General features: G+C 41.6%; 1 protein-coding gene across 6 annotated transcripts; it reads left to right on the top strand.

Annotated features, from left to right (window-relative positions):
- Positions 1–67,614: 67,614 nt before the first annotated feature.
- On the top strand, positions 67,615–134,433 carry ST3GAL1 (ST3 beta-galactoside alpha-2,3-sialyltransferase 1). Of its 6 annotated transcripts, none has more exons than XM_015856350.2 (7): positions 67,617–67,771; positions 109,738–110,470; positions 120,577–120,773; positions 124,831–125,010; positions 130,771–130,816; positions 132,267–132,386; positions 133,578–134,433. In XM_015856350.2, exons 2-7 carry the CDS (start codon positions 110,159–110,161, stop codon positions 133,749–133,751), a joined length of 1,029 nt encoding a protein of 342 aa, XP_015711836.1. In that variant the 5' UTR covers positions 67,617–67,771; positions 109,738–110,158; the 3' UTR covers positions 133,752–134,433. The 6 variants fall into 6 exon arrangements, with proteins under 6 accessions (XP_015711840.1, XP_015711836.1, XP_015711838.1 ...); XM_015856352.2 differs by lacking the exon at positions 67,617–67,771 and adding an exon at positions 83,893–83,978; XM_015856353.2 differs by lacking the exon at positions 67,617–67,771 and adding an exon at positions 108,540–108,558.
- Positions 134,434–144,179: the final 9,746 nt, after the last annotated feature.

The raw sequence follows: 144,179 nt of genomic DNA, 5'->3' as shown, positions 1-144,179 counted from the left end.
TATTCATCATGTTGATGGATACATGGACAATCCCTGGACAATCTCATTCCTGCACCTTTTGCCCTAGTGGCCAAATCTTAGATAATTTTCTGGCAGCAGCAGCTCAATTATAATGAGATGTTTACCCTTCTCCTCCCTTCCTGTCCCAAAAATAAGAAGAAAGATTATTTAAAAAAAAAAAAAAAAGAGAGAGAGAGAGAGAGGAAAATAAAGGGAGAAAAAGAATAAAAAAGTGTTATTAGAGAAGAAACATAAAAGAGCAAATAACAGATCTTCTGTGCACAAGTATGCATGATTTTTCTATATTAGGTACTTACAGAGGATGTGGAATATGTTCAGGGGGAAGGGAAAAGGTGATTTGAAGAAATACACAGCTTCTGTATGAGGAATAGCTGAAATCAGCAGCCACTAAGCCACAAGTACAGAGGAAACAGTTTAAGGAGGAAGTATGGGAGAGTTCTATAAAATCTCGAGTCACAATGAGCTGCAGATGAGAGAAGAATTGCACCCCATCCCTGTCTGTCAGCAGCTGGGAGGTTTCATATAAACCAGTTGGAAGCTCCAGGCCAAATCAAATCAAAGCAAGATGGTTCAGATACTGCAGTCAGTCCATGGACTCATTGCTGCTGTCACCTCCTTTCTAACTTTACTTTTTAATTCTTCCCCATAGTACGGACAATGTTATTGTCTCTTTCAGCTCCATCTGTCTGCTTACCTCAGAAATCTTCTCTACAATGTTTTCCTCCTGCAGCATCCATTTTGAGTGCTCAGACTCATTACCGTAATTATCTGGGCTCAGTATTTGCTTTTACTTCTCTATTAATTGGCATTAAAGTATGAGGCAGTACCACAGAAAAATTTCCCCTTCAACCTGCATACAGTTTTAACAGCAGCTGTAAACAATGAGTTGTTTGTGCCATTTCATGCACAGTGTAAACACAGAAGATATTGGCCTGAATCATGGGAGCTAACAGAGGATTGATACTATGTTCCCCTTCTGCTCACCTTGGAGGGAAGTTGCAGTCTGAGTTTATTCTGAATGGAGCAGAGCATGAGGTGCTGGATGGGGATTCAGGTATTTCGAGTATGTTATCTGTCATCTCGCTCTCTTGTCTCAGTGTATATCAGTATCTTTCTCAGGGTCACTGGGATGCAATCACAGCCTATAAATCCTGCAAAAGTGCTTTTCTCCCTTGGCATACGAAGGGCCGACACTGCAGAAAGTATGGAGACTGGAAGTGAAGAGGAACAGGCTCCTCAGCGAGACTGGCGTGAGAATGTACGGGAGGGATTTGCAGATTTTCACACTCTTCTTGCTCAAAACAGCATGAAAAACATCTTTCTTTAATCTTGGGTAAAGAGAAAGCTGGCTGACAACTTCACAGAGAAATGCAAAATGCTGAAGGATATTGTGGAAATAAATGATACATTTGACCTCAGGTCAAACAGAAGAGAGAGAATGAGCTGCAGATAAGAGAGCAGCAGGTAGAAGGGAATGTGAAGTATGAGGGGAAAACACAGGGCCAGGGTAAAAACAAACAGTAAAAATGCCTTCTTTGTTCCATGGCATTTATTTCTGATTGGCTCACTGGATTTATTTTATTTTATTTTATTTTCTTCAGGGGGAGGTTGTACACGTTTTAGATATGAGGAGTTCTGTTTGCTTGTGTGTTGCTTTAATTTTCATTGTTTTGTGTCTGTGTGTGGTTTTGGATAGAACAGGTTTTTGAAGTACCCAGCTCTTATTTGAAGAAAGGGGAATTCCTTGGATTTTCATACAATTCCTAACAAATTAAAGAAAGCTTCTGCATATTACAGCAACTCAGCTCCTTCAGACACCTCAACATCTGTGAGGTATTAAAGAATTAAAGAATCCTTTAAAATACAAAGCATACTACTTCTATTAGTCAGAATATTCTCATCTTCACCACACTTCATACTAAGCTCCACCCATTGCAACCCAGTAGATTTCCCTACCCTTTTGGCAAGAAGTGGGAAATGATCACAGAATCACACAATCGATCATAGGAGTTGGAAGAGACCTCTGGAAATCATCAAGTCCACCACACAACTGCTAAAGCAGGTTCACAACATCAGGTCGCACAGGTAGGCATCCAGACAGGTCTTGAATATCTCCAGAGAGCAAGACTGCACAATGACATACGTCAACTTTTGCAAACATGATGGGGAAAAAAAAATAATGATAATAAGAAAGAAGAAAGATTAGCTCTATGATTTCCCTTCCTCATGCAGGAACTGCTTATTCTTTGCACTTCCAGTATCAACATCTTGTTGGATTTCTGCTGGACTGATAGGTGGAGATGGCAAACAAATCCCCAGTGATGCGATCTGTCCAGACTAAATCCGGGCCTGGAAGTTGCCAGATTTTTTTAGTTTGCTACAAAGACTCTGTTCAAATAAAGGTCACAGCAGGAACTGGAGATTCCCTTCACACATACAAGACGCTAATGACAAGGCAAGGCCTGCATTCCGCTCAAGGCAACACCTCACTGCCTTCCACTGCAGGTACGGTAGGCTCTTTATCTTCTAATTTGAGAAAGAAAAGGGTACAATCCAATTTTTTTCCCTGATCAGTTATGTTTGCCCCAATTTTTTCCACGGTGACCCTCACTCCCTCAATAAACTTGCTAGCTCATTGCAAAAATTACAGGGCAAAATGGCCTCATTGGGGTTTTGCAACAGTTCAGCAAGGTGACTCTAATTGTCCCCTCTGGCCTTTGTGTTTGTACTTCTTTGAACATTTGCCCCTATAGTCACAGGCAAACAGAGCTGGGTTTAGAAACCAGAGGTTCTTGCATTCTGTTCAGGTCACAGACCAGCAGTTCATCTCTTTCTCATTATCTATTATTTATGTGATGGTAGAACCATATATCATCTAATTTTTAGAATGGAAAGATAAAGTCATACTGGAGTCTTTCACCAGTTTATTTATCCTATTAGCACTTTTCCTGCTCTCTATGCTTAAGTCTGCCAGATGATTCCAGTGAACTAAAGCTCAGTGAATCCAGGACTCTTTTCTCAGAAATCTCTTGCTCTTTTTTTCACTTTTCAGCAAAAATTAAAGGAAAAAAGTGTCCCTTTATTACAGTCCCATCACCTGCTGAATCATCAGTCGATATCCTGCCTGTGTGTGGGAGGCTTTTTAAAAATACTAGACTCATTATTCCCTGACCTAGTGATTTATATTGTGATTCTTTGTGGAAAGAAAATGCACCAAGGTCTCAAAGTTGGGGACTGAAATCAAGAATTCACTGTAATAGGTTGAGCAAACAGTACTCTAGATGATAGAAAACTGCAGGCAAGCAGAAGGGAGCTATCAGGCTCATGGGAAATATTCCAATTTATATTCTCATTATTTTGACAGAACAAAATCCATATGGTTTTATTTGAGGTGGGTTTGTGTTCTCAGAAGTCCCTCTGAAGACACAGATAAAGCCCAGCACTCCATGCACACAGTGGTGGAATTGCCAGTTATATATATGAACTTATATAGCTGTATATATGACATTTATCAAGTATTTTAAGCAAGTTTTAAGAAAATCCTCAACTTGCACTTGGATACTTCCTGGAGATTAATGTCTTCCAAAGACTGATTCTCCCAAAGGTTTCATCCAAAGACCATAGAATCACAGAATTTTTTGAGTTGGAAGAGAGCTTTAAAGGCCATCTAGTCCAACTCCCCTGCAATGAAAAGGACACGTACAGCTATCTCAGAACCCCATCCAGCCTGGCACTGAATGTGATGGGCATCCACCATCTCTCTGGGCAACCTGTTCCAGTTCTTCACTACGCTTAGTGTAAAAAGCTTTGTCCTTATATCCAGTATTATTCTCTCTACTTTTAGTTTGACAGATCATTCTAGATTGTTCATCCTTCCAAGAAGGATCTTTAAATCTACTGCAAACTCAGCAATGTAGATTTTGGCACTTATCCTCCAGGCTCTCCCTTGAGTGGTTACCACAGAACATAAGACTGTCTTTTGAAGAAAGATAAATAGCCAAGTATTAACCTCAGGGTTCATTTGAAAATCAACTAGTTTTCTTTAAAATCCTTCTCCAAGGTGTCCACAGGGTGTGGACCTGGCATTCTCTTTGCAGACTGAGATCTCTTCCACGTTCATGTGGTGGATGCTAAAAAGACCAAAAGTCATTTTCCCTTTCATTGCAGCAGATTGGTTCAAATCACAGTCAGCACTGGAAAAAGGAGTTAAAGTGAGAAGGGGAAGATGTCCTCTTAGTGCCCACCCCTGCTGAGCTCTGCTGCATTTTGTGCAAGCCAAAACTGGTGTGACTTCAAAGTCTGAAGACTGTCCTGAGGTATAATGCATTTATCAGGTGTTTCGTTGGATAAGTCTCTTTTCTACCAGCTCTTTTGGAGTTTTCTTGGCACAAGACAATAGCGGAACAAACCACATCTTGTCTATGCATGTTCAGTTAAGATCAACTGAATTAACCTTTCTTAGTTAAGACAGTTCCCACTCTGCCAGCTGCCTTTGGATTTCTACATCCTGCAAACCCCCACCACAATGCATAGTGCAGTTCCATGTATATAAAGAAAGCTGAAGTTTGCTGCTGAAAAAAATACTGTAGGAAACCACCATGGAAATTAGTCTTGTATTTTTCTAGAACTGTTTCTCCAAGATGAGTGCTGGTAAATTTTATGGGAAATATTTGCCTTTGTTTTCAGCTTCTTTACAAGGAAACTTTTAGTTGTTTCCATGTTTCCTTTCATCCTTAGGTAATCTTATGGCTATTAAAACAGCAAAGTTCAAGCTCTGTTGGAGACCACTCCAGAGAAGCATTTAACTGTGCAAAGTGTCCTACTGACTTCCAGAGGTACTGCTCAAATGCTTCAACTTGTGCTTAAGTGCTTTGCAGCAGTAGAGCTCCTGATCTCTCCGGAAATGTGACCTCAGGGATGTATCTTGGATGGATGATAATTTTTCTCCTGAAGAGGCAGAACGCAGAGCAGAGCATCGTCTCAGGTAGTTGTTGGCATGCAGCTCTGAAAGGTGACCGCTGTGAGTGACACATGAGGTGACTGTGCCTCACTGGAGACTGCAGAATGGAGGGGAGAGCAGCAACTCAGCTGCCCTGCTGCAAGGTCCAAGTTATATTCACAAAGACTGAGATGACAGGCCACACTGCAAGGTAGAGCTGGTGAGGTAAAGACACATGGTCTCTTTCTCTGATCCTCCTTCACAGAAGGGCAGAGAGCACCAAATCTGTACAAAGAACAGATTTCTGCAGCTGTTTGCAGTGGTGTCAAAGAAGTTGTCCAGGAGATATGCTTGGCACACTGTGAGCTGCAAAGCAGTGGTCAGAGGTTGCTGCACACAGCTGCCTGGGACCTCTCAGGCTCAGGAACATTGGTGTGGTTTTGTTATATAACCAAAGCTTTTTTATGCAACTGTTCCTCCAGCACTGCCCTGCTTTATCCGATTATTATGGAGGATGACAAACACTGTTATTTTTAACAGCTGGATCAAGGCTCAATGATCTTAGAAGAATATTTAGAAGCAGCTGCTTCCATGAGGCTATGCGGACAGTGATGACTGCTGCAAAAACTGTTTGCCTCTCTTTTGGAGACTGAACCCAGAACTGATGTAGCCATGCACTTTCAAATGACAGGCTGTGATCATTTTTTCCCCTAAATGTTGTAAGCTGCCTGTTGACATTCACACAGAAACACAACAACAGCTTTCCATGAGATATCGCAGAAGGGAAGGGAAGGGAAGGGAAGGGAAGGGAAGGGAAGGTGAAGAGAAATGCTGTCTCCTGTTTCAGAAGCAAAGACACAGTGCCTGGAAGTGGCTGGTATGACTTATATGAAGGATATATTAATACATTTCAGCAGTTAGATGATTATGGACTTGATGTTAATTGAATTTTGTAGTCACAGATTGTTTCAGGAGCCGAATCATCTAAAAGTTCTGGTCTGCATCAACTTGATATTTACAAATAAACACTGATGTGGAATTTAAACTCCTACATAAACTCCTACTGAAATGAAATTAGAAGAGTAACATCTGTGGTGCAGTGACTACATTGCGCCAGTCCTCAGCAAGTAGTTTCTCTTTTGATAGCTTTTCATACAAATGAAGTTCCCAAACAGCACTGAGCAGGATTAGCGCATATCACATTTTCTTTCATTAGACAGCATTATAATACTCAAACAGCACAAAGATCCAGTTTCACACTTAAAAGCATAAACTTACTTTTGAAATCATGAAATCAGACAGAAGTTGCCAAGATATGGTTTTAATACACATGTTACAACCTGACATACTGTTGTTTGCCTTTGTGGACTACAGAGGTGGCACTAAGGAAGGTGCCAGTATTCTGAATTATTTTTTCAGTCAGCTGTCATTCTCTGCTCTTTTTTCCACCCTGTATATATATTCCCTCAGGAAAAAAGTCACCAGGTCAAACACTCATACATGTTATTTTCATATATTCTATGATTCTGTGACAATGAATTCACTCACTACTTCCCATCTGCAGGCAGATGTTCAGCCACTTCCAGGTAAGCAGGACTCATCATGTGTAATGATTTATTGGAAAAGCAAACACCATCACTCCAAACATCCCTCTTTCTTCCTTCTTTCCCCCAGCTTCTATTGCCAAACATGATGCCATAAAGTATGGAGTATGTCCTGGTTCTGTCCCCTCCCAGCTCCTTGTGCACCCACACACTCTCTCTGGCAGGGCAGTGTGAGGAGCTGAAACATCTTTGGCTCTGTGCAGCACTGCTCAGCAATAACTAAAATATAGGTGCATTGTCGGTACAGCTTTTCATTAAAAATCCCAATCACGGGAGGCTGTATGAAGAAAACTAACTCTTTCCAGTCTGATATCAGGACAAATTTATGCCCTGAATTTCTTATTTATCCATAATGACTACAATGGGATTTGAAGTGGACCAACTCAGCTGGACATATCTACACTGTAGGTGTCTTAATGCAACTGTGTAATTATGAGTTAGTGAACTCTCAACCACAGTTTGTGTTGTCTTCAGCAGTCAATACTTCCAGGAAGGGATCAGGTCTGAACTCCCTTGGGTGCTGTACAAATGGAGAGGAAAATTTCTATTAAAAGCTTAGATCTGGCTCACCTTAGGAAGACAGAGAAAGAGCAGGGAAACAAAGACATGGAGAGATAGACCTGTTGGCAGAGAGATAAGGAGCTCTACAGTACGGGGAAGAGAAGGTTCTGGGGGGACCTTATAATGGCTTTCCAGTACCTGAATGGGGCCTACAGGTAAGCTAGGAGGGACTTTTTATAAGGGCAAGTAGCAAGAGGACAAAGGGAAATGGCTTTAAAATGGAAGAGGGTAGATTTAGGCTAGATAGTCGGAAGAAATTCTTTACTGTGAGAATGATGAGACAGAGGAACAGGTTACCCAGTGAGGCTGTGAATGCCCCCTCTCTGGAAGCATTCAAGGCCAGGCTAGATGGAGCTTTGAGCAACCTGGTCTAGAGGGATTTGTCCCTGCCTATAGCAGAGGTTGGAACTAGGTGATCTTAAAGGTCCCTTCCAACCCAAACCATTCTATGATTCTATGAATCTGATGCTGCATCCTGAAAATCTGCCAAGGAAAAAAGCAAATTATACAGTCACATCTACTGTGTAATTCAGATAGGAAAGCTCCTGTATATATATTTTTACATTTTATCACAACTCTAAAATACAATACATGAGGGAGTCACAGAATAATCTGCCAGACAACAAAACCATACTTGGATGACATGAACATAATTTATTTTTTATTCTCCTAGGCAGTGAAGACAAAGGACATGACTGGTCATAAAATATGAGACTCCAAGAGAAGTGTTTGTATTTGGTGTATAAAGCACTTGCAAAATGCAGTTATTTAAGGATACTACATTGTAAAGTGCATGAAGGTCAGCATCAGCAGATATTAACATCTTCTGCTAGAAAAGGAACAATTAGACATCCTAGGTCTAATTAGACTTCTAGGATCTTGTAAATATCCTAGAAGGAAAATACTAGAAAAAGTAGTGTTTGTCAGTGAGAGTTATTTCACCAAAGACAGAAATACTAATGAGATGATAGGCAACTGGTCTGTCTTTTCCTGTGGAGCTGCATTCTATGTTCCAAAAAGCCTGGCAATATTTTCAAGATTTTTTTTTTTCCTCCTCAATTTACTTTAAAAAACATTAAAAAATACACCTCTCCAAATAGATTTGGAATTGAAACCATGTTCTGATCCTTAGTTTCTTTAAGCCAAGTAACATTTCATAGAATCATAAAATTACTCAGGTTGGAAAAGACCTCAAAGATCATCAGTCCAACCACAGCCTAACCATAGTACCCTAACTCTAACAACCCTCTGCTAAATCTTATCTCTGAGCAACACATCTAAACGGCTTTTAAACACATCTAGGAACAAGGACACACACTCCAGAGCCCAGAAAGTAATGGCTGGGAAAATTGGAGTATCATAAGTATCATAAGGTCCCTCTTAGACCTGACTGTAAATTATCTTGTCTTCCTTAGTCCCTGCATCTTGCAATGACACTGTGAAATTACCTCTGTCTTGCTAGCCATGTACCTTCTACTGGTCTCAGGGAAATACATACTCCCATGCTGTGAGGATCTGGACTTTTCTGAACTATATCTTATTACCATTCACACGAGTAAAATCTTGTTCAGAGAATTATGCAGGTGAAGCTTGAAAAGATAGCCATCACATATGCTCAGTGGAAGCCTGGTTAAAGTCAAGTGGTACAAGTGACACTTTTTATCTGGGCTTCATCCAAAGGGTAAATATGTACAGTGTTTGCATAGGATGGGCACAAGTATTGGAGTGACAGCCCACAGTATTTTTGAGATTCTCCATAATCTGAGGGTGGATGTGTGAGTGCCAGAAGTACCCCAAGTGGCCAACCTTGGCCCCTCTTCTTGGATTTGCATCTTGCCAAGTGAGCATATGGTGTAAGTCAGACTGGAGAAGCTCTGCAGCTTCTGGGGACTGGGAGACCTGCGCTGCTCTGGGGCATGGTGCTCACTGTATAGGTAGGCTTCAGCTTTGAAGATGACAACACTCTCTCTCTGTGGGATCCGGCTGTGCTTGGAATAACAGCATGTTGGTGGTGTATTTGCATTGTCTGTTTAGGCTTTCTGTATAACTAGTAAATAGTGAAAGTTCCCTCCGGGGCAAATTTCAGTGGAGGAATTTAACAGGACTGTGCTGGTGACTTTCCTCGCTCTTTAATCTGGATAAAACCTCTGGCTACTTTTTTCAGGCTCCCACTGCTTCCAGCTTAACATAGTTCTTCTTCGTGCATCGTGAAAGCTGAAGTGGTGATATCACTCTGTCTTGGAGCAATGTCTACTTTATTAATGTTTTGGAGGTGCAGGTACTATGGTAACGAGCACCTCAGACAGTGCCTAAACGGGATTTCATATTGCCAGTGACGCTGTCTGTGAACAGCTTGACACATCTGTTCATCAACAGCAACCTGATCCTCTGTCAGCCCACAGGAAAGCTCAGCTGAGATACAGCTGGATCAGACAACGCAGTGGTGTCAAGATTTCAGAGGTAAGGAAGGCATCTGACATGCAAGTGAGAAGGAGAAAATACCTGGAGGTTTCGGAAGGCAGTAATATTCATCAGAAGTCTGAAGTTATCCGTTCTGAGCAAAGCACCGGGAAAAGCAGAATTGTGTATTTAACACATAAACAGAAAGAAAGGCATACTTCAAATTAATGCTCTCCTAATCCTGGCAGTCTTCTGGCATTTTGAAATATTGGCAACTTCAGGTAGTTGCATTTTCCCAAGAAGCAAAAAACCATGACTACTTTCAGACAACATTAAGTATGCCAGGAAGAACTGAAAAAATCAAATTAAACCTTGGAATAAGCTGTCTGACGCTAGCAGGACTGCTTGGAATTGAATGCAATTGCTGAAATATCTCTGGTTCACATAGCCATAAAATGGTACATTGTTTTCTTTCTTAGCATGTTCCACCAACTTTAAGTCATCTCTAGCAGCAAATGGAAGGACTCAAAACTGTCAGATTACTCTTTAATTTAATTCCAGCAATGAAAGCAAAAGAGAGACAATGAAAAAAAGAGAGTGAAGAAGCTGAAAAGAAACAAAGAGCAAAGGTATATAATAAATGGAAATTAAGAGAGGAGAGAGAGAATATTTCCAAGATTAAAAGAAGTGGAAAAGCAATTAACAGAATACAGTTAGGCAAGATGCAAAGACCATGACCCATCATTTCACAAATGAAAAGGTACTCGAAGCTGCAGTTTTTGCTGGTTGTAGAAGATACTGTGCAATTATGAACATAATGAGATCCGTATGTTGATTTTTAAATTAAAAACCTGATAAACAAACATGGAGGAAAACATTCCTATTTCAAATATTCACACTGAAGAAATCTATCTCACATGAAAACAAATGTTCACATATGGAGTGTATGAAGTGTAGGGATTTGGGCTGGCAAAAAATATCAGGAGAACCGGAAAAATGAAGCTGAGATGGAAAAGGAAGCAGAACTACATGGTAAGTTTTTCCATGCACATGCACATGTTGTCAGTGATGGTGTATGGACAACGCAGTAATGCGGATTTCACTTCGTGTGATCCCAATGGAAACCAGCTTCCCTGGGTGCATATGTATGCTGTAGTGCATTCAGCTGGACTCCACCTGTGCAGCCCCAGATGTTTAATGACTGCAGTTGGTGGTATTCTGATCATTAGATTGGAAGAGTAGTTATAATTTTTTTAAAGAATTGCCAGATCCCAGATTGGATAATTTTGGTGAATATCTTTTAACAATGGAATATTTTTGTTTCTGATAAGCTCTTAATGTGTCAGAGGACACTGGCAGTAAAGATAATGTCATACAAATACACTTAGGATTTGATTAAAAATCAGCATTTTTAAACTATGAGATCATTTTACTAACATCTTCAAAATGGTAAGAATGTATCAGTCCAGTGAGTGATACATACAAGAGGTACAAAACCATTCCAATTACTAGCTCTAATGGGCTTTCCATTTCATACCAGCTATCCTTAAAGACAGAAAGAATAGAAACTGATATGAAACTTTATCATGATGGATAGAAGGGCCTGGGTAGTGAGAGACACAGGATGCATCAACTGAGGTTTCTGACTGCTTGGAGTTTGATAATTATCATAGAATGACACCTGTGAATACTCTGATATTGATCTGGACTGCAAGAATTACTTAACTAAAGAAACTAAACAAGATATGAAGCTACCCTTCTTTCCTTCTCCAGACAAAGGAAAGAATAATTATTTTTCTCAAAGACCTTCATATCTTCAGCAGTCTGAAGATTTCAGTTGCCCTTTGGATCTATTTATTCCATTCTCACCAGGAAGACAGTTTGGAACAAAAGGACCAAAAAATACTGAATAGATCTGAATTTTGAGCATGAAGAGGCAAGTTCCTTCTCTATGATTTCTTTGAATTCTGTGTCTTCCCTCAGTGTTGGATCATGTCAAGTAAGAAGCCTGACATATCTGGAGTGAGTTGACAATCAAGGTTTATGTGGATAACTCTGTATCATATATACACTGTTATCATAGAACAGCGGGAATTCTCAAGATAAATAAGTAAATATTTGTGGAGGGAGAGCCCTGGAAAGGTACAGATTGACTTTCTGACAGCTTCTAATTGGGATTAAACTATTCCTCTTTTGTCTTGAAAAAATAACATTGTTTTTCTTCTCTAAGGCCTCACATTTTTATGTTCTGCAATTAAACAATAACCCTTACTGTTGAGGGTTTTGTTATGTCATAATTTGGCCATGGCGTAAACTGTAATGCATGATCCGCTACAGTCAGTAATTTCTTTGTACAGCCCCAAAACAAAGGATGGTTTGTAGTTATGATAAAAAGGACAGACCTGGATACTTTCTGAGATGTGTACCACTCAGCTCCCATGTAAACCAACAGGACACGTATACTTCGTGTTTTGGAAAGCTGGGGCAGGAGGTGGGAGTGAAAGCTCACCTATTCTCTACTCCCTTTTGTCATTCTGAACTCTGTTTATTCCTGCCTTGTCTTTCATTCCTCATACTTTGGTCTAAGAGAACATGATGAAGCAACTCTTTTTCTTAGTTACTTAAAAAGTAACTTGTTTCCTCAACCAAAAAAAAAACAAAACAAAAAAACAACCCACAAAACCAACTCCAGTTGGACATATTCCAGGAAATTCTAATTAATATTGGAATTCCAATTAACATTTTCAGATGTGGAGAAAGGATTAGAATAAACATGTGCTTTTCATTGCATGTGATGAGAAAGATTGCTCCAACAGCTAGGATCATAGGAAGGTTGACAAAATCTGTTTTTCAGACCACTGTTAGCTCTAACTAGTTAGATTTATATGCAGTGCAGTCCTGTGAGTTACAGAAACATTGTCATCCCTCCTTCACAGAGTTATAGTAGAGACTAAGTGAAGGATGGGGAACTGTATTCAAAGACTAATTATAAATGGTGGCAAATTTAAATAAAGAATTGAATGGGTTTCTGCAAGAATTTATCCAGTCCTGTTAAAATACTTTATTTCATTACTTGGAAGAAGAAGTATAGAATGATCTTATTGAATTAATTGATAACATAAAACTGGAAAATGTTCTCCAACTTTTTGGAGACGAGGATAAAAATTCACAAAGATCTCAGAAAATGGATAGGATATGTGAAAGAATAGAACACAACACTGCAAAGAAAAGAGAAAAGTCCCAAAGACAAACACTCCCACTTTGGATTTTCTGTACTTCTGGGGCACAGCAGTCTCAAAAGAAATCTCTCCTTTCAGTACTAAAAAATCACCAAGAATCCCATCGGTTCTTATTCTACATTAAATATGATTTCTTAATACCTGTCAATACCTACCATGTACTTACAATCAGTGTACAGCCCCTAGATTTCTCCTTTAAGGAAGAGAGGCTGCACCACATCACAGGGGAAGATGTGTTACCACACCTCTTCACATCCACGTGGAAGGAGTGGCAATAGGGAAGCAGGACATTGAAAGAGTACAGGCTTTTCTCAGTGCTACTGGAATCTTCTGCTTTTTACCAATTGCTATGAGAAAAGTTTCTAGCTACTGTGTTTTTCTACAGAAGTCTCAGAAATGCAAGCTGAGACAACAGTCTGTGATATGGGTGTCTAGAACAGCAGGTCAGCTCAGCCACATTTACCTTTACAAAGAACTACCTCAGATGGCTTTTAACTGTCATAGAAATTACTAGTTTCAGTGTTGTTCCTGTTACCATTTAAAGACTAAATTCGTGAGGAAAACATGTCTTTTGTATGTTTTTGTGATGGCGTCCTGTTTTTAAATACTCATGGCATTATATCCTACATTCAAAATGATGTGAATCTTCAGGGAGAGAAAGTCCATCTCAGTGAACCCAAAGACTCTCAGTAGTTATTCACAATTAAACTTTCCACTGTACTAACTTTCACTGTACTAATGAAGAAGCTTTGTATGTGAATGGAAATGGGTGAGATGCTACTTGTTAGAAGCAGGAAATTGGCTGCAGAATGGAATACAATCCTCCTTTCAAAGCAGACCTCATTTTGATAAAGCTGTTTCTCATTTTTCATAATCATTTCAGTCTTTCACCCCACATTTCTTCCCCCTGTTTTCACTGAACAGTAATGGAGTACAGTAAAAATATTATGTATGATTTTTCTTTGATGCTTTCAAAGTAAAAAATCTGCATATTCTCAAGTGACACTTTGCTGTGACTAAAAGATTTGTCATCTGGTGGATGTTCTAATTAGAAATCTTAACTACCATTAAGATTTACCTGCCAATGCATTCTGTTGTCCAAAAAAGATTACACTTGTTTACTTTTGGAATCTCACATCTTTATAGATTTACAGACAATGGAAATGAGAGTAAAATGTCACAGCACTGTTCAGAATTGCACTAGCATCAGCACCTTCTTGTCTTTGTCACTCATATCTTTGTGTACGACTGTAAGGACTACAAAAGCCTTCCAGACATTCTAACAAGAGAAAATGGGAAGAAAGCAGTACCAAGAAAAGCAAACTATCTGAATTTCTGGGTGGAGAGAGGAGGCTCCTGTGGAGATTCCAGGTGTGGTCACTCTACCTTATTATTAAGTTGAGGCAATATCCTAGAAGCAATGAAAACAACCACATGAAGTTCACATTGAAGGAAGTGATTCTATGAAGCAAGTAGGTGATTGCAGAGCATGGATTACATGCAGTCCTGTTTGCACATGAATGCTTCTGTATTTCAAAGGAAGGACCGTAACATTACTGCCAACTCCAGCCTTTTGGGTTTTTTCCCAGATGGATTAAATCCCAAGCCACTAAGGAACTGAGGCTAACCAAACACAAGGAGATAAAATGCTCAGTGCAAGGAGTTAGCAAGGCTTTGTTGCTAAATCCATATCCAAGAGTACAAGGCTAAAAACACGGAAGCTGTATGTTTCTATGTAGTGTTCCGTGATGAAGTTTAGCCAGTCTGTAGAAGACACATGACTGCATTAGATACACAAGGGTTGTTGTTGTAGTTCAGGAAAAGTTGAGCATCAAAGTTGGTGATCTAGAAAAGATAGCTGTAAGGGTGGTTAAGTCAGCCAGCAAAGCACCATTTGTGTCATGGCTCTCCAAATCAAGATGCTAGACATGTGGCACTGGGGAGAAAGTTTCAGAGACTAACATTGTCAAGAAAACTCTGTACCACTGAGAACCTTTTTCCTAAAACATGGAAGAAAGATGTTCTTCCTTTACCCAGTAACCAGTAATCACTGTTGATGTGATCTATTTGGACTTTTGATGTCTTGGTGACATTTGGCATAGATTAAATATAGCATTCCATTGACTTTGTGTGGATGCTTAAGATAGAAATATGAATCTAGCTGTCCCAAGTTCCCATTACAGTTAATAGAAGACAAATAAGTAAATCTCAGATGCTATGTACCTTAGTTTAAGTTGGATGCACAAAGCAGATTTGCTAAATTATATACTGGCAAGACCTACTGCTCCACATCGGCTAAGAATGATCCTAAATAGCTATGATGATTGCATGTACATCTCAAGACATCTGAACTGTACTATGGTTACAAAAGAAAAATAATAGAATAATTTAGGTTGGAAAGGACCTTCAAGATCACCTAGTTCCAACCTCTGCTATAGGCAGGGACACCTCCCTCTAGACCAGCTTGCTCAAAGCCCCATCCAGCCTGGCCATGAACGCTTCTAGAGGTGAGGCGTTCACAGCCTTACTAGGTAACTTTTTCCACTGTCTCAGCACCTTCACAGTAAAGAATTTCTTCCTACTATCTATTCTAAATCTACCCTCTTCCAATTTAAAGCCATTTCCCCTTGTACTTCCTCCCACTGATCAATTAGTGAATAAAATGAGGGCCTGTTTAAAATAGTTAGGTCTTTTAAATGTTTTGCAAATCAGGAAGCCACAGAGATTCCTTAATTGCTCCGTTTCCTTTTCCTGACATGTGAGTGTTAAGAAGTTTTCCCATAGACCCCAGGGGCAGAACAACCTGTCCAGTAGTGTTGCATTACCACAAGGTGCTGGGCAGTTGTTAGTACTTCGGAAGCTCCACAGCAGTGTGTGTTTGGGAACATCTTTGACTGCAAGTATTCCCCTTTGTGTACACTCCTGCCATTTGGTACATTGTAGAGCATCAAAAGACATGAAAGAGCTCTTCCAAAAATGCAGCTGTTCATTTTACTTCATCTTTTATACTGAATCCCAGTAGGGAAACTTGAAGAGGAAATATGGAGGTGGCAGGTTATTAAACTATATCATCTCTTAAAGCGTTTTTCCTCTCTTTTACAATTTGAAAATCCCATCACAAAGCAGGTATTAAAAACAATCAATCTGATTTCCCACAGGGTGCTCTATTAATTATTCAGATTTAGCTCTTTGCAGAACAGACAAGGTCTGACAACAGCAGGCAGAAGAGGAAAAGGAGCTAGACTTGTTCAGGTAATCTTTGGAAAGAATATTTTATAGTGCTTCCAAAGGCAAAGAATGCAAATGGCGATGTCTTTGATAATAGAAGCAGGATATTATTCCCAAATCACTTCTCTGCCATAGGCAAAAGTATCTGATGTGCTTTCTTACTTGGCATCTTACTGTCCCTTGGCAGATGACGTACAATGTACTGCTTAAGAGAGCAGTCCTATTAAATGTATGTGATACATGTCATTGACTCTAATTGGCAGAGGAGGCCAGGGCTCATTGTGTCCTATAAGTGCTCTTTACCTTTTCTACCTCTCTTTATGATGTTTCCTTCTAAAGTACATCAAATAGTCTATGAATTAAGCAAACCCATCTTGTTAGAAGAGCCTCCAGGGTGTCTTCTGTGCTATGACTTCTAACTTCAGAGTTTGGACACAATCAATGAATGAATCAATAGTAATCGATGCACAGAACATTTTAACAGGATTAATGTCTGTCTGGGAGGTGCTGATGGGCCGAAATTAAGTCAAGGACCGTTAATCCCAGCTGGTCATTTGTCTCTAGGCAGTGCTTTGTGCCGAGGCTATTACTGCTGTTCTAAGAAAAAATAAAACGAAGCGGGCATTGGCACATGGATATTTTTAACCTGGCAGTTGCAGTCAATTTTTTTGTATGACTCTTTCTATCAAATGTTACCCATTTTCTCTTAGGTTTTTCTACTGCATAAAGTGTCCCATCACTGTTTTATCCATTTAGTGTATCAACAGATATTTTTCATCATCTAAAGGCTGCAGAGAGTTGTCCTGGGATCCATGGAGCTTACAGCCTCCCCCACAGCCATTCCATTGTGGCTAAAGGAGACAGACCTTTCTGCCAATATTTAGGTATTAGGAACTGTGGTGGTCACGTGTGTCTACCAAGCCCTCAAGAAATCCTATCAGCTCAAAGCAGAGAGGTACCACAAAATAAGAAGTACTTCCACCCCTTCTTGGAGAGTCTCCAGTGTGTGTCTAGCACAGCACTACACAAAGATGAGGTGGGAGTATAACTATAAACTTTCCCAAAGTATCCCAAAGTATTATACATTAACTGTAATATAACATGACCAACGGTGACTGGATCAAATAAAGTAATGTCTTTCACATTGGGATCCAGATGTATTCTAATCCAAGGCACGTGCAGTATACAACACTATATGAACAACAGTATATCGTACTTGGTAATTTGGTTTGAGGAAGGAGCTAGGCAACCATAATCATGCTTGGTAGTTTGGTACTAAGAAGAAGCCAGAAGTCCTAATCATGTTAAGGAACCTAAAATGTACCAGGCACCTGTAGAACTGTCTTGTTCTACTTATCATAAAGCACACTTAAGCGCATTTCTAAACATCATCTGAAATGTCTCCTAGTTCACGATGAACTTCAGGTTTTCATGCAACACAGATAAGAAACAGATCAACCTGGAGTGCTCCTCTGTCATATGAAGTAATTTTCTTGACTAAATACAAAGACGAGAGCCCTGAAAATGTTGCAAAGGGAGATAAATATTTTGAAGGGGAAGATAACAATTGAAATACATGATTCTTCTGAGAAAGAAGGTAGAAAAAACCTCAAATTTTACTTTTTGCTAACTGGGTAAAAGTTTAACAGATGTGCTACTCACTTATTGGGAGTTTTGGAAGACTTGTCTCACAGGGTGTGCAATCGAGGCTTATAGCAGAAGGAAGAACAGACTGTTTGAATCAAAACAGGTCAATGTGCGAATTCGCATGGAGAGGAGAGGAGGGATTTTGCTTTGTCATATTTGGGCAGAAGAAAAAAAGCATATGAAGCTCACATTCAATGCAAGTATAATGCCAGTAACAAGACATTGTTTTGCCTACAAACATGCAGTTGCCTTTGCTATAAGGGAAACTGTCACTTACAGCATTCAGCTACAGAATGGAGCTCCTTGGTGTAGATACACTTTGTGTGAAGTGATATTTATTTAGGCATGGTTTTACCCTGCATTTCCATAGTTTCATTTTTCCTTATTTTTACTTCTTCAAAAAGAAGCAACAATGAACAATCTGATTCCTATTCACTTACTGAATGTCTTTCATGATTTATATAGATGTTGCCTGGATCTTTCTTATGATTGGTGAGATTGGTGAGAGAAAGAACCATACAGTTGGTTTTTTTTGTTGGTTTTTTTTTTTTCAGAAAACTTCTAAAACAAAGTCTGTATTGAAACATTAACAGGCCAAACTAACAGTATGCTGCAAGAGAAGTCAACCAAGTGCTACCGCAATGCCTGAAAGAATTAGTGGTTAGCAAATGAAGCGTTTCCCGTGCAAGGTTTCTGTCATATTGCACAATTGTTTAATGAAACTAAGAGAAAGAATGAATGTCTTAATGATTTGGATCCTGGAGAAATCATGCATAACGAGATGGAAATCTCCTGGAGACAGCTGGGAACAGTAGCCCCCCACCTCGTCATACAGAAAAAATCTCAAGCAAAGTAGTTTTGTGCTTTTCTGATTATCCTCATCAATAGCAGGATCATTCTCAGACTGCAGACATGCTAGAGAATGCTTTTGGTGTGATTTCAGAGTTGGTGTTGACACCATTTAATTAGAAAATTACTGCCTCACCTTGTATTGACCCAATTAAGTTACAAAAGTGTACCTCTGCAGAGTTCCCCTGAGTGTTCTCACCACTTCAGTGTTTAAGCCCAACACAGACAGGCATATTCAATTAGAATGATATACTTTCTCAGGGCTTTCTGGAGCATAAGCTACACCAAGAATGACTACAGTTCCCTCTCCTGTTGATCCAATCAGCACACATTAACCCAGCAGGTATTGCACCTGGTATCCCATTTCTGAGAATATGAAGAAAACAAGTGAGAAAGAAGTCCCCAAGAACAAGGCTTAGGTAACATGACAGCTGCCATTCAGAAAGTCTCAATGGAGAAGGCTGTGACAAAGCTGTTACTAAATCCAGGATGTGCGCACATGCTGAGTTACAGGCTGACGTTTCTCTCATACCAATTACAGAGACAGACTGCTTAGCTGTCTCTCATTGTCATTGTACTTAACCTAGCACTCAGAAAACCTTCAGCACAAGATGGGAGCACTGCCATGCCCAAGACCCTTCACCTCTGCTATATTCACCCCTGGGAAAGGGCTGCTTTCACCAGGCTGCGTAGGGTGGAAGGAATGGTGGCAGAGGGTCAGTCAGGATTTGCTAATAAGGAAGAGAATAATGAAGTAACCAGTCTGGATGTTGACTCCAGTGGGCCTAGAACAATTTAAAAGATTAAAAAAAAATTAATTCCTTACCTGAAAAATGTTAGAGATTTTTTTTCCAGATCTGAAATATTTTATGTTGTTTAAGATGAAAGAGGAAATCTGTTCCTCGTTGAATAAACTGTATTTGCTAAGGGAGAGAGGAGACTTCTGCATCCCGAGCAGTAATTAAAAGAGCAGCTGTTCTAAGAGTATTCACATGGGTAAATATTATTGACATTTACTTTCTGCTTTTTCCAGAGAAAACGTCAGTCAAATTATTAATAAAACATTGTTGCAATAATGATCTCCTGATAGACATGAAACTTATTTTTGCCTCTGATGGTTTGGTCCTGAGTCAGTTTTCTCCAGTAACAAATGGAGCTTATTTCACTTTAGCGCTACTGACAACAGCAGAAAGAACACAAACATGGGAGCATCACAAAATTCAAGGCACTTCTAAAGTCAACAAATCCAGGGCATCGACGCTGGTTTGCCACCTACTGCCTCAGTCACGGGAAAGTGCTGACCTAGGTAAACTGCAGAAGCAGCAATCGAAATCCCAGACCCAAACCACTAATTAGACAGAGAGAAGCTTTCCAATTCCTTCTCTTTCTCCATGTTCCTGGGAACACACTAAAATGAATCTCCCAGTCCTACTGTTTGTACAAGGTAGTTGAGCTATTCTAGAAGTACCTATTATATTCCTCATGAGTAATTACAGACTTGCTTAATCCTTTGCTCTAGTGCTAGTTTGCTTTGTCTTGTTGTTTGGTTTTTTGTTTTGTTTTGTTTTGTTTTTTGTTTTTTTTTAGGAATTTTCCAGGAACAGATGCCTTAGAATATTTAGTAAAACACTCTGGAACTCTACTAAAATATATTGCTCGGCCTCCCTCTTGTTTATGGGCTACTGCTTAGAATACACTACAACAATTATAAAAATTGATGGTTTTCTTAAGAAAAGATGAATCAAAAGTGCTTCTTTTTATTTATTTATTTTGCTATAAAATGACTCATTGTCGATTCAGGAAGCGAAGTAATATGATAGTATTTTGTAGTACAAAAAGATAGAAAACTAAAATATTTCAAATAGAAAATATCTAATTCAGTACTTAGGTTCTGGCAGAATAAAGCATATGAAGGTTGAAATAGCTTTTCATTGGTTTGTGTCAAAATGTATTTCATTTAATAGTGAAGCAAGATTTGTAGGGAGAAGGAGTATATTTCATTGGATGGGATGGTGCCTATGGAATAAAAGGAAAACAACAGAATCCCATAGGCAAACACTAATTCTTCTCTTAAAAATTTTAATATAAACTGAAAGAAATATTATGTTCAAATCTGAATTTGCTTCTATTTTTTAAAACATTTAAAATTTCCCAAGTTCCTCTTTTCAACCCTAAATATTACTTTTCTTGTAGTTTCCAAGTAGAAATAAGTTTTACATGGAAAAACTACAAGTGTGGCTATCACAGCATGCTAAGGATTGGGAAAAATAAATACTCTTTTTTCAGCATACTCCAAATTCAGAACTAAATGGAACCTGAACGATGATTTATCTGTCAGCAGAGGAACTTCTTTGTGCTTTCAGTCCATTCATTTGGACAAAGGGAACTGAGGTTGTTCACTCTGGAGAAAAGAAGGCTGGGAAGAGGGAAACTTCATTACCCTCCTACTGCAAACACCTGAACAAGCTGTAGTGAACTTGGATATTAGGCTGGATCAGGTTGGCTATTAGGAAAAATTTATTCTCAGAAAGAGTGGTTATGCATTGGAACAAGTTGCCCAGGGAGGTGGTAGAGTCACCATCTCTGGAGTATTCAAGAAAAAGGTAGATGTGGAACTGAAGGACGTGGCTTAGTAGGCATGGTGGGGATGGGTTATTAGTTGGACTAGATGATCGTAGTGACCACTTTCAATGTTTGTGATTCTATGAGGAGGCTGTTAGCATCTTAGCTGAGAACAGATAAATTATGAAGATCTCAGATAGCACTTTGATGGGTTCAGATTGGATGTTAGAAAGAATTTCTTTACAGAATGTGTGATTTGGCAGTGGAATGGACTGCCCAGGGAACTGGTGGATTCTACATCCTTGAAGGTATTTAAGAGACATGCAGATATGGCCTTTAGGGACATGGTTTAGTGGTAGGTTAGGTGATGATTGTATTTGATGAACATAGGGGTTTGGGGTTTTTCCAAAATGAATGATTCTATTGTTCTATGACTCGATAATTTAGGTTTTGGTAATAACAGTCAAATTACCTGACTTAAATACAGAAGTACATTCCAAGAACAGCATTAAAGAAGGCACTGTGCAAATCCAGAGGTAGATGCCCACAACACCACTCTTGTTTTGTCACAATCTACACCCTGACACCTGATCACGTTGGCCACACTGCTGTCGCCTTCCTTCTGCCCTGGGGCACTGTGCCCTGCTCTCAGCTACTCCATGGTATTTACATTGTCCTTTGGTCCATCAATATCGATCTACACAAACAGGAAAGAAGAAAAGCAAATAAATTAACCAAAACAAAGTGTAAAGTCTTCTGTTCCTCTCTGTCTGATCACCCCTGAGCAGCTGCATGCAGCTCAGCTGAGACCTGCTACTCCTGGCTGAGAACAGCAGCCCACAGAGCAAGGCTATTGAGCTATTTTAGGAGTCACCCATATCACAGAACTACAAAGCTCTTCTGTGCATAATCTGTCACTGCACCTGGCCCTGAAGAGCAGTGGGATGTGGATTCTGCTTGCACAGGCCATTGCAGTGGTTTCTTTGATAACTGCCTGTGTTGTGTGCATTTTTTCTGGCACACAAAAATCCCAAGGAGAAACCTATTGTTCATTTACACTATCTCTAAACAAAAACCTCTTCAGAGAGGAAAAAAAAACAAACAAAAAAAAACAAAACCTGGGAATATTGTTTTGATTGTATTATATTGTATTGATCTGTTGGATGTACACATAAACTGCTTCTCTGTTACTTCAACGCTGTAGTTATTGACTCTTGCTTACTTTCTTGAGTGCACCCTTGCATCAGCCAGGGCACCAGTACATCTCACAGGATCTACACTTGAGGAAAGTGGCTTGCCAGCCATACATCCTCCATATCTACCCTCCACAGTGGAGATTTCTTTAGTCTAGCAGATAGTTGCACCTTTCTTTTCTGATGCAATAGGAAATAAAAGAAACTTAACAAACTGCATTAGTATGAGACTCTGTGACTGAATGTAAATTAAAATAATCTTTGCTTTATGACTTCTTCCCTCCTCATCTCTTATTCTCCTTGTTACATGCACTTTAGAAGTTTTCCCAAAATATTCTGTCGTTGAGAATATTTCAAAAATAACTGCTAGATTTAAAGCACACATTTTTTTTTGACAATAAAAGGAGTGAGGCACAGGAATAGGTTGCCCAGGGAGCTGGTGGATGCCCTGTCGTTAGAGGCATTCAGGGTCAGGTTGGACTAGGCTCTGAGTGAACTGATGGTGCTGTAGGTGTCCCTGTTCATTGCAGGGGAGTCAGACAAGGTGACTTTTAAGACTTCCTTCCAACACAAATAATTCTATTCAGGGATATGGTTTAGCAGTCAATATTGACGGTAGGTGAATGGCTGACTAGCTGATCATGGAAATCATTTCCAAATTTAATGATTATATGATTCTATGATTTTGGACATCAACAATGTGATATTGATACTCTATGCAGGCTTTGGATAGCACTTGTCTTCCCAGTGCTTTTCTCCCAGAATATGACAAAACATCATGTGGAAAACCCATAGTGAAAGCACTGCTGGGGATCCTGCTGTCATGGGACTTGTAAACCTTTCTATTAGTAAAGAAAATCACTGACAACAAAACTGAAAACAAAGATGAATGTGTTGTAGTTTTAGTTCAAATATCTGTAAACAACTGTGTAGAATGTCTTTCAGATGCCATTATATTTTAATACAATTTGGGATGTTATTTCCATGCAAAAGTCTTACTGCAATTTTTTTTCTGTCTGTATTCTCTGATTCTGGGGATCCATGCATATCTTGCCCAGAGAGACTGTGGATGCCTCATCCCTGGAGGTGTTCAAGGCCAGGTTGGATGGGGCCCTGGGCAGCCTGGTCTAGTATTAGATGTGGAAGTTGGTGGCCCTGCCTGTGGCAGGGAGACTGGATATTATTGACCCCTGGGGTCCTTTCCAACCCAGGCCGCTCAATTATTCTATGATTACCTTTCCACATGTTATTGAAACAGAATAGGTAGATGCACAGAAAATTGTTTAACCTCACAAAGATTTGATCAACTTTCCTCTCAGAAGAGGTAATGGGGAAGGAAATGACATTGATGGGGAGAAGAGAAGGAGGGGGCAACATGGGGGACCATTTATATGGGGGAGAGACAGAAAGTGTACTTGAAGAAGAAGCAGGCACTAAGAAGGAGAAGAAATTGCAGCATAATTTTGATAAATTAGAGAAATAATGGTCCTATTTACTAATTTATACTTAAAATTCTTCTCTTGAACCAGCAATATTGTAATAGTATGAAGGACGGTGGATGCTACAGATCTGTTTGCTACTGGTTTGTGGAGATGTATGTCTGGCTTCACATTCTTTGGGAAAAATGATGAGGGTTGCAGTCAGTAATCTCTTCTGCAGATCCAGCACAGATGAAAGGGCATAGTCAGAAAACATCTCTATTTCCCCCTTAAGCTCCTATTCAGGAAACATCAGGGACAGTACAGGTGCAAGATGACCTCTCATCTACAACACATCTGTCATTTTAATAAATAACCTAAGGTGATGGAGAGAAAAATACTGGAGAATATGCTTTACTGAAAACAAAAGAAAACTCAACCTACTCCCACAACCCCACCCTCAAGACATACACTTTTAATATGCTGGTTTTGTGTTTGCCTATAAGAATAATACTAAAAAAGAATAATAATAATAATAATAATAAAACAGGGATAATGGGTACTGCATGTCTGTGCAGAGTATTTTGTGGGTAATTAATTTTATGTATGGACAAGAGCTGCTTTATCTACTAGATTAAGTATCAATTCCAAGGTAGCGTTTCTTGCTTGTAGTTTGGGGCACAGGGCCCTATTTAATTAGCCATTTTATGTTGCTTGTTGGGTTTTTATACTTCAGTCAAACTTCTGGCACAGCTGTCATTTCCCCTTCTTATAGATGAACATACAGTTTCAAAGCAGTTCCCTGGGTGTTTCATTGAGCTCCCAAAGACAAGCACAGTCAGACCTGTCAGCAGCTGTCCCATTTCTCCACCTGCTAGAATCCTTGCTGCGCAGCAAAGTCACATGTACTATCTTCAGCAGCAAGGTGTTCCAGAGAAACATTGCTAAGCCACTGATGTGGCTTTGGCTCGTACCCATAGACTGCCTCCATCTCCTGCAAGGAGACTTGGAACAAGAAATGGATGGTTTGTACTTCGCACCTGAATGATTGATGATTGTCTCAACAAGATCAGACACTATCAGCCAAAAACTTTTTTCTTCCTTCTGTGCCTGTACCCTGGTGAGGATAGACCAAACCCTGCCACTCACTGCAAGGACAGAAGAGCTCGATTAGAGTTTTCTTCTCAAACTGCAGTCCATGGGGGAAATGTGCATAAGGGAAATGTAATGGCCAACAATGCACAGAACAGGAGGAGAAAAAATCTAAAGGGCTGAGGTGGGAGGGCAGAACAGTCTGCTCTTGTTCAAACTCAGTAACGAAAGCTTCAGAGTCACACTGGAACTGCTCCATAAACTGAGAAAGAGATTTGACCTCAGTAGAACTCAAGGGCTTGAGCTGAAACAGTATTTCAATTACTCATGTGGGGTTGATAGGATAGCATGAGGAGCAATGTGAGCTTGAATATGCATTACCTTACAACACAGACATAACCCAAGAAAACCAGAAGATCAACAGAAGTCCCACTGTGTACAAATTATCAGCTCTGTAAGCTGAAGTATGACCTCCAGCTAGGATATAATAACCAGCTTTCATGAACAGCACTCATTATATTGTGTCCATTATAAAAGAGAAGCTACATGACAGTGCCGTAGGCTATAATGTTCTTACTCAGAAGAGTTTCAGTTTTATTCCATGAGACAATATCTCCATTTGGCAACTCATTTCATGCATCCTGTGGTCACTTTCACTTGATAGGATGGGTGGAGATTTTTGTTGTTCTTTTTATCTGTTTTGTCTGATTAGCTTGGCTCATTTGTTAGTTTTCTAAACAAGAAAATGACAATAAAAAGAGCTCTGCAATGATCTGAGGGACAGGTAGGTTTTCATTTAGTGTAAATCAGGATGATACACAACAGCTGAGGGCTTTTACCGACTTCTATGAGCTTGCTGGATCAGAATGTTTGTTGATGACCAAATATATGACAGCAATGGTTAAAGTGTCTCTCTGTTGATTCAATTGAAGGTATTGATTATTCAGCAGAAAACTTGGTTTTATTATGTGATGATTTAACATTCAAACAGAAGAGCTGAGTGACAAAACTTTAGCTGTGAGATAATACAGGGAGGAGAAGCAGCTGAAACACCAACAGTTTTATGGAGAAATACCTGAACTGCATAGGCAGATCCAGTCAGAGCTTACTGTCTCTGAGTAACAGCCCTCTGGTCCATCCTGTCAAGTTACCAACACATGTTTCCAGGCCTGTCTTAGGAAATCTCTGCCATATAGAAAGCTATTTCTGAGCAAGTCCTCACAGCACCCTTTGTAAGACTTATGTTTTCACTGACATATAGGGAAACATACAGTAAAGTCACACAGGAGTCAGCTTCTAAGAAAGACAAGACAAACAGGTTTCCACTCCAGGTGCAATAGCTGTTATCTCTCTGATCATGGAGATATAAATATTCTGAGATGTGCCAAATCACTATATAAATACTTAACCCAAAGAGCACTCCTGAGAGCTCTCTCTAGGATACTGCTTTCCATTCAGCCAGGAAAGTTTGTCTGAAGCAGTCTAGAACACAAACTCCTGCAAAATCCAAGGCACTGTTCTGATGGAACTGTCTTTAATTTGATAGTAGGGATCTGGTGATTCTCACTGCCTTGATAGAAATGGTATCTGGTTTCAGTCTGAGAAAAGAATTTTCCAGTAGTAGTTTGATGTGATGTCACCTTTGGCCTCCACTCAACCTCTCTTCTAAAGATGGTCAGCAAAGGAAATTGTCCCAGTCACAGATGCCAATGTTGCACATGAACAAGTGCTGTTAAACTCAAGGTGAGATGTCCAGCAGTAAATGAAATATATTCCAACAAGGGACCAACACGGAAAGAAGAAGGGAAGACCTAGAGAAAGTGGGATGTTCTCTAACTCATCACTAGTAAGAGCCATTAAAGGAGACTTTGGGATATTGATGGTTGGACTAGATGATCTAAGAGGTCTTTTCTGAACTTCACGATTCTATGATCTTCTGGATCATTCCTGGTTGTGTTGCTGCAGACGTGCTTGTAGAGATGCCACATCATCGTCTTATCTTCACTGGGATGGGAGGTGGGTGATCTCACTGGCCTCTTCATGCTTGTCTTACAGGAGTTTGCCCCACATCAGATTTCTCACTTCACCTCACTCTTGTGGTCTTTGTCAAAGTATACCAGCAACAACTGTACAGTCTGTGGAGATGATGAAAACACAACAGAAACTATCTCAGGTTCACTGAGTAAGATTCATCTCCTTTTCAGTCCTAGTTTCCAAATGAACCCTTGTCTTACCCATCTCTCTCTTTATTTAAAGACTAATTTCACCAATGAAACTGGATTTGTTTGACTAAGCTTTGCATGCACCTGTGTGATCCATACTAACACCCTCTGAACCTACTGGCCAAAGATACTGACAAATGTCAGAACTGTGAAGTGCTACCAATGTGTGAAAACAAATAAATGCTGCCAGTTTTTCCACTTAGAAGAAAAAAAAAAAAATTAAAAAATAAAAAATGGCAAGAGGATAAATTCTAGTGAGTAAATGCTTCACTATGGGACTGCAGGGTTTTTATTCCGTGGAAGCCCTATCTTTGTCCATAGGGTGGGTCAAGTTTTTTGTTTGCTTTGGGTTTTTTTTGTTTGTTTATTTATTTTGATATTATTTTCCTTTTAGTTAACTAATTCTTTGCTTAACCAAACAACCCTCAGCACACATTTAAGTTAGTTTCCTTGGCTGTGCTTTCCAGGAGTGAGAATATTCCACAGATAGCCTACAACATATAGAAGTGATCTTCTAAAGGCTGTAGAAGATGAAAGAGTCAGAAGCTTATATTATCATTTTTAGTCAGCATACCCACCTTGCTTCATGTAGGTATATTCACAGACTGGGTAGGATCAGAGCCCTTTAGCATATGCCATCAGGATTCATGGTTGGAATATACTGGATTACATTAAAAAATATTGACAGAAATCCTGAGTTCCTCTTACCCTGTCTTTGCCATCTTGATTTCTGCAGAACTACCCACCCCTAGTAAAAGAGCTTCAGTGGGGGATTTGATAATAAGTTTTAGTGCCCAGGAGAAGTGTGGGAGGATGTGCCTGCTAGAGTTATCTCCTGCCTCCCGGGGAAAACATACCAAGTGTATTTTAGAAAAGGTCTTTCCATGCATTAATTAGAGCAAAACTGAGTCACCCATCTCATTACTTTGCTGATAGAGCTCAGCAAATACTTTCTCCAGGTGCTTTTGACATCTTCCAGGGGCTGCAAATAACAGCATAAAGAGACATACCACATTATTTAGTGGATAACTTGAATGAACTATTTTCTGATGGATCTAAATATTTACTAGCAGCTTGTAAAGAGATTAACAGTCTGGATCCTCTTCCCAATGTACCGAACAAAGCTCCTGGAGGTGGGAGCTGGATACATTTCCATCTGGCTTGATGGCAGAAGTATCTCAGAGATGGGAAGCTGGTTATGGTGATGCTTAATATCTGTTTCAAGACCATGTGGTATAGTCAAGGACTCTCACTCTTCTCTCTGGCCACCTTCTCCTTGTATTTTCTTCCATGTTCTATACAGCAGCAAGCAGCAGGAGAAGGCTGAGAGTGTCAGTTCTGACAGGTAGAAAATGTTTTGGGCAGGGAAAGTGCACAGCCTCCTTAGCTGAAATGCTCGTGTCAGACAAGCTGTTCTTCTGTGCCAGCTGTGGGACTGTAAAACAGCTATTCCCAGTGGAATATCTAAATGACTTGGAAAAACTGTTATTTTTCAAAGGAATTTTTTTTAATTTGATCATTTCCATCAGAAGTTTGTTAAACAGTTCTACCAAACAAGAAGCCAGAGGCAGTGACTTCAATTAAAACACTACTAATATTTCTGAAGCAAGTTTTGATTCCTCTTAACTTAAAAAATGTATGAAGCCACACTATGCAAAAACTGAGGATAGTGTTAAAAATACACTTAGGATATGAATTGCAATGCTAAGGATCCTGAAGCAGGCAATGGAAGAGTACTTGCATTGTGGGAGATACTCTGGAAGGGAGTCTCAGAGACTACCGTTGTCCCTCTTATGTACATATTTTTTTCTTTTTATAAGTCAAAGTGCAAGCCTAAGACATACTTCAGAGCATCACAAAACTCCCTTTGGTAGACAATGAAATCATCCTGAAAAAGTAACACTTTGCTGGGCTCAAAAATTAATTACAAACGCCTGGTGCGATTCTAGAAATCACCCACTGAATCTCTGTGATACATTTTTAATAGAAAAATACTCCTGAAATTCATTAAATTTTATAGATTTATATCTTCCAAATAATTCAAAGCAGCATCTCCAGAATTAGGGGTGATAATTGATAATTATGTGGAATTCCATAAATAAGAAATTTGACATGAAGTAAATACTCCCAGATATTCTGTTCCACATGCACAGAAAACTATTAAAACAAAGAAAAAATAAAAAAAAGGAAAAGAAAACCAAGTAATTAGGAAGTCTGAAAGGAAGTATGTCATTTGATATAAATCAAAACAAATGTTCACAAATAAGTCAGTGCTTTTACTATTAAATGTATAGGTATTGTGAGGCTTACAGTGTTGCTTGCTACCAAACAGTTCTACTCAAAAGGCAGTTTGGGATTAAAACAGGTATGAAACCTCTATACCTATTTTGTACAAGATGACAGCAGCCATATAAAAGCAGTAAAAGATCTGCAGAATGGCTTGGGATCCAAATTGAGTACATTTTTGATGAGTGTCGTGAGAGACCTTTGAGGGACCTGCTTTTTGAGGATTCAGTGTGCTCAGTCCTCTCTCAAGTGCTTCTCATACAAGAAGTTGTGTACCTAGAATTACTAATGACGCTTTGAAGATCCAGGATAGAAATGTGCACATTAATGCTAAAAAGGTCTCCTTTTTGAAGTTCATCTTTGTTGGCTCCTTCTAGAGAAACATTCATTTCTTATCCTAAATCACAGCAGCTAGAAAACAGATCACTCATGTTCTTTCCAAAAGTACACTTAAACCCCAGTGTCACTGAGATGAAATAGCTGTATTCTAAGATATTAATTCTTTAAAAAATTGGATCTTGGATTAGTCTGTACAGTCATGGAAGTAATGAACATCTACTGGAATGAATAGATCCACTGAGCTCTATGGGGATTCCTCCTATGAGACTCTGCTCCCCAGCCCAAGGAAGAGCTACAGAACCAAGACCTTAACACAGGAGAACACTAATATTTTTAAAACCTGGACAAGATGCCAAGTCTAAAGAGTTATGTGCTGGCTGTGAGTGACTTACTGGCACCACACTCAATATAGAAATGGTCTAGCTTGTCAGACAGGGTTTTGCAGCATCCGCCAGGTTTGCACCTACACATTCCTGTGCAAAGAAGGAGAACAAAAAGGGACTTGAATATTTTATTTCCTCTGGCTGGCTTACCATAACCAGCTGTCTCATTTTTGCTGCCCACACATTTCTATCCAAGAGTCTTACACTTTATCTAAAAAAAATTGGCAATTCAAGTGGAGAATTCTGAATTCTTGGGAATAGTTTTATGATGTTTCTATTTCACACATCTTCTTCTCCTTAACATGCTAATATCTAATTGACTCCATATCTTATGGATACCTTGGAGCTTTTTGTTGCTATTAAGAAGAAAATAAAAATGCTCAGGTTCTGTAGCAATTTTAAATACTTCTGTGTAGAAGATGAACCACTGGACTAACTGTCTAAATCAAGACTGTTATGAATTTTGGGACTGAGAGAAAGGCAGACAGTTACACATACACATTCTCTTGTAGCACATGACTATGTTCGATGTTAGTCTGGAGAAGAGGATGCTCAGGGGAGACCTTATCATTCTACACAACTTCCTAAAAGGAGGTCGTGGAGAGGTGCGATTCTGTCTCTTGTCACAGGTAACAGTGAGAGGACAAGAGTGAATGGTCTCAAGTTGCACCAGGAGAGGTTCAGGTTGGTTATTAGGAAAAATCTCTTCTCAGAAATAGTGGTGATGCATTGGAACAGGCTGCCCAGAGAGGTGGTGGAATCACTTTCCCTGGGCGTGTTCAAGAAGAGTGTAGTGGGCATGGTGGTGGTGGGTTGATGGTTAGACTAGATCGTGGTCTTTTCCAACCTTAATGATTCTATGATTCTATGATTCCATGACATCTTGACCTTGCTGGTGTCAGTGTTATCACAGAATTTGACCCATGGATTGATTAGGAACAATGTAAGAATAAAAGCAAAAAAGAAGGGGGAAAAAAGAAAAGGAAAAAGAAAAAGGAAAAGGAAAGAAAAAGAAAAAGTACTTATCTCTGTGGTGAATTGACTTTGGCTGATTTCTGCTTTGCCAGCTGCTTTCTCACTGCCCCTCCTCATCAGAACAAGCTCAGAAAACAAGGTGAAAGAGCTTTTGGGTTGAGATAAGGACTGGGAGATCATTTTCAAGTTACCATAGGGGAAAATTAAATTGATTTATTACCAATAAAAAACAAAGTAGGATAGTGAAAGTCAAAAGTGCAACTATAAAAGCCTTCTCATCATCCCTATGTCTTCCAAAGCTTAGTTTCACTCCTTTTTCCACACTGAACACCTACAAAGCACTCCTGTAGCCTTCATGAAATCAGAATCTTGACACATAAACCCTATAAGTTTACTTAGAGGAGAGGGACAGGAAGATTTTAGGTGAAATTTCACCTTCACCTGTAACAAATACAGCAGATGTTGTAGAGTGTGTGGCGATGCACATTGTGAACTAAGAGCTAACTGTTCCATTAAGTTGGTGCAGTGAAAATCAAGGCATAAAGAAAGGTGACAGAGGAGATGAGAGCCAAGAACATAAAAATGATATTCCTTTCCTTTTTCAAGTGATAAAGTCTAAGCTTTCTTTAGAATTAAGAAACAAATCACCCCAATCTTTCCAAAATGGGGCAGAAGGGCAACACTTAGCTTGATCTGCCGGGAGGTTGGAAAATGATCTCCAAGAGGTGACAGAAGTTTCTGGCTTCCCCAGGGATCTGAAGCAGCTGCAACCATCCATCCATCCTCACAATAAATCCAGTCAGAGTCCAACCTTCCCCCACAGACAGCAACTGGTACATTCATTTTAGAGATCCAGAAACACTGCAGTGTGTAACTGCTCGAGATCCCCTCCCTAGCTGAAATACAGAGATTTTTTTAAATGCTTCCTTTATTTGTATGCCTGTGGGTTTTCAAAACACATCATAGGTTTGAAATATTTCTTTTAAAGGTAATTAATTTTTACTGAAACAAAAGTCAGTTTTCACAAAACCACAGACTGTGGTCACTCAGGTTTGCTAATACTTTCCACAAGCTTCTTAGATAGCGGTTAAAGGAAAGGAATTTGCTCTAAGTGCCAGCACCCGAGGACAGCTGCTGGGATTTTTTTTCACATTTTATTTTCATGAAACCCTTGAAAATAAGAAATGAATTTAAAGAAAGATATTCTTTTTAGTATATTGCTTAAATTCTCTATCTACAGATGAATAATGGATTATCAGTGGCGTAAAACTCAAAGCAAACTGTCACTCAGATAAAAAAATAATTAGCTCAGAAGGTCACAGTCTGTAATATGTTAATATTGTTTATTGCAACCTGACACAGACAGTGAAGGAAGGCTTGTTGCTGTGTTGATAAACAAATGTTATTTCTAGGAAGCAATCATTCTATTAAAGAATAAATAGATCTCAAGTGGAAATGAAGTAAGGCTGTGCAATGAGGTATCTGCACAAAGCTCGGGCCGCAGAGAAGAGGCAAGTGGCCAAGGTGAGTCCCATGAAAGGTTCACCCATGGTATTTCCAATATACTGAAGGGGTCAGGACAGTCAGGGTGGTGGGGCTTGATTTGACCTTGTAGCAACATCTTTGATTGTGCTGGGAGGGTATTTATGGGCATTAATAAGATGTCCCTCAAGCCTCCTCTTCTCAAGACAGTCCTATCTCACCATATGAGGAAGAAGGAGACAAAGTGAACTGCCAAAAAGTAGGAATAAATGGGGTGGTATCCAGGGAGTATCCATCTCCTGTATCTATCTCTCTACTAGGAAACTGCTAAATGTGAGAGTGTGGAGTGTAGAGGAAAATATGCTATTTCTCTGTCTTTCTGGCTCCTTGTTCACTTAACTGGGATGGCTGCAGCCAGCCTGCGCTCCCATTAAGAGAGGTTTGCCCTGTGACAAAAGGCTTCCTTTGGAGTTGATCTTAAGGAAATTATGACAATACAGCTTTCCTGACACAAAAATACGTTGATTTTTCCAATTAAAATATTTCACAGTCAGTGGTTAAAAAGAAAAAAAGAAAGAAAAATAGCAATTTTGAAGCTATTTTAAGAGGACAAAAAATGTCACGTTTCATCGTTCTAGTTTTTATTCATTTTATGTTGACAGATTAGATTAGTTCACACTGTATTTTCTTGTGCTTTGTACACATTACAGCAAGAATAATCTGGGCTACCAATCCTTTTCTCTATCTTACTTAACATCTTATGACTTCTGGGACTAGAGCTGTCGTTTCAGCCCAGTCCAGAACATTTCCAATATACCTCAGTATATCCTGTGGGAATGTTAAATGGGGTCAGGTGAGAGGGAGAGGAAAGAACATAGAGCCAGGTATGAATGTAGAACATTCTGTTTTCTTTAACTGAACTTTAACACAATGAATGATATCCTCTGAGCCTAGTTTGTTTTATACCAGGCATGTATATTTCCATAGAGAATTTCTTTGCTTTTATTAAGACTAAAAGAAATTCATTTACAACTATGTTTAATTGGCTTCTGTCTTGACATAACCTTTTGAGGAAAATGGGGGTTGCTCTCACTATCCAACAGCAGCATATCCCCAGAGACCCTCCTACCACATGGCCACTTTCCTCAGCCCTACAGAAGCACTAAAAAGTGCTTTAAGCTTTACAGTTATAACCTGTGCTGTGAACAAGATGAAAGCAGAAAACAGATGAAGCTTTGAGAGAACATCACGTGACTTTGTACTTATGTCTGAAGGGCTAAAAAGATGAAGTGTTTTGCTGAGTAGGTAGATGTGGTTCAGCTGGGAAAGCCCAGGGATGTTCTGAGAAAGCTGAAACAACTGCAGTTTCATCAGTCACCTCTCAGCGTATCCCTTCTTTGACCTTCCGTGTGTGCTGCACCTCCTGATCTCCTTCAGAACTTGTTCCAAACCCTCTGCAATATACTCCTTCCAGATGAACGTCTCCCCTGAGAATGAAGCAGATAACCCCCTTCAGATAACCCCCTTTGCTCCTGGTGATGCTAGGGTGAAAGCAAATGAGCTTCTTCCATCCATAGTTCACAAGGGACTGGTCCAAGAGGCACCTGGCTAAGAAACTCTGAAACCATAAATCAGAAAAGGAGAAATGCTGTAGTTAAATTGACACCTCTGGTGGCAGCTGAAATGACCCAGGAAGTCTCTAGAGGCAACTGAAGTTTCTGCTGTCACAAGTGAAAATATCTGAGTATTAAGATATCTTTTACATCAAACTCTGATCTCTGGTTCCTGCAAAGAGAGGTCAGTCGTATTTCAAACCACTGGAGAAGCTGCAGCTGCAGAAAGTGCTCTGCACCAGGGGAGGCTGGGAGCAGTGAAGCACAAGAAAAGAAGAGATAGAGATTGTTTCACAAGGCAAAGCTGATAAAGAATGATGGAAGAACAAAGACGGAATCAGGGTAGGGAGAGAGGAGGACAGCAAAGAGTGAGACAAAAGGTGGACTAAGAGTCAATGAGAGGAGGGTGAGAAAAGAGAAACTGGGGCAGGAGAGAGGGGCAGGGAGATGAAATGGGAACCGTTTGAAGGAAGCAATATGAAAAAGGTGATCTTTGAAAGCTTGTCTCCATTCTAAGGTTTTTCTTTCACCACAAGACTGCAGCGGTAGCACTTGAGCTGAGCACACATAACATCATTTCCCTCCTTCAAGCAAAAGTACCACCTGCTTGACAGTTCATCCATTTATATCATCCAACCAAGTATAATTTAGGGGGAAAAAAATGGCAGACTGTTAGCCTAATTGAGGAAGAAATTAGATGTTGGATGATGGTTATAAATAGCAAGTACCACTTCCCAAAACATTCCCAGCAAACAAGGCTGAGCAGGACCTATGCCCTGGGAGGCCCAGGGTTTCTTTAAGGCCTAGGATAGGAAATGTAGGATCTATAAATATATTTCACTGTATACTTTGGTAACAAATATTGCTATACAGAAAGATGACCACATAGTGCAGGTATTAAAAAAAAAAAAAAAAGGAGGTAATTTGAGGAAGAAGAGTGGCCAACAGGGAACTGCTGTTTTCTGAGTCACTGTATCTGATCGCTTAAAATAGCAAAGCAGAGCTACCTTCATCCATAAACACTCTGGACATCAAGTTTCAGTTCTTTACTCTTTTTTTTTTCTAAGTTTAGTAGCAGACATAGTTAGTTTTTCAGCCTGTTTTTATTTCTCACTGTCTCCTAAGATTATTCACGTTATCAGGCACATTTAGACCACATACGCCTTGTCTTGTACTTACTAAAATAATTAAACTTATTTTCTTCATTCTTATTCCTGTCTTTTTTCTTCTGTGCAGGAATTGACATACAGAACTTTTTCTGAGATTTAAACCTGCAAGTGGTTTATTATTACATACACACATATTATAAATTATTCAGGGGCTTCAAGATGAGAAGTCTTACAGAACTGGAAAAAAATGTCTGTCTTTCATTGCAGATTCTGTCCTGCCAACTCTTTGGAAGGAGAGTTATAAGAAGTATTTATGTATGGAGTGGAATCTCTAGCATCCAAGCCATTAAATGGCAGTGGAAATTAAATTAAATTGTATCTCAATATATGTAACACAGGAACTAGACATTATTATTATATTTGGTAAAAATAAGTAAACAGACAAACAAATAAATAGTCATTTTTATTAAAATGGATGCAGATTCTAAATAAAATTCTTTGTCTGGATGCCAGGTCAGATGTTTTGAGTCCAGTGTGCTGAGCCATTTTCTATATGAGAAACATATCAGATTTACAGTTCTTTGGGAACACGTGCAGTAGGCTTTTCATTACCCAGGCCTCAAAGGAGATATAATTGGTTTCAGAAATTATGTGCAATAAATCCTTCTGCTTGGTTATTAGTTAAATAACACTTCTGTTTATAGCACTTTTCAGTGCCTCCTGCCTGCTTTTTGCTGTAAAAATCCATGTTTTGTGTGTTGGACTAGGGGAAGGAAGGCAAGGCAAGGCAAGGGAAGGCAGGGAAAGGCAAGGCAAGGCAAGGCAAGGCAAGGCAAGGCAAAGGCAAGGCAAGGAGGAGGTCTGATAGCTTAGAAATACTTCAGTGCCTAACATGTCCAAGGCCCCTGTCTGGGTCTTCTTGGCAAGGCCCAAGTGTACTCTAAGACCTAAAGGCACACCTGGATCCCACCCCAGGACAAGCCTGAAGCTGAACAAACAGCAATGTTTACTTGCCCCTAGGCTTCCCACAATGCCTGAATAGGGAGAACAACTAACGGAATTTACTTTCTGCTCAGTAATGATTAGATGTAGCCACCATAACAGAACAAAACCATAGCAGTCACAGGTTGTCTTCGGGTAAAGAAAGCATGGTTTTGCTTTGGGCATCGCTCTCTCCCCCATCACAAATAGTTTTCACCATCACCATTAGGTCAGTAGGGAATCCCATAGTTGATTAGACGTGAGCAGTTCTTCACAATTAGTTGACAAGGAAATCCCTTACCCAAACAGTTTTGGATTTGAAAAATTCAATGAAATGTAAGGTCAGGCTAAACAGTGTTTCCCCAAGAACCGATTCCTCAGAGGATTTGAGTACCCCATGTTAATAAATCACTTTTTATTTGCAACTTTCTGTTGTACCTACTGCACACAATTCCTGAATTTAGACCAAAGGATGGTATATATTTTATAAGAAGTTATGACAGGGCAGGCAACAATTGAATTTTGCAACTTGCAGTGAATTACAGCCTTGGATGGCTTAAAAAACACCATAAGATAAATGGATGATACATGCCTACCATTGCACATCGATCACGATGACCCAGCTTTGGGAAAGGATCTTGCTGCCCTTACGTCATTCTCTGCAGCTATTTTATTTCTCAAATGCTGCTTCTGTGTGCAGTAAGAACCATCTTTGACGATAAGACAAGGATTTGACTTTTATAAATCTAATTTATGGCTGCCAGCGCCGCTCTTTCACTAGTGACTCTTTTGTTTAACTTACACTGGAAAAGGAAGAAATTGGTAGATTCCTATGGTACTAAACACATTGCTGAAAGACATAAAAGAGGAGTGGAGGAGAAGGGAGGGGAAGGGAAGGCATATTAAAGGAAACTTTGACTTCAGAAATGCTGTGATCCCACAAAAGAAGGAGGGGGAAGAAGTTAAATGGGTCAGCTTTTAGTAAAGGATTTGAATGTTAAAATACAGTGGGGTTTTCTCTGGATAGTTATCAAGTCCTGGTCATTTCTTTTCATCCACAGCAGCAAAGGAACTGCCAAGTGGTGTCAGATGCACCGGCAGGCATCACTCACCTCATGTGCCTGCAGCACCTGTGGCAAGCAGAGCTGTGGGAAGGTGACGTATAAGCCTCTGTCTAACAAGCCATAATCCAATTTCTACATTGAGAATAATCCACTCTGGCTTCAGATGGGTACTTTATGCATCAAGCTGAAGAGAGAGAAGCAGATTATTGCCTTAATGAGTGAAGCAACCTATTGCTCCCTATAAAGGCCCTTTTACATGTACTGCTTTAGCTCCTGGCTGCATGCAGGGTATGACTTTTTGTCACCGCCTCTCTCCATTAATATATATGTATATTCATCCTCTACCACAATGATGTTGCTACCTATTTCCTAGCTAACCTTTTCATTATCTGGTTGGGAAAGAGGCTCAACCACAAAATGGAATTTGTCTTCTTAATAAGGGGAAGTCAGGAAGTTATTTCATCAAGTTTTGCCCAAGACAAATAGCAGAACTTTATATATTAGCTAAGAGTCTCTGAAACATCCCAGATTTGTGAGGTTAAAATGAAGCAAATCAGTGCTTACAATCTGAGATTATTTTGTTTTCTTGGGATGTGTTGTGTATCTGCTGTTCTTTGGTGCAGCCTGTGACAACATCAGATTGCTGTGTATTATGGAGTATATCTATGGCTGTTGTATTGGATCTGCAGTGGCCACCAATCAATTATTTATAGTATAAAACACACACTTTTATTTATATACCCTTCCTCTGCGTAGCAAGATGAATCACTAGGATGCGGAGAGTGACCCAGGATATTCTTCACAGAGTTTCACAACAGTTTACAACTGCCAGGAATCATCTCCAAGAGGCTTCGCCTTAATTGCTATAGCAATTAAGACAAGGGACTGTACTGCAGACAGTTCCCATTTTGGGAGCTAACATGAACACAATTCTGGAATCTATTTTAAGGTGTCCAAGGATAACTATACCTGGGCTACATTAAGCTTTAGTCCTAGTGATCTGGACATGCACAATGGCTTTGAGACCTATCGTATTCTTTCCCTTTTGTACATAAAAGAAATGAATGCAGGGCTTATAAACCAAAGAGAGAATAATCCAGATTAAATTTGCTCTTCGGTGTCTCAATATGAAAGTGCATCATACACTGTTGTTCAGGTTCAGGTTATTACTCCAAGCCTCATCTATCTCCTTGGAAAGAGAGGTCAGTTGTTTTAGTTTCCAGTAGTTAAGATCTGTCTTTTGAAAGAGAAGAAACATAAATAAACACATTTTTGGTCCTCTGGGAGTTTGGCAAGCATCAATTATGATATTGTGCAGGCTGAGAAAAAATAGCCTGGGGAGGGAAGTGAGGAAAAAGAGGACAGATTTAAGTGACCACTCGGAGGACACTGGCAACCTTCCACTTCTTGCACCATCGTAATGGGATGATCAACTTTCTCACAGAGATAATACAGTTTGTAGTTTATATTAGTGAAAGTACACTTCCTTTGGTGTATCTTAATCTCACCCTCTCCTGGTTCAGTGCTGATAAGAGTAGCGAAACCCAACAAACTAAATAACAATCAAGAATGTTCTTCCTCAATCCAAGTGGTCTATTCAGAATCAGATGGACCCAGAACAGCCATGAAAGCAGCCCTGGCAAGAATAATAAGTAAGTGGAAGATTAGATTAAATTTAACAACATTTTGCCTTGTTAAGATCACACAGATGGAGAGGCCTGTTTTTAAGGAAACCTAAAGGTCATGCATTGCTTAGGCAGAACTGAAATTTTTGTCCACTCTGCTAACTCAAAACAACAACAACAAACTATTAAGAATAGTTTGTTTTATTACATTAAGAATGTAATAAAACTAGACTTAGAAATGGAAGTGTTTAAATTATTTTGATTTTTATGCTTTGATATTTATGCTTGATACATGTACAGAAACACAGAAAAAGGATATTTACATAGTAATTAAAAACATGAGCAAGACTGTAAACTCTTCAAGACAAACTGCACTGCTGTCCCAAAACTGTCTAGGACAATGATCCAGGTTCCCCAGAGTTAGGACTGGCACCTCCAAGCACTTTAATAACAGCAATGTTTGTGCACAGTGCGTGCATGTAACAAAATTACTGAAACTGGAAAGGATTATAGCACCTCGTCCATTGACTACTTGTTAGCTTATACGTGATACTGTACCTTTTCCTTCCTTCCTTCCTTCCTTCCTTCCTTCCTTCCTTCCTTCCTTCCTTCCTTCCTTCCTTCCTTCCTTCCTTCCTTCCTTCCTTCCTTCTTCCTTCCTTCCTTCCTTCCTTCCTTCCTTCCTTCCTTCCTTCCTTCCCTTCCTTCCTTCCTTCCTTCCTTCCTTCCTTCCTTCCTTCCTTCCTTCTTCCTTCCTTCCTTCCTTCCTTCCTTCCTTCCTTCCCTCCTTCCCTCCTTCCCTCCTTCCCTCCTTCCCTCCTTCCCTCCTTCCCTCCTTCCCTCCTTCCCTCCTTCCCTCCTTCCTTCCTTCCCTCCTTCCTTCCCTCCTTCCTTCCTTTTCCTGTTGAAGCTCTCTGGTAGGTAAGATTATGAATAAAGACAGAACTTGCCCATCTGCTCCCATAGGAAAATATACAACCCCATATCTGCATCATATTAGCCTTTAAAGGAAAAGTGAGCCCTTTTGAAAAAACTGACCTGTAATGGATAACTGCCATGAAAGAACTCAGAACTCACAAAATTACAGCAGCTTTTTTTTATACAGAGAAGCATTTACAAAGAGTCTGCAATTTGCAAGAATCCTTTTAGTAACTCATGCAAGGACTGATTTGATGGATGTCTCTGTTAAATGTGCCCACTCATCATGTATGCCTCCTTCTGAGCCCTAGGACAGTTACCATAGGTGCAAATGACACAGAATTTGTAGAGAGAGCTACCTCAACTGCTGGTACAAGTGTCATATCAGTGCCATGTGCCTATCTGCACCATCTATAGGGGATGGAAGTAATAGAAAATATTGAAACAGCTATCACTGTCATAAAATACCAAGCAATCACCATGTGATGCATGATGCTTCCTTGAAGGTTATCAATTTAATATGATATTTTGACAAGACCACCTGCTACAGAAAGGTATGCAAGATGTATTATATCATCAGAACAAACTTCTACCCTAAGGGAGGCATACTGTTCTGAGTTGTTTGAGGAAAGTAGCCTGATTCCAAAATAAGAACTTTGAGGCTTATGTGAAATGGTGACTGGGATTTGGGCAATAGCAAAAAGGCCATCCGAAAGCACTTGTGAGTGCTAATAAAAATTCCAGAGAAGGAGCCATACATGGGTAAGACTTTTCCCACAAGATGTGGCATGAAATGACTGAGAAAACGGATGGTGAGAACACTTTAGACTTTTCCATCCTTTACCTTTGCTATATAGCAGCAGAACTTACTTATTGGAAGTCTTCCAGCGCAGAACTTCAATCCACACTGACTGAAGTTCTGCATAGGAACAAAGATCTCAGATCCCAGAGAGCTTTGCTGAAAATGTCTTGTGTTTGAGGAGGAATTTGCTCTGAATCCCTGCTACTCCCCACTACAAAGTTCCCTTTCTCTGCAGCTGTTCTTTGTTGTGCACCTGACAACAACATCAGTATGAAAGGCAACAAAAGTTTGCAGAGCTTCCAGATTCAGAAATAATGGTCTGAATCCAAGGTGCAGCCAAACATACTGAAAGACAAACAAAGACGACTTTTCAGCCAGCAAGAATTCTGCTTAATACTTGGCTCCTCCAGTTTGTTACCTAGATCTTTGCTCAGAACATGATAATGCCATTAATCATCTACCAAAGAAACCCGCACAAGCAGGATATAGGCGTTTTTTATTGCTTTATGGGTGCTACGCTTACTGATAAGGATTTGGTCCTTCTGGGAAACCTCAGAGTTCTAAACTGGAACACCAATTTTGACTGGGATAGAGTAAATTTTCCACATAATAGCTTTTGTGGTGCTGTATTTTTAGTGATGAAAACGGTATTGATAACACAGTGATATTTAATTGCTGCTGAGCAGTGTGTACAAAGCACCAAGAGGAAGCACTTCTCATGCTGCCCTGCCAGTGAGGGGCTGGGGGGTACACAAGGAGCTGGGAGGGGACAGAAGCAGGACAGCTGGCCCAGACAGACCAAAGGGATATCCCATATCATGTGACAATGTGCAACAGCTGGATTAGAAATTTACCAGGGTTGCCTTTGCTCCACGAATGGCTGGGGATCTGTCAACTGGTGGTGCGCAATTGCTTCTTATATCATTCATTTTTCTTTGTGTGCATTGTCGATTTGTTCAACTGTTTACTTTCTAAATTGTTTTTACCTCAGCCCGTGAGTTTTATGACTTTCACCTTTCCATTTCTCTCTCCCTCATCCTGCTGGAGGGGAGTAAGCAAGCAGTTGTGTGGCGCTTATCTCCCAACCAAGGTAAACCATGACTATCAAATTCAGAACTAAATTTGAGTTTATTCAAGGCTGAAGGTTTCTTATATAGTGTAATTGTATTAGGATCTGCATCTGTCTAGTTTAATACAATTCACTTTGTTTTACAGCCCGCAATGATGCTTTTTGCTCCACAAAGGGAACAGCATTTGAGGAAATCAGCATCAGAAAGTGAATTCTTCAATCTGTTTGATAGATAACAGTGTCTTTTCAGACACACAGAAGAAGCCCAGAACAAAGACACATTCCCATCTTCATGACTCATTAGTGCTGCTTTGGTTTGGAAATATCTCCTTGCTTGCTGTGCTGTACTAAAGTGTGAGATGAAGCAATTCACTACAAGAAGAAAGGAGTTCTTGAAACACTGGGCCATGTCCCATGGGCTCCCCACATCACTCCTCTTCTGCTCTCATTGCTCAGGAGTGAGTTCTGCATACAGACATACTGACTAGCAACCTGTTTATACCCAGCTGGACACTTTATCCCCAGCTAGTTCTTCCCCAAACCAGTTACATCCATTCCATAGACAACACACAACCTTCCAAAACATTTTGCATCAGTTAAAGGGAAATCTCAGGAACAAAGCACTGGAGGTGTCCCACTCCTTTCTGTGCCCTGAAAGTTATGAATTAAAGTCTCACCGCAGTTCTGAGAAAGTGTGTGCCATGGGAGAGCATGGGTGGAGAAGGATGACTGCCCAGCCTAGCAGAATTAATAATAATAAAGTGCATTTTGTTAATGTCTGTGTTATTGCCAAAGACTTGATTGAGAAAAGAAGGGAATGTTGAATTAATACTATAAACAAATGAAAGGCTAGAGGCAGGACTGTCCTAACAGGGTACTTTCTGAGGATTTGAGACATTTAGATTCAGATCACTCAGAAAGGATCCATGGTCCTTGCATCATGGAATAAGCCTTCAGGAGTATGAAACAGCATAAGTCCAGAATCCTGGACTCACTCTACTATGTATTATTACACACACTTTATCCCACACTTCACAACTTTCCATACCAGCCTGAGGGGACCATAGTCTGTCTTCCTCAGTTTGGGCATTAAATCCAGGTATCGATATTTCTTTCATCTTCTCCCTTGAGTCCAGGTGAAAGTACTATTGTACCTTCTGAATTCATCACAGTGTGCAAACAATATTTATATGACAGCAAATCCATACAACTTTCAGCTAGCAAAAAAAAAGAGGAAGCCCATCAGGTCCTTGCTAGAGGGCACAGTAGTTCTCTCCTTTCCCTATTTCAGTGCAGATTCTTTGCATTACATGAAACCACACACCACAGAATCTTTCTTGTTTTTCTTTGGGGTGTGTGGGGTAGGTTTAGTTGTTTCTTTCTTTTTAAGATGAAAAAAACCAACACCCTGGATTCTAATGAGTGATTTTTTTTTTTTAATTTTTATTTCTTAATAGTAAATCAGTTTTACCCTGTTCATTCTACAGTTAGCCTGGTCCTACAATATATTGCATACTTCCCATTACCATAGGAATATACATAAACTGATCCAATCAAAAGAATGGAAAAGAAATATAAATCCTAAATACAGCTACTGGGACAAGGGAAAGAGGGAGGATCTTAGTCTATCTGTGCCATTCTATTATAAAATGATTGAATACACTACCATGAAGTCTTTGAGCAATTCATTGGAATGTTTGTAGGGAACTGGAAATAAGAATTGTCCCAGAACAGCAATATAAGACAGTCTGATAGCTCCAGATTCAAAATAGGACTAGTAGATCTCAGATTAGACACTGAAAATGCTTTTATTATTGGGAGAATCATAAATTCCTAGAAGTCTTCTCAGCTTTCCTTGGTGTTAGTCACCTTGGTCTCCACATACCATAGGTCTCCACATACCATAGTGTAGACTTCAGAGGTATATGTCTTACTGCTGTAACTTGAGAGCAGAACAAGAAAGTTTTTGCCAGATAATATCAATTTGAAATGAAATAGTCATGGAAATGTGTCAAATGTAGTAATCTTTCAATAAACTGTAAACTTGGTCAGTACTTTCAAGGACTGTGATGGAACCCTGAGTCATCTTGGTGGGATGAGACTTTGGAAACCATGGATGGTCTCTGGTCTCTTTTCCATACAGGTAATTGGCTTTAGACTGAGCCCTCTCAGGAAGACAGAAGCTTAATGTTCCCTACAGCCTGGTGGGATTAACTATCCAAGGGTCACAGATGAACACAACAAACTCATGTTATGGTCAGATGTGAATGGATGATCACTAAAGAGTCTATTTTTTCCAAAATATCACCTGATAGAGCTTCAGAAAATAAAAACTGAAAGCATCAAAGCAATCGCAACTTCAATTTCAGCCAGAAGTATTTTTTATCTCCCTTGCATCCATTTTACTTACATTAAGAGAGTCATTCCTGACGTGGGGACTGGAGAGTGATCAGCAAGGAAATTCAATTAGACTAGAGTTGATTAACCTGTGCATTACTCTGAAAATCACGTTTCTTAGGTATCATGGATTTGCTAAACCCTTAGACTGGATTGCCAAATCCGTCCTGTAAACATATCAGAGGAATCTGAAACAGGCTGCTCAGCCACACAGAAAGGGGAATAGGATGAAGTCATTGGTCCTGTGTATGTTGTTCATATGTGTACTCTGGGAGGTTTGCATGTGTTTTGTGTGGCCAGACATGTCTATCTGTATGTATGTGCTGAAATGGTGCGCTGTGTGTGTCTGCCAGGAAACTGGTCTCATTCTGGCTGCTACTGGGATCTGGGCATGGGCCCACTCCAGTGTCACCTCTCTCAGGTTGCTGGACTCACAGAATTCCAGAATGCCTGAAGTGATAAGAGACTTCTAGAGGTCATTTGGTCCAACCCCTGCTCTAGCAGGGACACCTAGAGCAGAGTGCTCAGGACCATGTCCAGGTGGTTTTTGAAGATCTCCAACAAGGAAACTCTACAGCCTCTTTGGGCAATCAGTTCCAGGGCTCAGTCTCCTGCATGGTATCAAAGCGTGCCTCCTGATGTTAAGAAAGAACTTCTTGTGATTCAGTTTGTGCCCAGTGCCTCTTGTTCTGACATTGAGTACCAGTGAAAATAGCCAGTCTCTTCTATTTACATCCTCCCATTCTCCCTTCAGGTATTTATAGATGTTGATAAGAACACCCCACCCCCTCCCCTGAGCTGCCTTTACTCCAGGCTGAACAATTCCAGCTCTCTCCACCTTTTCTGAGGAGATTTTCCTGTTTCTTGATCATTCAACTGGCCCTGCACTGGAGTCTTCCCAGCATGTCTGTTTTCCCTTCTCCCAGTAGTAATTATCACCACTGAAAGGCCATCACCACCAGGTACAGATGGAAGCTGTGTGGTTTGTCTCTGGCAGCCCAGTGTCACTGTCCCAGAAAAAGCAGTCCAAGGAAAGAAAGGGTAAACATAGCTACAAAATCCAGACCATGGTGGCAACAGCAGCCATCACTGTGAGCCCATGGACCTGTGGGTTTCAAAGCCTCAGCCCCCTTTCTTTTCCTTCTATCACCAACATAGAAAGTTACTATCTTCATAAAGGAAACCTAGCCAACACTTCTTCCCTCCCACCTTCCCAGTTTCTCAAACCTAATCTGTGATCAAATCCACCCACCAAAATCAGATGTCTTTCCAGGGATGAACTTTCACACAGTCTTGGAAAACATTTCCTTGTTCTGTGGTTGGAGCAAATGAAAAACTAAAGCAGCTTGTTCTGTGTAGAAACACTAGTCCCACTTTGCATCTATGTGAGGCTCACAGGGTTACAGAAATTAGAGATCAGAAAGCCCACGGGAGACAGCTGCTCCAGCTAAGGGACTGTGCAAAAATACTGCCTGTACCACATGAAAGGAAGAGCTTTCATGAGCTGCCATGTTGTCCTTGTTTTCTCGTCAGCTTCTTCCATGGGTGTGGGTACTGTTCTTTCCAGAGAAAGTTATTTATTAATTTTAATGAGCAATCAAAATATGTAGAGTTGAAGAACAAGCTCAAATTAAAATATTATTATTATACAATGAAACACAGGCCTTTCACAGTGACATTTAAAGAGCAATGTCTTTATTTTTGGATACAATTGCACTGAGCTGATGTGAGATCCATCAACCTACCTAAGGAGCTGACCCAGATTAGATATATTTGTTTCAGCTCTCAAGCTATTATTTAATTGTGGATCTCATTTTAATGCCAGATGAATGCTGTTTTAAAATCTCCAAATGGCTTTGGCTGAGTAGAACTAGGCTCCTTTCAGAGCATGCACTTAGGATCACTTGCTGCTCTCACGTATGAACCCAGCAGAGTGCCACTGAAAGCAGTATTGCTGATACATGTAAATAACTCTAGCAACAGCATTTGACTCATTGCAAGAGTCTATCCATGGCCTCCATTTAGCACAGAGCTCCTGGATCCATTGTGTAGTTATCACCTGACTCTCGTTGTCCCATGCTTTCGTAGCCCTATGCAAGTGGCCAACTTGCATAATTGAAAGTGACCTCCTTCACTTTGCCTTCCTAACTGAGTCAGTCTGCATTTCTTCACGAAAGCTAAGACCTTTGGTCAGGGGTATGGCTCACTGCCCAGCACCCTTATTTGGTCTCTGCAGAGCCACAGGAGGTGTCTTCAGGTGCTTCCTCTCTTGCACAATGCCTCCTCCGCACTTCTCAGCATGGGATGTGGCATTGCTGTTCACTTTGTTCGTGTCCCTAATTCACTCCACTTCACAGAATTAATAGTTCAGCAAAAGGGCAGTACCACATGAGGATTTAGAGGTCTCCTAAGCTGCTGCAGCAACAATCCTTTGCTCTCACTTAAAAGCAGTAGAGTGCTGGACATGAGAAGAAATCCACAAGGAGCAGGGAAAACATATTCATTTGCAGTGACTTGCTGACGATGTGGTTTTGCTGTCAAAACCTATGACCTGAATTACTGCCTGTGCTGCCAGAGGGATTATTGGAAAGAGGATAGCTTCACTGGGAAAAGAAATCAGATTTCTGGGCAGAGCTTTTCTTAAAATAAAAGGAAAAATCTTATCTCTGATAAATAAAGAGGACATGATCTGAACATCCCTATTGCTAGACTAGGCTGTAGAGTGCAGATGGTCCATGTGAACAGCAAGACTGGGACGTTGCAAACTGCCTTCATACCCTCTTCAGCTAAAGCACCCAAAACTTTGTTCCCCAGTCTACAGTTCTTTGGATACTGCTCTAGTTTCCAGTAAGCTGAAAAAATCACAGCCAAAGAAGTGGCATGGCCTAGTGTTGTACTCCGATCATCTCCCATTCTATATGAACATTCTCCAAAAAGATCTCTGCAGACCTTTAAGGCTGCTGGAAGCCTAGAGTTCTCTTTCAGTTGATGTTTCTTAGAGTTTAGGATACAAACCATGAACAACAAAAACCACAGCAAATAAGTTTCGGTAAGTCATTAACACTGATGTTTGTGCGTCTTTACTTAGAAAACAACACACCCTATCCTGAAAATATTTTTTACTAGATAGAGATTAAAAGGTATTTTCAGACCACTTTCTCTTATAGTGAATGGAGTCATTAAATATCAAAGGCTTTGGTGTTTACCTATAGTAACATCTCTGTATTGTGCTTCTGAAAATTGGATGCCAATAGGACTCATGACTTTAGCAAGCTGAAGATCTTCCCTCATGATGTTACCCTTTGTAGAGATATCAGTGTCTTTTTTGTACTTGCTCATAGACACCCTTGTTGACTCTTTAAATATTGTGTCTGACTTTGGGGAGAAGTAATTTTTGAGGGGTAAACAAAACACATTTTTCTTTAGGTGTGTTTTGGTGCATTTTGACACACTGCCCTGAAAACAGGCTGATGGACACTGACACTTTTTTCCCTCTGGAGTTTCAGTTCTGATGGTAGAGTATTCAAACTGAAGCTTTGTCTATAAAGGAGGATTAGCTTTGATCTCAAATAGCCATCTTTCCCTGTCCTTTAAGACAAATCCCTTTTCTTGAGTGAGTGTTGGTATGATTGGAATCAATACATTTGATCCTTCAAATGTTATTGCTTTCCTAGTAAATAATATGTACACTTCCCCCACACATCTTGCAGACCCCTGCTCAAAATCCTGCTGTAAGCTGCATCCTGCATCACCAGGTTATGCTTACTCAGAGCATGTGGTAGTTTTCAATATGTAAGTTGGTAATGGCATCAACAAAACTCCTTTGCCCTACTGAAACCTGGGCTAACCTTGAGCATAAACCCCCTGTGACATCTTCAGAGGCATTTAGGGAACACTTTAAAGGCTTTAAATCTTTGTAGACACTGATTTAACTGGTCTACACGTAGAAACTGATACCTCTGTGGCTATACACATAGAAGCCTCTAAAAGTCTGTTACTCAGTAGCTTTGAAATTCGTGTGTTATCTCTAAAAATGAAAGGCACTGACATGACCAGGCATAAGTGAAAGCCAGCACGCAGTAAGTTTGTAAATTAAATAGCTGATGTGATAACTTGACCTAGGAATCAGGAAAGAGATTCACATGAATTTCCACTGCTGCCCTGTGCATATCTTCTCTTCTTCTTTCACAACCTTCTTTCAAAAAATGTCACAGCTTAGCCTTTCTATCAAATACTCCATCATGACTCATCCTCTCCTCTGTCTTTTCTCATTAAAATCTATTTATTACATCCATGAAAACATTTTTGTCAAGATCCATCCACAAACGCAGAGAACAAAGTGCCAGCATACTTCAATGGAAGCTAAAGCAGAAGGATTTTTCTCTTACAGCCATGTGCTTATTTTCCAAAATGTTATGTTTTCAGGTCAAACTGGGCAAAGTGTTTCAACTGAACAATATGTATATCTGTATGTGCGTCTATATTGTATATCTGTATAGCATAATTATCAACTTTCTTTCCTTGTCATCATAGTTTATGGCAGACTCACATTCTGTAGGATAACGAGGTTCAACTTATATCCTCCAGAATAACACCCCAATTGTTAAACTACCAAAATCCATATTTGCTCTTTTGCTGCAGTTGTTCTATTTTGCATGAAACATTGGAATTTTAACTAGCACTACAATAGGAACCCAGATGGCTTAACGCCCAGGTGAATCTCTGTGTATCTGACACTGTTGAACCCTCTCCTCCTATCCTCTTCCAATTTTCTAGCTCAGGGCATAATTATTTAATCTGTGCATAAGAAAATATTATGAAGAAAAACAATAAGAAGAAAACAAATTGCAGATGAATCCATGGTACACTGGAAGATGTAATTTAAGGAGCAGGTGAAAGCTAAACCTGTTTTATCATATAAGTGTCTTCAGAATACATTATTATAAGCAATATTATTATATTAGCAATGTTTTCATACCACCTTCTGTGGATTGGTACACTTATACTAGGGTGCAGGTCTATCTGGAAATTCAGGCTATTCCACAGTACCATGACCACTATGTCATGGATGTCATGGGCACCTTTTCTACCCATGACTGGACACCAGCTATGCAGGTGGAATAAAATATAAGGGCCTGGGATTCCCTCTCAGAAGGACATACTGAGGGGCTGAACAGGCGCAGGTACTTGCCTTAGTTTATATGACAGCTCCTTGTAATACTTGTTGATGCCTTCACCCAGTCTGAAAATGCAAGGCAAACTGAGACTCGGGAATAGGTTAGTCACGTTAATAGTTTCCCTGATATAAAAACATCCAGGAAGTAAAGGGATTTTTGTCCGCTGTTGGGAAGAGGAAGTTGGTGTCAGTCAAGCTTGACATGTCAACTGATGCCTTAATGGGCAAAAAGTGTTAACACTTTGTTCCACTCATCTAGAGATATGAGCAATGAGACAGTCAGCCTGTAAAACAGTTAACAGTTGCAGTGTTGTTGCTGGTAATTCCCTCCTTACCCAAGAGAGAATCTCAGAGGCTAAGCCAATATTTGGACAGCCTGAGCCCATTCATTACTACCTTCAGTAAACCTCCAAATACGATGTGAATACATCACCTTTTTCACTGCCGGTGTGAGAAAATAGAGAACAGAAACACAAAGAGGTTCCTCTCACATGATTTGTTGCATTTTAAACTTCACGATGGAATTCTGTCCTTGCGAACCACTACAGGTCACCCATTTTCAATCTGTTCTCATTGTCCTTTACCAAACTGGTTGCTTAAGTTTGCATTAAACAAGAAAGAGAAAAATTAAGGACAGGAAAGTGAAAGAGTTTCTGAGAGGCTCAGGGCATCCTAGAGATACAGAACAACTTCATCACATGGATTTCTTGAAAGCAAGAACTGAAAGCAGGCTCACCATGCTGATGAAGTCTTCCACCTAAGTAATTAAACCTCCTTGAAAAGCAGGATAGCCTAGGCTGGAAAGCCTGACTGTCTTATTCATGACTGCTGCAGTATCTTTATGTGCTATTACACTGCTCTGTGTAGATACCCTTTGACTTACAAGTTTCACTTATTTCACTAAAATTAATGGAACAGCATGCAGTTACTATGGTGATTTACGCTACCTAACTATTTTAGGCTACTCCCATTCTCACGTGTGAGCAAGTTCTCGCTGTCCCTGAAGTTTGTTGGCACCCAACCATAATCAGATCGCAAGCCAAAATGCAAGTAATGGAAGAATAACCAGGGAATATGAATACAAATGAAAAAAGAAATTTTGTTCTTCAGTAGCTTCAGACTTATTTGGATATCCCCATGTACCTATATGCTCCATATGCGTACAGGGGACGATGACAAACGAGCTTTGGTCTTAATGAAGAAAACAGCAACATAATCAGTGTCTTCTGAACTCAATGCTTGTGGACCTGTGTATGCTGCTTTCATTTTGCCAGGCTCCTGTCTTGGCACGGGAGGTAAAGGTGATTCTGTGTTCTGTTCTCAACTATAAAAGGCAAGGCTTCAGAGCAGATGGAATTCATTCCAGAAGAAGAGCCCTGAAGTCTCTGAAATACATGGGATACTGAGGCACTTCAAATCTCCATGACTTCATGACACTGAATAGATATTTGCATTGGCCCTCTGCATTAGAAGGCTCAAACTGTAAGTACCACAAGCAAGAGGACTTCCAAAGGAACTGTTTGTGACTACAAAGAGGGTGAACTTAATGAAAACTGTGCATTGCTATTCGTCACCTCCTCAGCTACTGATGGTGTACGGCTTCACTCTGCTGCTTGTTCACAATCCCTGGAGACTTCATACCTGAACATTGCCATGGTGATTTTCTTTCACGGAACTTTTTCTTTAGAAATAAATCTCTGTGTCCACTGATGGCTTAGTCAGCAGATTTGCTTCCCTGGTGCAGCTCACTCTGGCAGATGGTGCTGTTGCATATTCTGGAAAAGAACAGAGTTGCTATGATTTACTATAACAAGGACAGTCTTCCTGCTACGGTGGCACAGAGATGTTTATTTTTTCCAAGATTAGGGACATCTGTAGAGCTTCTACTGACAGGATTGTGCTGCTGTAGTAGGCTACTTGCAGAAGCACACTTTCATTGCTCAAATGGCTTTGTCTGCAGCTGCATATGGCCAGAAGGAGGAAAACATGTTTTCTGTTAAAAAAGAAAAGAAAGAAAAATGGTGATAGGGAGTTGCTGCATCTTCCCATCGGGTTTGCTTCTTATCTTACCTTTGGCTTAGGGCAACAACCAATGTCTGACCAATACAGATTGCCGGCCTGGAAAATTATGTAGGAGCAGATTTTGAAAAGTGCCTGTAGGTGCAAAGCTCTCACCAGTATGAGAAAAAATAAATAAATAATAAATGAATCTCTTGGACTCAGAGGAAGTCAGATGCCTAAGCAGTCGGGGATTTTTAAATCCCACTGTCTGCAATTTCAGATAATGACTAGCTTTGAAAACCACTGCACAGTTTATGAATGTCTTTGAGAGCTTTATCTACAGAGGTGCTTTGGATATCACTGGATATACTTCCAATTCCCAGTGGGTCTGAAGCACCTTAGTTGCTCTCCAGCAGAGGAGAAAGCTGCAAGTTGCAGTTCTCTGTGAAGACATGTGACAGTGACAAAATTCTGCTAAAGAGTTCTGGACAAGAAGAACTGAGTTGCTTGAAAAGCTTCAAAAGTATTTCCCAGTTATGGAACTGGTATGACAAAGAGCAGAGGCTGCAAAGAGGGCAGGCTTTAAAACAGCGAGTTCCCTCCATGAGAATAAAGCCAATGACTCTAGGATACATTTGTAGATTGGTTTAACCTGTCTAAGCATCACAGTGACCATGCAACAACCAGCCTGCTGGGGGATGCACCAATGTATCTGAGCCTTCATCTCTGTCATATCTCTTTATTTCCAAATAAACTGTCCCCTGTGAAACCTCCTGTTTCACAGAATGGAGCAGCCCCACTGGTGAACATGCTGCATGCCCTCACACAGACCTTATTACGCTTCTTTCTTGTTTCTCTGTAATTTTTTTCATTCAGTGAAATAATTTATTTTAATGCCATTTAAGCTGGAGGAATCCACTGGCTGCTCCCATGTGCTGTAAATCTGCTGCCAACCCAGCGCTGAACAGCCCTCCACACCAAAATAACAAAAGAAGCTGAGCAGAGAAGCTGAAAAGTGAATGGGAATAAGATCTAAACTACACCAAGAGATGATTATTTTAAGAAGCTTATCGTCCATTCTATCTTCTAGTGCAGGCTACCTGGCACTAAATCTAGAAAGGAATTTGTTCTCTTCTCTAACACACAGCAGTGATTTTTGTCTCACTGAAACATAATACAGGTAACTGCCCTGTTCAAGACATACTTACGTGCTCCCGGTACTGCAGATCAGAAGTCACTGCTGTATTTAACTGCTTAGGCAAAGAAAAAGGAAAAAGTATTTCCCACAAAAATTAGAAGCAGAAAAAGCAAACTAATTAAACAAAACAAAGACATTGTGCAATTGCACAGTTCCTCTTGCTTTTTCACTGTGGGTCAACATTGTCTCAGTCTGAATTGCACAATTACCTGTCCACCTCACCGGTATAACAGATTAAGTAGCTGTGCCTCTTCACATTCATCGATGTGCTGTCCAACCTACCCACACTGGAGAAGAACAAAAGTAGAGATTTTATCATTCAAAACACTTCACGGCTGTGAAAGCTTGTTCTGAAATGGAAATTCTCATTTTTGCAGTGCAGGAGCTAAACCGCAACTAGAAAGCAAAAGGTCTGAGGAGCACAGAGTGAAATCTCAGTCAATGACAAGCATTAAATAGGAGAAGAATAAGAGTAACAGTGGTAACAAGGTGAGAAGAGGATGTGGTGGTCATCTCTGCTGACATTCTGCAACACCACCCATACCAATCTCATGGCAGGATGCATGAGCTGCACAGAGCCTGATCTCCATCTGACATGGCTTCTGCTTCTTGGCTGCAAGCTGAGCAGCCGAAGCCTCTCCTGGTCCCTTGATGTGCTGTGAGCCATGGGTACTGCCTCTGCCTGTGAGTCTCTGCAGCACTTTGCAGAGCTACCAGACAGCTCAAAGGGCTGCAATAAGCCCCACTGGGGACACATGATGTGGGTGAGGTGGAAGCTTTGCCATGCATTCATTGCACTCTGGAGATTCTTGCTGATTTTCACAAGAATGCCAAATGCAAAACCCATGAATTAGATTGTCCCCAAATCCCCAAATCAACATTAAAATATTTCTTTATTCAATGCTGTAATAAATGTTGCATAGTTTTTATATGCCTTCTGCTTTCTGAACCTTCTGGGCACATTCAGCACACTCATCAAAGCTAGAAATATGCTTTTTCTTCCAACTTACTGGATCTTCCCCAGACCACCTATTTCAAGAAATGGGGAATTTCAGTGAAGCACCAGTGAGAAGAGCATATCAGACAGCAGCGCTGATGCACGATATTTGCTCAGGTAGTGGCAGTGATTTTTCCCCTTCAGGTCTTGTTGCAGATGAAGACATTGCATGTACCTGTTCTAAAGCTATCACATAAATATTGCACATTATATAAGTAATTTGAGTGGTTGGCATTCAGAAATGATAATTTAGCTTTCTAGAGTTGTGCATTAAGATAAAAGCTATTTCCAAAGTCCAGTCATAACGTGCATCCAATGACATTCACAAAAACATCAGAGTTTAAATTTGAACTCTGTACTCTTCAGTTTACAGAAACACACTCAGCTTCTGCATATGCTACCTTGGGAGCTGAGGATACATCAGAAAAGGTCTATAAATTTGAAAAATAACTCTCATAAAAACTAATGTGATTTATGTAAGCACATTAAGGGGAAAATACCCTGAACAGTTGGTTTAAGTGCTTAGGCTTCCTAAACTTAATATTTCCATATGGTTACATTGTAATTTTAGATTTTTAGTGTCTTCATACCCTTCTCTGTTAAATTTGAGAAACAAATCAGGGTACCAGCACAAAGAAATTAAGATTAAGGAACAAAGATGCCTGCAATGAGTATTTGATTGTTCCCACACGAAGCTATGATTCTTCCTACAAATTTCCTTAATCCTCTAGGAAGCATTGTTCCAATTGTCACAGGATTGTTTGTGAGATGTTGCAAAGAAATGATTACAAAACTATTTTCATATAAACAGCATACAGAAAAATAAGGGAAGAAATGAACACCCTAGAATTTATTTTATATTTCTTTTAATGCAGGATCATATTAGCTAAGTAAAGATTAGTTTCAGAATTCCAGACAAGGCTTGAATTCTTGCTGAATATTTCACACCTTTAGCGCTCTCATATCTTTCCCACACGCTTTTCACTTCTGCCTATCCCTCAGTGCCTTTGCAGTGAAACAGCACTAAAAACTTGTTTTATCTGTAGCATGAGAATTGGCTCAGGCTCCAGTTTGTAACTGAAGACAACAAACATCTTAAAAATGATTATTTAAGCCAGCACAACCCATTGTGTGAACCTTCCCGAATCAATCGGAGCCCACGTTGTATCGACTTAACCTGTACTGATCCCCACTGACTGCTACTAAATGGATATAAATCACCTTCAGAACAATGCAGAAGGATGTGCAGGCAGGTTTTGTGGTCTCACCTGCATCACCTCGGCTCACTGACCACAACAGTGTGCAATAGAAGTTAAGGAAAAACAATTCTTCGTGAGGGATCTCTGCTACAATCCATTCTTCCTTTCCGAAAAAGAAAGCCAAGGTACAAGTGCATTGAAAACAGGTAGTGCAATCTGCCTTCACAGTATGCATTGGACTGTTTTACGGGTAAAGATGAAATTGATGTGAAACAACACAGTGAATGTAGGATCTGGGCATTTTCAAGGGATACAGCCATTGGTAAGAAAAAATGGCAATACTGCTTCAGAAGTGCTGTCCATTTTCCTAAAAGTGTCTGCAATCAGGGGTAGTAAATGTGTGAGAGAGGAGAAGGCAGGGATGGGGAGACTTTAAACAAGAGAGAGGGACAGGCAGAAGTAGGGCACACCTGAGCTGTTCCTATGATTTGTGATAGAAGACCTCCAACAGGAATAGCAGGATGGGAAAATAAAGCAATTCCCATTTCTCCTTGCCAGCAACACTTATGTAAGCTCCTCCTGAGCAATGGCTGCTGCCCAGGTGAGTAAGCAATACATAATCACATAATAGTGATAATATTTATCACATAAGAACTTAAACAGAGATGTTGGTCAAGAGAAAGTATTTACATTACTCCTTTCCTGTAGACCTAGTAATCTATGAGAGTGATGGGTAACATACTGACGCTTAAACACATCTGATTTAAAATAAAGGGAACTTGTCCAGCCACACAAATCCTTTGTCTTTAGTTGCAGAGACTGTGCAGTTCTCTGGCTGTCTTCTTCAAGTGGGAGAGAGAGAGAGAGAAAAAAAAACAACTACAAACAAACACATACAAAAAAAACAAAGTTGGATTCCTTGCTCTCTGCTTTACAACTTGACAGATGTTTGTATTTGTTTAAAAAGGAAAACTCTGGCAGCTGGCTGGCTGGGCTGGTGGCTGAGCCTGGTGTAATTAGATACAGCTGAGCAGCTGATGCTAAAAAACCAAGTTGGATGAAAGGAGCTGTGGTGCTGTAGGGGAAAAAAAAATGGAAAACATATAGAACAAAAATACTGGGATTAATTGTTACATAATACAGTCTTTTTTTTTTTTTTTTTTTCCAGGAGGACCATAAATATTAAGGTGCTTTCTCATTCTTACCACATATTCCTCATCAAGAAAGTACAATTAATGCAAAATACAGACTGTGGGCAACATGCATGTTGAAATCCAGCTATATCTCCCTCACCAAATTTTCAGTGAGCCTCCCCAGTGTGCAGTTCCAGTACTTAGGAGTGAGGCATCCACATATATGGATATTTAAGTCATGCTTCTGCTCAAGATGTTTCTAAGTCTCATTTGTGTGAGGTGCAGAGGAAATGATTCAAAGCTGGAAACATGACAGCTGGAAAGAGAGATTCATCTTGCCTAAATATGCTGGTCTACAGTGCAGGCTTTGACACAAGAGATAGTCACCACAGGCTTCCTTGATTATTGCTAGAGAGAAACAGAAATGCTGTGAGGAATATTCATCTAGTCTGTTTCAAACATCCACTTTAGGTTGAAATGAATTTCACTCTGGGAGGACTCATTTCTCTGTGCTGCCTTCAAAGGGAGATTATAGTGAGTAGAGCTGTACAGCCATCTGTTGGGTAGATCACATCTGGTCAGAGGTATCCACCTGAGAGACAGAAAAAACTCAGTCTACTTAATTCATTAGAAGCAGATCATGGTGCTAACTTGGTTATAACACAGAGGACCTTAAGATGAAGACATCTGTTTCCAATGGATATTGTTATCCAAAAGAAATAAACAAGAATTAACAGCTGGAGGCTGAAACAATCAGACATGTGCAAAACTCCAGAAGGTTTTATTGGTAAAATGATTGAGAAAGCCCACTGTCAGGTAAATCTCTCTTTCCAAAATACCTCTTTAGGCCAACACTCCTTTTTTGACTTGATAAGGGCTCCCTGAATACAACCCTGTGGGCTGTGTTGCTCCAGAAGATAGAGAAGATGACTTGTCCATACCATTTGGCTAATCTGTCTTAAACTTACTTTGAAGCTTGCATACTGAAAAGTCCACACTCTTTTCCTCTCTGCTGGAAAACCAATAAACACAAAGATAACACACAAACAAAACAAATAAAACACCCAAAACCCAATAACTAACAAACTACCCATCAACCAACCAGCCAACCAACCAAGCAGAAACATGTTAAAATGCAGCAAATTCTTTCGTCTGCTAAAAAAAGACCTAATCTTTTTTGACCATAGCTATACCTTATGTAGTTGTGAGAATGACCTCAAGGATTTGATCTGCCTCCTCAGTGAGGAAGAACTTCACAAGCCAAAAAGAACAAGTTGTCTGAGGTGACATCCTGGGAAGGAATGGTGTATTGCTCTTTTACTTCTTTTAAGAGCCAGATGGAGATTTGAAGGCCTGAGTGTGTTCAGCCAAAAACATTTGCACTGGACTATGCATGTCAGGCTCAGTTCAGATCTTAGCTGAGATCCGCATCTCTTCTCAGAGACATGAGAGCTTCCCAACAGGTCAGTGTCTTAGCTCCTAATGTGTCAGGGAGGAGAGGCTGGGGTATAATCCAGGTTCATACTGCATAGGTCCTTGATCCATAATGGGAACTGATAGGAATGATCACAGTGTAACAAATACAGATATTGCTCAATCATGGTAGCACGTAGGATTTAATACAGAACTGAGAATAGAACAGAGAAACAGCATCTTACACATGGCAGAATGGGTGGATTTCTGAAGTCAAAAGGGGAAGGCTATGTCAGTGAGAAAACCTATGGAGATATTGTGGGGGGAAAAAACCAACCCACTGTGATAGCCCAGCATTTTATTTCTTAGACAACTGTTTACTTTCAGCTCCTTGCCTAAGATCTGCGTTCCTATGATGTGTAATTTACACCTTTTTAAGGCTTACATAGAAATGTTAATGATGTGAATGGCAGAAGAAAGGAAAGATATAATGAGTGTCCTACCAAATAAAAGATGAAGGTAGATCGCTGCTTGATTCAGATCATCATAAATCCATGAGAGTTGCTAAAAAGCTGATTTATGCTGAGGGTGCAGCTTTGCCCTAATGTCTGCAGTTACTGACAGATCAAGTTTCAGTGTTCAGAGAAGAATGTCCTCCTGCAGTAAAGGGGAAAGAAACTTGCAAAGGCATTGCAGCTCTGTGTGAATTCATGAAGCTCACTTTGAAACACATCCTTTTTTAATTAACAGTGGTGAGACTGGAATGTCAGGCAGTACTGCAGCAGGGTCTTTTTCCCCTTGTATCTTGATCAAAACTTCTTCTGACTTCTCAGACTGCTCAAAGTACAACTGAAGGAAGGAAAAAGATGGTAGACAAAAAGTATGTTCAGCGACACAAACTAGCAGTAAAACTAGGAAAATGAACAGTAGCACCTATTTTGCTGTGAAACATTACTGTACTGCTCAGTGGGAAACTTTAATGTTGCATAGCATGTGACTGATAATGTGAAAATACGAATAATATCTGATCTCAGAGGCATTTCCCACAACAAGCAGCTTCCTTGTGCAGCTTCATTCCACCCTGCTGTAAGCTCAGCGCTCTCACAGGAGCAAAGCAGGCCACCCTTTGCCTCTTAGAGAGGTTGGAAGGGTGCTGGATGGTGGCCCTGTTGGGAGCAGCAGAATTCCTGCCAGGCTGTGTAACATCTTTTGTTTATCACTCTTTCCAGTGCAATATAATGAATGCCACCTGTTATGCCGTATCTCCTTGAGAATACACAACATCAAGGCACATTTGCTTATATAAGGATATTAAAGTCAGATCCATTAAGATCAGTTGTTTACTTATACAGGAAACCGTATCACAAAATTTTTCCCCACAAATGCACCAAGCCCTGTATGTAAACATCATGAGTTCACTAAGTTTGCTCTCCCTTCTCCAGTGAAGGCCTTTTTTTCTGCATCATTTTTTCTTCGTTAGTAGCATTATTTTAACTCACAACCTGAATGTCTTCACCTGCAGCTAACACGCATTGCTCCTTTAGCGGCTATACATCTCCCCCCTTCCCTGACATTTACTTCCCAATTAATCAACAGCAATCAGATTCCTCCACAGCTTTCATTTCACTAGGCCAAGCAAATCTCATTTGCCCATTTCACGGCTCCATCCTGCTGGTGGCTTAGAGTCATCTCATATACTAGAATTTTTCCCCTCTTTAATTGCAAGCAAATGAAGAGCTGCTATCTCAAGGCAGATAGTTCTATTCATTCCTAAGGGTAGGTTTCACCTCATTTCACTTGGCCTAACGTGCACATTGTCAGTTTCCTCAAATTTGCTGACTGCTTTCCAGCCACGAAGCAACCCTCACCTCAAACCTCTCTACAGATCCAGGGAGAGAATAGGAGATTGGGAACAGTGCAAAGGCATGATAGGCTTGCGTGAGACTTGTTCTGAGCCACAAGTGTGTTTAATTAACAGTAGTGAATGTGGACTGTCAGCATATAATGGAGGATGGGCCTTCTTCTCTATAACTTCATATGAAGCTATTTTGAACCCATGTTTACATAAAGAACAAGTAGTTTGGCTCTGTCTGTAACTTCTGGTAGCTCATCCTCAGCACACACACACTTTGACCCACCAGTCTCATTCACCCTGAGCTTTCAACAGAACCACCAGTAATCCCAGTAGTACCAGTCCACCCGCTTCATCAAAGTCCAGGTGAATACAATCTACTACCTTAATCTTACTTTGAGAACCACTCTCTATCTCAAATATGCTTTCAAATTGTTCTTGTTTAATCTCCTTCTGGTAAATACGGGTTGCCTTTCGTCCAATTAGCTACTTATCACATATTTATTTCCAGATCTTAATGTTTATTTCTGAATTTGTTCTATGATACAACACAGTATAAATCTTAGATTAACTGTTCTCTGCTTTTTAAAATAAATTTCTTTCCAACTTCTTCAGTGCAGGTTATGATCTATGCACTGCATCCACCTGCTTCATAGAAAGAATATTTTCAAGTTTTTGAATTCTGTTGTCTGGCTCTCATTTCTGATCATTAAAGTGACCCCTTATTTCATCCAAATTTGGCCTTCTGAAATCAGGTACTTGTAGTTGTAATCTTGGCTTTCTTTAACTAGATATACAGTTTAAATAGAAAAAGGTCACAGCTACTTCACAGTCATCTGTTACGACAAGTCCTTCTATAACAGCTGATTTGTTAACATCATTTAGAAAACAGCACTGTAAATAATTTAATGCTGCCTTACTAAGCGGGTCTGCAGAGAAATAATACAACATAAATATTTTCCAGTCTACATCTGGAAGATTTAATTTTCCCAGACCATTTCAATTTCTAGGCTCTTCCTCCCTCCTCCCCCAAGTAGTATCTCAGATACTCTGTTCTACTTGGAGCTCCAAGCCTGTGGGTTAACATCAGCACTACCCCCAGCCCCACAGCTCAGCTGCATTCCCTGGAGCAATCCTGTCTACACCATTTATCCCTGCTCAGCTTGTCCCATCAGCTGAAGGGATTGTGCAATGTTATCTCAACATTTACACCTGGTAAGACAAAAATCTTTTCTATTCTATGTAGCTTATTATGTTGCTTTTCTACCAACAAGCATAAATGTCGTTCCACGATAAATTAAGCTGTGACTAACATCTGTCAGGTGTGGTTCATTGTTCTTCTCATTGTTTTCCTAGGGGATGACTTCCACACACAATTAGCGCTTTGTTTTCTTAGTGTGTTTAACTTAATACAGCATGTAGAGCCCTTGTAACATGTGCAGTGTCCTTTGAGGGAGAATATTTATCTCAGAAACTGCACCGTGGCAGAGTTTGTGTGCTTCCATGACATTCAAGAGAGATGAAACAGTTAGCTGGTACTGATGAGACAAGCACACTAGCCTGACTTTGAAAAGGTTCTTTCATGTTACTATATTTGTTTTGTTTGAGTCACAAAATAAATAAATAAATAAATAAATAAATAAATAAAAGTATTCTTGTCAAAATATTTCTTTAACAGGCTTTGTTTGCCATTCTTCTGGTGGGCTGGAGACTCAAACACAGACCTAATAGACACTTCATCTACTCCAACATTTGTTTTCTGAGTCTAAATCTAATCTCACCTTCTAGTTTACTCCTGATTATCCTGGGGGTGGCTGAAATGAAATGAAATGATGCTAATAACTGTGCAGTTAGTGAATACATCAGTTTTCAAGTCTTTGTCTGGGAACAGATAAGGATTTTGAGCTGAAGTGGCTGAGGTACTGTAGGCTCCAGATGCACAAAGGTAAATCAGGTGAATTTTACTCTTGGCCCTTTCTGTAGGTGACGTCTGAACCATCTAAAATGGTTCTTTATGTTGGGAAGATAGTGCATGTTACATGTGTATAACACTCCAAGAGTATACATGTGGTCCTTCTTTGCTGCAGTTACTTATTTACCACTTACCCACTTTTTATGTGCTTTTGTCATTCATTGTTCTCCAATAACTTACTGACAGCTGATGAATGTTTCCACATGAATTTAACCTCCTTTACTCTGACAGATGTATTACAGTTTTATCTAATTTATAATATCCTCAAAGTGTTTTATTCCTTTCTTCTGCTTATAACTTCTTTTGAGCTTTATATTGCTCTTGCAGAAAAACAACAACAAAAACTCACAACAGTTATCAGAGAGTATAAAAGTAAGGCAGTATTTCATAGCTAGGATTGTTTATATGTAAGTTTGCTGAGGGCTTGGCTTGAGTTCCAGACTTGCTGCATATTTCTGCTAATCAAGCTTCTGGTATTTATTGTGTGTTTTTATGTGCTACAACACTGAAATGTTTTTCTGAGTTTCCTAGATATTCATTGAGAGCAAGTTGTACCGTATCATAACCTCTATCCACAGCAAATGCTTCCATATTCAGTGCTAAGGAGTCCAAAAAGCTAAAAATATTCTCTGTGCTACAATTTGACCTTAGAGGAAAACATGCTCTGATATGAAAGCCATCTCAGATGCAGTACTGCACTCAGGTGCTGAGACCACCAGCCATGCATCAGTCTCAGTCAACCCCCACAGATTTCTTGCTATTTGAACTCCAATATCAACCAAAGAAAGGTGTTGCATGCTTTTTTAGTTTCTTTCCTCTTTGCTTTTAAAGCCCTCCAACTCCAGAGTCTAATTTGAGGTCATTTTGAATGCTGAGGACTTGATCTAAAACCCTGTTTCAAACTTCTGAGCAATTCTCGGAGAACCAGCTGCCATTTGTATGTTTTGGATTAGAGGACATGACTGCAATTATGCAAAATCCAAAGTGAGAGGATGTAAATCCAGTACATTTTCTGCAAAAAATAAGCCAACACCTGAAATCAAAGAGTCCATCAATTATGGCAAAACCAATTGTCACCAGAGACTTATATAAAGTTTGCAATCTTTTTTTTTTTTACTATGCAAAGGGCTTCTCCAAAAGTGATGCCCCCTAGTTTATTATGCAGTCCAACAATGCTGGAGGCAGATGTTGGTGATATGGCAGTAGAGGTTGAACCTCCCTACCAATATCTCATTATGTTTTGTTGCAGTGTGACAGACGGCAGCAAAAGGTCAGAGGGTATGAATCCCAGAAACGTAAAATCACCAAGATTAGAAAAGCCCTCCAAGATCATCCAGTCCAACCATTCACCTATCACCAATACCTCCCACTAAACCATGTCCCTCAGTACAACATCCAAATGTTTCTTGAGCAGCTTCAGGGTCAATGACTTCACCACCTTTCTCCATGAAGGAAAAGCATGTCATTTAATTCCCTCATGAGGAAAAAATGGCACCCCTTGGCATTCATGGACACTTGCTGAATATCTACAGAAACCAAACAGTGGATGAGAGCATGGTGAGGGGTTGGGTAGTGTATTGCAGCAGTGGCAACTGTGATGGTGACAATGGGTCACCTTCAGTATAGCAGATCCTTATGAGTGCTGCATGCATGCTCTTGTTTATCACTGGCTACATTGCAGAGCTAATGGTGGTGACTATGTTGAAAAATAGTGTTTTGTAACTGAGAAGCTGTTCTATCAAATGGTTTTATTGTGCTCTTTGTATCTGTTGTAGTTTCCATGGAAATAAGTAGTAGGCATCACTTCGGAGTGACCCACATACTTACTGCTCTTATGAAGCAATGTATGCCACGTAATGGCAGTGACTCCTCTGCATTCAAATAAAGAATATAATTCATTTTCTCAGTGGAAATAACATTTACGCAGACCAACTGTCTCTTTTATCAGTCAGAACAAACAAATGGTGTAGAAATCTGTCATGGTCAATAGTCCTAATGGTTACAAAGTTTTCAAGTATTTAATCTTCTTCACAGCTAAACATAATAGACAATAGGTGTCTTTTTGTACAGTACATAATAAACGTGTATGATTAGCTACAATAAAAATATATAGACTTAACAATAAAACCATCTGTGTGGAGTTGGCATTGGAATGTAGACACTATATTTCTCTGTGGCATATCAGTAATATCACTTGTGACAGAAACCAGACAGCATTTCAGTATGTACAATGGTTTGCACCAGCAGAATTAGTGGGGAAGCTGAGGACGGGGCATTTGATGGCCACGCTCCCGCGTCTCCTCTTTCCCCAGTTGGTAACATAGTTCAGTGGATCACAGAATCATAGAATCATTAATGTTGGGAAAGATTTCTAAGATTTTTTAGTCCAACCATCAACTCATTACCACCATGACCACTAAAACACTGCCCTTGGTGCCACATCTACACACGTATTGAATGCCTCCAGGGATGGTAACTTCACCACCTCCCTGGGCAGTCTGCTCCAATACCTCATTACTCTTCCACAGAACAAATTCTTCCTAATATCCAACCTAAACTTCCCCTGGCAGAACTTTAAGGCCGCTATCTCTTGTCCTATCAGTTGCCTGCAAAAAGAGGCTGACCACCACCTCACTACAATCTCCTTTCAGGAAGCTGTAGAAAGTGATGTTTCCCCTGAGCCTCTTCCAGACCAAACAATCCCAGTTCCCTCAGCTGCTCCCCATAGGATTTGTGCTTCAAATCCTTTACAGCTTCATTGCCCTTCTCTGGACACTCTCCAGGGCCTCAATGTCTTTCTTGTAGTGGGGCCCAAAACTGAACACAGTACTCAGGGTGTGGCCTCACCATCACCAAGCACACAAGGACAATCACCTCCTTCTGACTGCAGTGTTTCTTATACAAGCCAGGATGCCATTGGCCTTCTTGGCCACCTAGACTTACTGCTGCCTCATGTTCAGGTGGCTGTTGATTGGTACCTCCAGGTACATCCTTTTCTTTTCCACATCCTTCCAGCCACTCTGCCTCAAGCATGGTGGTGTTGTGAACAAAGTGCAGGACCTGGCATGTGGTCTCGCTGAAGTTCATACAGTAGGCCTTATCCCATTGATCCAGCCCATAGCACTTAAGTTTCATTGTGAATATTTTGGAGTAAGCCAGCCATTCTGAAAGACAATTTATTTACACAGGCGAGGAGAAATAGCTTCTTGGCAACTGTGTACAGACCAAATGCTGGTTTTCTATTTTAACTTCTTCTTCTTGGCCAAGACACAATGGCAATTGGCTTGTTTGAAAGATGGCAAGTTACCTACTGCAAAGAGCCCAAATGGGGAGAGAGCGAACACAAGCCCAATCTGCACTCTCAACTTACATCTCATTGAAATACATGACATTGGTTCTGGTCCCAAAAGCCTTTTAAAATAATCAAAATAATTTACTTTAATTGCAAATCTGGAGTTACTATGAAACAGACATGACGTGCTGGCCAGCCTAAGGAAATAAGGAAGTGCGTGGACATAGGCGTGTCAGACTGAAACCCATTCTGACTTAGAGCATCTGCATCACTGGTTGCATGCAGCCAGGGAGGGACAAGAAGCAAAGCCAATAAAATGTGAATCACTGAGTACTTACCAGCAATTAGCATCATTTTTAACACTGCCAAGAGTGACTAAGCTGACATTCCTAACACTACATTGTTTAGGAAGTTAACAGGAGGTTGGTGAAAAAAAAATATGTCCAACCTTAAAAAAAAACAACAGCCCAAAGTCACCACAATGCTGTGAGCATCACGGCCTCTCAGTTCCTCCTCTACCACCACCTGGGTCCAGCCCTCCTGTAGCGTGTCACTGAGCAAACTGCAGCTCCTCTGGGATTTCGAGGTGAGCGAGCCCCAGCTCTGCCCACACGTGGTTCACCAGTGTGTGAGGGGAGAAAAGCAGTGAAATTGCTTCATTTCTCCTCTTTTCTTATCTGTGCCAGTGATAATGATTTCCCTGTTACAGCTTGTAGACATCAGCATACCACTGTGTGGATGCATAGGAGGGCTCAAATCTGAGTCTTAAATAAAAAGGCTTTTGGTTCCAGCACAGCATGTTTGTGAAACATGTACTGACAAGACAAAAAAAAATTGTTCTACATGGCTTGTAAAACATATGTTTAAAATTCTGCATCATAGACCAGCTTTAAATTATTCATTTTTAATTCCTTCAGCCTTGAAGAGCCTTTAAACAATCCTGCCACTGAGGGAACAGCTATGAAATAAAATACTGGCTACTTAAAACTATGGAGAAAAATTCTTTACCTAGACATGGTTTCTGAATTTCAAGATATGAACAAAGGGCTGGATCCCCACTCGGTCAAAGCTGATAGAGCTGCTTTGATGTCTGCATAGCGATCCCCCATCAGCAGCTGAAAACCCTGGCCCTGAGTTTAGAATAGATTGCACTTATCCACATAAGAAGACAAGCAAGATTTGCATGGTTAGTTCAAACTATTTCATATCCACTGAGCTGTTGAGGAAATACTGTCTGTGAAACAAATCCTGGAGTCTTTCCCGAAAACATCTAAATGACACTTGGTAGGGAAACGCAGAGATATAAAGGGGAGCAGATCCAACCCTCCAGGCTGAATCCTGCTGTAATTACTCCTGAATTAGCAGAGAGTATTTACTACCTGCACACACACCGGGGAACATCAGAGAAGTTACAGGCATCCAAAGAAGTTAACTGAGTGCAACTCTGATAGAACAAGAAATAGGTTCCATGTTTGCAGACGCAGGGGGATGTGGTCTTATTCTCTCTTCCTTGCTCAGCTTCTTGCTGTTTGTGGTGGCAGTGACTGAAACCTGAGGTCCTCCTCCATGCCACACAAATGTCCTTCTCCGTGTCTCATCATGGCACTTCTCCATGCCTCAGCAAGGCCCTTCTCCACGCTCCACCACAGCATTTCTTCATGCTCCACCAATATCCTCCTCCATGTTCCACCAAGGCACTTCTCTGTGACCCATCAAGGCCCTTCTCCATGCTCCACCAAGGCACCTCTCCTTGCTCTGCCATGGCATGGATACAGGATATCATAGAATCAGAATGACTTGGGTTGGAAAAGACTTCAAAGACCATCTAGTTCCACCTCCCCATTCTTGGCAGATCTCATCACTCTCTCTATAACCTCAGTATTTTTTTAGGGGTAATCCTGAAGGCTGCTGGCAAACTGTTCCCAGAGACTTCTTTGCAGACAGACCCACTTACCCACAGTCAACAGGAAGCAAACGAAGCAGAAAACTCAACCACTTTGCTTGAAGGTATAGGAAGGTTACAGAAGCTGTCGTGGTTGATCACAGAGAGTTCCTTTAGGAGCTATCCCACCTCCAGCAGCTCTTGGAGGAAGAGCTGTTTAATGCTCTGTTTCCGCCCCAGCAGCAATTCTTTGACTTAATACACTCTGTGTAAAATAAGTTTTTGAACCAAGTATTTTATTTACCCCCTTTACTTTCCATTTAACTTCTTCCACACCCCACTTACAAAGGACACAATGCAATGTTGCTCTGTAGCATCCAGAGGGAGTGTTGGAATGGGGGGAGTACCCCTATGGGTTTATGAGCTCATTTATGGATCTGTGGGTCCATGGGTCCATGCTCAGCCTGTCGCAGGTGTTTAAACCCAAATGCAAATATCTGCACAGGGTGGAATGCAACGTGGCACCAGTCTGCAATCACACTTTATGCCTTTAACTAATGCAACTCCATGGAAATGAGCTCGGCAATGATTGATGACTTACAGCTCCTACGTAGCACCTTACAGCTTCCAGTGGAAGTCGGCTGTGCTGGATGCAATAAACCAACAGTGTGGGTAGTTTCGGTAAATAGATTAATAACTGTAAACTCATATGCTTCACAGAGCTACTTATTCCCCAGCTGCCCAGCATCCTTCAGAGCTCCCCCCTGACATATGCTGTGGATGTGTTATCTTCTAGGGCCCACAGTGGGACAAGGGAGAGGAGCAGAGTGGCATTTGCTTTTCTGGAGGTGTTATAACCTCCGCGCTTCTCGGCTTGGCTCCAACCCTCGCACACCAACACTAAAAAAGCCGGCATTATGTTGTTAAATAGTTAGAGCAGGCACTTTATCAGCTGAATGTATCTGTCTGGGGGTTTCTTTAATGACGCTTTTTAATTCGACGGCATTTAATGGCAATCTTAAAAATGTCAGACGCGGGACGTAAGGAAGACATTATTTATGATTTGTGCTTTTTTACTGTTTTTATTATATTTATTATTTTTATTAGTAACGACACAAAACACGCTTTCACCTTTTGAGAAGCACTTTATTTTCTTCCAGTTCTTCCCGTTGCCATCACGTCTGGGATCCCTACAATCTTGGTGTCCCCGCGATGTGGGTGGACTGAAGACATTTGACGGTGGTGACCTGGGGAGCAGGTAGCGACCGTTGGGTGGGGGGGCGGTGTCGGAGCCCACCGGACAGCAGAGCACTGCGTACAGCCCCCGGGAGGCGGCTGACGGTGGGGGCCGCTCGGGCATCGCCCTGCCCAGCTCCGAGGAGGAGCCGCGGGGCCCCACGCCGTCCACGTGGCTGGCTGGCTGGGGGCGCGCTATATGAGCGGGCAGGAGGCCGGGCAGGAGGGAGGGAAGGGGAGGGACGGGCGCCCGGAGCGGCTCCACGGGCAGCGGAGGCAGCAGTAACAGTAGCAGAAGCGGCAGCAGTAACAGTAGCAGGAGCGACAGCAGCAGCGCCGCAGCGCCGATCGCCCATAGCCGGCCATGGGGTTTGGCCGCCCGCCGGCCCTCCGCTCCCCGCCGTGAGTACCGCGGGACCCCTCCGCCTTCCTCCTCTTCCTCCTTCCCTCCCTCTTACCTGCAAATCCCGCTCACCCCGCTGCAAACGCTCGGCGGAAGCCACTCACCCCTCCCCGCTCCTCATTAAGTTCTTTATTCGGGGGTTATTTCTCTTCTCGCCCAGCAGCACACAGAGCCGATCCGGCGCCGCGCCCGCTCCGTTGCGGGGAGGCAGCGCCAGTGCAGCCGGGAGCGCCCCGCGGGGAGCGGTCGTGGGGGCGGCGAGAGCGGCGTAACTTCAGGACATCCCCGAGCCGCTCGCCTGCATCAGTCCCGTACCCGCTTGTCTATTATGATCATGATTATTTTTGTCTCTGCTTGCTTTCTTCTTTTTTTTTTCTTCCCCTCGCTGTGCCGGTATTGCTCCGTTAGAGGAAGGAAGCGGACCTTTGGTACCCGCGCATCTCCGCCGGCTGTATTAATTTCCAGCGCAGTGTAAATAACTAATCTTCGAGGTCAGCAGTTTGTCAGGTGTTCGTACGGCTCTCTTGGTGTCTCCTCCAGCCAACAGTTGGTGCGTGCCGTGGTGGAGGTGGATCTTAGGTTTAGTGAAAATGATAACAGCCAAAATCGACTCATTTCAGATGTGTTTGGTTGTTTTGTTTTTACAACTCTTTATAAAGCTTGAGTTCCTCTGTGTTAAATACTCCAAAAGAACTCATTCGTATATAGTCGTAAGTCAGAATTCTATCTTTGCCTGCTGGGTACGCATGTGAAGGGAGAACCTCCCTTAGTATGGATCGTTTTGGGGAGATTGGAAGGGTGACAAAGCCCTTGTAATCTTCTGGGTCTGTTTAATAAGCTCCTGAAGCTCTCTTGGAAAAGGAAATTAAATTGCAGCATGGAAAAGAGACAGGAAATTTGAGGATATGAAAAAGAAACTCCACCTTTTGTTTCGATCCCGTCCTCGTGTGTTCCTTCTGAGCGTTGGTGCTCTCCGTTGACATAAGACACAAAGAAGTGTTGCCCCTTACCGAAACTTTCCTACCACTTGACAGCTGGGAATGCACTCTCCTATGCACATGGCTTTATGTTATGCACATGGCTTTAGCTTAAGGGCTGGCTCTGTGCAGAGCATTTGCTTGGGAATACTTGGTCTCCACTTGGATCCCCGCTTAGTATCCCGTGTGATCTTTTGCCTGTATCCTCACCCCTTCTCAATTTTTAGGGCCTGACCCAAAGCCCATGGGGTGCTGTCTGCTGTAATGCTTTAACAGAGCTTCTCTTGAGTTAGAAGCTGAGGTTTGCCCCAGTCCTCCTCTCCCACTTTTAGCTGAACTTTTGGTCCCTCCTGGGAACGTGATGGTTATGAATGGGTTTGAATTTTGAAGTTTATGAATGGTTGTGTGTATTAAAAGGGTCTGTGAGTAGTTTTCTTGTTTTGCACTTACTTTCTTGGTTATCCTGGAGATGGCAGAACCCCCTTGTTGGTCCATGGGGAACTTGTTGATACGTCCCCCTCCGACTTCCTCACTCCATTTGCTTCATTTGGGTGCTGCTGGGGGGTAATATTTCAGCAGGTTTAAATCCTAAGCAGTGACAAAGCCATGCTTTGTAGCCCTACCGAAGCAGCTTCTGATCTCTTTACCACTGGGTTTTTAAAGTATGCTTCTGTCAGGCGTACTAGTGTTGCACTTTTCTGCTAGAAGCATGTGAGGGCACAGTGTCTGATGGAGCAAAAGGAGAGAACAATCCAATTCCATGTTCTTTGGGCTTTCTGTTTGTGCATGGTTTGCTTGTGCAGGGGAACAGTGAGTTGCTCTGTTTGGATCAATTTTTCACACATCCCAACCAGAAGGGAACTCTCAGTCTGGACTGCAGTTTTTCTTCCAAACTTGATATTATTAACACTACGAGAACTGCAACTGCAAAGTAACTTTTAACACTAAGCATCATTTTGTTTAAGGCTTTGCATCTGCTTTTTTCTGTTGCTGGAAAACTGGGAGTAATTTGAGGGGAAATCAGGGGTCATGTGGATAGAAGTTCCATCCTCTTGGCTATAACAGCATCCTTTATTCCAAATGCATTGCAAATGCTGCTATTAAATGATAGCAGTAATTCCTTTTTTTTTTATTAAGGTCGCCTTGCAGAAGTGTTTTCAGAAGTGTGGTGAAGCAGAAATGTGCTTCTAAGAGCAGATCCGGCTCCACAGCAAATTTAACATGCTGTTAATCCCACCACCTGGTGGAGCTTTTTATGGCGCCAGCTGAGGAACGCTGGATAAGCACGCGTTTTTGTTTGGGTTTGCTGGCCAGATGCCGTGAGTAGAGTTGCTTTAACTTTTTCCTTTCTCGCTCCAGGCTTAGTTTTCTGTGCCTTCTACCTATTCTGTACTTTGCAGACGGGAGCGCAAGGCTGTGGGTTTTTCATCTGAAGTAACGTTTCTGTGCAGACAGTTATATCAGTGACAGATTTCCTTCCTTCCTGCCTTTCTCTTTCTCTTTCAGCACACATTCTTTTTTCCTTTCTCCTTTTTATTTCAGAAATATGATGTTGGCATAGATCACAACTGTAAGCTGGGCATCCAGAAGCTGCTTGTTTTCACCTAGGGGGGCAAACGACAAACATGGAGGAAGTATCTCATCAGGAAGAGGGAAGCAGTGATATCTCTTTGTTTATCTGAGATTACTGGTGAAGGTTAAAGCATGTGGGTGTGTGTAGAAGTGTTGGATTCCTTTGCTCCTGTCTTATGTATGTAGACCTGCTTGATTGCATTAGAATATGTAATGTTTGTTATCTGCTCGGTGAAGATGCTGATAAGTCAGAGGTGTATGCAAATACGTCAGAGTGGAATTAGGTACCACAGTGCAAAACTTTCTGTTAGCAGACCCCAGAAAACATCTGTGTAGGACAAGAGGCTGAAACATGCAGACAAACTACTGCTGTGTGTGTTTATGTTGCTTTTAATGCCTTCAGGTCTGTGTCTAACGACAAGAGACTGACCCAGACAGGCTACAGCTCAGGAAGGTGGCAGCTCCAACATGCCTCACAAGTTCTGCTGTGGTGCATCTGGTCCCACATCTGGTCCTATTTATCCCAAGCTGGATAAATGCCTTTGCAATCGATCCCTATTCATTCAGCCTTGTAGGTGTCTGCTCCAGTGTACTGTGTAAACCATGCCCAAGGCTTTGGGGTCTGCACATTTGATCTTCACTGAGCATAGGGGGAGTGCAGTTTTCTACCTGCAGGAATCTGTCTTTCAGCATCTTGAACGCAATGTGACTTTTAAGTAACAAACTGAAACACTTTATGGAAAATACAACAAGCTCCTGTTGGTTGGGTTTGTCCAATACACACTGTTGGGAAGTACAGAACACGAGGAATGGATGGCTATGGTCAGAGCCCACAGGGACCAAACATGACCTTCCCCATATTTTGCTGCCTGCCATAGGACTGCTGCTGCCACGGAGGTACCTGTATATACTTTGGGTGTTCCTAAAACTTCTCTGAGCTGGAGCCATTGTTATCCAACCCCTTGGAGGGTAGTTCAGCAGAGCAAAAATCAGCACAGGGAAGTTTAAGTATTCAGCTGAATGCTGGAAGCAAGATTAAAATGCCTTTGGACTGGATAAATCGCTACTGAAATTTTCCCAAGACTGGTGTATTTCTTTAAGTTATTACTTTTTAGCTGTTGATGCACCAAAACAAAGGTTGTTCCTTTTAAAGGACACAACGTTATTTCTGGAAGCTGGATCTTCAATCAAGGACTTAAACTTACATATCTGAAGTGCTGGATGTGCTGACACATCACAGTGCTGCACCAGCTCAACAGAGAAATCTAATTCTATCAAGTCTGCCAGCTCAGTTAATATGACCCTGCTAGGGGAGCGTACGGTGTCACCTCCTGATTTTTAGGTAAGAATCATGTTCTCTAACTCCAGCTGAAATTCAACGAACGCTATGGGTGGCCAGAACTGGATTTATTTTCAAGGTAACTGCTTACAGTATGGCATGTAAAACTAAAGATCAGTTTAGAAGATGTTGCCTGAATATTAAGGTCAAAGTACACCAGTTGGTGTACACCAGAAAGTCCTTGTTTGGGCTCAGTCTGGAAATCGAATACTTTGCTCTGAGACTTCTGAAAACTGTATGGAAAGAACATGGTGTTGAGCTACCTGCAACTTGGATTGGAGCTAACCTGTCTGTATGAGTCTCTTGTATGGTGCCCTGCAGCTATCAGGGTGCAATAAGGACTTTCATGCCAGTATCTCAAGTTCCTTTAATCTGATGGGATATAGTGATGCCTTTCACGTGATCTGCCCTTGGACTGCATTAGTGCGAGCCTTTAGTCGCTATTGCTCCATGCATCTCATGTTTTCTCTTATTAATTCTTGCTGAATAGGTTTGTGAAGGTGATCTGACTTTTAGCTTTTGATTTGGTGGGGAAACAACCAGGTCAAGATAATCATCAGATCATAATTTTGGTTTTGAAAAAAATACAAGGTATTCTTGCTTTTTGGTTCACTTAAAGTTAATTCTGTGTCAATTTCAAACACTTTGAGATAAAGCAAAGAATTCTGACTGGAAGAACCAAAAGGAAAGTAATATCAGGACGATTCCTGTGGTCACACAGGATCGGATCCATCCACATTTCTTACAGTGCAGCTCACCTGCTTGGCAGCCAACTGCATACCTGGTCCAAGATTTGCCATTTGGGTTTCTAATGTGGTGCTAATGTGGTTTGCCATTTGGGTTTGGATGTGGTGCTCAGGGGTATGATTTAGCAGAGGGTTTTTAGAGTTAGGGTACTGTGGTTAGGCTGCGGTTAGACTTGATGATCTTCAAGGTCTTTTCCAATGTGGGTAATTCTATGATTCTAACAGAAAGAAGAGTCAGGCAGTAGCAAAATTCCCGTGTCAGCTACATTCCCATTTCTCAGGAAGCACAAACTATGGGAATGTGGCATTGTGTCCTGCTGTAAGTGACACGCTGTGTGCTTGGGTCAAAGTTAAAGATACTGGGTGGAGTCTGTGTGGTTTTTTGTGTGCTAACTGCCATCAAAGCATTGAGTGTGTGAGAGGCTGAGAGCTTCCCTGGAGCTTTGGGGTGAGTTTTCCTGTTTCCTTTCCATTTGTCTTCTTTATGATCACACACTGAAATGTTTTTCAGTCTTGCCTTTCCAGTACCCTTCTGCTTGTTGTCCCTTCTTTTACATATGTTCTTCCTCTTGTTGTTCCCTGTGCTGCCATTGCTCCTTGCTAGGGGAGAACAGGCTATTGCAGGCTATTTCTGTCTCTCTGCTACTCCCTTTCCTCTGCAGTGTTTTGTCCTTTAAGAGCCTTGGTCAGAGCAAACTGAGACATCAGGAAGGCTGAGGATACTTAAACTTTGCACCTGATGTAATGTCCTGAGTTTGAATCAGGAAAGTCTTAGTAAATCTGCAGCCTAATGGGCAGGAGATCTTTAGAGACATTGTCTACAGTGATTTACTGTCAGCCACTCCACTGAATTAGTGAAGTCATTGATGTTGTGCAAAAGCTTGGCAACAAAATCATTTGAGTTTCTGCTATGTCTGCTATAGTGATACTTGTGCTGCAAAGATTGTGCAGTTTGGTACTTAGTCCAGTTGGCTCTTGGTGCACTGCTTTTGCTGGCTTGGCTCCTGAGATCCTGTAGAGCAACAGAGAGCATTTCTATCAGTCACTCTCTGCAACTGCCACAGATTTTATATGAAAATTGGAAAAATACTTACGTAAAAGTTAAAAAGAAAAAGCTTCAGATGAGAAATAATGGAGGAAACACCTGTAATGTGGTAGCAGGATGTGTGAGCTTGATAAAGGTTTACATTTGCTAGAGCCATCTCCATGGCCAATTAATACTGCTTGCTGGGCAGTAACATGCATGCGTCTTGAACTACATGAGGAAGAACTTCACAGTAAGGGTATCAGAGAACTGAAACAGGCTGCCCAGAGACGCTGTAGAATATACATCTATGGAGATATTCAGGATCCAGCAGGACACCTACCTGTGTGACCTATTGTAGGGTTCCTCCTTTAACAAAGGTGTTGGACTCAGTGATCTCTTGGGGTCCCTTCCAGCCCCTGTGACTCTGTGGTTCTATGTGCATACTGGGAGATAACATAATCATACCCATTGAAGAGTGTACTGATTACAGACAGACTTTTCTGCAAGCCAGCACACATAGTAGTGTGCAATATTCAGGTGCTCTTTGGCCACTTTGAGGGACTGGAAGTGTTTCATTCACCTGTAAGATTTGTGCACTATAAGATATTTAAGGACACTGGAGAACTGTGGTGCATAGTCCAGACAGAGGGAAACTTGTGATGATTCAGATCTCTTCCTCCAGTTACAGAAGATAAACGTGATTCAGACTCTTTATTTTTCTCATGGTCATTGAAAACCATGGAATTTTTTAGGGGAAAAAATAAAAAGTTATAGTCAATATATATAAGCTTTCCAAATGTTGCTGTGATTTGACATAATGTTCACAATTCAGACTAGGTGTTAGGAAACATGCTTCCTTATGGTGAGACTCAAACATTGGAACAAGCTTCCTAGCAAGGTGATCCATTCCCCATGGTTATCACTGTTCAGTAGATAGTTGAGTAATGCCCTCAATAATGTGCTTTAACTATTGGTTAGCTGTGAAATGGTCATTCTTTTGAACTTGATCTTTGTAGGCCCTCTCCAACTGAAACACTTCTGCTCTATTCACAGTTAAACCACACCATTGTGGATTGAATGTAGATGCCCAGTTGAGGCTGTTTGTAAAGGAGTAAAGAAGCAGGAGGTCACAGATTCCCAGAATTACAGGAGTTAGAAGACTCCTCTAGTGATCACTGAATCATAGAATTACCCAGGTAGGAAAAGACCTCGAAGATCATCAAGTCCAACCGCAGCCTAACCAGTACCCTAACTCTAGAAACCCTATACTAAATCATATCCCTGAGTACCACATCCAAACAGCTCTTAAACACAACCAGGGATGGCGATTCAACTACCTCCCTGGGGAGCCTGGAGATTGAGATCAATCCCTCTGCTAATGAAGGTTTCCTCTTAGTCTTCTCCAGGCTGAATGGACCTGCCATCCACCAGAACACCCAGGTCCTCCTCTGCAGAGCTCCTCTCCAGAAGGACATCCCCTGCCCTGTACTGGTGTAGGACTGTAGGCTTGGTTTTGTCTAACCTCATCAGGTTCCTCTTCACCCAACTATCCAAAAATACAAGACACTATACAGTAACTGCAGAATTTGTTAAAATATTTGCTGGTAGTGTGGAAACAAAGGAGTTTTGAATCAGTTACCTTTCTGTATCTCAGGGGTATCTTGGCAATATTGGGTCGAATGTAAATATTGGCTGAGTAAGCTACTATGTAAGTGTGATTCATTTTAGGATTTTTTAATAGGGAAGAACTGGAAGTTTGGATGGAAATGAATTGATAGGCTGCAATTGCCATCTCAGCTTGTTTGGAAGGGGATGTCTGTCTCTCTTGCACAGACAGAGGAGAATCAGATGCTCTTTTTTCTTCTGTCCTGCTGTTGGAATAGAAGAGGGGCTCAGTAGTTGTGTCTTTGCTTCAGCCTATTTAAAAGGAGTGTATACTTATCCTTTACCTTTAGCCCTAGAAACAGTGGGTGAAGAATGCTTTGTTAGGCAGAAATATTCCCAGATGAAGCCAGAAGTGCTCAGTGCGGTCACTGCCTCTGTTTCTTGGAGAAGCGTTTCCCCCAGTCCAGACAGTAGCCCTTTGTCCTGTATGTGGGGACTTTCATTGCTTTAATTGACAAACAGTTCTATCAAGCCTACTGTCTTGTTTAGAAATGAACTGGCTGTGATGCATGCATGCAGGAGGCATTGGGGTGTATCCTCAGGGAATAGATCAGAGGCAGAATGAGAGACCCTGTCCCAGTTTCTCCTTGAACTTCCTGTACATGCTTCAGATTTGCTTGGCATAAATGCATCCGTTAAGGGTTGGGTTATCAGGGTGGAATGCAAATCTTTTCACTTTCAGAAGAAAACAACAGGCTTTTCAGGACAGGGTGAGGTGCGTTACTGAAACTTGTACTGCCTATTCCTGTGCTGCTGACATCTGTCTGTTAATTATGAGATTTTACATTCAGGCATCAGTGCCTGAGGGTCACGTCAAGGGTAAAAGCAGGTGAGACTTGCACATTTTTGAAGAGCATCACCCTCTGACCTCCTCACCTCTACCAAAGGAGCTGCTTCAAATTCGTCAAAGGCAGGATCCCTCTTTTTGATATTCTTGTGTCTAATCCAGTGTCATTTGACAAGTGTAGCTCTTAGAGATGGAAGTTCTGTTATTAGGGCACTGACACTTTCCTGAATATTAAAAACTCTCGCTTTTTTACAGCTATCACAATCAATCTTTCTGATCTCCCCTTGAGCTACCATGCTTTCTTCCAAGCTGATTGCTGCTCCTGGGCAGGTGCGTGGCAGCATCACTTTGGTTGGCACTGACAATATTGACTTCCAAAGAAATTAAGGTGTTTCTGCTCCCAGTACCAACTACTGCATCTGGTTTTTAATCCCCTCTTCCATCAGTAACAAATGCTGCATGACAATTTCACCTCTTTCTCCAAGACAGAATAGGGTTGTGCAGTAACCTTGAATATAGACTTGTCATATCTAATGAGCTCATTAAGGCTTGATCTGCTCATTACCTGGGAGCTCTTTTGAGCCTGAAATGTGTTAAGGAGACAGAGTAGGTAGGATGCTTCTCTCTGAGTCAGCACAGGGCTATTGCTCAGCACATGTGTTAGAATCGATTGCTGAAAGTCTCATCTGCTTAATGAGACTTGCAAAGCATCTCAGTTCTCATAATCTCTGGAACACGTGGCACTTTTTTGAACAGGCTCGTTGATGCTGATTACCTTATCTAGTTCAAGTTGGACTGTTTGCAGTGTGTTCAGCAGAGCTGTTTTCCTAGATATATCTGCCATCACTGTCCAAGAGTGTGGTTAAAGGTAAGAAAAGATTTCCTTTCTTACAGAGTAACCTCATCAGACTTCCTCCCCCTTTACAAAGGAAGTTCTTTTTTTGAGGTGACAGTCTTTGGTACTCTACTTATAGCTCCTATTGAAATTCAACTTCCTGTCCAAAATAGTTGGGATGTGAGATTGTTAAGTTTGCCTTGAAGGCCACTAGTTCCTTGCAAACAGTGCAAGGTAAAAGATTTCAAACCTGATAAGTGAACTTTAAGGCATGCCACAGGGACTTGCAGAAAGCAGCTTGGGTGTTGGAAGAGTTATAGGGTAAAGAATTGGTTCTTCTTGACACACTTGGCATCCATAATTAAAGGTGTCCATCAGTCAGGCTGCTCAGCAGGCTATTTTAGGAGGCATAAGCACAGTAAGCATCACGGCAGAGAGACTGAACACATCAAATGAGAATAGTGTTTATGTAGGCTCATGCTGTCCTCAGCAGGTAGCTTCACAGTCCTCACAAGAAATGAGGAACTGCATCTTGATCTCAATAGGAAAGAGACTAAGACACAGTCTCTTATGCCATGTTTCCCAATGTGCACACTCAGACTGGTGCATCAGCCCAATCCGGAATGGCAAAACTTGTATACTTTTGATACAGTGGTATAGGGATGCATAGTTTTATCATGACAGTGATTTGCTGACGTGTTTTTTGTTGTTGTTGTTGTTGTTGCTGCCTGAAGCTTCAAAGGAGAAGGCAAAAGGGAAATAACTCTCAGATAACCCTGCATTCATATGTGTCAGCACTGGAATACCTGTTGAGATACTTTGTAAGGAAGTTACATGCATCTGGCTAAAGCTCCTCTTATGTTTTCCTTTGAAATATGCCTGGAACCAGGGACAGATACTGTAAATCAAGGTAATTAAATGTGTTGGTTTCTTGTAAGAGATGGTTACTGTTGTTCATTTCACGGTTCAGGGGTCAGGAGGGATCTTAAATAAAATGGTGCTCTTCCTGTGTAATATACCTTCTTTATTTTGTTTTATTTTATTTATTTATTCTAATTTCAAGGCCCAATACATTTTCAGGCAGAAGTACTTTGCAATAATGAATGTCTGTTTGTTGGGGGCTATCAGCAGCACTTTCGAACCTCAGTTCATAGTGATTTAGGCAGGGTAGGAGGGGGATGTGCTGAAGGAGAATTTCTTTGTGCATAGAAGAATTAGAATAAGCCCAGCACATGGTTTGTACTTAACTCTGCGAGCCTGAATCTGATCTTCCTTTTACTAATCTCTATAGGGATTATTCCTGATTTACACCATGCTGAATGACACCAGAATCGGGCCTGAAAGCCTCTGAACTTCAGACATTGTCTCTAAGCAGCTGACCAGTGAATAGGGAAGAAGCAGCTTGACTCCCTACAAGTTAATTGTTTTAAATTGTCAAGCTAAGTGGACTACAGCTTGTTTAGCGGGGTTTATTTTAAACTACAAGATCTTTATCCAGGAGACTATTATAAAAACTCAAGGCTAGAATCCGTTTACTTCTATTGGACTAACAAGAGATGGTAATCAGAGGACCCTCTTTGATACATCACAGTGCTCTTTATTTGCCTAGTTCCTTTTGTCTGAGGATATTAAATAAATACTTCATTGCAATTCTAGAAGCTTCTCAGCCAGACGAGTCTTGTTAATGACCTGAAGTGACTATAGTTGCTAGCAGTGAAGCAAAAATAAGCTATTGCACTAGGTTTGTGGTCACAAGTGACATCTGGAAGAAAAAGTCTTCGACCAAGAAGGGAAGCAAGCTGTTAGCTAAAAATATGGGGGTTGTGGAATAAAGATCATGTCAGGCCTGTTTGCTGTGAAGGGAATTGATCTTAGCACAAGTTCACCAAGACATCTTGGGGTAGGAAAGCTCAAGTCACCTTTATGTATTCATGGCCAGCTCCTGTACAGCTCCCAGCAGATACACTCTGTGTTCACACTTTGATTGCCTATGCATTCCTTTTGAAGGCTGTGTTTATGTCATACCTGTTTGTATTGTCATGAAAGGAAAGTGGAATACAACTTTTCCTGGGGTCACTAATACCTCATATACCCTTGCATATTTCTAAATGAACTACTCACATTTGTCTTTGTTGTAAGGAATGATCTTACTGTAGTGATATACACTGTTTGAGCTGCATAAATACAGCCGTATAATGTCAGGAAACAAGATGAGTGGCCTCATGCAGTGTCTGTTTCTTTTGAATGCTTTCTTCTTGCATTCTGTTGCCAACTTTGTTTTCTTGGGAACTCTCTCATTGCCACAACTATTTCAGATGCTCCAAGCTTTAAGCTACAATGGTACTACATAGCAATCAGGGTCATTAATATTTATAAGCAGTAAAAGCATGGGTGGCTTAAGTGGCTGAATCACATGTCTTGATTACTGTATTTGCGACAGGGTGGTAAATGAGTCTCACAAAATGTGTAATTGCTTAGATGACCATAGTGGGTTTTTTGTTTATGGATCAAGACGATACTACAGCCTGTAATTCACCTAGCACAGTGAAAAAATACAGAGTTCTGGGATACCTGTCCAAAAGGCAGAGTACAAGAAGATTTTGCTTATGTGGAGTCTCTTATCCTGTACAAACATATGCTTCTGGCTGAGAGCATGGTTGTATGGGGCTATGGCATTATGCGCCACGATGTAATAAACTATATTTGATGCGCACAACCATTTGACTGGAGAATACTCTTAATTTTCTGTGCAGTGAGTACAGAAGTCTGCTGTTTTGTCAGTCATAATTTACCTTCGTTGCCTGCTGTTCTGAACTGACAGCCAGGAGATGGATTTTCTTTTGGAGCTCTAGCCATTTGATTCAATTAAGTTTCTGTGGACAAGGGGGAATGGTTTTAAACTAAAAGAAGGGAGATTTAGGTTAGATATTAGGAAGATAGTCTTTACTCAGAGGGTGCTCAGGGTGCTGGCACAGGCTGCCCAGAGAAGCTGTGGGTGCCCCATCCCCGGAGGCATTCTAGGCCTGGTTGGAAGGGGCTCTGGGCAGCCTGAGCTGGTGGGTGGCAACCACCACCCAGTAGGGCTTGGAACTGGATGGTCCTTTCCATCCCAATCCATTCTATGATTCTCTTCACCTGTATCTCCTATGTAGAGTAAGAGACATTTTTTCCCAGTTTCTCTGCTCTCAGATGGTCCTGCAAAGGCTGCCACTACAGCAGATGTAGGGGTGGAGAAACTTGCAAATGCAACGTGTGCCACATATGAACTCTGCTTCTTTACCCAGCTGGGTAATGTTTAGCTGACAATTTTATAACGTAGAAAAAGCTGCATTTCATTGGCCAAGCACCTCATAATTTTCTGGTATTTCTAAAATGGATGACAGCACTTGGAAATATTGAGTAATTTTTAATTGAAAGGATATGATCAGTAGGTGATTAGTTTGTAAAGTGCCTTGGATGCATGCTGTGTTGTAGAGACAAGCCATCTGGAGTGAGCCTGTGGTTTGGCTTCCGTAATGAGTACCCGCAGACCACGATGCCAAAAATGAACCAGCTTTATTATGTGTATATGAAGATCTCGAGTAATTCAGTTCATTCTCGTAGATCTAAATGAACTAAAATAGGAACATAATTTGGCCCAAACTATTGATTTGCTGCTCTTAACCATTAAGTCCGAATCATCGATGTATCTTCCAGTACCCTTAATAAAACCAGCCACAACAAATCAGGCTATTGAGTTGCTGCTTCAGTCTGTAGCATTACCAAATTTGCTATGGCCAGGATTTCACTCTGTTTTTTTAGTTACAGAACCCCATAGCTTGTATTGTTGTGGGATACCTGAGTGGTTACTATTGTGGTTTACATATGTGGAAATACAGGTATTCTTAAAAAATACTTAAAAAACATTGGCACTTGTCTTCTCATCACAGAAGTAGTTCCAAAGCTGAAAAGAAATGGTTAGAACTTTGGATTGATCATACAGTTGTTAAGGTTTGAAAGACCTCAAAGTTCATCTAGTCCAACTGCTGACACATCCCACCATGCCCACTGAACAGTGTCCTTCAGTGCCCCATCTACACATACGCTGTACACCTCCAGGGACAGTGATTCTACCTCTTCCTTGGGCAGCCTGTTCCAGTGCCTCACCAGAGTCACTACCTTAGAGGGACATGTAACCTAGAGACCAAGGGCATCTGCCATATACTCTTAGCTCTTTCTCCAGCTTTTTCTGGACACCAGTGATGTCCATGTGAGAGATGTGGGACACATGGGTGCCTCTTGGGTTCTACAGCTCTTTGTGGGTACCTGCAGCAGTGCTGTCTGTGTTGCAGCTCTTGAAGTGGCTGGAGTTAATTACTCTGAAACGGAGATTGATTCGCAGCATCACACCCAAATTAATCCTCCTTCTCTCTGAAATTATCATTACACAGTCGTTTTGTTGAAGTCCAATCAATCACACTGATGTACTGCATTAAGACTCAAATCTGAAGGGCTGCCCTGTACCCAATCTGTTAGGTGTTGCAGGAAGGAGCAAGTGGAGGGAGAGATAGCAAAGGAAAAGATTCTAAAGAGGACTTCGGTCTGACGTTGGATATCTGTGCCCTGTTGGGGAGGGCACTTGTAGGAGAAGGGAAGCAGATGTATTCTATTTGATGTGCGAGATCAAGGCCTCAGAGCACTTAGCTGCTCATCTGGCTATCTTGCACATTTTTCCTCTTAATTCCTCCCTAGTGTTTAGGACTTGTTTTTCCCTCTCCTTCAGTGAAGCATTCTTATGCAAAGCCCAATCTCCTGCAACTCAAGAAAGCTTTTTATAACATAAGAAGAAAGAGGTGCAGGAGTTTTGCCTTTATACAAAAACATTTTCTCTCTCTCTTTTTTTTTTTTTTTTGTCTCCTCAAACTCGTTATTGAGCCAGCAGTACTTTAATGAAGCATTTCGTGTAGGAAAAAAAATAAAAAAGCTATTTTTTTTTTCTTCATGTAGATCTTTTCCAGATCCACAAGGGAAAGATTATTTACAGATTAAAGTCCTCTCTGCTTCCTGTGTCACTGCGAAGCAAATAATGAGCAGAATTTGAAAAGCTCTGCTATCTCCTGGCTTGGAGTGCCAGCCCCTCTCAGAACTTTAGAAATACCAGCATGCTTTTGTGGTTCCAGATGACTGTGTCTCATAGTGGATTCTTTCCTGATTTAATACTGCTAATAATGGTGTGAGCTGGATTGAAAATGTACGTACATGTTTAAAATCTCAGCTTCTGTATTTGAATTTAAGTCTTAGAGGAAGAACCCATTTGAAAATGAGTTTAAAATCTCTCTTTTTTAAATTTATATATGTGTGTGTATATATATATATATATATATGTATATATTTTAAATTGTGGTTTCTTCAAAGCCATGCAATTCATGTAAGATTACAGATCAAGAATGAAGTTCTTGCTGCAAGCATGGATGTGTGGTGTGCTGGCACATGACGGACAGCCAGCAGTCTCTCCACAGAAGCTGAGTCACTTGGGTAATTGGGAAGTGTTGTTTTTTAAGCAGCAGCAGTGAATTCATGCTTGAAGCAGCCTCAAACAGGCAAAGAAGAGTAAACTTTAAGTTTAAATCTGCTTTGTGCCATTACTTTCTCCTTCCTTTTTCCCATGTGATGACAATCCATCAGGTAACAAAGGAAAAATGAACCATGTCATAGATGGGAATAGTAATAAGTAGCAGGATCTGTTGGATAAAGGCCCCAAACTAAAATAAGAAATACAGAAGCATCTAACTTCTAAAATACTGGAAAGAAAAACAGACACAAGTTTATCTAGAACATTTGGGCAAACTGAGTACAGGTTTCCTCTATACAAGATATGTCCCAGAGCAGGTGAGATTATCCAGCTATCCATCCTTGACTAAAGGAAAAACACTTCTAGCTAACTGACATATGTTATTTATGAAATACCCAGAATATGTCTGTAACACATTCTGCTCCCAAACTGAGCTTTGCAACAAAATCTGGTTACACTTGGCCCTTCTGCTTGCAGTACTGGTGTTGCCACTGCTCTGAAAAGGCTGGTTTCAGTGACAGTGGTGATCTCAGCGTATCTTATCTGTTGCATAAGCATTGGATGAAGACTTGTGACCTGCAGTCTCAGGTACAAGAGATAACATTTGCTTTGTTTTTGTTCCAGCAGAAACCTGTGGTACAATCTCTGATTCAAGCCCTTGAAAGAGTTTGTAGAGTTCGGGTAAATAGAGACTTTGATCATTTTTAGAACAAGTGAAATGGATTTTTAGATAGGACACTGGCTTGAAGATGTTTGCATGGAAGACCTGGAAAACTCAGCTTTCTCTGGTGTGGTTTAATTAATATTACTTTTCTATTCCATTTGCAAATACGCTATCACATGAAACATTTTTGAAACAGAGCTGGCTGGGCCTACATTCTGAAGTACTGAAAATCCTTAGTCATCTGATAGAGAAGTCGCAGATGCCAAACATTTGGAGTAATGAATAAATACAGGGAACCTTTGAATGTGCAGTGTAGGAAGACTCTGGTAGCACAAATAACACCATGGGTTAGTTTTATTTCTCTCTTTTTAAGGATTTTCCGTATCCCATGTTGTGCAAACATGACGAGATGTTAAAATGTGCTAGAACAATGTTTCTAGAGATTTCACTGTTCTGGATGGGGAATAGTGAGCTTAATACTTGGTTGTAAATACATCTGTTTATAAAATATAAGCGTGCCCCCTTTAGGCAGGTAGATTTATAGTACCTAAGCTCTCAATATATAGAAGTCTTATGTAAATTACTTTGGTTTTGTAAGCTATAACCTTATAAGCCTTACTATACTAAATAAGAAGAGCAAATGTGACTTACTGATAGCTCTTTATAGGTAGCAGCCGTGGTAGCAAGTAACAGCATGTGGTTGGCAGTGTGATGAGAGCAAGTGGCCCTCAGCAGGATTTGGTGGCCCTGGAGGATCTGCTTGGTGATGAGGATGGAGGACGTCTCAAAATGGGATACTGCTGGCTGCCAGCTTATGAAAACAGAGGTTAAATATAGCCAGGATGACCCTGGACTGGTAAAAGATGCTTGGGTGAGGGAATGGATCAGTCCAGGTGCATAGTAACACCTTGTGACATCATAATGTGAGGTCTACCCAGCACAGGGTTGCTGCAAGTGAAGTGAAGGAACAGCAATGTTTGAACTCTAGTGAGGTATTGCTGCTTTTCCAATGCCTGACCCTGAAACTTGATGCTGCGCTCCAGGTATGAGTAAGCCAGAAAAGTGTACGTAGTGTGTCAGGCACTGAATCTCATGCTTTGCTCTGTATTGCTGTCTCCAAAAGGTAGAGATCTTTTTTACTGTCTTAAAGAGCTTTTCACAACTTTCTGCTGATGATCTGAAGCACCGATTGCTGATGATAACCTGAGGAAGGAATTTCTTCTGCAAAAACATCTGATCATTTGTAATTTCTGTGGCAGCCTTCCTTTGTTTACACTGTCTAAATGCTTTTTTTGTCATGCTTTGTATCAGAGCATGCATGAGCTCTTTTCTCAGTGGGATGCTCCTGCAGTGTATGCAAGTCACCAGTGATATTATAACAGGTTTGCCTTTAATTTGATAGCCCTGTTGGTCTTAACACATGTTCACTGTCACTGCAAGAAAGCTTTTATTGGCTTTTCTCAGGAAGAGATAGAGGGATGCAGGAGGAAAATTTCTCTAGTAGTAAAACATCAGTTCTCCTCTTTGCTAATATCTAAATAAATAAAAAAATAAGGCTAAACATATTGATTGATCTATAGAGAAGTAAAAGGACAGCTGGCTTGCAAATGCAGCCATGGGATGTGAAAACATGATTCTCACTGAGATTTTGGATTCTGCATCACACTTCAGCTCTTCAGAGCTTCACTCTGTGTCCCTCTATGTGTTCAGCTCGTTCAGCATGTTTGTGATGAGCTGGACAGCTACAGCCTTAGATATGATGTAATCTAAAATCATCTGAGATGCTGAAATACTTGGAGGAAGTAAAAGACGTGGCTTAAGAGCACATGATGTAACTGGAAAGTCTTACCACAAGAAGCTCAAATGTCTGCTGAAGGCACTGTTTGCTTGATTACTTAATTTGGGTTGTTTAAAGCTGTATGTAAAAATAATAACAAGTTGCAGGCAGTTCTTCTGAGGTCTGGGATGGCTGGGATGGCTGGGTGTCCTTAGACTGCGAAAATGCAAATGCATCCAAAAAGCCAAACAAAATCTACATGATTTTTTATTATTATTTAATTATTATTGTTACAGCTTTTACATCAAGTCGATTGGCATTCTGAGTTCCTCTGAATGCTAAGTCTGCTTCAGAGGGATGCTCTCCTTATTCTTGAGGCTTGTACTGAGCCATTGATGAAGATCTGGTTTCATTCATCCCCAAACTGCTCTCTGTGTGGCTTTGCACTTGGCTGACTTGCTGTATGCTGGTCGCTGCCATTTCTCCCCAGGGAGCGATGTCTTCTCAGCACAGAGCTCTTGGCCCATAGCTGTGCTTTTACATTGTCTTATACATTGTCCTTTTTTCCCAGCCTGCTGCCGATGACTGTGTTGATCCTGTGTCCTCATACATAGCCTTCCCACCCTGAAATCTTTAGCACAGGAAGCATCTGGCAGTTCTGTACTGATGAGGAATTCTTTTAGTGGATTATCTCTGTTTCCTTATGGCACCAAGCCCTGAAAAAGTCATTTGATAAACCCAGACTCTGCAGATGCACATCACCCTTTGCTCATGTGATGTGATTCCTCTGTGCCCTGCCTGGGTGAACAGCAGCTGCTTGAAGCTGCCTTCTCAGGAGTCCCTCAGGTTTTCCCCCCTCCTGGTTGCTTTAACATACAGAAGGGAAACTGCAGAGCCTGAGGGAATAGCTGAATCAAAATAGGTGAAACTCCAGGAAGTGAAGTTTGGGACAAGGTGAAATGTTTTGAACATCTGTTTTCAGTATGGGTAATACAAGGAGTGGTATTTCCCTCGGCTCTGCATCTGCAAGTTTTCTATTAAGAGAAAAGGGAAGTTGGTTTCAGTTTTGCAGGTATAAGAGAAAATAAGTGTCTGTGGCTTCCTTCTGATTTTACAGTGACTGCTTTTTGTTTGACATAGCTGCTCTGCACAGGCTTGGCAGCTCCTGAGCCGTCTATGCTTTCCTTTGTTGAATCAACAACAAATCCAGCTGGAGGAGAACAGCTTAATGATCTGCAGTGATCATCTAGCCAAAAAATTCTTCTCCCCACTAACCTGTGTCACTCCTTCATTCATCCCATAGGGGATGGCACTTGTGTAGGCAGTGGGGGTTTGGTGTCCTTTTGCCCTGTGTAGGGCAGGCGATGTTGGTTCAGGACAAAGACCCCCAGAACCCCCATATCCCTGCTGAAGCCTTTTCTCTGGGTAATATATATTCTGCTGGGTTCCATATAAGCTGTTTTCACTTTGACTTTGGAGCTGCAGGTTTTCAGCTTGTGGATTGCTGCTGTACTGAGGAGATGCATGTTGTCGTTATGGTGTTTCAGGAAAACCTCACCTTTCCAGGTGGAGCAGGAAGGTGGGGTGTTCTCATTTCACTTTTTAAAGTGAAAATGTCTTTGTTTGTTACAGCAGGAGAAGCTTTGAGGTGAAATTCCTAATGCTAAGATCTGATGCTCTCTTCAGAGAATGCAAAACCTCATGATTTCTGAGGTCTTTCTGAAGAGTATTTAATGTCTGGGGCTGCTGACGTGCACCAAACCCCTCTGAGTATGCCTGCAAGGAACATAAGCCTGGGAGTGACACACTAATTCATTACTATATATGCTCATACATTATAAAGCTTAATGTTTGGTTGAAGCCTGGGTGATAGGGACTCTGTTTATGCTGTGTTTGGCTGTTAATCATTATGATAATTCATTATGCATCATTTTTGAGAGTAAAGTCCAAGCTTGACAAAACTTCCTATTGGGTTGTTGCTGAGATCTATCTAATAAAACCAGTGTTGGACTTCTTTTCTAAAAAGCAAAATTCTTATTCACCTATTACCAAACTATGCAATTACTTATAGACGTTGTATTTCTGCTCAGTGGGGAAATCAGCCCCCAAGATATATCAGTGGGGTCACTCTTCTACCTGCAAAGGGGGTCTCACAGCTTAGCAGCGCTTTGCTAATGCCTGCTGATCCATTGCCCGGTACGCAGCAGTCATTAGCAAGATGCTGTTGGCTATTGGCAGTCCCCTGGCTGGATGCTGGTGGCTGTGCTGTGCTCAGCAATACGGAAGTCCTGAAGCAGTTATAACCCTGCCATCAGCACAGACTGAAAACAGAGAGGACATCCTGACGGAAGCCAGGCAATGCTGCTCAGTACACAGCATGGTCTTTCTTCATTGCAAGAATTTATTTTCCCGTTCGAGGCCCCTGGGCTGGCCTTTGAAAACGAGAACCAGATTTTAAGCTTTTGTTCCAGCAGAGTATCAACTCACTTGCTCCTGCTGAACCTCTCCTAGGGCTGCAAAGGTTCAAAAGAAAAGTGCTTTTGCTCACATGTTGAAGTTTACTTTCTATGTGTGCTTGGTGGGTGTTTGCAGCCGGCCTTATGGCCTCAGTGCAGGCTGGCAGAACAGGAGAGGTCCCATGGTGCACACCGTAGGTTTACTTCCTGCCTGCAGTTGCCTCTGCTCACTTTGTGTGAGATTTCTCTTCCAAGTGAGCAAATCCAACTTCCACGGTGAGCTCACGGCTCACCTCCAGGGCTCCTCCTCCTCCATGCTGCTGCTTTGCTGGAGGCAAATTAAACAGATCTATTCCTATCTGACTGAAGCCATTGAGTTACTTAAACAGATTGACCTGACTTAGGCTTATCAATTTCTTTAATGAGGTATCCTCTGCAGCTTCTGCTTGGCTTTTCGCCATCCTTCTCATTAAAAAAGTTTATTTTGAGATCACTTTGTTCCAGGTGGGTTCATTGCCAGCCAGTTGGCTGACCCTTATCCCCTAATAATGCTTTCATTTTAGATTTCAGATGATGAGAAATTGAAAGCAGACACACTCAGAAATAACCTTATTTACAAATTAATGACTTAAAGGTCATTTTAACTAATTGTAACCCATTTAACTCAGTTTTACCCAAGAAACAAGAATTTAGAGTGGGCTTCCTACCTCTGGCTGTGTGGAAATAATCCTGCAAAGCACAATGGTTTCCAGATTGAGATACTTCATCTTGCAGCTTGGGTGAGGTGCCTTCTCATGGTAGTCTTGGAAAATGACAGAAGTGACAGATTCCACCCATGCTGGAGGACAGCAGCCTCCCACGGCAACTTCTTCACCAAGCAAACCTGCAGGTTTCAGATCTGTGAAGGGCCTACCCCATAGTGCAGGAAAAACAGTCATCATTAACATTTAGAGAAAGTGATATGTTTCTTGAGGATGAATATGCATGAAAAATAACTGAGTTCATCTAGATTTACTTGATAAATCTGTGCTCCTCCCTGGGGCCCCACTCCATCTCACAGTCTTTTTTTTGGATGCTGATGGAGCATCCCTTAAAGCTATTAGGAAAGCTAGTGGTTACCTGATTTTTGTGTACATGATGTGTGCAGTCATGACACAGATGCTAAGCACTGATTTGTTTTCTGATGCAGTGTGCAAAGACATCGGTCTGGACACCTCTGGGAACCTGTTATGATTATTTTACTGTATTCCTTCCATGGCGAAATCCCTGCACAGCTTGGGGTGTAAGTGTCAGAAGAGTGCTGCTAAGCAGAGGGTGTTAGACTTGCAAGTTTGCACTAAGGCATCTGTCTTAGTCTCTTTCTATTGGTTTTAACTCTGACCTTTTCCTGGAGCAGAGTCTTATCAGAGCTGGCCAGATATACAGGGACCACCTTAAGCTTCCCCAGCATGCAGTATGTATAGTGCTGGTAGAGGCAGGATGCCAGTTCCAGTGTAGTATCACTTACATTTATTTTGAGGTTTGCTCATTTATCCTGGTTGAAATAAAGCCAATTTAATACAGAGTTGCTGCAGAAGAAAAGCCTTATGCTTTGGCAAATATACCACCTCTGCTTCTGCCCCTCTCCAGCTTCAGGCACCCAGCTGATGCGCTGACACTATCTACATCTTGAATGCATGGTAGCAGGGAAACCCAAGATAAATCTTGCATAATAGATGCCTTCTATATAGAGACACATCTTATTACTAGACAGGGAGTGGAGGAGGAGTGTGTGAGGTGCTCAGCCTGTCTCTGCACATGCAGGGAATGAAATGGGATGAAATGGGAGCAGAGGCAGCCCCACAGCACTGGCATTTCAGAGCACAGATTCACTCCATCCTTCTGGCTGCGAAGCAGAGATGACTCTTGTATGGCAAAGCATTTATTACTGGCTGCTATTGGATTTTTATAGACCTGATTCAGCAGTGCATTTGCATCTGCATTATTTAAGTGAGTGGGAAATCCACTCCGTCTTTATAAAGTTGGATGTGTGCTTAAGGGTCTTGCTGAGCTCAGATTAATTTAGGGAAAATAAATAGCAAGCAGTCTGGGGCCAGCATTTGCAAGCTGACTAGATTTAGGATGTTTCGGTTCGAAGTACCCAACTTGAGATTCCTCAGCACAGAAGTTTATCAAAAATACAAGCATTGGTGAGAAAATCAGAGCCTTAGCTGCACTGAATCCCACATGGCAGCTTTGAACGCCAATTTACGGAGTGTTTGCCAAAGTCCAGACAGTTGGATAATGAATACAAAGCTGGCCACAGAGCTACATTTATTGGATCTGTAGGCAGTGTTATTGAGTTGTGGTCAAAACATCTGCAGACAGACCTATTCTGACCCAAGTAACCCTGCATCAGTCTATGTGTGATGGAGAATAGCTTGGAAAAGCTGTTTCTGGTCCTTGTGTATGCTCAGCTGGCCCAAGTCTTCATTGCTGTGCAGGGTCCAAGAGAGGTCCTATTAAAATTAAAGAGGTTTTCTATGAATAGGGAGTTTAGGTTCTATCATTGTGTATTTTAATTCCTTCTGTTAATTTTCCTTTGATTATTGGTACAACGCTTTATTTTTGCATAATGAAATATTTTACTAAAGGCACATTTGTAGTTAATAGCATTTATGAAGAGGTGGCTTTGACTGAAACTGTTCCTGTATGTCACTTAAATAAATAGGAATGCCATATATTCATTAAGATTTGAACAATGATAACTGTATGTCTGTTAGAATCCCCTTTTTTGGTGGATGTGGCCAGCAGCCATCAAAATACAGTGGAAATTCTTGTTTGCAGGCTCACAGTGGCTGATAATAACACTCTTGATAAGCAGTTGCAGCTCAAGACACTGAATGTACAGAAAGGACTCATCATAACTAACAGCGTCTGTGAAGATGGAAATGTTATCATCACTCACCTCGAATTCTTTGTTATTTTATAGTCTATATATTTTATATAGTGTGTGTAAAGAAAGGATTTCACTTCGCTGTCTGTCTGCAGAGATCACTTTCTGCTGGCTCCTATGGGAAGCCATGCAAGTTCCACATGTGGTACTGGCCCATGTCCACTGCCAAAGAAAACGTATAGAGCTACTTGGCCCTCAGAGTTTATAAAACACTTGTTTTATAGGAATAAATCTACTTTTCTACCTGTTTTTAACTCAGAAAGTCTTGTGGAATTTAGAAATGGAAGTGATTCATTGGGTCATCTCACTCCTTTTCTCCACTCTTCTGCTCTTACTTCCAGAAGTTTGTGTTTCTGGGTTTTTTACTGTTTACAGATGCATTGCTTCGGCTGCTATTTCTCCAGCTGTATTATGTGTGGGACTGATTTGGCTCTAACAAGAAGTCCTACGCAGCACTTCAGAACTGGAAATAAGTATGGAAAAGGCAGTATCTGTCCCAGAAAGTGACTTTGCTTAGCTTACAGTAAACACAACGTTGTTTTAAAACTATATTGACTACAGACTCATGTAACTCTTTGCTGTGACCTCTGAAGCTGACCTGACAGAAGCAGTGTGGTGCGGTGATTACAATGACTGACAGGCAACTTTCAGGTTTGTATGTTCACTTTGACCTTCAAAAAGCCACTTAATAGAGCTTTTCCTTTCCATGCTTGACCATTCTGATGGGCAAAGTTTATCTGAGTGAGAACTGCTTGCTAAGCATCAGTACAGCATCAATAGGGCCTGGACCCTGAGCTTTATCTCTCAAGCCTGGTCAAATAAAAGTAAGTTGGGCTTGTGAAGATACAGGGCTTTGAGAGAATCTTGTTGGATTGGATTTTCGACTGGCACAAACGATTTGCCAAGACATTTGAGTTTAGCATTTTCACTTTCATCAAGGATATATTCTGTTGACTTTGTTCGTTCTTCCCCCCATTCATGTGTTCAGTTCCAATCTGGCAGCAGGAACTGGAAGGCTCACATCCTTGTGCATTAAACAGGATGCAGTGCCTAATTATTATCTTGATTAAATTTTGTGATTAAGTGGTCTGTAATTGTCTGTAGGCTCAGACTTTCCAAGAGATTACTCAGAGCAGTGCTGACTGATCATCTGGTCAGGGCTAAGGTGGCCATGCATTGATTAAATCTTACTTGAAAAGGAAATGGCACACATCTCTACACGCACTTGCACTCTGTGGAATTTCATTATATTTGTCCTCGGTGAGTAATATTTACAAGTCTTATCAAGTGCAAAGCTAGATAGGTAATAAGTGTTGAGGAAGAATCTGTGGAGAGACATGTGTTATGTTTTAATGACTCCTTGTTTAATTTCAGAAGAGGAAGGAATAGCAGTTCACTGATGGAAAATAGGCACAAAAAAAACCCCTAGAGAAATAAGTATATGGTAGCAACACGACTTCCTCTTGATGGTATAGCTACTGAATGTTTAAAGCTAGGGAAGAAGCTATTGTAGGGGTGATTAAATTGAAAACTCTGGTTTTATATTCTCTCAGGATAAATTATTTAAAGTTTTGTTCTTTTAATATCCTATGGCATATTGGTTATTAATAACAATAACAAAAAAGCCATCATTTTAACAAAGAACAGTTTGGATATACTTCCACTTTTCAATCTCTATCAGCTTGGGCTTAAAGGCTCAATTATCACCTAGCTGTAACAATATGGAGATGCAGTTCTCTTGGATATAAAGTACAGAGCAATGCAACTTGACAGGCTGAGTCCTAAAGGGCAGTAGTCTTGGATCCAGTCGTCTCTCTCATTTTGAATAATTACTGTTCAACCTTAAATCCAACATCTATTGCTGAGTACAGGCACATTTGCTCTCCCTGGTGACCCTCTATAAGCAAATGTGCAATACGGTTTTATTACGAGGAGTGCGTTTCGCACAAGCTGTTTGCTTTACAGAATTAAATAAAGGCAGACAAAGGACAGTCGATACGATTGTTTTGCCTTCTTGCATTTAAATGCTCTATCCTAGGCAGTTCAATAGCAAGACGGGAGAGAGTACTGCTCTATCTAAATGGTTTGCACGGAGAAATTCACCTTTGAGGAAAAGCTCACAGGAGCACCAAAATCGAGGGGTTACTTCTCTGTAGGCCAGCAATGCATTCAGACCGGTGCCTTCATCTCAGCAGCCGACTGTGATTGATTGCTTTTGAGGATTAGGTTGACTGAGGAAATCTCAGCCAAAAAAAATTGTTTCCAAGCTGGAATGGCCAAGCAGTGGCCAAGCTTTGATTTTACTGCCAACGCAGAATTTGAAGAGTGAAACCATATTTGTGGCTGTGGCTGAAAGAGCTTCTGGGAGTCATATTGAACCCGTGCCATGAATTTATGAACTAGAAACGTTTTTCAGTGCACAGAAAAGAGGACGTCTCAGACTAGCGTTTGCCTTGGGGAGGGGTTGAGAACGGTCTTGTCTTTGGGCAGAGCCTGCAATGGGGCAGGTGCCTCTTCAGAGCAATTAAAAATAAAGGCATCTGGTGCCTCCCTTGTCATGATGACAGCGCATTGCACTTTTGTGGAGGGACATTAGGAGCCACTTCAAGTGCCAGCAAGTGCCTTGTTGGTTGCGCTGATGCATTCTTGCACTGCTTGGTCTCCCTGTTAGGAGTATATAAAGTTAAATGAGCAGAAAGGTTAATGCGTTCAGTTCCTGTCTTTGAGAGCTGTGAGCACAGAAGGGTTAAAGCATCCCAAAGCATGGAGAATGGGCTGTGATATCATCACCTTAAAATCTTGAGAACCCCGCTCAGATCTGTAGATAACGCACAAGCCCCTCAGTTCTAAAGTCTTCTCATTGTTAATATTCTAGTGCACATTGATGTTCTCTCTCACCCACAGCTCTGCCCCACCACTATACTTTGTACAGTGATAAGGTGAAGTCAGATGGAGGCACTATAAAATATATTTTGTTTGTGGCTGATAACGCTACAGGAAAGTAGAGGTAAATTCTGAAATATTGATTTGGCATTCAGAGACCTGTAATTGGTCGTTTTGAGAGCCTTTAACTTGAGAAAATGAACATTGTATGACAGGCATTTATACTGTACAATCATACTCTCCTATTGCTGTTGCAGAGAAGCCAGCAGTTCTCTGCAAGAAACCTTTTGCTGCTGCCAGTCTGCTGGCGATGCAGTGATGAGATAGAGTCCCAGGGGTCAAGCTCCCATATTGTGCCTGATATAGGGCCACAGGGTGCAGGATAAGAGCTGTTGTGGACCATTTCCTGAGAGCTTGACCCCACATCTAGGCACCACTTCAGCAACTGGCTTTGTTCTGAGCACAAAAAGAAGGGGGGTGATACTTAACATCAGCACATGGAGTGTGTGATCTGGGAGTGTGTGATCTGGCAGAGGAGTGCTCTCTGCTGACATCCCTCGTAAACATTCATGAGATGAGTAAAAATGAAGCATTACCTGCAGCTGAATGAAATGGAAGCTAATGCAAAGGTGGCTGGGGGAGTATAAATGGACTTTTCTCTCAGAAGGGCGGGTGATTGGTGACCCAGGCTTTCAGGACACTATTTGATACAGTTTGATAACTGATTGTGGTCTGTAGAAATTATCTTGTTGCTCAAAAGCTCCCAGTTCTTACTGTCTCAGTAATGTGCTGTTGGGACAGGTAGAAAGGACTGCTTTCCAAAAATAAACGGATGTTATGCAATAAGCTTAGTTACGTTAATAACTAAAAGACAGATGTACTACTTACTATCAGCTTTAAAATCCAAGCAAGCAGTCATACTGACGATTATGGATTTTTTTTCCCCTGCTCTTACATAGGGAAACGTGTGGGGAATGACAGAACTCACTATTTAGCATTCTACTTTTGGTTCTAAGTAGCAACTTGATAAATGATGCCAGATCGTGGTACATGCTGCTCACAGCTTTTCTGCTGACTTTGGGCTTTGAACCAGGTCTAAGAAGCCACATCAGGAATCATGCTCTGGTCCTCTGCTCTAAGCAGGGTGAGATTCTCGCTGGACGTGCTTCTGAAGTTGTCAGTGAAGTGAATGGAATAGATACGGATAGAAAGTACCCATCTTTAGTCTGTTACTTCCTATTTTTTCTGCCCTGATTATGTTGAATATAGAAAGTGTTCTCCACCTAATGTGCAGTATTATAAGCATGAGAGATCTTAAAATACATCCTGAACTTTAAAAAGGGAGCGCTGGATTAAACAGCTGGTGAAAATCATTTAGAAAGCTCATCCGCTTCTACTTGGACTTGGAGCAGGCCCAAGATACAATCACAAGTCCAATAGTGAAAAAATATCTGTGTTTGTTGTTAGTTGATAAATCCTTCCCCTGTACTCTGGGTTATTCACACACTCTGCCTGTGTTAGGCAGTTAGTTTGGTGTCTAAACTAGGAGGCTGGTAAATCAGAGGGCGAGGGGAGCCAGCGGACAGGGAGCCCTGGTATGAGAGTTGCTCAGCAGAAGAGTTTGATATTACAAGTGTGAATTCAACATTTGAGATGAATCATGGAATCATAGAATCATTTGAATTGGTCACGTAAATGTCATCTAGTTGAACTCTCCTGCAACAAACAGACACCTACACCTAGATCAGGTTGCTCAGAGCCCAGTCCAGCCTTACCTTGATTGTCTCCAGAGACAGAGCTATCCGCTGCCTCTTTGGGTAACCTGTTCCAGTGCTTGCTGTAATAAAATCATTCCTTATAGTCTAAATCTCCCCTTTTCGAGTCTGAAACCCTTTCCCTTTGTCCTGTCGCAAACAGACCCTGCTGAAGAGTCTGACCTTTCTAATCTGACACACCTTAACTGCAGAGGATACCTGCTGGTTTATATTAGCAGTCTATGTGTTTCAATATGTGTATATATGTATAAAATCCACACAAACTGGGTTTCTCTTGTGAGCTGTGACTAAACTCTTGTAGGCAGCACAGACAAGGAAGTTGTGAAAGTCAAAGCCCACAGCCAGGCAGCACCAACCATACACAGTACTGCTACTAATACTCTTCTAGGACATCTAGGCTTGGCTCTGGATGACTTTGTTTCCAGTACAAACATTTTTTTCTCATTCTCTCTCCTTGCTTTTGAACAGATGGCACTGAAGGACTTTTACCTTTTTCCCCATGCTTTTTAGGCTTCTGACCATTCAGTCCTATGCTAGCAAGCTTGCTTCTCCAGAAACCAATCTGTTATAGGGCTTCCAATAAATAACCCCTTCTCCTGCCTCAGGCAGCCCCCCTTACCCTGCTCAGTCCTGAAGGAGACATAGGGATGAAGCAGATGCCCACCCTGTTGTGCTGTGGCACATGCAGCCCAGGCTAAATGGGTGATGGCAAAGCCAGCTGAAGCAACACAGTGTTCCCTTCATCAAGCTGTTCTCACCTGGCATCTTAGAGCTGACCATATTGGCAGGGGCCATTGTGTTGTTTTTTTTTCTCCCATTCTTGTCTTGTTTGTTTAATGGTAAATTAGAGCAGGCAGGCATGCCATCTATTAGGCTACAAACACTGCTGAGTATTTTGGCTTTGTGCTAAATAATTGTGCGTTTTATTGCTATTTACACATTCATTTTCCTAGGCAATAAAATGCAGGCTGCAGTCCCTGGTACTTTTTCTGTTCCCTGTATGTATCGTGATGGCCACATAGGCTTAAGCATCATCATGAAGCCTACTGCCATAAATTCAGCTGTTATTTGAGCAGGTTTAACATTTATTTATAATTAATGTCAGGGACCTTACATAGTAATGCCAATTATTGATTTTTTTCTCTTTCTTTAAGGAAAAGAAATTAATTTTTTCCTTAATACTACCATAGCAACTCAGTCAAGTTGCAGTGACTAATCTTGTCCAGGGTTGTGGGAGAAAAGACTCTTGGAAGCTGGTGATAAAGTTACAAAAGCAACTTGTGAACCCTTAGCGCTGGAATCAGTAAAGGCTGGCAGTATTGCATTGGGAGGTAGTAATCAAAATGAGGATCTCTGATGGTGAGTGTCAGTGCAGTCTGGTGGCAGTGGGTTTAGATGTCCTATGGCAGGATATGTCCCAGACTCCTGATAATTTAGCATTTGCTAGGCTTGACTGTACGTAGGACTTTCTTTTGAGGGTTGGATGCAGCTCTTGCATGCACTGCAGTGAAATACAGTTGAAATGGAGAGGCACACATGCACAAAGCTGCATATTGAGACCAAAGAAACATTGAAATCATAGAATGGCCTGGGCTGAAAAGGACCATATTGATCATCTAGTTTCAACCCACCTGAAATGTACTGTATCACCAACCACCAGACCAGGCTGCCCAGAGCCACATCCAGCCAGGCCTTAAATGCCTCCAGGGATGGGGCATCTACAGTGTCTCTGGGCAACCTATTCCAGTGCTTCACCGCCCTCTGTGTGAATCATCTGGTACAACTTGTCAGCCCAACCCCACCATGTCATGTCTCAGTGTCACATCAACACGTTTCAACACCTCCAAGGACAGTGACTCCACCACCTCCCTGAGCAGCCTGTTACAATGCCTGACCACTCCTTTTGAGAGAAATTTTTTCCTAATATCCTACCTGAACCTCCTGTGACACAACTTAAAACCATTACCTCTTCTATCATCAGCTACCTAGCTGCCACAAACAGCAAATTAACTGGCTGCAGCGAGTGCACAGGCCAAAGTTACTTGTTAGTCATCATGCAGCTGATTAATGCCACTCAGGTTTTGTGATCTTCTAGGTACACATTTTCATTATTTTTTCGTTCTGTCCAGGACTGTTAGGGTTCTTCTCTTTTTGCTTGTTCTTCAGGAAGACAGCCCTACTGTAATTTCTGAGTTGGCATGGTACCTTTGCACTCATTTAAAGGTGCCTGGCCAACATGGAAGTAATGGGCAGCACCCTTTGAGCCACAGGCTTTGCTCATCAGGGCAAGGCAGTCTGGAGATAGGACTTTGTGTGAATTCAGTCAGCCATGTATTATGGGCAGGCATCACCTGTAGGAACCTCACCCTCTTACATTACTGACAGGTGCCTAGGCAGCAAATTCCTCCCTGTGGGCTCAGTTGGGGCTGCAAAAGCTTATTTATCCCTTTTGCTGTGACAGTGACAAATGTGCAAGTTAACTCCATGTTTTCTTTTAAAGCTGTTTCTAAAAGCCTTGCGGAGCGCAGGGATGAAGAAAGTACCTGCAATAGCAGCCAGGAGAGAAAGGGAGTTGGATTCCAATTCCTCTCTGTTCAGTATTTTGCTTTGAAGAGGATTTTATCCCAGTTAGAGGTTGCTGTGGTTCAGCCTAGAAGGAATTGTCTGTGGGTAGATTGTGTGTAACTCCATGCATCCTTGCATGCAGCAGCATGTCCCACCTAAGGGTTAACTCCAGCTGTAAGCTGTCAGCATGGCTGTAAGCTCGCTCTCAGACCCTTCCTGCTCCGAGCTAATCCCGACAAATCCTCTTTCCTTATGCATTCTCCTCTTTGCTCCTCAACCATGGGGTAGAAAGAAGGTGGAGCTAAAGGAAAGTTATGGAAACATGCTTTGGCTGTTTTGTTAACATGCATGAAAACAAAATAAATCTCCCTCCAGGTAAAGCAGTCCCTGATATCCCTATGGGCTACATACATTTGGCTGTGTCCTTCCCAGTTGGCTGCCTGGCTCAGGCATCCCAGGACTTTTCCTACAGTTATCAATATAATGTCATGTCCTGTGAATGAGGCAAGGGATCCGAAGCTGATCCCTCTGCATAACTGTGGGGGCTGCAGTGTAGATTCAGATTGCTGCTCAACAGGACCATAGAATCATAGAATCATTAGAGTTTGAAGAGACCTTTAAAAGTCATCTAGTCTGACTCCCCTGCAATGAACAGGGACACCTACAGAGCACCTACTGTGCTCTGAGCAGATTGTTCAGAGCCCCGTTTAGCCTGACCTTGAATGTCTCCAGAGTAGGAACATCCATCACCTCTCTGGGAAACCACCCTTATCATAAAAAATTGTTTATCTATATCCAATCTAGTTCTCCCCTGTTTTATATTGAAATCATTTCTCCTTGTCCTGTCACAACTGATCCTATTAAATGATCTGGCCCCTTCTTTCTTATAGCTTTTCTTAGATACCGAAAGGCTGCTCTCAGGTCTCCCTGGAGCCTTCTCTTCTCCAGGATGAACAGCCATAGTTCTCTCAGCCTTTCCTCATAGGTGAGGTGCTCCATCCCTTGGATCATTATGATCATTTTTGTGGCCCGCCTATAGGTGCACTTCAACGGGTCCACATCTCTACTGAGGACTGCACATCTGTTCACAGTACCCCAGGTGAGGTCTCACCAGTGCAGAGTAGAGTGTCAGGATCACCTCCCTTGATCTGGCCACACTTCTTTTGCTGAGAAAAAAATAGCCTGGAATGGCAGAACAAGTTAGACAAATATCTCACAAGATGTCACTGGCTGGTCCCGCCTTCACACCTCACCCAGCTGAGCCTCCTTCGTTCCAATGAACGAATGTCCAGAACCAAAGCCAGACTGTCTGCATTCCGGCCAAATCAAAGGGCCAGCCAGGAACCGCACCTCACTGTGAGACTGTGAGGGCTGAAACATCCTCCTCAGCTGCTTTTCTGGATGGTGGAAGTGACTGAATTTATCTGTAAAACTCAGGTGAGGTAATATGAAGGTAATTGCCTTCATATTCCATGTGCTGTCACCATGAGCCCTGGTGCTGTCTGTCTCCCACACTTCCTTTGCTGTTTCTCATAAAGTTCAGCAATGCGCCAAATCTGCCGTGCATGTAAATCAGAGCAGGGTTGATGAAATTAAGTAAGAAGCAGAGGAGGCAAGAAAATGAGAATTTCTGTCAGTTTTAAGTTTGGAAATGTCTGTGGAGTGGTGATGCTGATCTCTAAAAAAGAGGTTTTTTAAACAAACAGTTGGGACCCGCAGGTATTTACTGTTTGGATGAGAACAGCCCAGTGGCAATAACTGCCTGTTGCTGGATGAAGCTGTATGTTGTGAAGCTTCTGGGCTTCTCGACCCTTCTTAGACCAGTGTAGGAACAGCAGTGCCCTTGAGCCAATGCTATGTTTCCTGCATAAAGCATCACTGATCAGTTCTCCTCTGGGAATTTATAAGGATTGTTTCTGGGATCATTTATTCTGGAGACAAGGAGACTCTGAGGGTAACTTAACACTCTCTACAGCTCCCTGAAAGGAGGTTGTGGAGAGTTGGGGCTTGGCCTCTTCTACATAACAGTAATAAAGAAAAAGGTGATGGCCTCAAGTTGTGCCAGTGGAGTTTCAGGTTGGCATTATGGAGAACTTGTTCTCAGAAACAGTGGTGAGGCATTGGCATAGGCTTCCTAAGGAGGTGCTGGTGTCACCATCCCTGGAGGTGTTCAAGAAACCTGCAGATGTGTCACTGAGGGGACATGGTTTAGTGGGAATGGTGAGGATGGGTAGGTGGTTGGATGAGATGATCTAAGTGGTCTTTTCCAATCTTTGTGATACTGTGATTCTATAAATTCTGTTTGCAGTGACTTCCTTCTTACATTTGAGTGAGAAAGGCATCTTAAAGAAAAAAGATATTAAAAACTTACCATACCTATTTAAAACCAAGCCAAGCCAAGCAGAATGGTGTGCTTTCATGTATTCACAGTATATAAAATTCCTGGCTATCCTTGAGACATTTTAATTAAAGGTGAAATGACTTTTCTTTTTCCTTAGCTTAATTGAGGCCACACAAATAAAGATCCTGTAGCTCCCACTTGCAAAGCAAACTTATTGACTTGAATTGATTGCTCATTTAAAAGCAAACCCAAAGCCCCAGGCCACTGCTGTGGTTGCAGAGACCCTTATTTTCCCTTACTTTTTAGTGCTGTGCCCATTAAAACTTGCCTGGAGCTTTATTGCTAGATGAAGTGGTGACATTTTTGTAAGTCCCGTTTTCAATGACACTTTTCATGTGAGTGAGAGCAAGAGTCCTAAGACCCCATATTGACTGCAGTAGCCTTTCCTGGTCTGAAACAGACATCCTTCTTCAGGAGGACAAGATAGCTTTCTATTTATGTAGGAAACTTTTTTGCACAGTAGCAGTATTTATGTGCATTGCTAAGTAGCTTCCATGTTGCATCCCAGATGGAGCTTGCTTTTAAGCCTTTCTTTAGGTGATGCTCATGCATTCGCAGCTTCTGGAAGCTACTCAGGTTTGACACTTTTAGAATCATAGAATCATTAAGGTTAAGATAGACCTCTAAGATCATCTAGTCCAACTGTCCACCAATGCTGCCCAGTAAACCATGCTCCTTCGTACTGTAAATACACATTTCTTGAATACCTCCAGGGACAGTGACCAGTTGCTCAAAGCCCCATCCAGTCTGGGATGTGGCATGGAGCAGGATGTGGCTGGCAGCCCCACATAGGGTGAGACGAAGGTACGGATGCTGTATGTGCAGAATGGAATTAGTGACCTTTTTCCTGTGCTAAAATTTCTGCTTTTTTTTTCAAACTCAGACTATAGTATGATACCATTATTTAGAGTTCAGAATTTTAGTATTAAATAAATGAAAATTTTCCCTGCTAATTATTTCTTCATGGGACATACTTTGTATTTCTCTTTGAACCAGGAAGCCCTTAAATATTTTAGGAGTGCTGGTACCTAGCTACCTTAGTTCTCTCTCTTTTTATGTTTCAACCATCCGACTAAGATAAGTGGAAAGGATGCCATAGTTTTGTGCTCATTTTTGTGTATTTCTCCGGGATGCAATTATCAGCATCCACATACTTCAGTATTAACATTTTTAATGCACTTCAGGATGCCCAGTCAAGCTGCCGTATCTGCAGTTCTGATGTATGCAAATCCATTTTGCATGCAGCTCTTGACATATTTTCATATGCAGGATTACGGAAAGCCTTTTCTGTGCCACTCTGATGTATGCTAATCTTTGTTTCCCTACAAACACTTAAAAAGTCCAGACAAAAAGACAGATTCTTTTTGCTGAAATACTGCTGTTTTCTCTATCCAGGCTGGCGCACAATTCAGAGCAAAGCTTCCACTCACAGAACATCATAGGTGCTTATTCAGATTGCCTGCTCTGGGCATCTGCTTCTACCTAACAGGTATTAGAGACAGTCTGAGATCTGGCAGTCCTCTGGACAAAAGGCAGCCTGAGTCATTCTAATGTAGGGCAAAAGGGGAGATTATTGTGCACAGAGGCTGGATGATGTGTGAGCACAGTGTGCTTGGATCCAAATAGGTCAAGTGCTCCTCTTATGGGTGTATAAATGATCGATCATTTTAAAAGACCTGCGTAATGGCTTTGTAATTCTGGCTTGTAGCGCGGTGTATTAATTACCACTTGCATTACTTATCTCTGTTATGTATATATTTTAATGTATTATTTATTGATTCCTTAGAAATTTCCTGTGACTTCCAGTCTCTCAGAGGCACGCACAGTAAATGGAAAAATGGACATTTTAATTTGTACGTTCTGTGTCTTGCATAGGCTGACAAGTCCAGACTGCACAAATGCTAAAACCCCTCTAGATTTTATTGTGGGCTGTCCAACACCTATGCCTTCACTAAGCTGAATTCTAATCCCACGTTAATGAAGGAGCAAATCCCTGTGGTGCTATTAAACCTTCTCCAGCATGAGTGCAGCATGTCCGATGAATAAATGTTTAATGCAGAGCTGCACTGGTTGGTATCGTTGATTCTAAGAGGCTGCTGGTTTGACAAGGAGCCCTCAGCATGCATGCAATGAGTTAATGACCCTGCCGTGCCAAATACTGTTCAGTATTACTTGCAGGCAGAAATTCCATGGGCCTGGAAACTTATTTCCTAGGCTTGGGGGATTATTGACATTATCATTATTATCTAACCTTCCTCTGGATTTGGAATTACAGTGCTATGAGGCAATCTGCAGCATGTTAATCACACTTAGTATCAGAAATCAAGATTCCTCACAATATATTCCTTGCAGCATCTTCCACATGAACAACTGTATTTGGACCCACCCTTCATTTCCCTTGATTTTAACCCAGAAACAGCCTGGTGACTGTTTGGGAACTAGATGCTCATAGACAAACTAGCAAAGTGTGTGTTGTCAATCTGATTGAATTCTACCTTTAGTTTAGAGTGTTCCATAATCTGAAGTAATCCTATATCCTCTCCTGTAATCCTATAAAACTGAAACTAATGCATGTACAGGAATTCTCTTCTACAATATTTTTAACTTGCCTCTATTTCTATTACTGCGGTTGCCACCATTGATTTGTCTTTTTGGACTTGGATTACCTGAAAGTAGCGTTCTTACTGGCTCTGGAGAACTGGTGCAAGATTCTTATATATATATACAGTCAGATTGATAAATAGTGAAACCAAAAAGAAAATGTGAAAATTTCTTCGCTCTTATCCTACCAGGAGTGAAAATAGAGCTAGAGGTTTTCATTTCAAATGTCAAAGGTTCTTCTCTTTTTTTTGAAAGTTTCTTGAAACAGAAAATCAAGATGGAAAATCATTTTGTCTTCAAAATGTTTCAGTTTTGGCAAACTGATTAGCTTCACCCCCAAAGGAAGGAAGGAAGGAAGGGAAGGAGGAAAGGAGGGAAGAGAGAAAGATAAGCAAACTGTTCTTGAAAAGCTCCATGTCTAGGATTGTTCCTATCATGAGCTCTTGAAGAATTACACTTGGTGGAAGCACACGTGAGTGTCCTTAAAATCCCTTTGACATCTCCTGATCTCCCAAGCAAAAGCCAGCAAAGCTTGATCTCTGATTAAATACCACCTAATGGCATGGGAAAGATTTCAGAGTACAGAAGCATTCTGCCCACTGTGGTCTCTATGACATCAAAGTGTGACAAAGGTGTCAAACAGCAGTTTTTGATTTGTCCAGTCCTCTGGTTGGATGTTTTTAAGAACTATTACAAGTTGAACATTTCATAGAGACAGACATTATGAAATAATTATATGTTTGGATTTTCATTGTGAAGTTGTTGTATTTGTTGCCTCAGCTTTGGGCTCTTAGTGTGCCAGCCTCTATAAAGACAGCACCAGAATCCGAACCCAGCCTATTGGTGTGTATTGCCCCACTGCAGAATAGCCTTCCTAGTCCAGCAGGTTAATCCTGAGCCTGTCCAGCATTGCAGACTGCAAGATGAGAAAGGAAAAGAATATTTTAAGAGTTCCTAGTGGTGCATTTTCTATTTAAAACATAAGGTGTGTATATGTGAAAGGAAACTGGGAATATATGAAAGAAAATGAGGTACCACAAGGGAAGCAGAGGTACTGTTTTTGAGTCCTATGACTCAAAATGGGTGTGGAAAGGAGTAAGGCTCCCCATCCAAAGATCACTTCTTAGTGAGAGAATGTTGCTTTCTGCAGGATGTTATTCCCCCTCTGGTTTCCAACACAACCCAGGTGAGACCTGGGAGCCTCCCACCTCACCCTTGGCCATAATCGCTGCTGCTCACAGTGTGGCAGGATGGCTTTTGCTCTGGTGCTTTCCTTTTGTTTTAAAGATGCTTAAGCTGAGGGTTGGGTCAAAGGAATGTCTCAGCAGTGCAGTTGCCTGTAGGGTAGAATTAATTGCCCAGCTCAGTGGTCGCTCTCAATTTATCCCATGGAAAAGATACTCGGGCTGATTTGATCCTGCTTTTACCTTCACAGTTGCAGTCACCTCTCTGGTTTCCAGTAATAACTGGGACCTAAGGGGATGTCAGCCTTAGACAGCTGAGGTTCATGTGGTGTTTATCAAAAAGATGACAGGTTGATGGGATCCTGTGATGATTTTGTAGCATCAGCATCTTTTTCTTTTATTGGGATCAGCTGAGAGAGCAAACACTTCAGATTACAGCGTGTGTTTTCCTGAGCTGTTTCTGATTTAGAGTCCAATTCAAGCTCTGCTGCTCAGAGCAGACTGTTTCAGACCCATTCCTGGCTCACCAGCTCCCTACTTCCTTTGTCCCTAAAAAGGTTTCATTTGAGTGTCTGCCTTTCTCTGCTCAGTTCCCAAGATAACCTCTGCCATAAATACAATAGATAGGGAAGAGCTGAGATGTTGTCCAGCCCTTCCCTCAAGAACTGCAGCAGAGATTCCACTTGCAGGTACCGTAGTAACACTCCTGTTAAATATTGCTAAGATAAAGATCTATTCTGAGGTAGTAGAGTGCAACGACCCCTCCCAGATTTTTGTTAATATTGTACATATCTTGCACAAAAAGCTGTTTGCTTACTCTGACTGCCCAGACCTGCTGTGCATGTAGGCAGGGAGGGCTCTGTTAGTACCAAGGAGATCTCTTATCTGCCTGGGCAGCCCAAGTGTAACAGATAAGACACAGGTAATAATTTTTCTCAGATCACTAGCACCTAAATGCCGTGCATTTACGCTCCATAAACCACCTCCAGTTTTTCTCCTATTCATTGTGATGGATGAAACAGTGCCCAAGGGCTGGCTACATATTCAAGAAACGTGGAGGAGTTGCTGTCTTGAAGTTTGAGTAAAGCAAATTTTTCTTGTAGCTTAAATGTTACCTAATGTGTAATTTTACTTTTTGTTTTCATTTGATTTTTTTTGTATTTTGTTTTGTTTTCATATAGGCAGTGTTGATAAGATCAGTTGGAGTTACTTGAGCATTTTAACAAATCTGAGCAGTATTATCAACGCATTAGACTGACTTTGGTATTGTGATCCTTTTTGACAGCAGCGGTCAAACAGGCTTGTTCCTCACGGTGCTGTCAGATATGTGGCAGGGGAGTTACAGATCATTCTCTTACTGATTAAAACACAGGTGGGACTTGGAGCTGCTGTTCAGTACACACGGGACAGGAGCACCTGTGTCACCCCTATCAGGATGGGCAAGAACTTCCACTTAACTCTGAGAAACAAAACACAGTTTGATGTTAATTAACTTGTGGACGGAAAAGACCAAGCTCATGGAATCATAAGAGTAGTTTGGTTGGAAGAGATTCTTCGATCTAAACCAACCCCCTGTCATGGTCAGGATTATCTCTCACTATACCACATTGCCCAAAGCCCCATCCAACCTGACTTTGAGTACTTCCAGAGACGGGGCATCCACAGCTTCTCTTGATAGTCTCACCACCCACATATGCCAGCTGATGCTTTTCCAAAATAGCATCCTGGGGGGCTTTTGGTGGCAGAGGCAGTGACACCTGTGTTGCTGGAGCATGGGCAGCATCCCCTGGTGTTTGCATCCTTCGTGTGATCCTTGGTTCCTTCTGAGAGTGATCACCTGGAGGTGATGGAGATGGCCCAGAGGTCTTGCATGGGCTCCCAGCATTGTCTGCATAAGGGAGATTCACGTTTAACTCTGAGGAGTTGTCAGACTGTCTTGTAATCTCTCAATCCATCTCACATAGCAAAAGCCTCATGCTCAAAGGTCTTTGGCAAGGTGTCAGACCAGTGAAGTGTTTCTAAATGTCAGCCAGCTGCTAGCAGTGGGAAGGAGCCAGCGATGAGCTGGGGCAGGGCAGTCAGGCCCGTGATTTAGAATAACACAGTCCCATTCACTGAGCCTTTCCAGGATTTAGCACAGAACTGAGGTGGAAAATTACATGTGTTTTTCCAGGGACAAGCTAAAACATTTGGGACCTTCATTTGTACAGTAAAGCAAGATTTCGTTTTGCCTCTTTGTGGTGCCTCCCAGGACAGGGCTCTGAGACCCAAGGTTAGAAAAGTAGTTACTCAGGAGGAGTATGAATAGGAAAAAGTCCTAAAACAACAGGAAATGTGCTTGAGGAAATGCAGCTTGTGTTGCAAAAGGCTTGACAACAATATAGCTGTCAGTAGCTTAGCTGGAAAAATAACTCAGGTTTGGGTTTTTTGCAGGGAGGGTAATTGGAGCTGTGCTCCTGAAAATGGGCATGTGCTGTTGTGCTGCAGTCTTTCTAATACAGAGGAGTGACCTGAAATAAAACTGCAGCAATTCACTACTCCTTGGCACCTTCATTTCCCAGCCATGCAGTACTAGGGCTTGTACAAAGGTGCTGTGCAATGGTTACCCTCATGAGAGTGCTGAAGCAAGTCACCTTGTCCCTCAGCACCTCATGTGGGGTGACGCAGACCAGAGAAGATCAGGATGTGGTTTGTGAATGCAAAGCACCTCGAGACCTTTGAGCCATTCAAAGTCTGCGTGGGAAGCTGGAAATGCCACTGTACAAGGATGCTGCTTCTTGTTGCTTTTGTGCTGTTCTCACCAGTGTGCTGCGTATGGAAAATTGACTCAGGGTATCTCTTCTTCTTAGTCATTATTTCACGTTTTCATCTGCCCTCATGCCCCTGTGCTTGAGGAAATAGGCTTTGATTGAAGGTCTTAGGAGTATCTTTATATTAGCCTATTGCACAAATATGATTTTACCCACATTCCAAGTTGGCAAAATCTTTAGATTTTGCAGGACAAATACGGTCTACCGTAGGAGGAAATAAATGGTGTTGCTTTTCCTTCTTTCTAGAATACAAGAGAGCATTGCACACAGTCAATTGCAGTGGATTAGTCCCAGGATATTTTATTTCAGTTCATAAAACTTAAACAGAGGACTAAGCTATGCCCTCCTTTATGACCGTGGAGTCACACTGGAACCACTCCTTCACTTAGAACCCACCACGAAGGAACCTGCCTCACTTTTGATCTTGCCTGAGAAATGCGATTTTGCATATTCTCTGCATTGTATGCCACTGTGTAGTGTGAGTTTGCTGCAGAATTAAGTTACATGAGGACAAGGGTATACGTAGGAAGCAGGAGGCAGTAGGAAGGAAGCAGGAGAAATCCAGACTGCAGATAAGACCTTAAGCACTCAGTAGCTTAGATAGCTTAACCTGCTGCCAACAGACAAAGCTAGGCATAGGTACACTGCAGTTCAACCCTATTAAACTGTCAGTGCATCATAGCTGAGCAGGGCTGGGCACATTATTTAAACCTTCACATCTTAAGTTCCCAGGAATTGTTCCTTGGTCCAATGCCAAAATAACCTGTTTGCAGATACGTGAATGTCAAGGTCATGGTGAGTTGTGTTGATAAAACCGTGTCTGGTTGCACACTCCTTTTCTGCAATAACTTCAACTGACTAGTGCAAATGGCATAGAGAGGTGAAAGAACAACTCTAGAAGGGGGGTTGTAGTCACTAGCCCTGTGTGCCAGGCCTCATGTCAGCAGCAAACGTAGGGCTGCTACTTTAGCATTTCCCCACTCTTCTAGCACAGTGCATGGTCTCAGATGCAGTAGAATCCTCAGTGAAAGGAAGAAAGAAAATCCTGGTCACTGGGTTGGATGTAACTTGTGTTAAAAGCAGAAAAAAAATGGGCCTCATCCAAGTCACAGCAAAGCTGATGAAAACTTTTTCTATTCATTTCAGCATGCCTTTTCCTCAGGCCCTAAATCATATTTATAGTCCCGAGAGCTTTTCTGTCAGGATGTATTTATATATATCTTTTCCTATTCTGGGTGCCCATAGGAAACACAAGCATTCCTAAGAAAACGGAAATAGCGAGAATTAAAATAGAGTGCGTGGTGTGCGTTTCCACACTGGAAAAGGGCCATGGGAGTTCTGCTGCTTTCTCACCTTTGCCCCTTGCTATAGCAGGTGGTATGACTGCAGTTTGGAGTCACTGCAGTTCACTGCATAAACACAGCGTATTTTTTTTAGTTCTAAATGTAAGTTTAAGCATAGATCAGTTTTTAAAAAAAATCTTAGTGAAATAGTTGTTTATTCTTGAGGCTGCAATTGTGTTCTTTTCTGAACAATACTCCATTTTATAGGCGTTTCCAAGGAGGGTCCCCTCCCTCCTCCACTTAAAAATAGCTGAAAAACAGAGACTGTGTTGACAAACAGCGACTTGACTCAACATTAACAGCAGGAGTTCAACCCGACAACATCGCAGCTTTTGAATTATGTAGCCTGTAAATGGAGAATCAATTTGCTTCTGGGACTTGGCACTGCTTGGGGAGGTTGTGGGCTGTGTTTTTGTTTAGACTAGCAACTGCATCCATACCAGAAAATCAAACACATTTGGGACCGCTCACTGGCACAGAGACCAACTGGTGTGTACAGGGCTGTTAAAATCCCATTCTTGCTCTCCAAGGCATTGGTGACCTCACCCCCAGTGCCTTTTGGAATGTGAATCCCAAACTGTACCCAGGGAGGTCTCTGGTTAGCACCAAATCTCACCACAGGTCCCTTCAAAATGTTCATTTTAGAGACAGGCACATAGAATTACTCTCTACAGTGTAATTCACTGCCTGAGCATCCTGGGTTAATAAAGCCTTTCGTTATCCAGGTTGACCTGCTTGTCAGCCTTGGTTGCATTTGTTTGGTCCAGGCAGCAAATAAATCTCAGGGCATTTGGCAAGCAGCGACTCACTGGGTGGCATGCACTGCCCATCACGGAGGAGAAACTTGGAGCAGAGCAGGGGTTCACAACCATGATCGGAGCTCCTGCTTTCAGGTTTGGCTTTACAGAACTCAGTAAATACTTAAACAACAACTCTGAAAAATTGTTGTACCTATGTCCAGCCCTTTGGAAGAGCAGTTTGGCCTTGAGGGCCTCCTTGCAGATCCCCATGTGAAGAGGCAGCAGCCTCCTTCCTTTGTTTGGAGGAGCCTCGGCTCAGGGGTTGAAATGGGAGGGATCCTACAGAGAGTAGTTTAATACGGGAATTTCTGACAGATAGCAGTTGCTGTTTTGCTCTTTCTTTTCTGGCTGGATGCCTGAAGCTAAGTCCATGAGACTTTGTTTGCCCAGCTATTGCTTTTTCACAAACTGCATGTATTCTAATGCAGATTCTAATGCAGTGGTTTTTTTTAGTCAAGAGAATGTTCATTAAGCAATGGCACTTTAGAGGCCTTTTTTTTGCAAAGATCCAAATTTTAAAAACCACAAGACATTTTCTTCCCACGAAACAGTGGTGCTGTGGGAGGAAGGGATCCATTTTTCAGCTTTTAAAGACTTGGTGCTTGTTTAAATCTCCTCTCTGGGTTGCTCAGCAGCCCCCACTCCCTGCCTCTTTGCCTGTCTGGGATCTCAGGGGAACCTTTGAGATCAAAAGCTGGCCGTACCTAGCCTGCCTTGGCAGTAAGAGGGAAAATAACAATAATCCATGCAAAACAAAGGCCATTTGTCCTTTAACTTCCTGCATCTGTCCCAGAACATATGAGCTGTTCTTGCTTAGCTTTCTCCGAACTACAAATCCAGCCCTAATACTTAGGAAATGAAGCTTGTTGGGGGAGAAAGAGAAGGGAGCCAGTTTCTCTTCCTTCTTGTCCTTCCCTCCTGTGTCTGGTGCTTTTTGTTCAGCTGGATCGCGTTATGCATACTTGGTGTATCTGGTGGCTATCAAGGTCAGCCTAAGGGAGTAAGGTGTTTCATTGCTATTCAAATGACTGAACTGTAATTCAAACAAGGCAGGAGAGCTGTGACTGACTCAGTATAAAGGGGACTCAGCGTTCACAGGTCGATGTTCTGCCCTTTCGGAAATTTCAGCCGGAAACTCCTTGGTATGCATGTAGGGCAGCTTAAGTCATAGCTGGTGCTGTGTTGAGGGCTCAGAAGTTTTGGGATGGGCAGCAAAAAGCATGGAAACTCTGACATTTGTTTTTCTTTCTTTTTCTGTGTGTGCGTCTCCAGGCTGCAGACAGCTGTATATGGCTTAAATGGACATCAAAGTACATTTCTCTGCTGGAATATACACTCCCGGATGATCTGATTCTTGGTGAACTATCTACGAGGAAAGAAAGAACCAAGCTCTGCTTTCTACACTTTGGGTCCTGCACAGAAAACCTGGAATGTGGAAGGATGAGGACCTGTCTTTGTTGAAGCCATAGTGGGAGAGACTTCCAAGCACCGTGAGGGGAGGAAAAAAAATACCCAGTTTTGCCTTTTTTTAAAGCCTGTCTGGGGAAGACGAATCTTCTTCCCCCATGGACGGAGGTACTGCAGTCAGTAGGTGCAGCCTAGGCCCCAGGTGGTGACCAGCCCTGAGAGGGCCAGCAGCAGCCTGTCCTTGTTGCCTTAGCTTCCCCCCACGTCGTGCTCCACCAGCAGCAAGATGGTCACCATCAGGAAAAGGAACTTGAAGGTCTTCACATTTGCCTTTGTGCTTGTCACGGTGACGTCTTTCCTGCTGAACTACAAGCACCAGGTAACCATGATCACTTGGGATCCTAAACATATCATCACTCAGTTTTCTGAGCACATCCGAAGGCTCATCAATTTTCCTCGGAGGCCGTGCAGCTGTAGCACCTGTATTTCCGAGCTGGGACATTCCCTCTGGTTCGACCAGAGGTTTAACTCAACTATGCAACCTTTCCTGACCTCACAAAATGCCTTGATCCCAGAGGACAGCTACAGGTGGTGGCTGGTAAGTGGAAGGCGTGATGGAGGGGAGGAGGGCTACCCTTGGTGTGTTGAGATTTAGGGCCTCAGGGGATGCCGAGCAGATAGTGGGAGGTAATTCCTACTGGATATATTTGTGGTCCTGGCTGACGAGGCAGTCAGAACTGGGAGAAAATGAGTGTTTTTGCTGATGTTTACCACACAGAGACTTGTTGCATATGTTGTTTGTTGCAAGTTAGGAAAATGGCTTTGGAGCATGTCCACGGGAGGACCACAAAAGTGATCCAAAGGTTGGAACACCTTCCCTACATGGACAGGCTAAGAGAGCTGGGGCTGTTCAGCCTCGAAAAGAGAAGGCTCCAGGGAGACCAGAGGGCAGCTTTTTGATATCTGAAGGGGGCTGTAAGACAGAAGGGGACAGATTCTTTAACAGGATTTGTTGTGACAGGGCAAGGGGAAATGGTGTCAAACTAAAAGAGGGGTGGTTTTGAATAGATATAAGGAAAAGGTTTTTACAGTAAAGGTGGTGGAGCACTGGCATATGTTGCCCTGAGGTGTGGTGGATGCCCCATTCCTAGAAACACTCAATATCAGGCTGGATGGGGCTCTGAGCAACCTGATTTATCTGTAACAGGTGTCCCTGTTCAGTGCACAAGGGTTGGACTAGATGACCTTTAAAGGTCCCTTCCAACTCAAATGATTCTATGAAATACCCTAGCAGATCTAGGGATTTGCAAATCTCAGTATTACCTTTTCCTCCCTTCTTGTTGTAAGGACAAGAATTTGCAGTGTGGTTTATTATGCCTCAGGTGGTAAAAAAAGGCCTTTTACCTTTTTGTTGAGGCAGCAAAACAAACTTGTTGGGAAGTGTGAAATTCGCTTGGGGCTCTCCTGACTGTAAGGCATGTAAATAATTAGCAGGATTAAACAGAAAATGATTCATTCCAGGTGCATAAGCACGGGCTGCATTGTTGCTGGTGACGTAAAACAGGTCTGCGAGGCACACAGGTACATAGTGGGTCACAGGGAGGGAGCAGCCTGTATGTGTCCTTGGGACTGGGTGGTGCAAAGAACTGGATCTCAGCATCATAAAAGCTAGTGGATATTTTGTTCCAGAAGCACAAGAGGGAAGAAGGTGTTTCCTGAAGGTTTGTCTAATTGAAGCCCCTTTTGTGTTTTCTTGAAACGAGATCTTGCGTTAAACGAGTTGCTGATGGCCCCTGCTGCCCAGCTGCTAAAGCACAGGTTCTGGCTGGTTTCATGATGAGTTGCTTCCCCTTCCTTTTCTGACAGAGAAAAAAAAATAGTTTCACAGAGCTTTTCTTTGAACACACAACTGCCTACAACTTGGTCTCCTGTGCACAGCCCTTAATGTGAAAATAAGGTGGACATTCATGCGCATGTTGAGGGGGTTCAGGTCTCAGAAGAGGTGTCAGGTGCTGTAGAAACAAGGCTGGATCTGATTTATCACTTCTCACTCCATTGCCTGTTGTATTTTCTGGTGGAAAAGAGCTGCCAGTAAACTGCAATGTTTAACTGTTACATAAAATATATCCTCATTTTATGAAAAAGCCCACTTTGGGGCTGTTAGCCTCATATTCCAGCTCTTTCATCCTTTCATCTGCCCTTTTGCCATGACAGCTGTTTTCAGTCACTCATGTATTTTCTTGCTGCCCTCATATGCTTTTCCTTCTGGTCCCCCTATTTCTCAGCTGGGTTGTGCCAGATCCATTAAAAGGGAAGATGACAAGCTGAAGTTCTGCACTCAGACCCAGCTTTGATTTAAACATGAGACTTGAATGCATTCTCTCTTTAAAATAAAAGTTAAAAAAAAGGAAGAAAACCTGGGACTTTCAGTACTAAATGTCTGATTCTCCTTCTTGTAGTGAAACTGAAAAAGCACAAATATCTAACATTGATTCAACTTGAAACAGGTATTTGGAGAGGAGGGTTCTTTATTGGCTACATGGAGAGACTTTCAGGACAGCCCAAAGCTTGTTTTCTTTTTCCTTCCCCTAAATTTTCAGGTCTGTCTGACTCTATTTTTAGTGTTTTCCTTCATTTTTAAAATTCAGGTCAAGTTCAAAGGGAATACACTATTTCAGAACACAAAATCAAAGTATCTTTTTCTTGGACGGAAGATCTCTACACTTCCTCCACCAGTCAGAACTTCAACCAGAACATGTGAAATGATTTGGTGCCACCCAAAACTGCTTTGTTTAGAGGAAATCAGCCACACACTGAGACCACTTGCCCTCATCTAATGGTAAATAGTGAAGGAGCCCTGCAGCTCCTGGTTGCAACCAATTTGAGGAGCCCTTTCTGAGACAGTCTGAGTTGTTTCTACAGCTGGTGTATCCCAGGTGCATCCTGGATCAGCCCTTTTTCTGCTGTTCAGTTCTAGTATCGTTTTTCAAGTTTATTTAGTGATTTCTGCCAGTCTTAAAGAAAACAGTGCTCGTGACCACATTTTGTGGTTGCTTGCTTTGCTAAGTCAGTGATTGGTGACTTTTTACTATATTTGTACTTAAAAGATGAAGCACGAGGAGATCTGAAATAGCTAGTTGTTACTTCAGCTTCATTTCAAGGCAGAAATGCTTACAGGACAGACTCAGACAGTGTGATGCTTTCATTACCCTGTAATTGAGAGGAGGGTGACTTTGCTGGGATTCTTGTATAAGGCTGTGTCTGTGGTATAATGGGAAGACAAATGTGATATGAGCTAAATACATGTGGAGCCCTTGCTGGAGAGGTTGCTCTGTCAAGCTTAGCCCATCCTCCCTTCTTATTAACCCTGCTGCTAAAGTTATGAATGGGATGCATTAAAAAGAACGTGGCCAGCAGGTCAAGGGAGGTGATCCAGCCCCTCTACTCTGCCTGGTAAGGCCTCATCTGGAGTAATGTGTCCAGTTCTGGGCACCCCAGTACAAAAAAGACAGGGATCTCTTGGAAAGAGTCCAGCAGAGGGCCAATAAAATGGTGAAGGGCCTGGAGCATCTCCCCTATGAGGAAAGGCTAAACGAACTGAGTCTGTTTAGCCTTGAGAAAAGAAGACCGAGAGGGGACCTGATCCAGGTCTATAAATATCTGAAGTGTGGGGGCAAAGTGGTGAGGCCAGACTCTTTTCAGCAGTGTGTGGAGACAGGACGAGGGGAAATGGCCAGAAACTGGAGCATAGGAAGTTCCGCATGAATGTTCACAATAACTTCTTTATGGTGAGGGTGACGGAGCACTGGAACAGGCTGCCCTGGGGGGGTTGTGGAGTCTCCTTCTCTGGAGATATTCAAGTCCCGCTTGGACAACAAACTGTTTGACCTTGTGTAGGGAACCTGCTTTGGCAGGGGGGTTGAACTCGTTGATCTCTGGAGGTCCCTTCCAACCCCTAAGATTCTGTGATTCTGTGTGAATAGGGGTTATTCAGCCAAACGATGACGTGGCGTGGCGTGTCTCTCCACTTCTAGCAGAGTCATAACTGATTTCAGAGCCTAATGACAAGGATTTGAGGTGAAGTGACGTGTGAGGCCAAAGGACACGATGATTTCACTTGCTTGCAGCTCTTTGCATGGTTACCAATGTCCTTCGTGGTGTGTTTGTAGAATATGCAACTGGCTTGGTGGGATGTGGCCTTTTGGAGGGAAATACTCTTGCTATGTGTGAAGGTCTTAAAATCTGCCTGGTTGTGTCTGTGTTTACAGAAACAAGGAACTTCTTTGTATGGCTGTTACTTGCTTTTCATTTGCTTAAATCCACCAAGGAGATAAACCCTCCTTTGATTTAGTTTGTCCTTCTCCTCTCCTCTCCTCTCCTCTCCTCTCCTCTCCTCTCCTCTCCTCTCCTCTCGTCTCTCTCTCCTCTCCATCTCCTTCCTCTCCATGGTGGTCTCTGGTCTTTTTGTCCATCTGCCTTTACTCATCTTGCATTTCAGGGACTGTCAGAGTCTCAGTGTTTGGAAGTTGTCACCTTATGCCATGTGCAGCATTTCTTCCTATTTTCCATCCCACTTTCCTGAGCAACAGACTCACTTTCAAGTTTTCCATTGTTCTTTGAAGCAAGTGCCATAGACAATCCCACTGAATTCACTAACCCACATACAGGATACTGGGGCAATAAATACATGCTGTAACATGGCATAGCATTTATTTATAGGTCTCTTGTTTTGTTCTGAAAGTTTTCCTTCATTGTTTTTAGTGGTCAGAGAGTATAAAAAATGCAAGATTGGAACTTGCTGTTCTTAATTCCAAATAACTCCACTCAATCTATAATAAGTAAAATCAGGTTCAGAGTTTCCTGGCACATCGTTCATAAACTTCCACATTATCAAGTTTTATCTTGAGTCTTATCATATTGGAGGGGTTTGTTTTCTTTTTTTTCCTTTTTTTTTTTTTTTTCTTTTAAGAAAGCTCAGCTCTTGGGCATGTTTGATTAGCATATCTAAAAGAAAATGTTAGCTTTTAGGCCTCGTGGTTGTAAGAAGAAGCGTAATGTATGGCTTAAAGACTTGCTCACTAGACCGTGAATAAAAGGGCATCCCTGCCACATGCACGTGGAAGCTGCTCTTATTTTTAAGGCATTATCTTGGCACCTGAGTCATGCATTTTGAATGCTCTTTGTAGAAAATTTATCCAAACACTTTGATCACAAGAAATCTTTAAAACTGGGACACTGTCTGTGATGCTTGAAATGCAGTACCAAGGGTTCAGCGCCTTGAAGGTGGCGTATTCCCTTCAGAAGGTAGAGCCTAATGGAGTCCCAGTGGCTGTACATTCTTGGTGTAACCTGGTGTCATCCTGCTTGGGTTCAGACCAGCCTTGGACATACTGAGAGAAAGAATGTTGTGTTTCCTCATGCCCCCACCAGTACTCTCTTTTGTGTCCAGCTGGGCTGCACCACCAAGTTCACCTATGGTGAAGATAGTTGGATTTGAAAGTGCTTTGAACCTGCAGTCCCTCTGAACTCCAGGCTCAGTTCTGCTGAACTGCAAGCTTCCTGAAGCCAGAAACATGGGCACACAGAGCTGGCAGAGGTAGGATCTTTGTGCTCTTGTGGAGGTGGCTCATACCAGCCGTGGAAACTGGAAATCATACAATTTGGCATGCACACATTACTGTGTGCTATTTACATAAAAAATGCACATTACATTTATATTTGAAAATGTATATTTTATGACAGACACAAATCATTACACAAAGCCAGCCCAAACCCTTGAAAGGCCCTATATTCTCCCCTTAAATCTTTTTGATGCATAGTAATTACAGGACATTAAGTATAACAATAATAATGTCGTATTTTCCAGACTGAGGAGACATTTTAAAAATTGATGGTCTCCTTTTAACCTTTCCTTTGGTCTGCAAAATGGAGATTACCTGCATTTGCCCCATCAGGCTGTTGCTAGGATTAATCTTTGTACAATGTCTTATGACTGGGATGTGCTGTCTGAGTGTTAATGCCTCCAAACTGCTGCAGCAAGGCAATTAGTAGCTGTGCAAAAGAGGTTCTCATGGGGCTTAAGTCTCTGTCTTTTAAAGACAATTTTAAAAAAGAAAAAGCACTGAAAAAACAGTATTTCTTCCCTTGGCTGCCTGGCAGTGTTCTTGCCTTTTGCCTTTTGCTGCCAGGCCCACACCTACGGCTTTCCACCACTTACTTAGTTGTGTCCTGACCCAGGCTTGACACATTTGCATCTACATTCAGGCTAAGCAGAATATTTTCTACATGCTTATATACTGGGATTTTGAAGGTGTGTCTAATATAATGCAGTGCCAAACTTAGAGTCAGGGAACCATTAAGGTTGGAAAAGCCCACTAAGATCACCCTGTCTAACCACTGACCTATCCCCACCATGCCCACTAAATCATGTCACTAAGTGATGTATCTACATGGTTCTTGAAGACTTCTAGGGATGTAATTCAACCACCTCCCTGGGCAGTTTGTTGCAATTAATTACTGCTCTTTTGGAGAATAATTTTTTCCTAATATCCAGGACCACCATGAGACTTTCCCTTCTAGACTCTTTGATTTCAGTGTCCTTGGTCCAAGCTATTAGCTCTGAGCGGCCATGGTTGAATTCACATCTTCCCCTTGCATGCCCTTAGTTAGCTTTGAGTGTTGCTTCTTAGCAATACTTGGTACCATTACTGGCGGTGTGTTGGTACCAAAGAGCCTAGGGAAACCTTCTGAGATATAAAAACAGAAATCCCCAGGTTTCTGGTCTCTCATTCTTGGGGAGCTAGAGATAGAGTGTTTTGCAATCTACAGATATTTGATATATGGACACAAGTCAGGTTAAGACTCCTTTTGGACTTGGGCAAGAGATTAAACTGCACCGTTAGATAAGGCTGTTGATTGCAAAGACTTTGGGGAAAACCAGTGGCTTCACCAAGGACACACGGTTCAGGTATTCCAATGTATTTAAACTTGTTTCCAGCATCTACGTCCATACCCATATCCCTGGCACATGCCTACAGCACTGGAGGGAAAATCACATCCCAGCAGAGCTCCAAGTGGACACTGTGCTGCCTTCTGCACTGCCAGGGTTTACATGGCTCTGCTTCTCATGACAGGGATAGACTTAACGCTCCTCACTGTTATTCATTTATGGGAAATGCCAAACTGGTCGTAGATATATTTGGTGTGGGAAAGTGAACCATAATCGGCTTGTAACGATAAAGCTATTAAAACAGACATTTTCAAGAAGTCAAATAAACATTGTGAAATAGGGAACTTGGCTGCATATTATGTCTGAAGTTTTACAAGAGATATGCCTTGGAGTTAACCATCTTTATTGCATGTTCTACTTTGTACTGCTGCAAAGTCACAGGCTAACCAATTCTGATTGAAGATTAGTCCTTAGTCCAATCAGATAATCACTGAGGATATGAAAGCAGCACTTTTAATGAGGGACTGGTGTTTTCCTGAATGGTTGTTCAGCACAAAGTCCTCCTCCTATTTAAGGCCTTTGCAGTCTGTGAAGCCAGTACTGGTCACTGCTGAAGAAATTCTGTGTAACTGAGAGATTTTAGGACAATGGTATCTTGCCTTCTGGCTGGGTTTGGTGACCATGTTTTAATTTAACTGCAGTGCAGCTAGTAGTGACCGATAACAGCGTAACAGAAAGACACTTCAGATCTTAGTTATGTGCAAATTGAGGTGCCTGTCCATAATGCTTGATATCACCTTCATGCACAAATAAAAGTAAGTGCTACTGTTTGTTTCCTTTACTGATGCTATCATTCTGTCTGAAAAGATAATTTAACATAAAAAGAAGGCTCAGGTGCTTAGGATTTTCTGAAAATTACCTTCTCTATCTGAATTTTGTTGGGCAAAATCAGTTCAAGAATAGATTTTTGTTTTCCTTAGAATGATTATGTTCTTTAAAATGTTTTGAAGCAATGTTTGGTGGTTTTCTCTTTCTTTTCTTAAAGGCATTTAAAGTCAGTTCAGTCTTTATAGAAAGAGGAGTATGCAAATAGTGTGTACACGTGTGTTCAAATAACTCAAAACAAGTTCCTTCTTAAAAATGGGATTTTTCTGCCTGATACTGCATTCTGTGGCAAGCTGTGAAAAGCCCTCATTTATTTTGAAGGCTGCAGGATTAGGCTAACATTAAGTAGTTTGCTTGTAGGCCAATTAGTTTTGAAAATGAGGTCAGACTGGATTCATAAAGAACACACAGGTTTAGGTATGTGAGTATATGTTTGTAACATCACACACAAAAGTTTAGGAGAAAATGGCTATTTGTACTTAAACTGCCTACAGAATAATGACATGGGGTAAAAATAACAGTGCTTGTCTGTGCATTCTAATTACCTGTTAGCTGTAGGTGCGGCCATTTGTTTGCTTGGCCTGGCTTTTCTACTGTCCTGAAACAACCCTCAAAGTGGGCTGAAGGAATAATGAGAAGGGGTGAGTTATTGTTACTAACAGGATGCTATGATTGATGTCAGTTGTCAGCATTGCCCAATGGACTCAGAGCTGTGGTAGTCCAAGCCCTTCATCTTGAGCCAATGCTCAGCATCAGCTGCAAGCCAAGACAATAATGGATGGTAACTTCAGTCCAGCAAGAGTTTTGTGCTGACTCTTTTTAATGAGGACCACTTTGTGCAGTCCATACGCGTGTGTAGGTTAGCAATGGTTTGTAGGAAGATGAAGTTGTTGGTGGTGGATAGTGACAGAACAAGAGGGAACGTTTTAAAGTAAAAGAGAGGAAATTTAGATTAGATGTCAGGGGAAAATTTTTCCTTGTGAGAGTGGTGAGACCCTGGCAGAGGTTGTCCGAAGAAGGTATGGTTGCCCCTGGTAGCGTTTCAAGGCCAGGTTGAATGGGGCCCTGGACAGCCTGTTTAGTGGGTGGCAGCTCTGCTCATGGCAGGGTACTGGAACTAGATGATCTTTGAGATCCCTTGCAACCCAATCCTTTTTAGAATCATAGCATCAGAAGGTTGGAAAGGACCTACAAGGTCATCTAGTCCAACCGTCCTCCCATTACCGTTGCTACAACAAACCACTAAACCGTATCCCATAGCTCCTCATCCAGACGACTCTTGAACACTGCCAGGGATGATGACTGCACCACCTCCCTGGGTGGCCACTCCAGTGCCTGACCACTCTCTGAGAGAAAAAGTTTTTCCTAATGTCTAATCTAAAACTTCTCTGGCACCACTTCTGTGATTTTATGATTCTCTGAATTCTTTAGGTAAGATTTCTCTGTCTCCTTTGTTCAGAGTCCTTGGCATTGTTGTCCTGTATCTCTGACCTATATGGACTTGTTGTTCAATTCAGTGTAAATAAGGTTTCTTTACATAGATCTGTGAAGAGACGACACGTAATTCTGCTGATCAAACAGAATTTACAGTCATAGTTCTTTATGTGTACACAGAGAGAGTAGGACAGGTTTACAGATCCTGGTGCAGATGGGAGAAAAGTGTCAAAACTAAAGCCAGATCACCCCAGGTAATTGCTAGGAGTCATGGGAAAAGGCATTTTTCCTCCCTCCCTCCCTGTCTTTCCTTGGCCTGGGCTTGCATAGCAAGGGCAGAGCCTTTTGGCGGATGTTGTCTTGGATCCATTCTCCTTTAGGGAGCTTTCCATTCTACTTGTGAGCAGGTGACACCACAAGTGTGTGCAGTGCTTTGTGTGAGCATGCCAGCACTCACAACCTTTTTAGCAGCCCTCAGAGTGCAAATTCCCAGAACGGGAGTGACTGTAACATCACCTGCCTGCACCTTGCCAGTGCCTTCACCATCTGGCCATTGTTTCCACCACGCATCGCAGAATTGATACAAAGAGCTTCCCTCCATGGCAACAGGCACAGTGACCAAGATCCGGGGTGGTTTCCTTCATCCTTGAGAATTTTTTATATGGTTTTTCACCTCCAGCTCTTGAGGTTAACTCTACTTTCCTAGAGTTTTCTGTATTGCACCAGCATCTGGCTTCTCTGCAGTCTAGAACAATAGAAGTGAAAACTCACTGTCCCAATTCAGGCATATGCCAAAACTTCAGGGAAGGGTGTCTATGTCTACCCTTACTGTCTCAGCCATACTTCTGTACTCCATCACGTTACCTTAGACTGTTTTGTCCTTCCTAGGAGAGTTCAACATAACTTATACATGTTGTAACAGAAGATACCTAGTCCAAGGCATACAGGCATTGGAATGTGTGGAGTCACCGACCATGGGAGTGTTCAAGAAATGTTTGGATGTTGTGTTGATGAATATGATTTAGCTGGGAAGTATTGGTAATGGTTGGATTAGATGATCTTCTAGGTCTTTTCCAACCTTGATAATTCTGTGATTCTGTGACTTCAGAAGAACTTTAATTGTGCTATGGTCAGCCTTCAGAAGAATATGTGATCTGTTCGACTATGGCTAGATAGAGACCAGGGATGTGAAGCAGTTAATGGAAAAGGAGGAGAAAAGTGAAAGCAAATTTTAAAAAAAGTAAATGGGAAAGGGTTTTCCGTGTTTTTCCTTCACATTTGAAGCTCCCACCTGTAACATATACTATGGGAGACTGTGTCTTCAGCAGCATGAGCAAGGGTGGTCTTTGGGAAGACATTTGAAGTCATGTCTAGCTCACAGAGAAGCTGGCTATATTAGTATAGTGGTAACCTGGAGTGATTTTTCTCCCTAACAGAAACTGCAAGGAGAGAAATCTCCAAAGAATATTAATGATACTCTCAAGGAATTGTTTGATATCATTCCTGGGGACAGGGACCCACTGCAGGAGCGAGGCACTTTCTCATGCAGACGGTGTGCCGTCGTGGGCAACTCCGGCAACCTTCGTCAGTCTCAGTATGGCCAAGAAATTGACTCCCATGACTTTGTGCTCAGGTAAGCAGGCATCACCTCAGCACCAGAGGTCTCTGTTGTTTGAAGTTTTTCTGCTATTTTCTGGGACAAGACAACCAAAAAGATCGCAAGGACTATCTAGCGAAATTGGGTGCTTACATACAGGAGCATAAACTATATGTGTTAAAGATATGGCCTCTTGCTTTAGTCCACAAGTAAAAAATGACCTGCCTTGGATTTAGGTAGGTGTTGATATTGTAACTTATTCTGCACAGTTCATTTAAAAAAAAAAAAAAAAAAAAAAATCCCTGAAAAAATGATAATTTTGGGTAAACATTATCTCTGTACCTAGTGCTTACAAATGATATTTTGCATACATAACTGACTGTATCAGATCTTTCTTTCTTGCTCTGGTTTACTTATAAGCAGTGGTAGGTTGAGAAGGCCATAGTCACTCAACTGACAGTTTAATGGCTAGAGCTACTATGTTAGGGAACACATCCCCTCTGTTGTGACAATGAGCGTTGTCTATTTTTTCCTGCTGAAAGACAAGGAGACATGAGTCAGGCAGAGAGAACCATCCAGAGGGCCATCAATATATCTGGGCTAAGTTCACCTTGCCAGGTGTCAGGAGGCAAGAGTTCTCTTGACCACAGTAGCCCAATGCTTTCTCCAACTCTACACCACAGCTGGCAGTTCAGTTCAGGGAGCCTTGAGAGCAGGTCAGCAGGCCTTGAATGGAGAGACTGTTACTGAAAATACAGTGTGTAGATTCATAGAACGACAAGGTCAGAACGGACCTACAAGATCATCTAGTCCAACCATCCTCCCATTACTGCACTACAGCAAACCACTAAGCCATATCTCATAGCACCTCATCTAGATGCCTCTTGAACACTGACAGGGATGGCGACTCCACCACCTCCCTGGGCAGGACATTCCAGTGCCTGATCAGTCTCTGAGAGAAAAAGTTTTTCCTTATGTCTAGTCTAAAACTCCTCTGGTACAACTTGCAGCCATTTCCTCGGGTCCTGTTTGTTGCCTGGGAAAAGAGGCCAAGACCCTCCTCATCACAACCTCCCTTCAGGAAGCTGTAGAGTGTGGTGAGGTCTCCCCTGAGCCTTCTCCATGCTAAACGATCCCAGCTCCCTGAGCTGCTCCTCGTAAGACTTGTGCTCCAGACCCCTCACAAGTTTCATTGCCCTTCTCTGGACAATTTCCAGGGCCTCGATGTCTTTCTTGTAGTGAGGAGCCCAAAATTGAACACAGTACTCAAGATGTGGCCTCAACAGTCCTGAGTACAGTACTCTCTGCTCCTGCTGGACACACTATTTCTAATACAGGCCAGGATGCCATTGGCCTTCTTGGCCATCTGGACACACCATCAGCTCATGTTCAGCCAAGCAGTGACCAGCACCCCCAGGTCCCTTTCCTCTTCACAGTTATCCAGCCTCTCAGCCCCAAGCTTATAGCGCTGCATGGGGTTATTGTGGCCAAAGTGCAGGACCTGGCACTTGGCCTTGTTGAACCTCATCCCATTCACCTCAGCACAACAATCCAGCATATACAAATCCTTCTGAAGGGCCTTCTTACCCTCAGGCAGATCAACACCACCTCCCAACTTGGTGTCACCTGCAAACTTACTGAGGGTACACTCAATCCCCTCATCTAGGTCATCAATTAAGAAACAAATAAGATGGGCTCCAGTACTGAAACCTGGAGGACACCACTTGTCACCTCCAGGTCACTAGCTGGACTTTACTCCATTAACCACTACCTGCTGGGCATGGCCCTCTAGCCAGTGTGAAATTATGCTCTCAGAAAGAGTGCAGTGTTTAGCTGGAAGCATTTGAAAGTGAGTCAACAGAAGATCAGCACTATTTAACTGCTAGGCCACCGTAAGCCTCTTTGTTTTTGATGTGGCTTGGATACCAAGATATGTTTGATAAATTATTTCAGGGATTGCTTCCTTCATTTGAGTGCCTTGCCCTCAGCAACAAATACCTTCTCAGAGGCAGTCAGACAATCATATCTTCACATACATGAAGGGAAGAGCCCCCCACCTTAATCCCACAGGTTGTAAATGTGTGGCAGTGGAGGTGCATTTATGCTTAATTCTGTGTTTCTTGCTTTGGAGATCACACTGTGTGTGGACTTTCTTACCTTGCCTGGCCTACATTTCCATAATTCTTAGAGAAAAGCCTGGCAGGCTCTGCTGGAATCAAAATTGAAATTATTTTTATGGTAACTGGGGGACGTGTGTTCCCTGTAGCTGTGCATCCCTGGCAAAGAGGAAAGTCTCTGTGATTTAGAACTTATCGCGCTTCTCTCTGACTTCTAGTCATAGAATCATAGAACCCTTAGAGTTGGAAGGGACCTTCAGTGATCATCCAGTCCAATCCCATTGCAGCGAACAGAGACATCCACAGATAGATCTGGTTGCCCAGAGTCTGATCCAGCCTCACCTTGAAAGTCTTCAGGGACAGGGCATCTGCTACTACTTTGGACAACCTGTTCCAGTGCCTCACTCCCTCACTGAGAAAGATTTTTTTCTTACACGTGACTTCTAGTTTAGCTGTCTAAAGCTAGATCTGAATGAATGGCACAAGGTTTTAGGATCTGTTAAAGAACCTTGTGCAGAGGAGGTGGCCACTCCGTGTGCTAATCAAACAAATGTTTGGTGATCTGATAATTCACTTGCGCATGCTCTAGCAATAGATCTGAGGGTAGGAAAGAGCCTGTGGTGACGCCCTTCCTTCCATACACTGTGTTTGAGGTCACTTTTGTTTTATCGTCTGTTTTCTGGACAAAGGGAAATCCCAGTCCTTCCTGTTGAGACTGCGTGTGATTGCTGCCTTCCCCTGTGCCTGCCAGCCCTTGCTGTAGGTATGGGACACAAACCTGAGAGCAGGTTGCGTCCATAACTGAGACACAGTGCTTGGCTTTACCTTTAAAGAAAACACACAGTGTATAACATACTTCAGATTGACTAATCTCAAGATAGAAGTTTAGGAATTCTTATTCTTTATGTAGTATTTTTACGCATTACAATGAGGATCCCTAAAGCTTGCAAGGAAGAGACAACTCATCAGCAACAAGTCCATACAGTCCAGCAGGATGCTCTACCTATGTTACTAACTTTCGAGGAAATTAAAAGAAGTTTAACTAATTCACATGGGGGAGCACTGCAAGAATGCAACCTGGCTTAAACCTGCAAAAGAGAATTTACTTCCCCATTAGCAGTGTTTGCAGTGAATACTGCAGTATGTTATCCAGCAATGCATGATGCCGACCATTGTTTCCTCAGCTACATCCTTTCTTGTCCTCCTGCCAGGAGATGAGCTTCTGTGTCTACAGGAGATTCCTCTGGGCAACAGAGAAACTTATTTTGCTAAGAGCCAACTTGAGGGTTTCTCTTGATATTGTATTGTACCATGGAGACATGCAAGGCCAGCCACACTGTAGGGTTCTATGATCTGCAGACTGGATATAAAGCAGATATTATCAGGCTTTGAAGATGGTTCTTTAGTGCTCCTTCTTCCCTAGATAGATGATCAAAGTTGAGGAAATGAAGGATTTGGCAGTAGACCCTGCATTTGCCACTGAGAATTTGGTGCTTTCTCATGAAAGGACCACCAGGGGTACTTGGTGCTTCTCATCATAAATAGCATGGTTTGTTACTTGCACCTTAGACATCCAAATACACCTGAACAAATGAGGCAAATGGAACTGCGTGGAGTTAAGTTGATGGATTTGAGGGCAGCAATTTTCTCACCTGCAAGAGGTGTAATTAATACATTGATTCAGGTGAGAAGATATGTGTCCTCATGGGTCCATGGCTCTGTTGACTAATTCTCTGCTGACTGTAAAGGGTACCCAGGGACATGCTCATAGAGACCCCTTTGCAGACAAACCCAACTGCACACTAAAGCCTGTATTTTATCTGCTATTTGGGGATCCCTACACCTGAAGAGCCTACATGCAGCACTCTCTTGAGCCATGGGAAAATTTTCCTGACACTTCAAGCAAGAAAAATCATGTTTGCACCAATCTGATTCATTTCCCACTTTCTCACTCTCTTCTTATTTTTGGACTGTAGAATGAACCGGGCACCCACCGTTGGCTACGAATCAGATGTTGGGAGCAAGACCACCCACCACTTTGTTTATCCTGAGAGCTACAAAGAGCTGGCAGAAAATGTGAGCATGATCTTGATCCCTTTCAAAACCCTGGACCTACGCTGGATTGTCACCGCTCTCACCACAGGCACTATCAACTTGTGAGTAAGGGCAGTCCCAAGCAGACAGGCTGAAGGATGGGAGCTATGAGGGTATGTGGAGCTCCCCTGCAAGTTAATCAGAAGTGGGGATTTGCCAGTGTAGTCTTTTCACTCCTTTAGCAACATACGGTACAGAGGTAGGCATGCTAGTGGTTAGTCACTTAGCAGAGGTCTCAACCACCCATGTTATCTTGCTTGTGACATTTTGGTGGCCAAATGATCCTTCAACATATATTATCCCACTTGCAGAAGAGGACAAGGAGACAGAGAGGAATCATAGAATTGTTTGAGTTGGAAGGAATCACAAAAAGTCATCTAGTCCAACTCCCCTGCACTTAACAGGGACTCTTACAGGTAGATCAAGTTGCTCAGAGCCCCATCCAGCCTGACCTTGAATGTCTCTATAGAGATGAGGCATCTGCCATCTCTCTGGGCAACCTGTTCTTGTGCTTCACTATCCTTATTGTAAAAGACTTTTTTTCCACATCCAGTCTAGAGCACTCCTCTTTTAGTTCGAAACCATTTTACTTGTCCTGTCACATCCAACCTTGCTAAAGAGTCTGTCCTCTTCCTTCTTACAGCACCTCCTTTAGGTATTGAAAGGCTGCTCTCAGGTCTCCCTGGAGCCTTCTCTTCTCCAAGATGAACAGCCCCAGCTCTGTCAGCCTGTCCTTGTAGCTTGCAGAATGTGCAGAATGCTTGTGTAAGGCAGCAAGAGCATACATCATAGAACATGGCGCTTAGACATCCATCCAAAACTTCTTCCCTTGGGCGTGTTGATCAGAAGCTCAGTGCATTTTACCTGGTCAGAAGACGCCTACTTCTCCCCAGTCTTCCCAGAAAGGCCCTGAGGGCTTAACACTTGCAACATTTCTCTGAATATAGCCATATCCATATGTAGGAAAGCTGGATCCATGTGAGGTCTATTGCATTATTTTGCTCTGAGGCTCACTCTCAGGCTGGAGAGCCCCTTCAAATTCTCTCGCTTCCTCCACTCTTTCTCATACTCTCACTACTTGCTTTCTACCTGCTTCAGAGAGCAAAGCCACCATTTGAACTTTCTGTCTGGTGTTATTGTTATTTCCTGATGGGAAATTGTCTCGAGTCAGGTGCTCTGGCACAAATCCGTATCAGAGCTCAAATGTACAGTGGAGGTCAGAGTGGGGCCAGGTCGCTAGTGGGATCAAATCTGTAGCTAACAGCAGGGCTGAGATCTTAGGGGGTCTTCTGGATGGGCTGCAGCAGAGAAGAGAGATAGAAAATGAAAACTTGACTGTACTATCAGCTGTTACCTGAGCAGTTTTGATCCTTTCTAGATTTTTTCAGCAGAGGTATAGCAATCCTGCCTCCATCCTTCTCAAGAAAATCAACTCTTCCTCCTTCGTGTGACTCAGAGCCACGTGGCTCAGGGCAGAGGGAGAGGTGGAAATGGCTCATCCTATTCTGACTACTCAGTTCAGCTCCCTGCTGGCTGTTTTGGTGTCCTCCTTTGTCCTGGCATTCAGTGCCTGAGTCTGAACAAAGACACAGAATCACAGAACCATGGAATGGTTTAGGTTGGAAGGGATCTTAAAGCCCATCCAATTCCTACCCCTCTGCCATGGACAGGGCTGCCACCCACCACATCAGGCTGCCCAAGGCCTCATCCAACCTCATCCTCTCCAGCTTTCCTATAAGCCCCAGTCATCCTTGCAGCCATCTGTAGACCCGTTTCAATAGGCCCACATCCTTCTTGTGCTGGGGGGCTCCTGCAGCATTCCAGGTGGAGAGCAGAGGTGGGTTCTCACATCCCCCATAATGGATTTTCAGAGAGAACAAAAAAGTAATTGTTCCAAGTGAAGAAGCAACAGCTCTTTCTTCACCTACCCTGGGACTTTCAGTGGAGAATAGTGGTGATGTAAGAGGTAGTATTTGGGTTTGGTGTAGATGAAGATAGAGTTACTCTCTGTATCCTTGACTAGCTTTTTCCGTCTCCTTTTCCCATTCATGCCCTGCTCCCTGAATTTGCCTCAGATAACTCTGCTGAAAGCTGTGAACTTCTCCTCAACTTTGCCACAACATCTTTGCTCTATCAGTATGAAGGTGTCTCAGGATAGAGTGGCACCTCGTGACTGACAGCCATGTAGAGGAGACAACATTGTTTCGTGTGGTGCTTGTGTGACTTGGCCTTAAATTAGCACATTTTACCTGGCAATAATGTGCCACAATGATATTTGTTCTCTGTTTCTTCCTTATGAGTGCTTTCAGATTGAAGTGCATTTTTGGCAGCACTAGAATTAGAAATGTAAACAAATCTATGTTTCTTCTGGGTGCTTGCTAGCAGATTCTCTCCTCCCATAAAATGACTTCTCCTAATCCAGAGAACGAACTAAGTGATATTTGTACTGTGCATGAAGCTGTCTGCTGGCTGTAAAGCCACAACCTTGTAGGACTGCTACACACAGATAGCAAGAGCAGGTCAGATGGTTTTATTCTAAGAAATATTTTAAGACATTTCAACCTTTGTCCCAATCTCAGAGTCTCAGAAGATGAAAAATGTGCAAGAAATTTGTTCCTCTTGACTTGGGATTAAACCTCCTTTGCATTTCTAAGGAAAACTTTTTGATGCGACAATAAATAGAGTTTTAATTCTTTTATAGTTTTTCTCTTAGCAAATGATTTTTTTATTTGCTTTTTGTTTAACTTTTTGTTAAGATTCTCTTAATTAGTAATAAATGTTTTTTCATTTCTTTTTAGCTTTTTTTTTTTTCTTGTCATCAGCACTTAATATATCCAGTCATAAGTTGCCTCAGAAAAATCCATTTTCAGAAGACAGTCATAACTCAGATAAATCAGCCCACTTAGAAAATCAGCTAAGAAATATCACTGACCTTTTATGCAAGGCTTAATTCTTTTCTTTCATAAGCTATATTGATAAAAAAGGCTGAAAAACCTGGATCTAAACTCTATCAGGAAGCAATGGAAGGCTCCCAGCTGCTTTTGGTGGCCTTTGAATGAAGCCCCTTGCGGCATCTTTGTCAAATATATGTCTGTGCTAGGAAGAGGAGCTTGCTGGGGGCCAGTTTGTAGTCACTGAATCATTAAGGGTGGAAAAGAATACTACATCTAGTCCAACCGTCAACCCATCATCAGTTTCTGCTGGCATCACCCATCCATGTTTCCATCACTGTCACTGCTCTGTGCCCAAACTGCAAAGCCGTTCCTATGTTCTGTGGAGTATTTACCTTTCATAGGTCACAGCAAATGGGTTGCAGTTAATGGTAAAATTTGAGTGAGCCTTAGCCTGGCTGGAACAGATAATTGGTTAACTACAAGTCAATAATAGGAATTAGAAATCAGCACATTAAGGGAAAAATATCTCTGCTTAGTAAGTTGCAGGATATATATTTATAATCAGATTGTGGTAATAGGCTTGGTAAGCAGCTGGTGTAAATCAGTATGTATTTACCACATGGAAGAAATAACAGTGTTTTAAGATTTTTGCCATACTTGTAGCAGGGTAATTGCACAATCAGTTGGCACATGCTGGATAATAAAACCAGAAAATCATAAGCACAGAAATCATAATAATACATTAAACGGGATTTTAGACTAATGGTGTAAACCTCTGAGGATGCATAATGTCAGTGCATAAGGAGACAGCTGACAGTACATTGGTGGAAGAGAGAGGATCAAATAAAAATAAAACCCATCTGAAATTTGATGTTTTGAAAGAGAAGTGTTCAACTTCTCATTCCGTGTGTGCGGACATTATGTGTTTCACATGGGCTGCATAGTATCAACCAAGGTTGGGCTAACAGCACTCATACTTAAAAAAGGTAGGCATCGCTGTCGGTTTGACTTTTATGCTGTGTTTTATTTTTGGTGTTCTATTCAAATGAAATGATAAACTCCTAAGACTCAAATCTGTGAGTTAGCTTATTCACCTGCCAGCAGAGAATCATAGAATGGCTTGGGTTGGAATGGACCCCCAAGGATCACCAGGTTCCAACCCCCCTGCCATGGGCAGGGCCACCAACCCCCAGATTATATTATATTATTATTATTATTATTATTATTATTATTATTATTATTATTATTATTATTATTATTACTATTATTGTATTTCATACTTCTTTTTTAACTGTCCAAATTAAAAGCCAAATGAAAGGTACTCCTATAATTGATGGCTTATTGATTCTTTCAGACTTCTACCACTTGATTGGTGGATGTCCTATGACAGTGTGGATCTCTAGAACTGATCTATTTGCTAAAAGACCACAAGCATTCTGGCTGCTTAGCAGCGCAGGTTTTATATAAGTTTAACAGTTGGGGTCTCCATTTGGCTTCAAGCAATGTGCCAGTACTCTATGCAGTTGTAGGAGATTTTGCATCAGGACTTGGGTATTGCTTCTAAAAAAACCATATCCCATAATAAAGAAGATTGACATCAAGTGACAGGAGCTAAGGGAGTGTTGAGGGTGGATTAGAGCTGTCTGCCAATGTTATCTTAAACGCTTGAACTGGACCTGGCCACATGCCTATGAAATATGGTCTCCTTGTTTGCTCTACATCACTGTCATCTTTCTGGAAAAGACCGACTATTTATGCAATAGTGAGATTTTATCAACAAGGAAGTCCTTTCTGTCCTCTTAACCACAGAAGGGTTTGTGAAGTTTGCTTTTCACGATCAGAGGCAGGCACGGAAACAGGTGCAGGGGCGGATTTGCTGATGGCAGACAGAGAAGTCTGCGTAAGTGTCCCTTGCTCCATTAGCACTGACAAACCCTGTATATGTCTTGTGTCATACCTGTAGGGACAGCTACCCACCTGTTCCTTCTCCTATTACATCCAGCCCAGAGTAGACATCTCAGGTCAGGGTGCCCAAAAGTAGTTAAGGAAATGAGGACTGGATTACCAAAAATCACACATAAATGTTTAGATGATGCTAATGGAAGGCTCTGTGCAGTAAAGTATACAGGACATGTTTTGGGATGCACTCCTATTAGAAGGCCAGTTAAACAGATTTTTTCACTTGACACAACCTTGGGGAGATTTTTTTTCAGCACTCGTGATGAGCTTTGCAGTCTCAGCATGTGCTGTTCATGGGACACAGAGCAGAAAAGACTTTTTTGTTCCGAGACATGACTCGTGATTTCAAGCCAGTCATAAGATATGATCCGAAAGGTTTACGCTGGGGAACTGCTGGCAACGATCTGCATCCCCCTGGGAGGCAGGGGATAGCCTTGTCGTGAGGGGCTGTGTATTGGGATGCCTGAGTTGCACATAACTGCAGAAATGAGCTCTGCTACCACCTACTCTGAAAATAGTGCAGCAGCTACAAGTATTGGGAGGGGAAGGGTCTCCCCCTGGTGGTGAACGTTATTTCTGCCATGAAATTAAATGTAAGACTGTTACCAGCATGCAAAAGCTGCAAAAGTAATGGTCCAAGAATTAAAAGTCATAATCTCTGTGTCATAGTAGCTGTGTAGTATATGCTCCACTACATCCTTGGTGTACTAATGTCAATAATTACCTTGAAAATGACAAAAAAGGAGTGTCTTTCTATAAACCATGCTTCAAAACAAGCTCAGATTTATTTTTTTTTTTCATGCTCTAGTACTTAATTACAGCCTAATTTTCCAACCAATTGCTGAATTTGTTGCCTTCAAACTATTTGAATGTATTACTTTATGTTCTCTCTTTGGAAATAAATGACTTTTATAATGTGCTGGGTTTTCACTAATGCTGGTTGTTGTTGCTTATTTTTTCTTTTAACAGCACATATGTTCCTGTTCCAAGGAAAATCAAAGTGAAGAAAGAAAAGGTGAGCAGTGCTTGTCTGATAATTTGTTCTTCTGGTCCATCTGTAGATCATTTGCCTCTTCAAGAGGCTGCAAGAATCCAAGGAAGTGTTTAACATCCATAAAAGTAGTGGCCAAAATACACTTTTTGCAAGACTCGGACAAGCAAAAGCTGTATCTCCCATGTGTTAATATCACAAGGACTGGCACAGTATGTTGTCAGTCACAGAGAATTACGGTCGCAAATTAAAGTGCATCCTTCATTCACCGTTGGATTTGGTCATTCACTAAAGATTTCAGATGAGGCCTTTTTAACCACTATCAGTTTATGTCACTCTACTTCAACTATGTTCCTATATGTGGTATTAAATAATCATCCAGCTCACTTCTACCTGTGATGATGGACACATTAACTTCTTCAAAACCCTTGTGCATTAGACTTTGGGAGGTTGTTAAAGTGGTGTCACAACTGTGTAGCACTAGCCTAGCCCTTGGCTGGGGATATTCAACAGTTTCCCAAACAAGAGAGACAAGAAGGATGTATTTTCTCCCACACTGTGTGATCCTAAGCACCATTCGAGAAGCAATTACACACAGATAAAATATCAGCAATTAACCCCTGACTCTGTAAAAGAAAAAGCCCTGCAGCTAACCAGATAGCACTGAAACACTGTCACTCTAATTCCAAACGCAGCATGGTGAGAAAAGCCTCTGTCTTCCTGATTCAGTGCAAGAAGGTTGAAAACAAAGGCTCCCACCAGTCTCTGGAATCACTGTTCTATCTTGCCTGTTCTAAATTGCTATTTCCATTAGATGACCCCAGAATTTCCCCAGGAGACAACAAAGGCTGATGTATGTCTTGCTAAAAAAAAAAAAAAAAAAAAGAAAAAAGAAAAAAAAATAGAAAAATAACATGTTTGGGAAATAGCAGAAATGCAGCTGATGCTCCCTGATAGGTTTCTTGGTAGTTTATATCTGACCCTCAGATTTGCTTTGACCTATAAATATAGACACCAAGACACGGCATGTGTTGCAGAAGTAGTTGCTCATACAGCCTCCAAATACAGCATGGTATCTTACATTTGCTTTGCTCAGGCCTCAGACTCCCCAGAGCTCACCTTCACTATGGCAGGATGCTGCAGGGAAAGTTGAATGTGTAGTTTTCTTTTTCTTGCGCAGTCTTGTACCCATTGGTTTCAGGAGAAATTACTTGGGCTATATGTTAGTGTGATCAAGTGGGGTACTGAGTCTGAAGAAAGAATAGACACGTGTAATTGCATGTGCAAAATATGTAATAAGTTTAACTATGGGACTTTATGGTTCTCTTTCACTTGTCCTTAAAGAATGCCTATTATTCCTTTCTGTCATACTTCCCTACCCCAGTGTCACTTACGGATGAAATGCTGCAGTTTGTTTTTTGTTTTTTTCCCAGAGGTGTTTTAATAATGAATCCATCTCTCCAATTTTGTCTAGATCCTGATTTACAATCCATCTTTCATCAAATATGTCTATGAAAACTGGCTTCAGAATCATGGGAGATACCCTTCTACAGGCCTTCTTTCTGTGATATTTGCACTCCATGTATGCGATGAGGTAAAGTCTGGCTACATGTGGATATATGGGTTTTACATAAGGAGTACCACACTGAGCTGCCAGAATCATGCCCTGGCCTTTTCTTGCCACCTTCTGTGCCTTTTGCTTCTTCAGACAGATCCAAAGTCCTCAGTAGCATTCAGATATGCTCAAGTGACAGTCACTGTTTCTTTTAATGTCAGTGACTGATGGAGTTTAAAATGCATTTCAGAGAAATTTAACTGAGCATAAAAGTTGGTAGTCCATTTGGAATTAAAAGATGTACAAATATGGATTGTGTCTATATCTACAATTAGTTGCATATCCATCTCATCAGTGGAAGCCCGGAGTATATTGCCTGACTTCAGGCACTCAGAGACATTGACAGTGCCCTGAACATGCCCTGTACCTCCAGGTAACACTCCAGAAGAGTGGGAGCTAATGACACTGGCAGAAACTGTACCATGGCAAGGCAGATAGAATGGGCAAGTTGGGTGGAGACTGGTTTCGGTCAAGCAGGCAATGAGCAAAGCGTTGACATAAATAGTGTAAAGACACTTGTATTTCAGTGAGTCCAGGTGTGGCCAGATTAGAATGCTTGTTTGATGGGCCATGACTCATGCCATATCACCACACCTAGTTTACATTAAAGTCAACCATGATGTTTGAACTTATCACCAGAGGAGACAGGAATAGCAATTGATGAGTGAGCAGCTGGGAGAGGAGAGCCCACAGGAGTACAGGAGTATACACACACAAAAAGCTTAATACCCATCTGACACTGGATCAGAAGTGATTGCAGGGCTTGGCAGAGGTCATTACTTGGAAGACCAGGAAGAAAAAGAAGATTGTTCTACTTTTTGTGTCCTGTATCTGATACACAGGAGATTCTCAACCTAGGTGGCTGACCTCATGCTTAGGGAACAGGAATGTATTTTCCATATCACTAAACAAGAAGTCATGCCTTCAGATGTCTTTTTGTGTCTGAGTATGGTAGTTCTCAGCATAGTGTAGGGTGTAATGTGCCTTGATTAGGCCTTGGCCTATTATCCTGTGGTGGCACCATCTCAGTCAGTGGAATAGCTTTGTATAACAGTGATGTCATCAGGTGGTGATGTCTGTAGATGTACTGATAATCAAGAGAAAGCTTTCAATATTTCAGATGACCGATTGCTTTCCATGCCGTAACAGTAGTTCTCTCTTATTTTCTAGGTGAATGTTTATGGTTTTGGAGCAAACAGCAAAGGACACTGGCATCACTACTGGGAAAATAATGCTTCAGCTGGGGCTTTTCGAAAGACAGGTGTCCATGATGGGGATTTTGAGTCCAATGTAACTTTGACTCTTGCCTCCATTGAAAAAATAAAATTTTTCAAGGGCAGATGACCCTAGCCACAGGGACAAGCAGGGGCTGCAATTTCCAACATGCAGCAGTACAAAGCTCAGTGAAGATGATCTGGATGCCAGCCAGGTTTGAAGGTGTGAATCTGGAGTGGATTCGGAGTGTCACACTGCTGCAATGCTCACCAGAGGGAGCTTGGCCAAGGACCAGCTTCTATGCTGCTCTTGATTTGCTATCTACAGATAGCTGGGATCTACCAATCAGTTGTGGGAATAAATGACATCCTGACTTACTCCTTAGGCTCTACCTGTTGCAATTCAGGTAAACCTGGGCACAGGAACTGCTGTTTGTATGTCCATTTTTTCCTTGACTAAGGCAAGAAATCCTTGAAGGACATGGAAAATGTCTTCTGGGATTTGACACTTACTAGAGTAGCTCTGAACGTCATAGTAAGGATTACCTCAAAGAAATGAATTCAGTTCTGCTGTTAATCTTCTTTTTGAATTCTCTTCTGTTTCCTCTGTTACTTCTGGTTTTATGCACTACAAAGCAAAAACATGATGAAGTTGCCTGGAGTAGTAACTGTTTCTGCCATTGCCACATTCTTCATTGATGGCATCTGGAAAATACAAATCAAATCACCTGTGATCGTTACTTATTTATTATTGATTCCTATACAGCCATATTAAGAAAAAAAAAATACTGAAAACTCTAGGAAAAAGAAAAGAAAAGAAAAGAAAAGAAAAGAAAAGAAAAGAAAAGAAAAGAAAAGAAAAGAAAAGAAAAGAAAAGAAAAGAAAAGAAAAGGAAAAAGAAAGAAAACGAAAGAAAAAGAAAAAGAAAAGAAAAAGAAAAAAAAAAGCAAAAGAAAGAAAAAGAAAAACGAAAAGAAACAAAGGCATTTTTGCCCATTTAATTGTCTTGTTTTGGATTATATATCTACTTTCTTTTTTTTTTTTTTTTTGGTGGATAATTCTGCCAGATGCTTATGTTTTATTATAATCGGGTCAAGTTTGGAAGTGTGACCTGGTTGTCGGGCCTCTTTCAGTGGTTTACACGATGGCCTTTTGTAAAGTTTGTTTCAAGCAGGTGTGATTTTTTTTGGTGAAAATGGTATTGTTTTTACTTTTTTTTTTTATTAATGAAGGGGAGGGGAAATTAACCAAAGTAGATGCCTCAAGCAGTAATACTTTGTAAGTTGAATATGGAAAGAATATAGCTCTATAGTTGTAGCTTAAGCAACCAAAGCAAGGGTGATTTTTAAAGCGATAGCTTTTAACTTTTTTTTATGGAAAAAAATCCAAAATGTTCAGAGGAATTTTTCCTTTATTTTTTACAAATATAGAAAGTGGCTAATCGTTTTCGGGACATTACCTTGGAAATGGAAGAAATAGCATGGTTGGAATACAAGACAGTGACATGGTAGGTGATGAATCCCTTGCAACGGTAGCAGCATCCTATGAGACTCTTACACAAACTGATCCTACACTGTAAGCCAGGACTTTGTCTCTGCAAGGAAGGAAGAATGAATGCGTTATGGGCAGAGCTTCTAGAAAGGAGAGGAGAGCATGTGGAGTTTTGCCATCTGCGATTTGTCTGGATTCAAAGCGTCGAAGAATGAAGTATAGCGCTACTCGAGAGTCGCGGACGTGTGGGCTTGTGCTTCCCAATATAATGAAAGAGAAATTTTGGATTGTTGAGCCAGTTTTCACGCCTGGTGGGAAGCCAATGGAGTTCTTGCACAGACTTCAAGGGAATTGTTAGATCAGGCTGGAAAAAAAAAATGGCATCTTTCTTTCTAATGGGATTACAGTGGTATGGGATATTGGAGTAATTAGAAATTGTCATCTAATGAACCTGTCCTTTACATGGCACAGTTGTGACAGCACGTCCTTAGGGTGGATAGGCATTATTGATGTGAGCATCATGTGTGAGGACCTGGTCTGCACACCAAGTGGGATGCTTGTGTGGTACAGTCAAGAGTTTGTCTGACCAGCTTTGTATAGCGTGCTCCCGTGCGATGCAGGCAGTTAACATATGCGATAATGAACAGTCCTAGTGAAATAGTAAGTGTCTCACAGAAGATGAAACTGCTTTACCCGCACATGAGTATAATGGACTTTTATAACATAAAAAGAGACATGGATTGCAAACATCTATACGAGGAACTAAACTGTCTTTGATGTACAGCCATCATAACTGCTTCGTTCGCAATATGGAGAAGGGCTGGATTTTTCCAGATTTCATTATGAGCTGTTTGTGATCCTCATGTGAGGAAGACTCTCCCGGCTGTTGCAGTCAGCAACTACTTCACTTGTCAAAAGTGGAGCAATTCAACATGCTTGCACATTTCTACTGAATCTCTTGTTTGTTTTGACTTGATTTAACCACACTATTTAAATTGCTAATCATTATACTTCTGGGGAAGATGTCGCATTAATATTAGGTTCAAGCAAAGACAACTTTAAGAGGAAGAATTTCTTATGGAAGACTCCAGCAGGAACTTCACCTCTGACTGGATTTTGGAGATATTCTTTTTAAACACAAACCGTTAGTTAGGAAGATATTACAGTTTACTTTCTCGCTGATTTCTTCTCGTCAAGATGCCAGTAGACTGGAACATTTCATTGCATGTTCCAGTCATTTATCAGAAAAGATGGGGAGGAGAAAGTTTGTGGCTCGTTACATTTCCCATTGATTTTTTTATGCAAGTGGGCAAGCTTGTCGTCAAGGAAAAATAAACATAAACAGAAAACGAAAGCTATCATTCTAGTGTTTTATTATAAAAGTTCTCTGATGACTCATTGGAATCAAGAAATTTGTCCAACTTGCCCTGCAATATTTGCTTCTGCACGCACCTACAAACGCTCTTGGCTATATTGTTCTGTAGATAGATTTAAAAGTCTTCAATCTGTGAGGAAGCTAAGTTTGGCATTGTTTGTAGGATCTTTCACAGAAGGTCGTAACTGTGTCAACCACTGAGGGTGACTTTTTCAGAGCAGAGAGGAGAGGCAGAGGGTAGGACCTTCACAAGCTGTAGGGGATGAAGTCAGGACAGTCCACATAGCATTGCGCATTTGCTGTGTCTAAAGGAACTTTTAACGCGTCCTTTACGTGACTGACTGCTCAATCAGTTCAAAGCCCTTTGGGAATAAGTGAGAGTACAACAAGTGAATGCTGAAGGAAGAAGTTCATTCCACGATGAGTTGGAACGACTGGTTCTGTCCTTCCAGCTATCCATTTTTCTGGTTTATTTTGGTTTAAAGAACAAGCAGTTGCTAAACATCAACACGTCAAGGCATCATAAGTCTTCTCAGCTGTGTTTACACGCTTGAGAATTCGCCCTGAAGCACTCTTGAGTTGTGGTGTCGTATAACACAAAAGCAAATGTTCGAGCACTTTTTTTTTTTCCGTTCATCGTGAACCAATTTTTTCTTTCCTACTTTGTCTTGGACTACATACATTGATTATGATAATATTTTGTTTTGTTTTGTTTGCTGTAGATGGGTGGGGAGTCTCAATCATTCTTTGACGTTTTAGTTTATTTATTTTGTTGTCAGTAAATGACTGAATCAGAAAATAAATTTTTTTACTGTTTCCAGTCAGAGGTTGTTTGTGTCCAGCTCTTATCTTTTTCCCACAGTATCCATCCATGCAACCCCTAGGACCCATAACGGTGCAATTGGAGCAATTGCCCGTGTTTCCTTCTCATGACAAAAAAGCTTTCCTTCTCCCATGGAAGGAAACCATCACAGTCGTGATGTAGTGTTAAAGCGTTGATGTCTANAAAAGAAAAAGAAAAAGAAAAAGAAAAAGAAAAAGAAAAAGAAAAAGAAAAAGAAAAAGAAAAAGAAAAAGAAAAAGAAAAAGAAAAAGAAACAAAGGCATTTTTAGCCCATTTAATTGTCTTGTTTGGTTATATATAACTTTCTTTTTTTTTTTTTTTTGGTGGAAATTACTCCAGAATGCTTATTTTTATTTAATCGGTTCAAGGTTGGAAAGTGGACTGTTGTCTCTTTCAGTGGTTTACACGTGCCTTTTGTAGTTGTTCAACAGGTGTGATTTTTTTTAACGGTGAAAATGGTATTTTTTTTCTTTTTTTTTTTTTAATGAAGGGGAGGGAAATTAACCAAAGTGTAGCCTCCAAGCAGTATACTTTTGTAGTTGAAATGAAGAATAATAGCTCCTATATTGTACTTAAGCAAACACAAGCAAGGCTAATTTTTAAAGGTAGCTTTTACCTTTTTTTATGGAAAAATATCCAAATGTTCCAAGGAATCTTTTCCTCTTATTTTTTTACAAATATAGAAAGTGGTATCTCTTTACAACATCTACATTGGAAATGGAAGAAATAGCATGGGTTGGAATACAAGACAGTGACATGGTAGTGATGAATCCCTTGCACGGTAGCAGCATCTATGAAGACTCAATCTACACAAACTGATCCTACACTGTAAGCCAGACTTTATGTGCATTGCAGGAGGAATGAATGCGTTATGGGCAGAGCTTCTAGACAAGGAGAGGAGAGATGTGACAGTGGAGATTTTACATCTGCAGATTTGTCTGGATTCAAAGAGTCCAAGAATGAAGTTCAGGTACTCGAGAGTCGAGGACTGTGGGCTTTGCTTCCCAATATAATGAAAAGAGAATTTATGGATTGTTGACCAGTTTTCAGCTCTGGTGAAGCCAATGGAGTTCTTGCCACAGACTTCAAGGGATGTTAGATCAGGCCTGGAAAAAAAAATGGCATCTTTCATTTCTAATGGATTACAGTGGTTGGGATTTGAGGTAATTCAGAAATTGTCATCTAAGTGACCTGTCTTTCATGCACCAGTTGTGACAGCACGTCCTAGTGGATAGGCATTTTGATGTGAGCTCATTGAAGGCCTGGCTCTGCAACCAGTGATGTGTTTCAGTCCAAGATTTGTCCCCCTGACCAGCTTTTAATAGCGTGCTCCCCTTCAAGACAGCAGTTCATTGCATAATGACACAGTCAGGTGGAATATACGTGTCTCACCAAGATGAACTGCTTTACCCACATGAGTATAACTGGACTTATAACATGAAAAGAGACATGGATGCCAAACATCTATACGAGGAACTAAACTGTCTTTGATGTACACATATAACTCTTCCGTTCAGCAATATGGAAAGGGCTGGATTTTCAGATCTTCATTATGAGGCCTGTTTGTGATCCTCATGTCGAGAAGCCTCCTCCCAGCATGTTGGCCATCACAACTACTCACCCTCATGTCACAAGTGGAGCAAATTCAACATGCTTCACATTTCTACCTGAATCTTGTTTGTTTGATTGATTTAACCACACTATTTAAATTGCTAATCAATATACTTCTGGGAAGATGTCGCATTAATATTAGTCAAGCAAAGAAACTTTAAGAGGAAGAAATTTCTATGGAAGACTCCAGCAGTAACTTCACCCTCTGACTGGATTTTGGAGATATTTTTTAAAAAAACGTTAGTTGGAAATATTACAGTTTACTTTCTCGCTGATTTCTTCTCTCAGATGCCAGTAGTGGGAACATTTCATTGCTGTTCCAGTCATTTTCAGAAAGATGGGGAGGAGAGTTGTGGCTCGTTACCATTTCCCATTGATTTTTTGCAAGTGGCAGCTTTCAGTCAAGAAAAATAACATAAAAGAAAACAACAGCTACATTCTAGCCTGTATTATAAAAGTTTCCTGATGCTATTCAAATCAAATTTCCAACTTTCCCTGAATATTCTGCTTCTGACAGCACATACAAAGCTCTTGGCTCATATTGTTCTGGATAGATTTAAAGTCTTCATGTGAGAAGCTACAGTTGGCATTTTTCTTTCCAACAGCAAGTCGTAACTGTGTACCACTGAGGTCCATTTTTCAGAGCAGGAGGAGAGCAGAGGGTGGACCTTACAAGCTGTAGGATGAAGGACAGTCCACACCATTGCATTTCTGTTCCAAAGGAACTTTTTACGCGCTCCTTTACGTGACTGACTGCTCATCATTCAAATGCCTTGGGAATAAGGAGGTACCAACAAGTGATGCTGAAGGAAGAATTCATTCCCACGATGAGTGGAAGACTGTCTGTCTTCCAGCTATACATTTTCTGGTTTTATTTTGTTTAAAAGAACAGCAAGTTGCTAAATCAACACGTCAAGGCATCAAACTCTTCAGCTGTGTTTACCACCCTTGAGAATTCCCTGAAGCACTCCTTGAGTGTGTGTCGTATAACCAAAGCCAAATGTCTCGAGCACTTTTTTTTTTTCCTCTCGTGAACACATTTTCTTCCTACTTTTTCTGACTACATAATTGATTATGATAATCATTTTGTTTTGTTTTGTTTGCTGTGATGGTGGGGAGTCTCAATCATTCTTTGACGTTTTATTTATTTAATTTTTCAGTATGACATGAATCAAAATAAATTTTTTTACTGTTATCAAGTCAGAGGTGTTTGTCCACTCTTATCTTTTTCCCACAGTATCTCCATCAACCCCTAGGACCCATAACGGTGCAATGAAGCATTCCGTGTTCCTTCTCATGACACAGCTTCCTTCTCCCATGAAGGAAACCATCACAGTCGTGATGTCTGTAAATCGTTCCTCACTCCCAGAGGAAAGTTTAAAACAGCAAAACTTCAGGGTTTTGTACTGAAGGTTCTCACATTCTTCAGCAAGTTCAGTATTCCCAGTCCTAAATCCCCATAAATGGCTTCCTAACGTGCAAGAAGCTGCATTTGGGCCTCCCACTCTGACTTGTGGGTAGAGTTCCCTTCTCAATCTCCTTTAGGTATCTCTAGGTCTTACATCCATCTGATCCCAGTCCTACTGGACCTTCAGTAACTCTCACTAATTTGTCCTCTCCAGCTGTCCCCACAGTCACTTACGGAATAGGCTGTTACTTAGCAGAAGGTCTTACAGCCATCACATGATAGCTAGGCTCTTAACCTAACTGTGATACCAAAACCTTTTGCCTGTGGTTCTTACTTAACTTGGTCACATATCATGCCAAAGGTTGATGCTGCAGTTACTGAGATTAGAGGTTGGCCAGCCTCTAAGCCCACATGAAGCCCACCAACACCAGCACAAAGTTTCAAGAGTTTTAACCCTAAGTGCTTCCTTATGTCACTCTTCTTCAAACTTTAATGGTATTGGGAGCTTTTAAGCAAAAAACTGCAATGGTAAAGTCCCAGCTCACTCAGCCTTCCTCCCTGTCATACTCAGCAAAGCAAAATAAAACAGCTTGCCATTCAAAACTGTGCTTCATGTCCACTCACAAGAAGTACGCTGAAATGTAGATTCCAGGCCTAAGGTGATTCTGTATGGAGAATAATTCGTCTAAGAATGCAATCTAAAGACTCCAGAGAACAGTAAGATAGGTAGCAGCAACAAAACATCTAGACAGATGGACCAACTGCAGGAGTTGGACCAAGGCTTTTGTATACAATCAACTGAAGAAACAGCTACCCACAAAGACATGATATGGCTTCAGTTCATGGCATGGGTTCCTCTAATGGCTCACATTCAGGACAGCAATTAAAGCAATGAAAAGGAGGAGAACTCTCTTGCCACCTTTAAAATGTCTTCCTACTTGTGTCTCCTATAGACTGTCAGTGAGCAGATCTCATTATGTTTTCTTATCTTCAGGCAATGTGAAATAAAACACGGTTCCCTCAGTGGAAAGTTCTCCAAGGTTGGGTTATTTCAGGCAGAGGTAAATCTCTGTGTTTTCAGATTCACTTTCTCCTGTAGGATATATTGCATGCTGTTTGACTCCTTAGTTTCTAAGGCAACATTTGGCTGGCAGATTATAAATATATCTGTATAGGAATTTGGCTGGACCTGTGACAGTAACGCTCCTACTAAGAACATTTCCTAGAGCTGTTACTTTTTCCACATCATCAGATATTCCAATATCACATAGCAGGCCCATTGCTGTGCTGTCAGCTGCCTCCCTGTCTACCCAGACACTAAAGCAGCCAGAAAATCATCCTGCCCTATGCCACCAATGCTACATCCCACAGCTTCACAGTGCTCCTCCCGTGAAGTCCAAGCCAAGTGCCAACATCAGGTTTTACATCAAGGAACACTTAAAGCAGCTTCTCCCCATCTACTTTTGTGGTGTTCTGATCCTGTTTCTCCTTTGGGTGTTGGAGGGCTTGTTAGAGCCCATCCTCATGCTCAGACATCATCAGAGGGTGTGTATGGGTGAGCAAGGGCCCCAGGAGGCTGACGAAGCACTGAGTTTCTGGCTGTGGAGTCACAGTCATGGGAGTGGCTGATGACCAATGGATCATCACTGGGGATTTTGGAGAGTTGTCTGTGGCTGACAGGCCATGCCATTGAGGGTTCACTTTGAATAGGTAGACAGGGAAATAGAAATAAATGGAAGGTCAAGACAGGCTATATTTAGCCTGTAGAACTGCAGGAAAACCTTCAGAAACAAAAATGCTTTAACTATTTGTTTGGTCAGACAAAGTTGGTAGGCCAGGAGAGAATTAGATTGCTCATTTCTTTTGGGCGGTGCGTGTTGTTGGAGGTTGACCACAGGCAGCAGACAAGCATCCACATATCTGCTCCATCCTCACTGCAAGATGTATGAGAGAACAGAAAGAGCAATAGAGAGAAAACTTATCCCACAGATAACCATCTGGAATCAGGTGAAATAACTGCTCATCACCAGCAGGAATGACATGATCCAAACTGGAAAGAACCGGGAGTATCGTCAGGAGGAGTGCATCCAGGGGCACACTGTATGCTCTTTGCTGAAGGGCTTCTGTTCAGCAATATGGAAGTTGCAGTGAAATCACTGGTGGCAATTTAATTCTTGTTACTGTGAGAGCTGGAATGATTTTTAAACCAGCATTTTCAAAAGCCAGGGGTAACAAGAAATCACTGTTCAGTGTGAGTGTGTGTGGGACATTTGCTTCCCACCCTGTACTGGTCCAATACCTCCTTCCCTAAAAGTGTGCCCGCTGCAGCAGTGATAGCATTCCTCACAGATGCTATTCCTTAGGAACCAAAGGAATTCACAGCTGGTCACTGTTTGCAAGCCTGGCCCATAGCTGCATGACTTCATAGATTAGCGGGGAGATCCAACGGCATAAGTTAATAAAGATAGAATGTTGGTTTTATTTCCTATCATAAACAAAGGAATGGGAAACTTGAGCATGCATGCAGATTAATTAGTCTCTGAGAAGTGAGATGTGATTAACTCATTTCAGCCAGAGATGGAAATCTCAGCACCTCATTAGCTCTTTCATTAATGGTTACAGCTAATATCTGATTAGCATCTCACTTTAGCTTGTAATGAGTTCTCCATCTTAATGAAGTGGGAGTTTTCCACTGGGTGATGGTGAAAGGGAAAGAGAGGAAAGGAGATCTCGCATTGCTGTGCTAAGGGGACACCCTGACATCATCTTCACTGGTCCATCTGTTCTCCCTTTGCCCTGTCCATACACTGGCAGAGGCATGTGTATGATGTGCCAAAAGCAAGCCCAAGGGAGAAGACCCAGTTCTGGTACCTGAAAAAGAAATCAGCCAAAGCTGGAAGGCAGCAGATGGGACAGTCCAGGAGGTACTATCTTCATCCTTGGCTAAATGGAGGCAGTAAGTGACCAGACATGTACAGAGGAGATAGCAGAAACTTTGGGTAGAGATATGAAGCAACAGCTGTTTTCCTATGGAGCGTTCCACAACACACAGTGATTTGTTTTCCAGTAAATTGTTTTATTTCCCCACTAGAGAGTGCTATTTTTCCATTCCCAGGAGTAGCAGAGTGGCTTCTGGAGAGAACAGCTCACTCGTAGCACCGAGGCTGTGATTCACTTAATAGATCTATCTTTTTGGTCTGTGGTCTGTCTGAGAACTGAATGCAGGAGCACACTGGCAATGAAAGGGACAGGGGAATGGTACAGGGAGGAGTCCTGCAAGGCTCCACACTGCAAAGGTTCACATCAGCACTGTTGTCTGTGCAGTGTTTTCTTTTATGCATTGAGAGGGGACAACACACTCAGTAATGCATTTGTTGTCTTTCATAATGAGTCTTTAGAAATGATCATCACTGCAAAAAAAAGGAAATTATTTTGCCTCTGAAATTTAATTTCCTGACCATGGGCAGATATTAGGCATTCCTGGAGATGTAGCAACGCTCAAATCTTTTTAATTGGAGACCTAAAAGACTTCAGTTATAGCAGATGAAAATGCCTTCTGTGGACCATAAGGGCAGCTTGCTTCTTTCTAACAAGGCTTGTACGCTATGCTACCAATATAATCAACTTGTGTGGTTTGGGATCTTTTTGTTCTCAGTCATAGTGGCCGCATGTCAAATGAGAGGCAAATATATTGCAAAAATCAATCAGTGTCACAAATTAATTAGCTGGGCTCAGTGAAGGCTAAAGTCCTATCTGGCCCTAGCTGTGCCCTAAAGCCAAGGGATCATGGAGCACCAGGGGGAGCAGCATGGCCCACTTGGCAGAGCA

This window comes from Coturnix japonica, chromosome 2 (assembly GCF_001577835.2).
Source record: "Coturnix japonica isolate 7356 chromosome 2, Coturnix japonica 2.1, whole genome shotgun sequence".
Lineage (NCBI taxonomy): Eukaryota > Metazoa > Chordata > Aves > Galliformes > Phasianidae > Coturnix > Coturnix japonica.
The sequence above is the reverse complement of the archived record's forward strand: the minus strand, read 5'-3'. Positions and strand labels throughout refer to the sequence as shown.

Coding starts and splice junctions, on each gene's coding strand:
- ST3GAL1 (XM_015856350.2), top strand. CDS start 110,159: ATGGTCACCATCAGGAAAAGGAACTTGAAGGTCTTCACATTTGCCTTT. Junction 110,471..120,576: donor ACAGCTACAGGTGGTGGCTG/GTAAGTGGAAGG, acceptor TCTCCCTAACAG/AAACTGCAAGGAGAGAAATC. Junction 132,387..133,577: donor CACTCCATGTATGCGATGAG/GTAAAGTCTGGC, acceptor CTTATTTTCTAG/GTGAATGTTTATGGTTTTGG.